Here is a 129997-nt window from a genome sequence, read left to right on the forward strand (position 1 = left end):
AAAAACCTGTCACATGGTTGTTCATTGTCAGTTACTTTTCCACGATAAAAAAAAAAAAAAAAGCTGGCTTGTTGCCTAATACTGTAAATGTATGTCAGTCATGCCACTGCTTAGTACAGTGTTAGGCAAGTTACTGATGGCTAAATTTGTCTGGTGTTTTATCTACAGCCCTTCTAATTAGCACCAAGTATGTTAATCATGTCTTGTGTGATCATGAATAGGAGCCTCCAAATATTGTCATGTATTCACTAAGTGCTGTGTGCAAAATAGCTCTGTGGCTGTGTGGGTTTATATATTAATGACAGTATCAACATTAAAGTAATATTAAAAATAACAAAATTATTAGTCCAAACTACTATTCCAAAATAACTTCTACATTTAGTTTACAAAGACTGATTTTGCCTTTGCCTTTCACATATTTGCATTTGGCCATATTTTGAAATGTTTATACAATGTTTGAAATGGTTTTGGTGAATCTACTTATTTTTTTCTCAATGTCAGTTGTATTGCAACACTAAATGACTGATGTGTAATTCACAGGTGGGGACCAATATACAGATACCAGTCAACTTTTCCCATACATTTTGTGCCTTGGGGATGAGATGACGATGTGCCAGCGCTTCACTGTTATTTCAGGCCATGTCATCGAAACAGACTCTTTGCTGGTGGCCTTAGGCGTTTGTTTAATCATGTTTGACATCAGTTATACAAAGCAGTGCCTCCCAGTGCCTTTCTGTAAAATGTGATGTATTGTATATTATGTGCATTTGTAGTCATGCATAATAACTTGTTTTGGCAGAAAAAGTGGAAAATTTCATTAAATGCATGTTTAAGAATTGTCATTTAATATACAGTTGTTGTATTGATTATTGTCAATGTTATTATTATTATTATTATTATTATTATTATTATCAAGTGTTAAGGCAATGAGAGAGGAGATAACGCAGTGTATGGGTAATATGTAACCTAGGAATAGAGTTAATTTCACTCACTAAACCTAGCACTTGTATCAAACCAACTCAGGGCATGTTCTGTCCTACAGTTACCCAGTGGTGAAGTTAAAGGTTGGGCTATTTTTTAACCCAGCAGTTTAAAGTCTGTGTATTTCAAAATCAAGTTTTGTTGTAATATGCACTGATGACCCACAAGGAGTTTAAACAATTACATTGTGGACATTAGTCCATTTTCCACACACAATGTTCAGAAATTGATTTCAATATACAAGTTTTAAACACATTACTACTTTGTGCAAGAGCCTGTGACATTGTACCAGCAGGGGGCAGTAGGTCACTGAGCATGGGATATTTCGAGCACATGAAGGCAACAGAAGAACGGCACAGACAACCTCGAAGGACCGAAAAGAGTTGCTTCTTTTTAGCCTTACTCATTTACATTTAAATAATTAATAATACGTTTTCTGTGGAAAGTAAAAAATGTTAAAATTCCCCTGTATGTGTAAAAGTTTTCTGCAGTTGATGGTTATCACTGGTCTAATTCTGTTTTGTACATTAAGCCATCCTCCCTGCCTTCCCGTTGTTTTACCGCCAGGCATCTGTGCGGACACCTCTCACCGACTGTGAGGACGACAACATGGCGGCCTCCTTGCGTCTGGGTCGTCAAGGAATTTTATTTGGCCTCAGATTATCTCATTTTAATAAATGTTTGTGGACCACAAACCCACTGCAGGAGCAAGTCAGACACTTCTTTCAGTCGCCATGGTTGCTCGGTGAGTGCCGACTCTCTAATGTAAGGACACCTGTCGTCCTTTTCTATGCTGACATTTGCCATCATCGTTTTCTATTTTGGTTAATCGTGTCATTCGGTCACATAACAGTTTTTTTTTTTTTTTTTTTTTCAGATTTGGGGGATTTTTTTTTTTTGTGGAGAGGTGTTAGGAGTAGGGGCACTTTATTAAACCTCGTCGAAACCAACAGCAGAGTGAAGTTGTTTGCGCTGGGTTCAAGTCTTAAGTGTTACAGCATCATTAGTAGACTGTAAGTGTCGTGTGCCACAAGGTAGCCGGAAGAACAGCCTCTGAGATTGCTCACAGAGACAGGATCTGACATGTCGGTTCAAAGTTTCCCTCTGCGAAGCTCATAGCATGTGATTTTCATCATTTCATTTTCATACACATTGGACCATTCGGTGTTTCCAATTGTGCCCTATGGACGGGGGCATTGTCATCCTGGAGGAGACCACCCCCAGCAGGATAGAAATGTTTTATCATAGGAGAAGGCGGTCACTCAGAACAACTTTGTAATGATTTGCAGTGACCCTTCCCTCTAAGGGGGTAAGGGGATGGGTTGACCCAAATCATGCCAAGCAAAATGCTGCCAACAGCATGACAGAGCCTGCAGATCCCCTCACTGTTTATGCACTGCAACCCTACTATGATATTCCTCTCTGTCTAACTGTTCTTGCTGCTCACATCCTACAGTGATATTATCAGTCACCCTGAGAAAAACCTGCTCTTCTGTTTTTCCTTTCATAGTGCACTAATGCACAATTCAAAATCAAATGTGTGCTGTTGCAATTTCCAACCCTATGTACTGATGTCTTCCCCACAGAGCTGAATACAGACGTAACTTCAGTCGTTGTTCCTATTGAAACTCTTGAGCAGTCTTTATGACTGAAGCTATCAAATTGAGCCCTCGTCACTTTGATCTTTTCCTTCTGCCATCATGATACAAAAGCAGAATTAACTCGGCCTGCTCAGCGTTTTTACATCTGCCACAAAGCATGATTGGATGTTAATTGCTTCCTTGTACCAAATAAGCCTTGACACATCCACAGTGAGCCAGCACACACAGAACCTGGCCTGTGAAACGAAAGCAGCCAAAAAGAATTCAGCCCTCATTAATTCTGTTACCTAAACCTGTGCTTTTCCTACTGTGACGTATCTAAATGTCTTCCAATGTAAAAAGTGAAATAACAAAAGTTACTACATGGTTATACTGGCTGCCCTTATACACTCAAGTTTTGTGGCATGACCAAACATCCAGTAGATGGCAGCATCAGACAACATGGCCACATAGTTGTGGACAGTTGGATTTATTGGCATGAGGCAAAGATAACAAACCCTGCAATCCAAGATTTGAGTGAATTTATTTTACTTTATTTGATGTCACATAACTTGATGCATTAAAAAAAGTTATGTTTGTGTTTATTGGTTGAAGTACATTAAGTCATGGAGAAAAACTGCTGTGTTTACAAGACCACACCCAATTTGTAATTCTTGTTTTATGGTACTGGATTAACAACAAGTTGCAATGTAAAACTAAGAGACATATAAAGATAGGTCAAATAGATCAATTGCTTCTGATCTCATATTTGAGATTTCATTTAGAGTCTATGATGAATATTTCTAAGACATTTGCTTTTTCTGGCCATTATCTATTGTATCTATATGACTTTCTTGTTCTATGAATCATTCATGTCTGTGCAGTTTATGGAGCCTAGAAAATACTTTGAACAAAAGGGTATTCCTTTTGAGTTGTTTCATGTTTGAGCAATTACCCAGACTGCTCTTTCATCTGCAGCACTGCAGGCTAGTTGTAGTAAAGCAGTGATGCCACCGCAGCTTGGATTTGTGCTTTTCTCTGGCAGCCTGAAGACCCAGTGTCCGACACACTGCTATAAGCCAGTTGAACTCTGGCCTTCTGACTGGCTGCAGCTGGTGAGAGTGGGGGTCTTTGATGGTAGCTCGAATCCCCTCGAGAGTGCGACCGCCACTGCAGCCTCTGGTGCCATGTCAGCCAGCATCACGATTACATAAGTGACCTGCCAGCATTCTTCTGTCACAGTGGCTGTGTCTCTCCCTGCCGAGATGAACAAGTTGAACCCCCTGAGGCCAAGTTGCAGCCAAACACTCCCTCTTCTGAGCATGTCACTTGATTTAATTTGACGTTCAGATAGCCGAGTTTATGTTGAAAGACCTAGCTGTAGGAAGGTTCCGAATAAGATTGTAATGGAAATGTTTTTGCTTTACTTTGAAGCATGAGGGCCACTGACGTTGCTACTGCCTCAGTGTAAATTATGTTGTTCTCTTTCTATCCTCTAGGTGTCAGCCCACTCAAAGTGCAAATGCCTGCTCTCTCCCCCACCATGGAGGAGGGGAACATAGTGAAATGGCTGAAGAAAGAAGGTAAAAGAAACAAATGACGTAATACTTTCTGTGCCAGCTCTCATTACCACACTGTTCTGCTTGACTTCTTTTAACCAACCTGCTAAAACTGCTGTGAGTTATAATTTGTTATTCAAAGCGACAGATGGCTCACTTTACTACCACATGACATTTTTCCCTTCTCGGTGACGTTACCTAAATTTGAATGCTCTCTCCCAGTCAAAACATGCAATTCTAACAGTAACATGCACTGCATCTGTGTTGATCAAAAAGCTTTTTTTCCCCAAAATGATGGACCAACAGGAGCACTAATCATTTTCTCTGAGCCATCACTTTGCTGTATAAGGCAGAGGCCAGAGCAGTGGAACACCTGAGGGCCTCTGGTGGCTAATTGGCTCAAGGAAGCACAGCAGTCACTATTCATCACTGCTTAGCAACTCTGCTCAGCCATGCGCCGCAGCCACACTCTCATTTATCAGGAGGCAGCACAGTGAATTCTGATTGGCTGCTCTGCTGTGTTGCCATGTGCTGCTGCGACTTGGGGTGAGATATGTACATGTGTGTGTAAGTGAGAAAAGGGATAGAAGGAAAGATACATTCTCAGTGACAAGGAAAACACATCCAGGATGCCACTTTCTACCCCCAAATCCATCATATGATTTTTAAGAGAGCTTAAAAAAAGCACTTGATTTGTATGCTTGTGATATGATTCACTGTTCTTCGTGGAATCTTGTTTGAGGGAATGTATTTTGTTGTGTAAAAAACGCCTTTTTTGTACCTTCTTGAATTACAGTTTATTATAAAATAAAACCCTTTCTCTGGAATTGTAAAAGCTGTTTTTTTTTACATTGTGAGTTTTCTCCAAAAACATCGAAACAAGAAAAGCATCTTGATTTAGTAGATTTATTTATTTTTTGCAGGACATAACTGGCCTATGTAACTATGTAGTCATACTGTTTCTTAGTAAGTATCTTAATTTAGTTAAACAGCCAACCACAATGACATGACTGTGACACTTACAGTGTCTCTTAGCAAGCATAGCGATGTTACTGTATGATTACAGCACCGCTGGTCAACAAGTGCTGACATTAGCCATTAACAGCGAAATGATTTGCTAACATGGTCATACATTAGCTTGTAACATTATTGTAAATTAGCATCATTGCAGCACCACAATGAATTATTGTTAATGTCAATCTGCACATCAGCAAACTAACTCTGTCCATAGAAAGTAAATCTACTGCAGATCACTTGTACATTTTAGAGAAGCTGTCACTATGTGCTCGTCTGTGCATCATGTGATTTGTTTGCTACTTGAGGTTCCCTGTCACACAGTACGTCCCATATCTCTTGCAACTTATTAAAATAATCGGTCATCATTGTGCATTGCCAACCAATGTGATATTCTGTGTCTACCAGGTTAATATCAGCATGACTTATGATCAGTTACCACATTTACATGAACCCTCATTTACAAGCTTGAATCAGAGGGCAGAACAGTAGTCGTTTTTGTTGTTTTTCCCACTGCCTTTCTGGTAGAGCAGAGGTGAAAAGGCTCGGGGTCGCCTGTTTAATCTTTAATATTGCACATCACACCTAACCCCTGGGGTCATATGGTGTTAAAGCCTCATACAAAACCAATCTTGCCTCTACTACTGCTTGCTCTCAGGGGCTTCCAACGTCAATACTGCCTCTGCTCTTTCAACCTTCCCCCACCATCCCCATCTACTCTTCCCTTGACCCACCCGTTCTTTCCCACTCATCTCCCATCCTTAAACACACCCTACAAACTCATGTCTTTTTCAATTTAGGTATTAATTTGAGGTTTTATAAGATACTTTTTTGCCTTTGTCATGGCACTGCCCTTGAATTTCCTGCTCTTTGGTATGTCCACAGATGTACCCCTCTTACAGGTTTTTCTGCCAGAAGATAGAAATGTGCCCAGATGTCAGATCTGAATAACCCTTGACCTTTACCTCATATACCCTTACCTCCTCCTTGGACATGTGTCACAAAGAGGTTTCAATCATACCATGCATCACCTTGACTATCTGGAAATTACCAAGTGCTGTGGGCTAGAACATAAGCAAAACATTCCTTAACTTCAACATTTAATTAGTTATCCTATCAAGCATTTCCTTTACAAATGAGCTGTATCATTGACAACAGTAGTTTTTCTTTTGTTCTTTTTGTGCATGGACACAATAAAGTCCATTCGTTTGTGTATTTTTCTATCAGATGCCCATTTTGAACTGTTGCAAGAAGAAGTGTAGCTTGGAATGGCTATATGAGCATGGAAGAACTGAAGCAGTGGCTCCTAATTGCCGTCCTCTTTCACTGCTAAGCAGATGCTAATATATATCCAGCTCTCTCATGTGGTAGATCAGTGGGAATCCACTGGGACTCTAAAGATAGGCAAAGATTTTGCCTTCTATCAGACGCACTGCATTTCTGTATCTTTCATTCTTTCCCATGAAACATTGATTAGGCTCATGTCAGCCAAAGCCAGAGCAAATATTTTCCCGCATAACCTTCTTGTCCCTTCAATGGACTTCTTTCATTTTCATGGCAACTAATTTGTTCTCTGTGTGTGAAAAGCCCCAGTGAAAGAGCGGTTGTCTTGAACACGCTGCTCATAATTATGATTCACGCATGGGAATTAGGTTCTTAGAATGCCAAATAAATGTTTATGTTTTTTTTGGTTTTTTTTTTAAAGTTCTTGGATGTGTTTATTTACCTCCTCAGGTGAGGCCGTGGCAGCAGGTGATGCCCTATGTGAGATTGAGACTGACAAGGCTGTTGTTACCATGGAGTCTAATGACGATGGGGTCTTGGCAAAGATTTTGGTGAGTGAGCAAAAACACACATAAACCTCCTCTGCAGGAGATGATTAGACAAGGTAATTCATTTGCAAATAACAGTCATATTTAAACCCTCAGTATGGCTTTGGTGCATTGCCTATGAAGCTAGAGGGATGGGGGTGTATTTAAATTCTGTGTATTTAAGTATGTGTCACCATCAGCATTTTAAATTGTGCTTTTAGCCGAGATTGGTCTTCAGTTTTCAGTTCATCTGTTATTATGCCTTCCAACTATGTAAAGTCAGCAATTTTAAGTATGGTGATTTTTTTAAATTCAGTTTATATTCACATAGATTATAGTCCTGTTAATGTTTGAGTGTGGGTCTTCCAAGGTTCCTTAGTTGCTGATACTAATTGGCTACGCTTGTTAAATCTGTTTTCCCTATACAGTGACAGCAAAGCTTTGAGGGGTTTCTTCAGTGACAAATATTTCTCTCCTTCCATCCCCCCATTGTGCTGTTTGTTGTTTGAATTTTTAATCAGCTGCCAAAGACAGAGCGATCTGTTGTCTTTCATCAGTACTCCACCACATATTTGTTCCCTTGAACAGAAAGATAAAGATGTTTTTAGTTATTTTCTTTTTGACTGATCTGTGAGTGATCAGAATACAGTATGTAAATGTGAGGAAATGGAGGTCATTTAAATAGATGAAATTTCATTTTTTCAGTTTCTCTCTTAAAAGCTAAAAAAAACTGATGGATGATGGAGAGGTTTTGCTCTGTTTGTTCCCATGCGTGCACAAGAACCCAAAGCCTTGCTCCATGTCACAGAGAGTCTTATCTAATAACACGACATGTTCCTTGGCCATGTAATTTTGGACATGCTCATGTTCTGGTGAAGCCTGAGTGGAGCAGGGTTTAATTAGACGATGTGTCTGTTTGTGCAACCAACAAATACACAGCCAACCTGCACCAGCAGATACACAAATGCCCACCCAGGTTTTCCATGAAGACTATATGGTCCTTTAATATGCACTGTTATACACAGAAGTGGCTAAATTAATGAATTAATAATCAGAGGGATGAGTGTCAAGTATAAACCATAGGCTTATATCTCATTTTTCCTGCCTTTCACTTCACTTGCCTCCATTCTTCCACATTCCCTTACTCCATTTTTGTTTTAGCTACAGTGGGGATGAGGTAGTTTCCATAGCAACCACCCAAGAACTGGGGGTAAGGGCTTTAGCGCTGAAACTGGCAGAGAAAGATGGTCTGCATTAGATAAGCCCCATAGCTCTTTCTCTCTCTGTCTTTGATAGAGAGTATGTGTATTGTTAGTAAGAAAAACATCAGCTTGTGGCAATATTTCAGAGGGTCGTACACTCTCCTTACATGGCACAGGCAATGTGGCATCCACTTTGTCTGGGTCAGACCACATTAGCCCTTGACGGTGTAATTGTGGCTCCAAGCACCCAGTAGGTTTCTAATTTAAAGGCTACTGTAATTACTTGCCTGTGGCCAAATGCCTGGACAGGCTGCAGTAGATGTGGCACTTCCTGTGCTCCACAGGGGTTATTTATGGGGGTCAAGTACCGCTATGGCCCTTCACCAATTTCCAACTATGGCTCAGGGGGGTGAGAGAATGGGGGAGAGATCCTGCTTATATTGGGATGTAGTGGTTGGGGGTAGCAGCACCAGCACCATGAGCACAGATTACTGTATCTCATCATACTCTTACTGTGTTGCTCTACCCTGACCTGAGGGCTTCAATCTGAAAATCTGCCCTGGGTACAATCAATCATGGCCTGTAGAAAATGACGCACATTTGCACATACGTAGTTGCACATAGCTCCTCCTGTGTTCAGATGTAATTCAAAGATGAATAATACAGAGCATGAAATGGAGAACGTTGGCTTAAAAATGGATTGATAGATAAATGAATCTGGATGAATTAGTGATTGATATAATGAATTACATGGCAGCTAGGACTGATAGATAGATTGTTGGATTGATCAATTGATGAAGATATTCAACACGTTCTGCGATTCTAACCTGTCAGTTTCCCATTTATCATTCCCTTTCCCTCCTCTCCACACACTGTCATCCAGGAGATCAATTTAAACACCATCACCTATGTGTCCTCTAAATCAATAGTTGGTATAAATCACTCTCTAACCTTTTGAGGTCAAAATAGGTGAAAGGCCTGTGTCTTTTTTCAGAACAGGAGTACATAACCTGTGCGCTGTTGGCAAAAAGACTAAACTGAATTAGTTTACAATTCTTATTTTTCTTCAAGAAAGATCAGCAGTGCGTTGGGGGAAAGGTTGTAAGGTGCCACACAAAGTTTATGCTATCTTGCCTTTCTAAACTCAGAATACTGCAGTGATATGGTTAGAAAGCTAAACAAATATGAGTCTAAAAACTGAGATTGAGAGATTGAGTCTGTAGTTCTGGTGTGAATTGTGTTTGTGTTTCTACATTACATTGTTCTGACCATATTGTTGCTAAGACTAAGGACGTTGCTGCAGTGCTGTCTGTGCAATATCTGTCATGCTGTATTGATCAGAGAAAACCATGTCTCTCTCCCTAAATAAGATCTCTCTCATTTTTCCTCTATGTTAATGTGCATGCGGGGGCTAAATCTATCAATCTATCAAACCTCCCACTGCGCACTGACCATGAGCTGATGTCCCCTGTAACAACTGACTGACGAGCCTGAAAGTTTTATGGGATGTATCAAAAGCTTTGCAGCAATAGCATCCAACAATCTGCTGAAGTTAACTGTTGAGGTTAAGCTTATTGGAACTGAGCTGGTTAGACTCTCAGGGGGCTTGTATGACTGTATGATAACAGTCTGGTGATAAGTGGGTTAAACCTCGCAAGTGGTCTAGTCTGACTCTGTAATATTGTTAGCCTTGCTGATGGGCTCTGAATCGGTCCCTCAAGAGTTCTTTCAGAGGTAAGTTCGACTTTTGACTTTTGAATGTTGCCATTGAAATAGCTAATGAGTGGATGAGACTCGCAGTCTTTCTTTATGGTCATGAGCCCATTTTAACATTACGCATCAGAGAAAAGATGGCTGTGAGAACATGAAGATCGCAGGTCACGCGTTACCGAATCATTTTATTTAGAAGAGGCCGCCTATTCCTCACTCATGTAGAATGTGTAATGCACAAATATTCCTTTTGTAAATTGTGAAGAAAGTACAATTTACCTTCTTTAAACCTTCTGCAGGTTTTGCATTGTCCAAGTTTACCCAGTGTATCTGTCCAGACATTAGCACAGAAAGGTAGTGAAGATTAAATATTTCTTCTCATTTAACATGCTCATAGTAAAGATGAGAATTAACTACTAGCTTGTTCTCTGGCAGCAGCACCTCTTTGGACATAAGTGAAACCAGCCTTGCCAAACACAGCGGATATCTGAACCATTGCAAACATTGAGGTGTGAGCTGCATTTAGACTTCCCATAGGTTTCACTGTGTTCAATAACCATTTGATGGCAGTGTTGAGCCCCACACCATTACGGTGTACAGAGCATCTGTTTACCCAACTACCCACCATGTGTAGTGTATACAGGGCGTATGATTTTACTGGGAGGATCCACCCACGTACTTTGTGTGTGTGTGTGTGTGTGTGTGTGTGTTTGTGTGTGAGTTTGTGTGTGTGAGAGAGAGAGAGAGAGAGAGAGAGAGACTGCCTCTAACTCTTGGTCTTTCTCAGTTTGTGTTTTGCGTGACATATATTTTGTTTTTAACTACTCTGCGTTGCTCCTCTTGGAACCAGTATTCTTCTTCAACATTTAAATTCTCAGTAATCTGCAGTTGCAAAAAGCAATGAACATGAACAGTCAGCATTAAATTCACAAGCCAACTGTTCATTCTAAACTTCACCATCCTATTAAGGCTGCCTGTCTCGTCTGTGCTTATTCTCTGTATGTATTCATACACACAAACTTTACAAGCACATACAAAAAGAGGCGGAGGTTTCTTGGTAGGTGCAAATGTTTTTGGGTCGGTATAAATAATAAATTCTGTATAATGCCATATGTATTTTTTTAATATATTGTGTTGATTAACTGGCAGCAGAATTAAGACACATTCGCTTATGACCTTAAGCTCTTTTGTGGTTGTTAACTGATGACGCATGAGCACATGCTGTTGTGTGTGAGTGTGTATGTGTAAGCGCTTTACACTGCAGTCAATACATACAGTGTAGTATATTAGGTATCCCATCATTTGGTCTCTTTAGGGGTATATTATGTATCAAAGAGTTGCTTGTGTCATGGTTCCACACTTATTCTAGGAAATGTGTTGCATTGCTAGTATTTAATATGTGGGAAAATCCCTGTAGGACTGAAGAGAGGGATTTTCTGTGGAAATGTACAGAAATCTGGATTTCCCTGAGTAGCCCTTAGGCTTTACCCTCATCCATCACCTCCCACTGGCCAAGAGAGGAGCTGTAGAGACATTAAACATGAAGAACGAAGTGTAAGACAAATGTGCACACAGGCACAAAAAAAAAAAACATGTGACCTAGAAATCAACCTTAGGGGAAACGATAACAAAAAAACACATGATAGCGATGGACTCACACATAAGACCTCTTGTTTAATATTTTTTTTCATGTTTTGTTATTCATATGTGGAGCATATTGTTGTTGTGCCAGCTGATATATTGTGTCACTAGGTTAGAATAGCTTTAGGCTCACCATCATCATTTAGTTCAGTACAAGCACTGCACAGAAATGATTTCACAGTAAATTCCAGTGTAGACAAGTATAATCTTCAGATGCCAATCAAAAGTTGTTATTTTGTTATTTATTAAATCGGCTGTAGGTAAATGTTAGTATCTCAGTGCAACAGTGCTTTGAACAGCATTGCTGCTTACTGTCTCAATCTGCAAGTTGTTTTGCAGGTTCATTTTTGTATGTCTCCATAAGCTTGCTGCAGGACAGTTTAGGTATTGAACTGAAATAGCACAGAATATGCATGGAAGTGCAGGTCTTTCTACCAGTGAGCACAGGTGTGCACAAGTATTATTAGACTGCTCCTTTTGATTTTGCAAGCCTGCTAGAAGGAGGGGGTGGCAATGGAGTATGGTGATAACTGTGGATTTACCAGTGGTCATTTCAGTTACTTATTTTTTCATTTGGTTTTTTTTTTTTGTTAAGAATTGCAGGTTATCAACTCTTGGCTGATCAGTGGTGTAGGTGGATGATTGAATGAAACAGCTCAGCTGGAGTAAGGTGTCTTTTTGCCATTTTTTGAGGGTCTTCCTTCCTTGTATTGAGCTGCATCTTAAAGAGACAGCTCACTAAGTGGATACCTTTTTGAAAAGAGATGAAGTGCAGCTGTCCAGTCCTGTGTATTGTGCCTGGCCTTTCATTTACACTGATCAATATTGACTGAGGAATAACACCTTGCACAGCTTGGGGAAAGTAGTGAAAGGCTTGCAGTGGATTTGGAGTACTCCATAACAAGATAGTGAATCAATGGTTGACAGCTTTGAACAGCATGAAAACACATCCATTGCACTCCAAGTACCTATTCCAGCACAGTCAGGTTCTTTGTCATGTTAACAGCAGAGGAAAATGGAGAGATGGAAATTGATGTGAATGAGAAGGCAGTGTCATTTTCATGAGGTTCCCTAATAATGGCTGTCAAAAGGTTTATCTGGTCAATAACCACTGGTGAACTGATTAACTTCAGTATCATTTTCCCTTCATTTATTCAAAATTATACAACAGGAGACCTTCACCTTTATTATAATAATCTCAGTTGCACTTGAAGTGACTGAACCTGTTTTGCTAATACCCCCCTCCATACTGTATAAGCACCTCTCTCACCCTCTTTACAGATGGAGGAGGGCAGTCGCAATGTGCGCCTGGGCACTCTCATTGCCCTCATGGTGGAAGAGGGGCAGGACTGGAAGCAGGTTGAGACCCCCCCTCCAGATGCTGCAGCTCCATCTCCAGCTCCACCTGCTACACATGCAGCCGCTGCCGCAGTTGTGCCCCCCACTGCCTCCTCTTCACCTCCTCTACCCAAACCAGCCACATCAGGGCCGTGAGTTCTGCCTTCTTTCATTTTAAGTGCTCCAATTCATATCTCTCTACTGTATAGTTTTGTTTTTTGTTTTTTTTTTTGTTAATCAATTAACAGCTAGTTGCTAATACCGCTAGAGTGAGTAGAGGTCAATGCACACACCAGAGTGATCATAACGGAGGGTCACAGCTTCTGGGCAGCATTAGATCAGGACATCTAGTTTCATAATTTAGCCATATCAACATAATCCAGTTGGGGTTGGGTTTATGTGATGTAGTCACCCATAGTCAGTGTGTTACTTGCAGTAGATTTGGATCAGTGCGCTGCCAGGTTAGAGAAGCAGCCGGCAGCACCGGCACAGATGCTGAGTGATGTGCTGTTGTGCACTGGGTCAGCAGAAAAAATGTGTTTTAGACACTTTTAAAGATGCCCACCGGAACAATCCAATATCCATTTAAATGCTTAATTTAGAATATTTTCAGCGCTTTATCTTCCTGTCAAAACAAAGTGAAGTTTAGCTCTTTCTGATTCACTCAGCTGACCTGCAGCCGTGCAGTGCATACTGGTAAGTGCAATGTGGTAGTCCAGCAGTTGAGAAAACTGTACCAAAACAAAGCTGTGTTTTGAAGAGCCTAACAACAGCCTTTAACCAGATTCAATAGCATAAAGCTACATGAGGATTGAGATAAACTTCATCTCGTTTTGTTCAGTTTACAGCTGTGGTGATTTCTGGTCTTAGTGTCCACCACCATTTAACTTGCTGAATAAGACGATCTCTCTCTGCTCATGTTTCAAAATGTGCGAGATCCTGCTTTGCCCGTTTACACAATAAATACTGTTGTGGGAAGCAGAGGGGCTGTCACAGAACAAACAGAGCTTATTTGTTATGCAAACATTTTACGCGAGCCCGTCCACATATTCAGATTTGCAGGGGTGAAAGATGAAAGGTGAATGTGTTGTGCTGCAAGCATGATAATGAGGAAATAGATGCTGAAATGGGCTATATTAAGGCAGTCCATCTCAATTGACCATTCATGCACAGTTCACTCATATGAATATATCGTAGTAACATTGCATAGAAGCAACTATTAATTTATTTATTTTTATTATTTATTTATGGATATTTATTTCTTTGATTTTTATTTACCCTGTGCAAACGGTGTTGTCTGCGCTTTGTGTTAAATGTGTATGTGTAAGACTGATGAGTCTTTTGCTGCAAGCCAAATTTACCTACAGTTACAAATAAAGTGACCTAACCTAAACTAACCTAACCTAACTTTACTGGTTACTGGTTGTCTACTTCTAAAAGTTAAGAAATAAGGGTAGGATTTCACTTTTTATAATTAACATCAGAATTAAAGTTAAATCTTCAAAAGAAAAAGCATAAAACTTGAACTTGGACTATTGTTCATTGTGTCATACTTGTGCATACATTCTTGTTCAGCTTACGTCTGAGTCCAGCAGCAAGACACATCCTGGACACTCATGGTATAAATCCAAAACTGGCCACACCCACTGGACCAAGAGGACTTATCACCAAGGAGTGAGTATAACTGAATGAGTTAGTTTTAAGTCACAGTACATGCAAGTTGTGCTCTTGTTAATGCAACAACGTAGGACACAGAGTCTCAGGGTTTCCACCTGTGTATTCCAAGCCCAGCAGCCTGCTGGGCCTAAGTTGACCAAAGCCAAAGCATCGGGGAATCATTTGGAAACCTAGATGTAATGGTTGGAAAGCTCATCAGCAACATCTGTTGGTTAAAGTGCTTTGTGAAATGGAGCTTAATAAAAGTAACATAAGCTATGCAGGTCAATTTAACAGGTCAAAGAAGAATTCAAGATGAAGAAATGAGGTTCACATTTTACCAACACTGTTATTTGTTATAACTGGAGGTGATGTGTCAGCAGTAGATGCTTGTTCAGCACTGTAATGGGACCAGCAGATTGGAAGGGTCCCCTTGTGGCCTTCACAGTATCTCTGAAGGCAAGAGGTGTCAGGCAGAGCAAGGCAGGTCATAGCCACAGTGTAGGCAGTGCGAATGAAAATGAAACGAGATAAGTAAAAAGGTGTGACTAAGAGGTGGATATGATTTAAGGTGCTTTAACCCCGTTAAGTGGTCAATTCAGACTAAAGAAAGCTGTGAACACACACACACACACACACACACACACACACACACACACACACACACACACACACACACACACACAGCTCCAATGCTACCTGCTGTCAGTAGGGACCTGATTGAATGCTCTCGTTACCCACCTAACAACCTGCTGGGGAATCTCATTAAGAACTTCTGTCACCATAGCAACCTATTCTCCAGGACCCACTGGTGACCATAGAAACGCAGACCATATGTTTTCGGGGATGTGTGTCAGAAAAAGAGAAATACATGTGAAGCTTAATAAACCAAAGACTGTAAAGAATGATAGAAATTCAGCTAAGCTTTTCCTCTTAGTGCTTACCTTGTTGTAAATGTAGCAAAAAGGCTCATTTAAAGCTGGATTTGTGGTGTAACCACCATGACATATATGTTTAAAAACACCAGTCTTATTAGTCCTGATAACAAAGTTTGTCGAGTAGAGAGAGAATCTCATATGCCACCTTGTTTAGCCATTTGAGCATTTTACTCAAAAGTCCGGTGCCGGGGGCGGCACGGTAGTCGAGTGGTTAGGGCACATACCATGTTGAGCGCAAGACGCTCTTAGCAGGCAGTCACCGGTGCGACTCCCGACCGGTCCGACTCTTTCCTGCATGTCATTCCCCTCTCTCTACCCCCTTTCCTGTCAGTCTCCACTAAGCTATAATAAAGGCATAAAAAGCCCAAAAAAATAATAATAATAAAAAAAAAAAAGTCCGGTGCCAGGTTTGTTTCCTGTTCTACCTACCGAAAATAACAAAGCAAAACTTCTGATATGAACTACCAAGAAGGGAACGTTGTTGAGAAGGCAGTTTTTCAGGTAATTAATTGTCTGCGTTAATAAACACAAGCACACTCTTTGCTGTAGGAATGTCAACATGATTTCCAGGTTTTGAAGTTTAGATTGTTTTACTATTGCAGTTTAATTATATCCCAAAGATTTGCTTTGACATGATTTCTAAGTTGCCTGTCCTTAAACCATGTGTTGAGACTCGCATGAATGGCTTTCCTATTTACTCATTGACACTTAAGCTGGCTAATTAGCTCAGGACGCCTTAAGATAGGAGGGCTGATGCTGAAAGAAGACAGAGGTAGGTTCAGCAGGAGATGAGCAACTATGCAAGCAAAGAGGTTTAAGCAAAAGCAATGTGCCTCTTTGCTTAGAGGCCTTCCTGAATTAAATCATGGGTTGTTCTAAATAGTTTGCTTGCCAAGCCACAGAAATAAAAAAGTCTACAAAGCCTAATTTTTAAGGCACTACACTACCTAGCCTGCAATGGTATATATCGTATGCCTCCATGCAGGTGACAGCCAGAGCTGGAGGCATTATGTTTTCAGGTTGTCTGTCCACCCGGGTTGAAGGATGAACTGATTAGCAGCATTTCACACAAATGGTGAATAATTTATATGATTCTGGATAAACAGGGATGCAACCTTAAACTAGTCTGAGTGGCAGAGGCATTGTGAGGCAGTAATTCTAGTCTCTCTTTCTTTATGTATCTGATTAAAATGAAAGTCTGTGGGTGTAAGCTAAAAGTCACAAACTGTGTAATTCTCTTGGATGCAGTGATCATTGATCAGTGTCTGATGGCTGCTTGCTCAAGCATGGAAATTAATCTGCTAAAGTTTGGCTTCAGTTTAGTTCAGTTTAGCTAGTGACAACTTTGGTAAAGCATTCAGTCTGTTAACCATGATTTTAGGGGGGGGAAAAATAACACATTCAAGACACATCTGGACACCAGTTGATGCCAAAGATTTTAAAGGGGTGTGGGTTAGCCTTTTTCTTCTCGCCAATGTCCTTGGGAAGTTTAGATAAAAAGGACTGAACCTGGGTATAACAGCATGGGCTATAGCTTAGGTATGGTTGTTTTTGTTAGAAACCATATCTCCGTGTGGAAATAGTTTTACATAGGCTTAGCTCCTTCAAGGGAGGGCAGAATAGACCTAAATTCCCTTCCTTTGTCCTTTGGTACATCAGATAAGACTGAAACCAGGGGACGGGACCCCTCCCACTCTACCCTCTGCTCCAGTGAGGCCCCTCTATAGTGGGCATGAATAACAGGGGTCATGCAAACCAGAGATGAGATCATAGCATGTTACATAATCCACAGCAAGGTTTTAAAACAGATTTTGTATCATTACATGTTCTCCTCTTGTCTTTCATCATTGTCGTAAATAGCCATGTTAACCAAGAAGCAAGGCTAACACAGTAATGGGTAAAGTGCTCAATGATTTTTACCTCACCATACCAGTCTTAGTTTGTATTTTCCTAAAGGCAGAAGACTGTATCCTGTGTAAATGCAGGTGAAACATTATTATATTTAGATGATGATTGCATTAGTTCAGAAGACGCACAGTAGCTGCATAAGCTGCTTCCCTTACTGGTTACAAGCTGCTGTTTTGGTTGTGCCAGTTAGTTCAAGATAGATGGTCTGTATTTAGCATAAATATTCAATAGTTAAGCATCAATTTGTCAAATTCTAGGCAACATATCTAAAATAAACAGATGTTCTTTGGCACTCACTGCTTTGTGATATCTCTATTTATTTCACTTTTTGTTTCCTGCAGCATAGCAGTTAAGTACTGTGCATGGCAAAACTCACAAAAAGGATTACATAGCAATGGGGGCTGGCCCAAAAGAGCAGTTTTCATTTTTTTAATAACATGTATGACCTTGACCAACACAGGTATTCATTAATAACAAGAGGTTTGCTTGTTCCCTGGCTCGCTGTCATGTAACTCCAGACCTGCACATTAGCTAAAGCTCAAAACTTGACATTATTCAAAAAATACAAAGAACGAACCTGATACAGAATATTATAGTTAAAGTACAATGTAACAGTACTGACTGACAAAGAAATAAATGATATTGAAATACATAAAGAATGTTACTGCCTTGCAGCATGTCAAAGTTAGCTGTGCTGTTATACTCTCCTAGTCTCACTGCAATATTGTTACTGTATTTTGTTAAGTCTTCCATTGCTTCAAAACCACTTCTCCTTACTGCAACACATTGGCTGCAAAGCGGCCACTGTTTGTTCCAACTTCTTCAGGAGGAAGTGGTGATTTGGACCTATTTTTCTTTATTTTGTTTTTTGCTGTGCAAATAAGTTGTACTTTATCTTTATTTGTGTGTGTGAGATGCTTCCCTACTGAAGTCAGCATTTTAACTTAAATGTACAGCATTGTCCTCTTTTACAATGGACTCAGTCGGGTTGTTTTAAATCATCATTTTTTTTAATTTTTTTTTAGCTTGTTCATACATTGTATTTTTTAATGTGGACAAAAAAGGCAGACTGTGCATCATTCCAGTGGAGCACTTTTCACCGTTATAACACCCTCTCTCCGATCGTAGCCTGTTAGAGGCAGCAGAAGACAAAGTTTATTCGTCTGTCAGTGTATATTTGGTGCTCATCTCATGTTTGTGTGAGTGCGTGCGTGCGTGCGTGCGTGCATGCCTGCCTGCCTGCCAATGTGCATGTGAGCGCTGCCTCGTCCCCTTTTTAATATTCCAGTCACTCTCTCCCAGTCTTTTGGAGGCTCCTTTGCCTTGGCTGTCAGCAGTGTACATGGTGTGTGTGAAAAGCATATGCCAGCCAGCTACACGAAAGGTATCTATGGTGTCATCGTCAAGTGGCCCTGTAGGCTGCTGTTGACTTGACTTCCTCGTATTTCATAACAGAAACATCGTTTGAATTTATATACAGGATCTTCCAAATACATTCTAACAATTTTCGAAATACTCAACTTCCCAAATCTATTTTTTTCCCCTCTCTTTACTTTTTTTTTTACCAACGAGGGTGATGTTTAATTTCTTGTATATCATCTTTTTTTTTTTCATTTCCTTGCCCTTTTTTCAAATTCCAAGTCATATACAAACTCTCTTTTGTATTTTCTTTTTTTTTATTTATTTCGTGGTTGTCTATAAATACCTCAGCTTGGTCCTGTTAGGTTAGCTGGGGGATTTCCAAACTGCCTCAGTCCCTGTGCAAACAAATATTCCTATCAGTGAGAGAAAAGAAGGAACTAGTGTGATGGAGGAAATAAGAAAGACACAGCTTGGAGAGGAACAGGGAGAAAATAGCTGTGGGGTCCAGACTGTTCCTGGCTACATGGTGAGGTCAGAGGCAGCTGGTCCAGACAAAAGCCTGGATGCATATGGGTAGGTGGACCCCGGTGTATTGAAATGGAACCACAGAGCTTCAAGCGGGCACACCTGATACCTACCCCTCCCACTGCTTTTTCTGCTAAAACCAAAATGAATGTGTGAAAAAAAAACAAAAACAGGGCAGTTCTCTCAGTACTGTACATAATGAGACATGCAATCTTTATGAAACAGCAGAGACATGCAGCTTTACATGAGGCGTCTTCCCCAAAAAGTCTGTGCCATTTTATTTTGGAAAAAGGTGCTGTATGAAAAATAGGGATGTCCATAGCTCACCATACCAGTGGGAAGTATAATGAAGTCAAGGTTTTGAATAAGCTTTTCCCTTGCTGCAGCTGTCACCTGATCCTTCCTGGGCTGATGGGGTTTGTTTGTGACTTGCAAATGATTCTCATGACACTCATCCACTGAAAGACAACCGAAAGTAACCCCTCTCCCATACAGGCCTGACACAAAGAGAAACCAGACAAAACTGGCAGAGAGCTTCCGAGATGGAGTGTGTGGGTTAATAATCTATCACTGCTCATCTTTAACTATACCAGTGTTGTTTTGTACTCTTGTCATTTCATTTATAATAGGCACTTTTCATGCAAAAGGATTTAGTTTTGATTTCATTTTTCACAGCTAAAATTAGGCTGCCATGAATAAATATCTGAAATAAAGAAAAACATGATGAAAAGAAGACGTTTTCCATTGGCATGACATATCATAGTTCATCTCTTCAACCGTGGCACACTGGGAATCAGCCAGTGCACATGTGCAATTCAACAAAGTTAGACCCGAATAAAATTGACTTGAAAGCATGATTGCAGCCTGTAAAATATTTCGGAGGAGGCTGAGACACATTTGTTTCCATGTAAAACTTTGTGATTGAACATGTGTTAACATCATGAATGTTTCATCCTATTCAGATCTAGTTTTTTTGTGAAAGTGCACAGATATATTTGGGTTTCTGGTCAGACTGCTCAATATTACAATTGTATAATAATATTTGAGACATTATATACATATTGTTGTAGAAAAACTATACTTACTATATATTTTTTGTTTGTTTGACAGAGATGCATTGAATCTTTTGAAGACATCTCCTGCCCTCAAAGCAGCACCAGCCATGGCTGCCCCACCTGCCCCGAGTCCTGTCGCCACCCCGGCAGCTCCCCCTCCACCCCCAGGCAGCAGACCCAACATACCTCCCCTCTCTGTTCCGGGGAAGCCAGGAGCACCAGTGAGCACTCCTTACATCATCTCTCTCACACAAACACACATACACACGTCAGTGTCTGTTTTGTGGTACTTCTGCGAAACAACAAGATATCATCAGCCACAGTCAGTCAACAACAAACCTATTTTCCAACTTGTGGTTTGTGTCAGGACCCTAAAGGGATTGATCAACTTGAATGTTCCACACCTGTAGTTGGTATCTTGTCTCTCGTAGTCTTGCCTCCGTATGCATTTGATTATATAGAGTGGAGTAGTTATTAAGTAACTTCTGATAGCTCAGTTTCTTTGTATGCTTGCGAAAAACCACAACCATCATAATCAGCAAACAAAATTTTATCTTGGTTTCTGGATTCAAGTCTTGTTGACAGTCCTTTTTGTAGTTTAGTTTAGTTTTCTGCTGTAAAATAACCACTGATGTAAAGACATTGTCTCTAAATAACCAGAAGGACACATTTTCTTTTTTTTTTTCCAAAATCAGTCAGTCCTAGAGAATCATAAACTCACTGTACAAGCTTGTCAGTAGCATCTTTACATTGCCAGCTCTATGCATTTTTTTAAGTGATTTATACCAGATGAGATGTATATCAACCTTTTTCTTGTTCCTCATTTTCCCCTGTACTCTCTCCCGTAAAATGTCCACTGCTTCTCATTCAATCATTTACCTCTCCTTCCCTCCACTTGTCCTCCTCAGGGCACTTTCACAGAGATCCCGGCCTCAAATGTCCGTCGTGTGATTGCCCAAAGACTGACACAATCGAAGACCACCATCCCCCATGCGTATGCCTCTGTTGACTGTGACATGGCTGCCGTCATGCAACTCCGCAGTGACCTGGCCAAAGGTAAAAACACAAGACTTTTGAGGGAGTGTTGACGCATTGTCACTATTCTTTACATGCGCATTAGTGACACCTCCTTCAGTGAATGTCTGACAGTAACATGAAACTTTTCCATGAAAATGTGGATTTCAGGCTTTTCACATGACTATTCATTTGACAAAGGCGACAGTCAGTGAAATAAACTGTGGTACATGTCCTCTCAGTCAGGGTAGTCATGTTCTTCAGATCTGGTCTTTCTTCACACCATACATTATAACAGAAGGCTTATCATATCTTGATAAATATATAAGCATGTATAATCTATAATTATAGTGTGGCTTCTTTTCTGTTAGCTTTAAATGTCTCACTCCAGTTTAGAAAGCAAATTATATCAAGTTCACTAACAAAAAGTGGCAAGAATGGGAGCTGTTTTCTTTTGCAACAGAGAGGATTCATTCACATAGTTGTTTCTTTGTGCCTGCAGAAGAGTAAAGCAATTTACCAAAGTTAAATATTTCTCTCTGGTTCAAAGTGTTTCAGAGTCTTGGCTCTGTGGTTCACTCTGTGTGATAAATAATATGTTTGAGGGCAATGTGTGGAAGAGGAAAATAACTCTGTCCACCCATACATTGTAATTAGGTAGGTACTATATGGATAGTGTGAGCGTGGTAGAGCTTGAATAATAAATAAAACACTAGCAGGACCTAGCTGTGTTTTTCCCGAGTTTTTGCAAACATCTCTTTCACTTTCTCAGCTTCACATCCTCTTGTGGTAACTGCTGTTGAGTAAACCGCAATTTCCTGTCCAACACCCACCAGGATATGTGTTTTAACATGAAGGTGTGTCACAACTGTCACCCTTCAGCATTTTGCCATATTCAGCAAAGAGAATATTTATCCTGAACAGCTGCTTTTCATGGACTGCTTTAAATGTAACCTATGCTTACTTTGAACCATTTTTCATGTTGATACAGCAAGAGATCTTGGTCAGTTTGCTATTTTTCAACACTTAGTTCAACACGCTATCACATATTTGGTTTATTTAGCTTAACTTTGCCTATCTGTCAAACAAGCAGTAAATCTCTCTGGGTCGTGTCTCTTAGATGGAGGGAACGGGACAGCCATTCCAGACCTATTAGCGAGGTTGTGTGTGTATGAGGGATTCTCGCCCCGGTTGTTTTTGTGGACTCTCATTGTTCAGGAGCAGCACGATTTCACGGTTAGCTCGTTAATCATCCCGCTCACAGCATTCATAACTGTCTGGTACAGCACTAATGGACACTAGTAAAAGTTGGCAGAGATGCCAGGCCAAACCTGCCCCGTCTGCTGGTGTCAAACACAGAGAGGGAAGCGGAGTAAATGATAAAGACCGAGTCAAATCAGCTGGAGTATAGGTCAACACGATATTGGATTTTTTTTCCCACCTGAGGGAGTGTGTAGCATCATTCATTTACAAAAGTGTGTGTAAAACTAAGACCTATATCAGCTCTTTGCTGCTTTGTGCATTATCACATCACAGATCTTGTACAGATAACTTGCCCATATGTTCATCTGTTGCCCACATCTGACTTTGGCCCGACCTAGACAGAACCTACCAGACTTGCTTGTATTAGCTGTCCATGGTAAGCAGCAGAAATCAGTGGTGTTGATTTTCATTCGAGCCTGAATCAGGCTCACATACTGTGTCTTCTTTGTCTTTTCAGAGCAGATCAAAGTCTCTGTTAATGATTTCATTATCAAGGCAGCTGCTGTTACACTTAAAGTAAGTATTGTTTAGAATCTTTTTTTTGCTGTCATTTGTTCCTTAAACCTGTGTTATATTCAAGCCAAGCTTTTTTCTATACATAAATGTTTTATATATTTATGATATCAAATTCAACTTACTACGTGCCTTCAAGCATCTGATCTTATGTCTTTCACTGCTTAGCAAAGCCTGTCAACACAGAGTTTGTACTGTAAATGATTTCCTAAGCAACACTGGCCACTGTTGTCCCTGTTTCTGACTTGTTCAGGTGGTGAATCAACTGGTGGAAATCGCCTTGCCCTTATAAGACGAGACTAAATATAGGCGCAAACTCTTGCTTCATCTTGTTCTTGTTATGGAAAATATGAGGAATTTCCTTAACCTTCCACCTCCATGAGCAGTTTAGGAAAACAGAAATTAAGAGAAAGAAATCTCAAAAATGCATGTTTACATTTAATGTTTTTTTTTTTAAGGGAATGCTGTAAAGAAAGCTGCTGGTGTGGAATGTGTGGGGGGAAATGCTGGTTCAAAATTGATGCAGCCCCCTGGTAATTTAGTTATTCCAGCAAGGAATGTCTCAGCAGCGTCTGATAAGAACAATACTGCCTATTAACTCATGTATTTTTATAACTTATCATGGAATATTGTATCTGCGTCAGTGAATATGTGTCAACCTTAAGCATTTACATGTATTAAACATCATGGGTGCTTGGCATTGCACTGTAGAGACTGTAGAAAGACATCCAGACACACTGCCATATGAAGCATCAACTGTGTTATGGTAAATGTGAGGAATGTGTAACAAAGATGTGTACATTTCCCAGTTAATATGAGTGTAAAATGTGCCACAAGATAGTGCAGACAACATGTTTTACTGTACAATGTCCCACATGACCAAAATACCTCTTTGGCTCCTGCTCTTATGTATTCACTTATGTAATACTGTAACACCAGAAAATTGGTAAAAGCAGCTGTACTTTCTCCTGAGTTGACCTATGTACATCAGGAAGTGGCATCTGAGGCCAATTTTGTGTCACCTTTTTAACAAACTGGTGTGCATTGGCATGTGTTGCGCTGTACTTTTTGTAGACGGATGTAAATTTTCTGTGTCCCTAACCCAAGATTTCAGCATAGATGTTTGTCAGTTGAGAGTAACCTGCTACTGACACTCCACCACAGAAGATTCATCAAGATCAAATTTATTCAAAATTATTTATGCATAGATATCTACAATATCTTTATAGATGCAGTGAATATGATTATAGGCTAGCCTGGGAAGCTGGCAGCACATTCAACTCTAAACTGATTAATAATTTTCCCACATTTCCTGCAATATAATGCTTTTTACCATAACTGATTCCTATGCATTCTACAGGGCATAGTCAAAGTCATAGAAAATGACTTTGATTTGTTTGTCCACACTTATGAACTGCATGGAAGCACTATGTAACCAAAGCAGGAGGGCTTTTGATCTGTCTTTGTCTAATGTCTGGGGAAAAATAATAATCTGGGCTGACCTATGATTTGTTATCCTAGGAGATGCCAGAAGTAAATGTGACCTGGTCTGGTGATGGACCCCGTGCACTTGATTCAATCAGCATTTCAATCGCCGTTGCAACTGACAAAGGCCTCATTACTCCCATCATCAAGGATGCTGCAAACAAAGGAGTCCAGGAGATCTCAGCTAATGCTAAGGTAAAATTTGCAGAGTTATAAGGAATTACAGACAAGAAAGCATTTATAAACCATTCTGTTACATTATGTTATCTGGTAGCCTTGTCAGAGTTGTCTCCTAAAGCCTTCTTGCAAGGGAACTTTTCTTATGTTTCTTTGCTGTTGGTAGATCATAACTTGAAGCTGTGGGGGCGTTCAGTCTACCACTTCAGGTGAAGACATGGAGGTTTGCTATTGGTATGTGGGAATAGATAAAGGAGTTGAGACTTGACTGTAGCCTCGCTGTACGAGAAAGCAAACTCTGTTGGCATCTGTGGAGTTGTTCTCATCTAGGCCCCCCCGGCTACAACTTTATTGCATTTTTTCCTGTTATCCATCAGAACGTGTAGAGTAGAAATAGTCTTTTCGAAAACTGGAAAGATCTCATTAGATTTCGTTTAGTTTGATTTTTGGGTTGTTAGGTTGCTGGTCTCAGCTGTAGCAGGCCACAGGTGGAGTACAAAGCAACAATGGCCAGGTCTCTCTCCTGCTCACAGTCATCAGCTGGGGACACCCATTTATTCTCAAACACAAATCTGATATGCATGTACACTCTTGAAGATTCAATTTTCACCCTCTTTCTCACAGATGAATTTCTGAAGATGAGGGTAAAGAACGTAATGTTTCTCAAAAGCAGTGACCAGGTCCCCATATGTTCAGTGTCCATATTTATGTTAAGTTAAGTTATGTCTCTGCGAAGATATGATTTTGATTCATCAACTATCAGCAACCAAGCAAGGAAGGTTCTTAACTGTTTCTGCTTGAAGAGTGTTCACATCACATTTCAGGGTCAGCTGTAGTACTAGTGGCAGAAGTCTTTGTAGTAGTGATGATGCCAATTTCAACTTGGCAGGGGTGAGAATATGTGTGGTAGGTTTTGGGGAACACACACAGTATGTCTACGACTATGTTGACTATGAAAGCTGTTGTGGGTTGGACTGAGGGAGTCAGTGAGTGGGCATGTAATTAAGTTTCAGGCATACTATTACTCAAATTCCAGCGTTTATAACTATGCTGCAATGGTGTAAATCCTTGCAATCAGATTTTGCAGTAGATGTGATTGCTTCAGTGTGCGAGGTGTTGCCTGTCTGTCTGAACAAGGATCTTAGCACATTAATGCTATACTGTACTGTAAGTGTTAGCAGAACTAGCTGTGAATATAGTGCTTCAGAGTTGATGGAAATTATGTGTTGCCTCAACATGTGGTTGTGTAAATTAGTAATGTTAACTAGTACATTTGCAACGCATTATAATAACACAAAGCAATAGTTATAGAGTGAGAGTGTGTATCTCCACCTGTTTTATTTCTGTTGTCCATCTTTTCCGTCTCTCTTTACCATGGTTAACCCTCTGTTACTGTGTCCAGTATTCAATGGAATTGCGATAACATGTAGGGTTTTTCAGTGTGGTTTGATAAAAGTAGTGCTATCCAATTTGCTGGGTGTTTTGATCACATTTTAAATTTTGATCACTTAAAGTCAGATAATATAATCCAATATATATTGCATATAGAAACAGAAATAAAGACAGAAATAAAACAGGTGGAGATACACATAATGTCTGTTAGTACTTGCATGCCAAATCAATCTACGAAATGTCACATTGCAAGTGCACGCAAATATCAGCTGCTTTAAGGCATGGACACCAACACCACAGACATTTCAGTCCTCTTAAGCTTTCAAAATGCATTTTGCCACCCACTACTATTCAGTTTAGTTATGCTGCTGCCATGAGCTCAGTTTACATTTGCAAGTCCATATTGGTCTCAAATTAAAATCAACATGTGGTTTGAATGAAGCATGGAGAGGTTGCTGCTGGCTATTGATGATGGAGCGGAACATAAGACTGTTTTTGTACTTAGAGCTCTTATCTCAAATGTGCCCACCATATCGCACAGTGTGTCAAAGATCCTGTGACTCACTCTCAACTTTCTGTGTTGGTTGTGTCCCTGCATTAACCTTTAAGTACATTTCCATTTGATTAAAGTTCAAGCTGAATAAAGATAAGGCGGTCATCCAGCAGTTTCAACCTAACTGAGAGTAATTGCTTGGAAAAAGATGAGTTTATCTGTACATCAGTAGCCCTCGAATTCTTTCAGCAAAGAGTATAATCCAGAGCCTTCCTTTTCGTTAGATTCATAGAAAGCTGATACCTGATCAGTAATAAGACTGTGCATGCTTGTAGATTCACAGGAAACCTTCTCGGTGTTATCAGTTCCCTTTCTTCATCTCAGCATTGCACAGTCTGATTTTTCGTTTTTTCGTTCATCTCAGTGGTTGCTGTTGGACATTTAATCATCTTCTTGAACATTATTTTTGAAAATTGACCTGTGAAGTGCTTCATCAAAAGCTTGGAATGGTCTAAAATTGACTAAATGGACTTGCATTTATATAGCATTTTTCCTAGTGTTACTGACCACTCACCCGTTCACTTGCACATTCATACATCACGCCCACACAAACACTCATACACTGATGGGTCAGCCATCAGGGGCGACGTGGGGTTCAGTATCTTACCCCTGGAGGAGCCGGGGATCGAACCACCAACCTTCTTATCAGCGGACGATCAGTTCTGCCTCCTCAGCCACAGCCACCCACTGAGCCACAGCCACCCACTCAGCCACAGCCACCCACTCAGCCACGGCCGCCCGACTGAAAGGCTCTTGTTACTTTTGATGTACTGCTGTGGTTAAGAAGTTTGTTTAAAATACAAGTTTGTGTGGCTTGTTGACTGGTTAAGATAAACAAGGTCTGATCTACTGTCAGTGCAGCAGAACTTAAGGAATATTATGGCATAATTTGAATATTTAGTGGTGTCTAGCATCACAAGGAAAATATGTCCATTTGGTCTTTTCAGCTTTTTAGGAATGCAAGCATTGTGGCTCAAGAGATGCCATTGTCATTGTTGTTCACCACTTTGTTCCAGATTTAAATATCAGAACAACTATTGGATGGATTTCCATGAAATATTGTACAGATATCCATGGTCCCCAGAGAACAAACATCACAACATCAACTTGGTAGACAGGCACGAAATCTTGTATGGACTTGGTACAGAGAAGATAAATCCTGAGATGGTGCTTCCCTGATCAGCCCTTGAGTTACTGTGTAACATGTAATGTGCGCTTATGCCTTTTTTTTCCACATGGAAAAAACAGGGGCTCTGGTGATAGCTTGTATGAGTGATGAGTAATGTTCCTTCTGTAGGCACTGGCCCAGAAGGCTCGAGATGGGAAACTTCTACCTGAGGAGTACCAGGGAGGCTCATTCAGGTAAACCTAAGATCATCAGATGGCATTATAAAAATGAATGTTTTTCTCCAGTCTTTTTTCTGTCTTTTTACTCTGTACATTTGTTCAAATCAATAAACAGATTTTTTTATGTGTGGGAAGAGAGACTCTTTTGTCTCTAACACCTAATTCTATCTCACAATTTCCTTTCTAGCTCACAGATAAGATAGCCCTCATAAATTTCCACTATTATGGCTTAAATCCGGTTTCTCTAAGAGTCAGTATATTATGCATATTGTACATTTCATGTGGTCCTGAAGTGAATGTGGTCTTGGGCGACAAGGATCATTAGTTACTGTGCCATCAATTGCAGAGAAGTGGAAGGCAGGCTTTTCAGCTCATTAGAATTAATGGTGTCATTGAGACATAAATGGGGTTTCTGTGTCAGGCAGGAGCGATGAATTCCTATGGAGATGCAGTCCTCTTTGTCCTCCTGAGGATATGTGTGTATGCCCTTCCTCTATTCATTTTGCCATCCCCCCTGAGCTAGAATTCTCATTAAGGCAAACAGCAAACTGCCCCCGGGTCAGTCTTACTCACCATACGCAGCATTTAGGGAGAGATTTGGAGGCTGGTGCTGCTGTATTCATCTATACTGATCACTGTTCTATCTTATAAAAGAAGGTGTTCATAGCCAATTATATTTGTACACTTTATTCCCCCTCTAATTTTTTATTCACTCACTCTAAGTGGTAATGTTCTTTTTTGCATCAAGGAGCTGGTTTTAGAATCACCATTATGTCCACTTAGTTCATTTTTATGCATTTTCTCCCCCACTGAGCTTGACTAATGATGTAATATGTGTACTGTCTCTTCTTTCTTCCCATCCCATCCCATCCCTTCCTCCCACCGTCCCTCCCTCCTCCATTTCTCTCTGTGACAGTATATCTAACCTAGGGATGTTCGGTATCAGTGGCTTCAGCGCTGTGATCAACCCTCCTCAGGCGTGTATCCTCGCGGTTGGGACATCCAGGGCCGAGCTGCGACTGTGTGAGGATGACCAGACCATGCACACGCAGCAGCTGATGACAGTTACACTGTCTAGTGACGGACGGCTAGTGGATGACGAATTAGCCTCACGGTTTCTTGATAAATTCCGCGCCAACCTAGAACAACCACAACGCATGGCCCTAGCCTGAAAGACAAAGGGATAGCGGTGTGAAAGTGATTGGAAAAACATAGCAAGAAACCTCTGCATGACAAAGCCTGGCTCATGCTTTTACAAGCAGAGAGCTCCTAAAAAGTTGATTCCCATTCATGCGTGGATTAAAGCTTACAAAGTAGTCTTGTACATAGTGTAAACTTGAATTTGTGGCCTGCTTCTGACAGATGAATACCAGGCTTTGTGACGGAGGAGTTAAAGTGGGCTTCTGCTGGAATGATACAGGATTCTAGCAGTGGTGCCAAATATTACCAAGACAGAAGGGGCATAGCAGGGTGCATCCCACACACTGCAATAGGGGTGGTTGTTCTTTCACACCAGGGTTGTGTATATATATAAAGTGGTTATTCCAATTCACATTCTATTTTCAGTACCAGTGCATCTATTCTGTGTCATTATTAATACACATGAATAGTACACAGGACTGTAAAAGCCCCACTGTACATTTGTCAGAGATATTTATAACTGAACATCACTGGCAATGCAATTTTCAATATGGGTAAACCCACAAACCATTTCCTGTTGTTGTGAAATTCAAACAGAATTCAAGAATTTAATTAATTGTTCATGTTAATATGTTTTAACTTATTTAAAACAGATGCTGTGACATCCCTGAAAACTAATCCTCCAAGTCTACATGTATACAGAATAAATACAATCATTTAGGTCTCGGTGTCTTTAGATGCCAATAAAACACAGCGTTCAACCTTCAGATGTGTGTGTGTGCCTCATTAAAACATGTTTCCCCCCACCTACCTGGAAACCACAGATGTGCATCTGTGTGTGTGTTTCTATTTAATTAAAATCTAAAGAGAGTACATAATTATTTCAAAGAAGCCAATAAGGATAATTTGCTGTATACAGGTCAGCCTCTGCTGGCAGATGTGTATCTTTGCTGTTAGCGTGGGCAGAACAGCTGTTTACATATGTATTACCACCAGTCAGGCAGAGCTTGATGTGAGTAAGCAGAGTCTTGTATTGTTTCTTTTACAGATTACTGAAGTTGGGAAATCTGTGACTTTCGGTCCACTTTAGATTTCCATTTTACACACCTCAAATTGCTACAAGGTAGGTGTCTGAAAGTGACAGTATGGGTGCTGTTTGCCATTTGACAGATGCTGCTCTAAAGACGCTTATGAACTCGTGGCTTTTCTTTATGTGCAGCATCAGCTGATTTACAGGATGGGTATTCTGCATTTTTAATTAGGGATATAAATGACCCACAGTGAGTTGCAGATAATACAGGCAGCAATAGAGGTGCAGGAAGTGCAGGAAGTGCATGAATACCTAATGTGACCATGTCACAACCTTGACAGTAACTCCAATAATGGCCTTTTTCTCTACTATTCTGCTTTTACTGCAACCCTTGACACTTAATAATCTCTTTTCAGTGACTGGAGTGAGGACATTTTGTTCTGTGGTTGCTGTGATATCAAATAGAGATGTGTGTATTCTGCATTTAGGAAGAAGACGCACAGGCGGGGTACACAGGGACGTGTGGGGGGTGGGTGGTGTCATTATCACCATACAATGTGGAAAAGACTTAGTGATGTGCACATGCAGTTTTTATTTTTTCTAACGTGTTCCTCATTATGATCATATTGAGCATTAAATGTCACTTCTTGTTAATCATTAATACCACCTTTTTTTCTTTTTTTTAGCTGACATTCGCCATTTAGTTTTGTAAGTTACACCTGGGTTATTATATTGGTAGCCATGTTCCACCATCTGCCATCATCTCCTCTCAGCCTCAGCCAGACTAATCCCTTTTCTTCATCCCCAGTTATCTCCTCCTTATTGAATTTAAATGTGGTATTGCTCGGTGAGCTGTGCTTCTAATCCAGCCGCTCAATTGTGCGAGTCAAGATCAGACCAAGTCAAACGATGAAACTGACACAACTGCATAAAAAAGAGAAACCAACATGTAAGTTTCCATAAAAGCACATAAAAAATATGGTAAAATAGCAGGAAATGAACAAAAATGAATGAATAAACACAAAATTCTGAGAGCTAGCAATAACCACGTTAACGCTCATACAACTGCTGATATCTCATATTCTTGCACTACGACACATCTTAGCCAAATGAAATGTTTGTGTTGGGACAATGCCTCTTTGTGTCATTGGTATTTAATATCCTTCAGGCCTTATATTTTTGCAGAAGTAGGCTGTCTTAGCTTTTGAAGCTATATCCTGTTTTATTTTCTGTTATTTGCCTTTGGTTACCGCATGTCAAGATGGTGAAATCATGTTCCTTTATTAGACCTTCGTGCTATATTGCACTTTACTATCAGCTTGACAGTTGCTGCAGCAGTTGAACAATGCCCTTCCAAATATCAGCCCTGCCAATGCAGCAAAACAGATTCTGACATTTCCTTGGCTTTCCCGACACAGTCTGACATTTACTTCTCTGACTGCCACCCGCCAATCTCTGCCCAGCAATCTTGTTATGTGTAACAGCTGGATAAGCGAGCCACCACACAGACAGAATCAGATTTGCTCCTGCCGAGGTTTTGATGAACTGTGCGCGGGATCTTGAAGATAGTGCGGGGGCTTGGGCAGGCGTGTAGGTCAGACTCATGGACACACAGCATGGTGCAGAGTGATGGAGGCAGTTGCTATGGAGACCAAAGTGGGCTAGTGTGCACTTGTGTTGTGGTGATATTTGGATGTCCTTCAGATGCATCATCTGATGATTATGTTGGTTCAAATAGCAGAAGTGGTCTGAATGACTGAATTCCAGGAGCAGGAAGCACCTCCTGTTTGACCAAAAAATAAATAAAATAACACACAGTTGGAGGGTGTGGATCCGTCCCTGAGTCTTCATCCCACCCTTTCCCTAAGCTTCTATCTAGCCCCTCCCATTCTTCCTGGGCTGTATCAAAGCTAGAGACCATTTATGTATTAACAGTTCTAAGGCTTTCCAGGTAAATCAAATGGATTTTAATGATACAAACATTTTGGAGGATAAAATAAGGATCAATGATGAATCATTTGCCCACTTATATATCTTCAAAGCAAACGAAAAAACATCCAATAAGAAATGATTTTAGTCAAGAATACATCCCTGTCTCTTTCTCTGGTCTCTCCCATACAGACAGTATCTCTTTGTGTGCTTTGTGAATCATCACCAGGGTTGGGGAGTGGCTTGCTCTCATCCACATTATCTCACGCTCAAGTTTGTTCAACCATTGTTGACAGGATTTCCTCTGGTCTCTCCATTTTCCCTTACTAGCAGCACTTTTCTATTCAGTCATCTTTTTACTGGGTTGTAGACTATGCTTGCAAAGCCTACCGTAAAATTACATCCTTGTACCTCCACTTCCTTCTTCTGTCTGAGTTCCGTGTGTGCTCCATTTAGACCTTTATGTCATTTCTTCGGGAAGCTTCTTTTACCGCTCAACCTGTCACTATCCTGAAAATTATATAATTAAAGATTACTCTTCTTCACCTCTTATGGCTTACAGTCATAACTCTGGTCTCATTTGAAGGGTACAGTAACTTTTTCTGGTGTGAAAAGGGGAATATAAGGCCTGTAGTCGTGACTTTTGTGTGGAAAACACTTTGGAGCCATAGTCTCAAGTAGCACTACCAAAACCAAAGAGTCCCACACGTGGGTCAGTGTATTTGAAAAAGTTAAGGCATGTGAATTACCCAGAGTGGCATCTGCAAACATTTCACCTGTGAGATTACCGAGGCTTATCATCACCATGCTGACTGAAGCTACGACCCAGAAGGGGGATGACACAGGACATTCCAGTTGGCTATACAGTACTCTGTGACACTCACTGTCCAAACACGCCCGCTCTGCTGTCCCAGCACCCAAACACAAGCGAGGCCATTGCTTTGTTGTTGTTGCACAAATCCTGGCCTTTTGAAGCAGTCCAGTCATGCTCCCATGACGCCAGGATAGCTCACCCGGTCCGAGACACTGCAGAGTGAGGCAGTGCTCATCTTTCGACCAAAGATACACAATAAGGACACACTCCTGACTACCGCCTTCATTTCTTCAGAGACCTTCAGCAAACATAGACAGATTTCTGTCTAGCTTCACTAAATAGGAAATAGTAAAAGGAAACCATCTGTGATAAAGATCTGTTTTTTTCAGGTGGACCAGAGAACCTGATGCTATCTTTGTCACCAGCTGATATTTTACACACATATTCTGCCCCAGTAACTGTGTACTATGAGGTTCTCCTCATTGCACCACATCAGTGTAAACACTCATATTCAGAGTATGTTTCCATAGTGATTGGTGGATTTCATCTCACTGCTCTGTACGTATATGGACATCTTGCAAATCTCATTCCAGAGACTGCACTGGTTGAGGGGGAAAAAGGGACGTTGGCTAAGAGGAATGCTGAGGAGGTGCCATTAGGCAGCCATTACCACAAGGATTCCTGACCACAAGGACGTCTGATGAGTGTGTGTGTGTGTGTGTGTGTGCCCTCGCTGAGTAACCATCATGGAAATTTTGTTTTCGTTGCTAGATGCGTACTGTCTGACTCAGCAGTCTGATGTTTAATTCAGGGTTCAGTCATGCCCCATATACAGCTGTTCACCTTTGGTGTTTTTTCTTTTTTGTGCTGCTGTGATGTCATACAGCACACACAGCCAGATAATAACCCTGGAGCCTGGGTTAACTGTTTATTTTTCTGACCAACATTCAAGCTGGTCTGGTTACAAATATGGGCTTTATCCTTCTTGTCTTGTTCTAACATCTTCTTTCAAAGCCACCTAACACTTAAATGAGAAACATGACTCACTTAAGGTCACATTCATGTTCACGCAAACTCTTAAAAATAAATGCTTGAGTTCAACTAGGGTGAATGTACATTTTGCTTGTTTAGACTGACAGTGATTGAGAGTTTTGTGCATTCCATTGTAGTGGAGTGTTGACCGAGTCAGTCATTTTTAGCCTAGATGGGATAGTTGTGTATGTTCAGCTGTTTGAAAAGAGATTCATCCTTGTCACAGCAAATGTTACTCATTGACTCATTTATTCATTAAAGGAGTGGATCGTCTTTGCAGTATGCATCAATGTTGTTTCTCCGGAGAGAGAAATTAGGACAGAGAGGGAAACAAACTTAGACTGGATAATAAAGCTTTTCTGCTACTCTCTGCCTACTTTTAGTTTCACCTTATTAGTTTGGACTATAAATAATTTTTAATTTTGACACATTTACATTTGTCTGTGATATTCACATATCACATACATTTCATACACAGAGGAAAATTTCACTGTGGTTCACAAAAAAAACAAAAATAAACCATGAACTTTATACAACTTTATATGACCATGGTCTATATGGTGAAAACATCCTTCTTTCTTTGTTGTTATTGCTTCAGATGAACTATAAGCAAATATCACTATGGCAACATCTAAAACAGGAAGTGACTTGTACGTGTAAGATAGGAAGTGTGAATACGTGGGGATACTGGTTTTTTTTTATGACCTTTATTTCTTGGGTGAAATCATGGGCGGGTGTGAATTTAGCCATCATAAAAAAAAAACATTTGTTAGAATCAGTGTGAGAAATCATGGCCAGCAGTCAGTGTGAAAATACATCTGTAATATGCTCTGAAAACTAAATCTAAAAATTCCAAATGAATCTATGTCTTTGCATTTACCCAAAGACCATGAGCCAGTCTGTCTGTTTTTCAGTCAGCTGTGAAACTACTTGACTTGGTTTGCGCCAAACCGGAGGTCAGTGAAGGTTAAAGGAAGTCAGGGGTTAGTCCCATTGATCCATAGGGAGTACATTGTTCTCAGTTTCTACAGCATTGTGTGAGCTCCACTTTGCCTTTTCCTGCACATTTATTCATAGATCATTATTAACTGTGTGATGGGGTTTACATTTCGGGCCCTGATGGCAGTCTTTGTGGTCAGGTGTACTCTGACGTTTATATCCCTGCTAGTATCTTTGCTTTAAGGACGGCAGCATCCATCAATCAGTTGGTCCACCACTTTGCTCCGGACTGAAGTATCTCAACAATTAGTAGCCTATATGAAATTTGGTTCAGATATTCATGTTGCCCAGATGATGATTTTGGTGATCCCCTGCTTTTCCCTCTTGCGCCACCATATGGTTGACATTTGTGGTCTTGAGTGAAATATCTCAACAGGGACAGGATGGACTGCCATGACGTGTGGTGCATTCATGGTCCACTCAGCTTAATTTGTAAGATATTCCATAGCTCTTAATTTGGTGACAATGCCAGGTCAATTTTAAAATCCAAAACAAAATCCAGCACTATGATTTCTAACGAAATATCTACTAAATTCATTCCAGTCATCCTCAGCTGTACTTTGTGTTTAGTGCTAAGTGGCTAACATTAGCATGCTAAAACACTAAACAAAGACGGTAAACATTACACCTGCTTAGCATGTTAGCTTTGGGATTTTTAGTATTTTAGCGTGTTGATCTTATCATTTAGTAAATGGCACTATTGCACCTTGGTACAACCTCACATAGAGACTACTGTGGGTGTGCACTCTTAGTCTTGTTAATTTACACATCCTGTGTTTGACTGCTGAAGTGTGAAATAAGTTTCCTTTTGAAAAACATCACCACCTCTAAGCATCTGCATGTTATCTGTGTTTCCCAAAATCAAGACTGACCTGTCAGATTGCTCATTATTTTCATCTTTAAAGCAGTGCTGAAAATAGCACTCAATGTCAGATCTCTGATCTTTTATCTGCATGGTAAATAAATTGTAGTGCTGCTATATAGCTGAGGGTTAGCATGCCTCCTAAAAATGTAAAAAATAAATAAATAAATAAAACCATATAATTTTATAATTTGATGACTTAAATAACTATGAATATCATTATCAGTGATTAAACAATCTAAACATGTAGAGTAGCCTGTCAGGCAAATTTCAAATCTCCCCATGGTCCCAACCTGCACTACACTGGTCTCAGCCCATTACCCCAAATATCCCAGTTTTCTCCAACCTGTTATAAATGAGCTGAAAATGTTTTGATTTAAGTACCTCAAGCTGTTGAGTGTACAGCCCAATAACGGTTGTCAACTGCAGGCGCCAGGTCATATCAGTTTATTTGAGTGCTGTTCCCATGACTACAAAGTTACAGGCCATGCTGAGCCATTAGACATTCTTTATGGTTTGTTGGTGAGGAAGTCACACAATTACAGATGAACAGTCATGCGTTCTTATCACAGTTGTTTATTTGAGATATTGCGCAATCACATGCAAACAACACAAAATGTGTTGTTACCAGGGATATTCCTGAAATCTGAGGTGACCTCACCCCTCATATGGTGAAGTGAAATGTTAAACCTGAGGTAAAAGGGTGGGCAAGTTTCTAATGATGGAAGTGAAAAACACTCTGGGTTTTGAGATGCTGCAGATAGCATCGGGATTCCCCAGGGGAAGTGTAACTGGAACAGATTTTCCTGACCATCATTTTTACTGTCATTCTTTAAATCAGTAGCTAACTCTTTCCTGCTGCTTGCTTTAGCATTTTAAACATTTTAAACAACACACTCTGATGATTTTACACATTGTTTATGGTCAATCAGTGCAATGAGCTCAAGTCAGGTAAAAGCAGAGAGACGTGTGCAACATTTCATAGATTTCTACCACTGTTTTGCGGTTGTATAAAAACTCGAAGGTGAGGTGGGTCTCTGTGAAATGGATGTGACCTCTTTTGATTGGTGGCACATGATCACACACAGAGGGACCGGGGACAAGTAAATCGGATGAATTGAAAATGGAGTGAGGACTGAACAAAAGACCAGATGGGCTCTCCGAAACTGTTGCTGTCAGAAACGTGAAAAGAGGAAAAGGCAGCAAGGATAAGCAGCCAGACAGAGGGAGAGATCACCTTCTTCTTATCTTGCCCTCTTCTCTTTCCTCCTTAGTGTAGAGGCAGAAGGGGTGGGAGGGGGGGCAAGAGAGAAAAAGAGAAGCTGTGTGAGGTGGGGCGGGAGGGGGGGGTGGGGCAAGTGTGGGAGAGGCAGAAGGGTGTGTGCTCACATGAACCACTCTTCCCCTCCTACGTGTGTGCCACTAGCCTCTGTGTCTCTCAGACAGAGAATAGAAAAGTTGGAGCAAAGTCTGAGTCAGCTCCAGCAGCTACCAGACACTCACAGCAACTCACTCCACAGTACCGGTTTTCCTCTCTCTCTCTCTCTCTCACTCTCTCTCTCTCCCTCTCTCTCTCTCTTTTTTTCACAGCTCTCTCACTCACTCACGCTCTCTCTTTCGCACACACACTTACACACTTATACACACACACACACACACACACACACACACACCACCCGTCACTCCTGGCAGAGGGACGACAGGACCACAGGAGAACTGTTACACACCTTTACTACCAGATACTCACCCAGTCATCACCAGACGCTTTGCCCAGGATGTGGACGCTTGTCTTGGGGGTCACCTTTGGATTACTGGCCTTCTCCAGGTCAGATCTTAAAGGTGAGGGGACTCTGCCTTCGCCCAGCGGATGGCTCTTTGTTTGTGGATTTTTTTTTTTTTTTTGTTCCTTATTCTGCCTAAATTTTGCCTGGCAATCCGACTGTCTGGTAATCCTCCTTTGTCGCCTGTTTTTTAGAACCAGTATTGTTTGGGGTTTTTCACCCCCCATTTGAACCTAGTTGAGAATTTGAGTGAGTATTCATGTAAAGAGAAGACATTGAAAGAAAGAGGCTGTGCTCTGCTGCTGCTTCTGCTGCTGCTTGTAGAATGGACGAGTGGATGCCGGTAAGAGAGCGCGTGCTACACCAGCACAGACAGGCTTACGTCTGGCAGTCTGAGACTCCTGACAGACACAAAGGAGACAGGCGCTCTTGCTCACTCTCTGCCTCACATGCATTCCCACTCTGGGAAGTGAACCTTATTTATCACGGTTTTCAGATGATCAGACTAGCTCTCAGAATCACTCCTTGTTTTCAGTTAGAAGCAGAAAGAGAGGCTTTTATTTTCTTTTATTGCTGTGCTGTTACAGCTGGAGTCTGTGCTGCCACGCTTAATGCTTTATTCTCTGACACAAAGGATGTTCAGCAATCGCTGTGGCTTTTCGCTCCTATTGTCTCCCTCTTTTCTTTTTGTCTCTGTCTCACATGTGCTGCCTGTACGGTTTTGATTGGATTTGTTGCTCGGAGCGATATATCTCTTGAGGTAAAGTTGGTACTGAATCAAACAGGTCTAGGGTTTGTCTGGCTTGCTCCCTGAGGAGGTGGTGGAGGGGTTGTTCACAAAGACTCCCTCTGGCACTGTGCCAAAGAACAATCATCATCAGGCTATAAACTTGACCAGTATTTAAAGGGAAATAAGAGACTACCTAGACAGCTTGTATGTGCACTGTATGTGGGAGGAGGGAGGGGGTGATGTCTGTATCTGAGTGTTGAGAGTAATTGCTGTCTAGTGAGAAGTGTCCTGCAGTGGTTACTGCTTGTCTGGGTCCAGACGTTGTCTTTGAACCTTATACCTGTAGCTGTGTTTCACCTTAAGCACATCATTAAGAGCAGGACTTGTGGCCAGGCCAGGCTTCCATATTAAACCAGGATGAGATTTATGGAGGGCTTTTACAAGGCTGTCTGAATGTCCACCAACAGCTACTATAAGCATGCATGGTTCAATGAAAACTGTCTGAAAAAAACTGTAATTTGAGTACATTTGGTAACTGGTCTCTCTAATATATAAGGCTCTCAAAATAGTTTTTTTCCAGTAGTTAATTCACTTAATTTCATTCTTTTAAATTTATATGCAGCTATATGACCTCTCCAAGCAATGTGATAAAAATCCAGTGTAGAATAATTCAAATGCATTACTGCCTTTCAATAATTCAGCTGATCATGAGACTGGGAAGAGTTATCACCAATCACCAATTTCATAATTTGTTAATTTCTTGACTCCAACACCCAGTTAGAGATTTAACATCGATGGTCTGATGATCAAAATGGTAAAGATATGCACAGCTGTCAACACATCCCAGTGCTGATACAATAGACTGATCATAATTCTGAGTCCTGCTTCTTCTCGACAGCAGATCAGGCTCTGTCTCTCAAACACACATAGGCTCACAAACACAAATGCATTCACTTGGGCCAACCATACCACTGGATTTCCTGTGGCTGTATTTGCCTCCATGGCGTTAACAACCCCTCCTGCGTGCCCTCGTGTCATGTTTCAAGGTGAAGGGTGGTCAGGGCCCTGTGGATTGGGACTGAGCCCTGACAAAGAAGGCTTGCGCTTGTTACAGGGTCTGAGTACCATCTCCTGCCATCTGAGACTCCCAGACACGTGCTTGCCTCCTCACACTGTACCTTTACAAACTAACCTCCCTAAAGCTGAATGGCCCAGCACTAATATCTTGTATAACCTGCTCTCCTTAATTTCTCTTCTTTACCCAGTGCTTTCGACACTGATTGAACTGGTCTTAACTGGTTAAGGGATCCTCAAGTTCCAGGTTTTGCCTTTCTCTTTGTGTGCTGTTACACCTACTAATTACTTTCTAAAACCATTCTGTGAGGTTCATGCTCTCTACACGCCCCCCCCCCCATCTGTTTATCTTCCTCATATACACTAAAGTCTTTGTGTCCTGGGAAAATTGCTCAGAGAGCTCTGTACTATACACACATCCTCTTGCACAAGGCAGTGATTTCCAAACTCTCTGTATCATCAGCCACAGTTAAGTGTACCATACCTTTATCCACATGCATATATTGCACTTATGCACACACCATAAGTTAGCACACCTACCGAGCACACCTTTCAACACCACGGGCGCAATGTATGCAGCATTTTCATTGCTGGGCATCTTACAAAGGAAGAGGTAAACCTCCTGGAGCTCCTCAGAAAAGACAGACTCTTCCACATGACAGCTAACTGTTAGCATTCTGACCCAACAGCGTCATAGCCTATGATACTTGCCTATTACTCATACGCTAGCAACAGTCTTGGCAACAACACATTGACTAACACACCTAGCTACAGACCAATTATTGACATATGATTAAGTTTTTATACAGTTAGGCAATAATGAGTGGGACAGAAAATGATAAACTATGTAAGCACTTAAACCAAGTATAATATTGTGATGAAACCCTGGACATTTTAGTGTTTTAAATATATTGTCGGGACACCCATCTTGAAACCAGGGCACTCCTTCAGCAGTCACCACAGGCTAGAGCCAGGGGTGATTAGCTTAGCTATTAGCATAAAGACTGGAAGCAGAGGGAAACAGCTAATTGTCCAAAGTGCTGTTTTTACATTATTGTTTGTGTACAAATTAATCGAACAACGCATGTTTTTGTTTTGAATATGCTGGGTTGCATGTTTTTGAGCCTTGGAGGGACGTAGAGTTGACGTTTTCCCTGTTTTCAGTCTGCTTGCTAAGCTGGCCTAACCACCTCCTGATTTTCAGCAAAAAAAAAGGTGATAAGCGCATTTCCCACGATCTCAAACAATTTCCTAGGAAAGAAACAGTCATAGAAAAACTGAATTAAAATGAATTAAAACCCTAATGAACAACAACAAACAGAAGACAGATATCATTTAAAATATATGAACAGTATGGTGTAAAACAGTTTTTTTGCTTGCTGAATTAGGAGTTTGGCAATTAATCGTGCTAACAAATTCAAGGTCAGAGGACCTCCGCGGTACAAGAAATGTTTTAAAGTGTGCCATTTCCATTAAGGTCGAGGCAGATGGAAGCTGACCCTGAGCCTGTTCTGCCTGAGGTTTCTGCCTCTTAAAGGAAGTTTTTCCTTGCAGCTGTTACCAAGTGCTTGCTCTCAGTGGGAATTGTTGGGTCTCTTTCTTATACTTTAAGAAACATTCCATTTGGAAAGTGCCTTGAGATAACTTCTGTGGTGATTTGGCACCATATAAATAACATGTTATTTGACTTGACTTGACTTGTTTCCTTTTCAAATCTGACTGAAAAGAATGTAGGAAGTCCAGTTTCTTGTCGCAGGAGGTTTCTTATCACAGAATAACTATTTGAATTTTGCTGAAACAAATTCTTAATTCAGAGGGGACTGTAAGGCTGAAAACAAGTGCATCTGCCTGTTCTATTTCACATGTGGTTGTTTTCAGTTGTGTAAAATGGGTGGTGTTGGAAAACAGAAGTTGAGGAAGGAAATGGTTCACACAAAGAAATCAGATAGTCCTTCAGGTAATGTGTGTGTACCTATGTGTGATTGTGTGTGTGTGTGTGTGTGTGTGTGTGTGTGTGTGTGTGTGCGTGCAAATACATGTGCACCAGATCTCATGTTTCACCTGTCCCACTGGCCCAGTGGACCTAAGTTGTGACCATGGGAGTGAAAGACGTGCCTGCTGACAGAACAACTTCACCATTTCACAAGTGTGATAATGCAGGACAATGAAACATTGTGAGAGTGATGGTAACATGGTCTCGCTCCAAACCAGCTGATAAACTATGGCTAAAAGGATTTTGATGTAGTAGTGGGCATCAGATCATGCACTCATGATATTCTCAGAAAACATATTCAGTCAGGTGTATCTAAGAAACACAAGATTGGGCATGTTATTATGACATCAAGATACTGAGAATACATGTTCTCTTGCCCTACTCCGTGCCCCGTCAGGACTCTACAAAGGTTATGACTCAAGGAATATTCATGTTTGTGTGCAAGAGCATCTGTGATCTGCTTGTGTGGTGCCTGTGTACACTTGCATGCAGGGGGTAATTTTTACTTTATTGCTGGCCTAGAGAAGACAAACACAGAGTAATGAGAGAAAACAAGACAAAAGAAAAGAGAGGGGGAATGCAAAAGTGAAGTGAGAGTCAGGCTTGTCTATTACTTCTAGAGCAGCTGGAGTTTTTGGCAAGACGCAGTGTTAAAGCTCCCTTTCTCTCAGGTTCTATACACCCAGACTTTGCAGTTTCCTTGGTTTCAACTCCATTAGATGACAATGGAGCCTTTGGGAGAGTCAGTGCCTTGGCATAGCAGGCCTCTGGACTGTATAAAGACACTCATGACTGTTCTCTCTGCATACTAATGAGTATACCTCAGATTCATGTCAGCCGCCTTTTCAGCTTTACTGATGGTAAGCTGTTTGATCTCTTTGGGCAGGTTTGCAAGGCCAGGACAATTGTCTTGTTTTCACCCCTTTACTTTCGGGGAAACTGTGCCATGTGGCAGCATGTGTTGAGGTTCTTTCAGGTACGTGTGTGTTAGAGAAAGAGAAGGAGAGAGAGAGAGAGATAACAAAGAACTGGAACTGTCTTACAAAACAAGTGCTGGCACTGACTCTTGTTGCCCAGCTGCCACTAGCAGCAGAGAGTTCAACTTCCTGCTGCTGCAAGTGGTCTGTTTACTCATAGAAGCCAGTGGAAAAGCAGGGGGAGTTATTCTTCATCATGTCTAGTCTTTTAGAGACCGGCTTTCCCCGCAACAAGGAGATAATCATGACCACAAAATTACAAATAACAACGACATATTTCCTAATGTTTGGGGTGTTTTATTCATCAAGTATCTGCAGGTGGAATATACGTATATGTAGTGGGGATGCCTGCAACAGACAAGATATTTAATTCAAACAAGTATGTTTTGGTTTTTTTTTTCCTTATCGCAAGAGTTCACCATTTGCATGCTGCAATGCAAGAGGATACAGCCTGAGAAGTGCTGAGCCTGAGCGCTATGTGAGCACATTCCTGAGGCAGGCACTGTACAATATAATGTAATCCAATGCAACAACAATGCAAATCACTGTTTTACAGTGCAAAAAAGGTTCTGAACTGAAGCTTTAAAATAAATTTGTTGAGTGTATTTTAGTATCCCAGCATGATTTCTTTCTTTAGTCTTACAGTGGAGGCTTTAAACTGAAATAGCATGATAGTTACTTTATTTATTCAAAAACTGTCTAATAAGTGTGGCTGCAGGTTAGATTTTTGTTTACTTATTTTCTGTGTAAGTTGGAGGACTTCACAGTTGAATGCAGGAAGCTCAGTAATCAGAAATATGCTTTATGCCATGTGTGATCTTCCTGTACAAGTCTGATGTTGCTGCAGAGTGACTTTCACAACTCATGCATCCGTCACCATGGCAGCACATTCAAACCAGTGGCAAACAGATAGTGCAGATTTGGGTTTTTTTCTGTGTATGTATGGGTTTCAATCAGTCTTCATATGGCTGTTGGTGGTGTTTGTGGTGGTAAGGGATTCTATATTTTTTTTAGTACAGCACATTAAAATCCACAGGCACCATGCAATTCACTGCGCTGATATTTTTACTTTGAGTATGAGTCTTGCTGCACAAAATGTTGCCACATGCCTGTTTTGAGCAGAAGTATTTGATAAGCCTCTGCAGAACTGATCCATCAGCTTCCTGATCAAATGCTTACAGTGTACATGTTGATAATAATGTTCATTTAATAAGTTTTACTTCTGCTATTCACCACGAAATCTACATAGCAGCGATCAGATTTCAGTCTTATTCCTAATTATGATAATATGCTTTCAAAATTATTGTACTTCCACAGAAATTCTCTTGCACAAAATTTGTATTTCCCTATTTGGAAAGGGGAACCACCCACAGAGTTCTAAAGTCAAAAGAAAACAGTGAGTGCAGGAGTTGTGTGTCCCTATTTATGTTGCAAGACTCTTCCCAGGTGGAGTCTTTCCTTTTCATTGTCAACGCAAATGCTCACCAGCTCATAAGAGAAAAATCCCCTGCTGAAATCCAATTCTTACCAATTCAAACAATTTGCCTAGTGTTGTTAGTGTGTGGCGAGCGCATGTGTGTGGCTATTTTAATGAAGTGATCTACCTGTGTACACATGCCACAGCTGGCTGAGCTGCTCATTTGCTAGGCTTAGTTTGCATTTTTGTTTTCATTTCATTGATGCAAAGTCATTTCCCTGAAGCTTCTCCTTTAGTCAGGCAAACTAAGCAAAGAGGGCAACACTACACACACTGTGCACTGGTTAACTTACAACCTTTCACTGATCTATAGCTTTGAAATGATGATTTTTACAAAAAGCAGGTTTTGAGGATTCCTGGCTAACAACTGTAACACACCCCCTGCGATATGTTGCAGGGGGGCTATGGGTTAATCATTTTGACAAGAGACCTCACAACATGAAAGTTTAGTTTAAAAGCTTGCTTTATTATATAAAGGCATAAAAATTAAAATCAAGGGAGCTTATAGCTTAAGTGGGAGACTCCAGTTATATAAATAGAAGACACTTGAAACACTTGAAGTCCATGTCTGATTTGCAGAGGCAAGGTAAGGGGCATTCCAGCGTCAAGGCGAGCTGTGCTGCTAGTTGGTTGCTTTCTCAGTCCATGATAACCATACCCATCTTTTGTTATCAGACCTGTTTGGTACAATGGACCAGGCTCATCACACTAATACACTATTCAGCCTTACAGATAAGAAGCACAACCCCGCCCTCAGACAGCAGGTCATAGCATAGAAGGGACCCTGGACCTGCACACAGAGAGGAGACTGAGAGGAAATGAGAGAGAGCTCACTTAAGTATAAACAGAAACAAACAACAGAACTTAGGGCCAGTTAGCTAAAGATTCCATTGGCTTTACAGTCAGTCACACAGAACACTCCAAATGAGCTGTTTTAAGTAGGCCTAGATATTCAATCCACAGCAACAACACCTGCACACAAAGAGGAGACCAAGATGGACTGAGAGACTGCAGTGTTTGCTGCATACAGCTTTATCAGTGTTTGTACCCACACAGGTCACAATCACATCATTTTCTTGTTTGACATCTGTTGGGTCAATAAAAAAGTCTTAGCTAGCTTCTGATGTCTGTAAAGGTACCTTGGTGAGTCACTGAGGTTTCGAACCCTTATCAAGACCCTTCCTCCAAGGACAGAGTCTGTCAGACAGTGGACCTTACTCACCAAAAGCCACATTCAGGAAGTTCCACTTGTCCCACCTAAACTAGCTGTTACTCGTCATTGACACATTTGATCTAGTATCTAGAATACACTGTATTGGGACATTGTCAAGGCATACATCCACTTTACGAACTGTTCAGATCAGATCAGTACATATCTTTAGTTTGAGGCCCAATTGAACCTGAACTACCCACCGTCTGGGCTGCCATAGTGGTGTCATTTAGTGTAAAGATGCTGATCTAGCCCTGCTTTAACAAAAGCGAGCTATATGGCCAGGCTGGGAACAGGCATTACAGATGGGGTTACCCGGTTCATCATATTAATTTGAACAGTTTTGAGCCTCATCCCCAGCATGGCTGTGTTTTTGATATGCTGATTCCAATCTGGCTTGTTTGGTGTAGTCTAGTGTACATATGACCGAAAATCCCACAGATTGAGATAGTTCATTGAATTGTGTCGTCATATGTTATGTCATTTCATCTCGTGACTCTGACTTGATCTGTTGCAGGTCATTGATATTGAAGTTGTTGAAATATCGCTCCCCTCCATTGGCAAAGCAATGAACTTGCTCAGCTGTTTCCCCATGAGCATGCTCCCTCAAAACAAACTCTGCTTTAATTGTTTCAAATGTCAGATTATGATTTCATGAAATCTTGGTTCTAAATTCCCCCCTAATTGCAGTATCTTTTAGTCCTTCAATTAGGTGCTCTCTGAGCAGAATATTTTCATCACTAATACCCCTGGAATCTCTCTTTAATCTGAGAAAATGTTCTTGTAGTCTCAGTACAAAAAAAAAAGGTCTTGGCAGGCATTGAAAAACCAAGAGTGCAGGACTGCAGCAGCGGTTTTATCCCCATACAAATTTTCGAACTCATTGAAAATTAATTCAGCTGTCTGGCACTTGTCTGGTGGTAAAATTAAAATCTCCCTTTTCGCCTTGCCTTCTAAACAACAGAGAGTAAATTCAGCCCTAAATTCTGTTGGAATCCCTCGCAAAAGAACTAACACTCTAACACTGCACTAAAAGCTAAAGTTTCCCTACTTGGGCCAGGATGTGGTTCATTTTGATCAGTCATGTTGCTTTTGCAATCTACAGACACCGGGAGTCAAGTCCTGTCAACAACGCCAGTTGTAACACACCCCCAGAGGGTGTATTCAGTTATATAAATAGAAGAGTACAGTCAAAAACACTCAAAGTCTGTGTCCTACTTGCAAGGTAATGGGAAGGTAAGGGGCAGTCCAGGGTCAAGGAGAGCTGTGCTGCTTATCGGTTGCTTCCTCAGTCCATACTAACCATACACATCCTTTAGTGTTGTTTGTGTGCTGCACCGTACCATAGACCAGGCTCATCACACACATACACTCCTCAGACAGCAGCACATAGAAAGGACACACAAACAACTTCACCCCATACACACACCACTCCAATCAGTGCCCATGAATGCATGTCAGTTAGTGTGAAGCTGGTGATTCGATTCTGTTCGTTACACAACCATAAATTCACAGGCCCCTGTTGTAGAGACAACACTGACTACTGAGTGTTTTGCAAAGAATAATGAAACTTTGGATACCACATTTTTGATAAGGTATATAAAGATCTGCTTAAGCAGTTACAGAGGAGGATGCACACAAAGGGAATTTTCACTGCCTGATAAAACCAGGGTTAAACCTGTGCCTTTCTGAAGAGGAGGTCAGCGATTGTAGTAAAAAGCATACCATATGTAAGTGATGTATATGCTTGTTTGCACAATTTCTCTACACAAAATACATAAAATACTGAAAGGCATCAGGGCCAAACACTGTAGATGAGTATGCTGCCTGTCTCATGATTCTTCTCTGCTAGAAAGTTCATCAGAAGAAACATCTCATGACTCACACTTGAACATAAACGCAAAACACACCACACATGCAAACTGGAGATTTTTCTCATTGTACATTATACGGCTGTAAAAGCATTCAAGTGTACAATCACAGTGTCTCATGGAAATTAGTAAGTGAATCTCCTGACTGGAAGAAATGGTAGTTGGATTGTGTGAAAAGCTCATTTTTTCCCCTAACAGGAAAAATAAGGTGCTCATGTACACAAAACAGTTGTCAATGAGCAGTAAATAGCTCCTCTAACTAAATTAATCATCAGCTGTCTTATATTGATTCCTTGATCTTAAACCCATTGTCTATCTCAGCTTGTTAAAAATATGGTTTTGAACTGCTGAGGTCAGAAGACATGAACACATTGAAATGACTAGTTGATTTTATGTGTATTTTATTTATCTATTTATTCATTTTTTTAAAAATGTGTAGTATGTGTGTCATTCAGTTATTAGATTTACTCTCTGTTACTGCCAAAGAATTATTTGCACTTATTATTTCAAGTGCCACAGTAGAAATAAAAAACCTGACAAGGTTCAATCACCTGCAGACTACTCTCTCCCCATGTACTGTATCTAAATGATGTTGAACCATGGAAAACACTTTAGCTATTGTATATTTTTCTTTCTCCTTCTCTGCAGTGAATTCTCGGAGCTGCAGCTATGCCGGGGTATTTTTGGTTGAGGGAGAAAGCCGTCACTCCCTGAATTTTTCCATGGCTGAAAAGATTTGTGAGCAGCTACAGAGCACATTGGCAAGTGCCGAACAAGTCCAGGAGGCCTATGATAAAGACATGGAAACCTGCAGGTAAAACCAAGAGCCTTTGTCTAATATAATTATTTATATTTACTGTTGTGAAGAACACTTTTTTTAAACTGAAAAAAACATGAAATCATTTTAGGCTGTAAAATATGTATAAAATATACAGATTGATCATTTATTATGAAATATCTACAGCGACCTCACTCTCAAGATCTTGCCATGAGTTGGGACCCCTCATACCAATCTTCTTTACTTCTGAAAGGCCACAGAAAATGTTTTTATTCATAGTCAGAATTCATTCATAATTAAAACCCAACAAAATTCAACTTTTCAATTAAATGTGCTCGTTCACCACCATTACACCTCATTCTGAGATGTAAAACCAGAAAAAAAGGAAGGGATCCTTCTGTTTTACATCATGAAAACACCACTTTGTCATGTGGTTGAAATCACGCAAACTTCCAGTAAAAGAAACCACCATCTGTTGCTTAACTGTGTTTGTCTCTGCTTCACAGAGCATTGTGAATTACTTCAGTTATTAGAATGATGTAATGTGTTTAGACGTGGCTGCTTGGAGACAGATTGCATTCTGTATCAACAAATGTCTCCAAATTGTGTTAAAATATGTCTTCTAATAATAATATTGTTGTGTCTGTTCAGGAACGGCTGGATTAACAATGGGAGCATTGCCATCCTCAGACAGATGCCTCATGAAAACTGTGCAAAGAACATGACTGGGATCCTTACTTATCCACGTTCAACAACTGATGAATTTGATGCCCTCTGCTATGACGACAAAGGTGACTGTAGCTGCAGGAAATAGTCAGTTTCACATCTGTGCTGTCTATTGCTGATATTCAAATTCCTCAAAGTGTCTTGTGAATTTACAGTCTGTGTGGCATAGACCTGGTGTTATTTGCTTTTTTTGGTAATATCTACTTCCTGTTCCCCCATGTTCCAGCTGGGCCTGACAAGAACTGTGAAAAAGAAATAATTTCATCAGAACACTCACCTGGGGATGCACCAGGTAAGTACAATATGCCCATTCCCCCTCAATTTATTTAGCACTCATTTGTCACCATGTATCCAAACTTTAAGAGTTTAAGCGCTTATATAATCTAACAACCGAAAAAGTCAGTTTCTATGATTTGACCTACTAATGTCTTGAATTTACAGTTGATGGGAGGTCAACTTTTAAAAACGTGCAGAATCTCCAGATTATTAAACTCAGGTGGTTATGTATGTCATGGAACTGATCCTATTACACGATGCACAAACTCTCATTTGAGCCGCAGCACAATGAAACCTCCTTGACATCACCTTAGTCTTGTTACCAAATGATCTCATCACTAAAGGCGATACCAACATCCTCTCAGCTCCGAGCTATGTTACCTGAGGTGGGACATACAGTCAACCCATTTCATCTCTGGCTGAACTAGAAAACAGCTGGGTGAGGTTACTTATATGACTGCCTTAAGTGCTATGAAGGATCCGTTTTCCAACCACTGGGTTTCCTTTTTTTTTTTTTTTTTTGCCAAGCCAAGGCCATTCATGTGTTTTTTGAATGCATAACAGTAAAAATAGCTCTTACATGTCGCAGTACGTACATACATAGGGATGTGGCACCTAAATGAAAACACATATAACACAGTGTAGTAAAACAAATACTATCAACAATGATTCCAGACAGAGATACCCTGTAAACCTATTATAAAACACTTAGTTTAAGAAACATAATAACAACAAAACCGGGAGTGGAAATCCGAAGTGATAGCTGCTTAACACCAAGCTTATCAAGCAGTATGTGACTAATTTTGTGCTGTTATTTATATACCAGCACAAAATGGCAAAACCAGCCATCTTGTCAGACAGCATGCCATTTAATTAAAATGACATGCTGTCTAACAAGACATTTTTCAGTAATTTAGCACCAGCTATTTTATACATATTGAGGAATGGCTCAGCTTTACTGAGAAAGTCTACCATGCATTTTCACGGTAGATATGTTACATATTCATAGGTAAATATGTATTGTAATATGTATTGTGCTTTAATTATTACTGTAAAATAAATGTTGATATGATAAGACTACATAAAAACATGAAAAGTGAAAATGGTCGAGAATAAGTCACTAAGTCGAGAATAGGATCAGGCTTTATGAATTATAAAATGATAACTATATAGATGCTGCCACTTTGCTAAGTAATGTCTAGTGTTTTTCTTATAAATCGGGTCAAAATCTAATAGACTGTAACCATGTTTTAACCTTTCTATTCTCTAATCAGCTGAGTCCTCACCACCACCTCAGGCCCCAACAACAGGAGAAGGCAAGGCAGAGCCAGAGACCACCCAAAAAATACAACCCACTGATCCTTCTGATAGTGAGAGTGGTGACCTCACAGTAGCACCTGTGGAAGATTCTTCAGAAAGAGAATTCCCCCCACCAGGTATCAATACACCCACAGAAATGAGTGCAGAGAATCCAAAGGCTACCACAAGCGCTACAGATGAAATTCCCTCTGGAGGGAGTGAGAACACCCCTTTTACCCCTGGGGAGCTTGACCAAGCCGGATCTGGGATCCTGCCGCCTAACTTCGACGAGGCTGGAGCCTCTCCAACGGCCCCTGTTGGAGAGCCAGGGGAAACACAAACTCCCACTAAAAATGAGCACAATGAGGGAACAGTCGAAGATGATGCCAAGTGTAAGAAAACACAAGCAAAAATATTTACCAGTGCGCAACAGCTACAAATCAAAGCACAAGTAGAGTTGTGTTATGTGATTACAACCTATTGAATTATGCAGGATTTCTGTTAAACAACAACGCCTGACAATGTAATGCAATCCTGTATGATAGATATGCATTAAAAACAAATGAGCAAATGATGTCCATGTTTTTGTGGAGACTGTGCTAATTCATCTCTATAATAACTTTGGGAGTGTATTATATTTTAGATTGCAAGTCTCCTGTTATCTGCTTTACCCTCGGTATGTCCACAAATGGATAATAGAAAATGGCTTGAGTTAATTTAAGTGCAGCTCATCCTGACATCAACAGATACAACAGGTTTGGGAGGACTGAAGTAACTTTAAGAACATAGGACGCCCTCTTGTGTTAGTTTGAGCTATGGAGTGAATTTATTACAAAACAGGCCTAAATGATTTTAATTGCTGTTTTGTATTGGAGGAATTACAACCAAGGTCAGTGTATTAAACAAACACACCAAATGTAAAAAAAAAAATTGTGTGTTGAAATTAAATCCATTCATCAAATTATCATTATGCAGCTTGCAGTATGTGGTGCCACAAAGCCTGCAGCCTCACAAACTGTATAAATGATTTAAGGAATGTAAAGACATCCAATATATCTTACAATATATTAGATGATTTCATCTAGATTTATGTCATAAACATGTTTATATTTTTTAATATGTCAGTGAATAATCTGTATCTGAGATTAAATGTTTACTTTTTGTCCTACTGACACGCAGCTCCAGAACCAATTAATGACAAAGGAATGGCCCGTGGCCCTGATCAGCCTGATCCTAATCAACAAGGCAGCGATTCAACGAGTGAGCAACCATGTTTTTTTCCCACATAACTCCATATGTGATTGCAGTCTAATAAGAAAAGCACACAATCCTGTTTGGATCCATTCTTTACCAACAGTGATTTTTATTTCTTACTGACTCAGGTTTAATACTGTCGACCCATGGCTTGTTATTTTGTTATGTCTCCCTCCAGACTGGCTGGTAATCATTGGAGTGATTCTGGCAGTTGCTGCAATTATTGCATGTGCAGCCTTTGCCAAAAGAAAAAGGTATGACATCAATTGTTATTTTTATAAGAATGTTGAAGAACATGTAACAATGTAACATATTTTTAACACCCCCCTTTTCTGTCGTACTGCACACAGTAGGCAGTAATCACGGTTCCAATTTTCACATATTTTGCTGCACACTAAGGGGTGGCAAAAAAAAAAAAAAAAAATCAATACAAATAAATGTGTCTGAATGTGCATTTGCAGCCTGTGCGGAAAGCGACAGACGCTGATGATCACAGCCAAAGACGCTGGTGAGGGGAACGGGGCAGCAGCATCAGCATCCAGCTCCCACGCCCAGGAGAGAGAGCAGGAGATGGTGACCCTCATGACCAATGAGAAAATCCAGGAGAACGGCAACACGGAGGAGTTCACCGTCATCACGCTGGAGGAGTCGCCAGATAAAGAACAGCTGGCGTGAGAGGGGAGTGTAGAGTATGGGTGAGGTCAGGAGGGATAGAGTGAGGAGATGGCTGAGAGTAGAGAAGCTGGGGTTGGGGCTCCAAACACTGGGGTTATAAACTGCTTCGGTGGTCAGGAATGAATGGACACTGAGTAAGGGTCTATGTGTGTGTTACTTCGAAAGATTGTGTTTCCTGGGTCTGAAGCTGTTGCCTCTCAGTGGGACCAGGTCTTTTTGAACCAACATGTGCAGCATTTTGTTTGTCTGGTGTCATGCGTGATGGGGTATCATGCATCGGTGCATAGCAGGGTGCATGTGTGTGTGTGTGTGTGTGTGAATGAGTTTTTTGTGTCAGTTCTTTGTGTTTGTGAGGTTGTGCGCTTTGTTGGTGATGGGGCTTGATAGGCATGGGTTCAAAAGGGAGGGGGTTGTAATTTGTGAAGAACATGCTGAATACAGATTTTTCACTTTTTAATAGAATTGGTGAATCATAAAGTGTAGGGCCTATCAGCCTAAATAGGAAATGATGAAAACTGGTTTATTTTATTTGAGATACCACATAGATACATAGAAAAAAATAATTTTAAACAAAGGCTCCCAGTGTTTTACATGTTTTTCATTTCATTTCATTTGTTTGCTTATTGTTGTAACCTTGTGTATATTTCAGACATTGCCTGTGGACTGGAGTTTGGTTTTTCCATTTTCAAGAAAACTGGGGATGTCACTTCCTTAATTTATGCAGCTTTGAATCCCTTTTTCTTGGTCTCTGTATATAAAGTATATGTTTTGGAAACGCCTTAGCATTAGCTGCCAGTGCTGTTCTGTTTTCATTTTCTGGTTGGCAGGAGTTTTGTATCCCTTTTAAATAAAGGACTGTGTCATTTTTGAGAGTTATTTAATTAGAAACTGTACGTCTGAGGTAAACAACTGCAAATTGATTTTGAAATAGTCAAAATGGAATGGATATTATATGAATCAGCTTGATGTATAGCATCCAAAACTGCAATTCATTGAGTCGGGAATATGATGATATAAATTCTCTGAGGTTATCCTGAGGATAAGCAGGATGACCATGATGATTTCATACTATATACACAGTGTGTACATTGATTAGGGGGGAAAAAAAAGAATGAGCATCAGAAAGAATTGGATTGTATCTGTAGCAGATTGATCATTTTTTCAGCACACAATTTCGACAAGTGATCGACAGCAGCTTAACTTTAGCTGCTGAGTTAAATGTCACACATGATAAGGGGGAGCCCATGTGCTGTAAACACATATGGTGAATGAAGCTCGTGTGCTTTTCCAGGCCTCAACGTACCCGTCAAGTACAGGTACACATGTAAACAAAATGCTGCCATGCTTTTTCTTCTGACCTTCTCATTGGTGAAATACAGCATACATTGTGTCATGTCAATATTATTCCCAGTGTGACAGCTATTTTTTTCAGTTTTTCCAGTATAAAGCTGAATTATATACAGCAATTGTAAACAGATTTTTCGTTTCTGTCTTGTTCTATTGTTGTTGTTTTTTTTCCTGCTTTTGCTCTTATATGATTCATTTTGAGGAGAAGTAGAAAATGTACTAGTGTAGGCAGGTTTTATGACAAATTAACAACAGATGTTGCTGAAAAGATTTGTAAAGTCACGAATGAAATAAATGTGTATAGAAAGAGATGTGTTGAAATGTGGTGGTCACTCACTGATTACCCGGCATGTGCAAAGACAAAGGGAAGTGAGTGAAAGGCATGACAGGGGATGCAAGTGGTTACATTGCCCACACATAAGTGGAAGCGAGGTTTCCAAGGCACCATGGACTGGGTTTCTATCAACATGAATGTTTGTCCAAAATACATCAATTTTTTTTCTTTTTTGATGAGGCCAATATTTTCACTCCTATTTTACATTTTCACTTTAATTTAACAATGTTTTCCATACACATTGTACTAATTTTAGCCTGTTAGTGGCTAAAATGATGCTTGACAAATGCATTTTTTTATACTTTTCACTTCTTAACACATGCATTTCAATCATAGCTTAGATGATAGTACTGATGTTGCCACATTGTGCATAGTAGTGGCACATCATGTCATCCTAACTTTAGCTTACATTCACTTGGACCACCACCTCTACACTGAGCACATGTCTACTTTTATATTTAATATTCCTCTTTGCCAAACTTGATGTCTTCCAGGTGGCGTGGGACATGACAAGGATCTGATTATTTAGTGTGGGATTCATATATATTGCATCAAGTTTGTTGTGGTCTAAATGACTATTGCAAAGCTCTTTTTCTTCAGCATGTGTGTCAGCTTTTTGTTGATTAGTTATTTCCTGAGTGGCTCTGGGGATGGGGCATCTATGATAATAAATAGTTAAATAGAACAAACACCTATCTTATTAATCAAAAATACTGTAGATAACATTTTCTTTTGTTCCAATATACATCTTGGAATGCCTTTCATTTTGTAATGTTTTTTATGATTTTACATCTGTAAATTATTTTAGATTATTTAGAGTCATAATGACACCAAGTGAATGAATGACAGAAACACACAAGATAAAATGTATTTTTGCATGTGCACACATGTGACAAGGAGAAAATAATTCAAAGAGCAGCCGAAATTTAGTTATGAATCAACATTTATTAGTTATATTTGTATATGTACACCAAAGGTACAACACTTGATATGTAGAAACAGATTTTTTTATGTATACCATAGGCCGAGGAAAGAATTCATGTATTTTTTTGTCTTTTTTTCTCAATAGTGTATCTCCCTCTCACATACGCTCTGCCTTTACATCAGAATTACAACAACTTTTTAAAGAGGGAAGGCCTAGAAAAGTAAGATCAGGAAAGCACGTTGTAGGCAGGAGTGAGACAGGTTATCAGCTCTATTTAGGAGTTTCTCCTAAAAGACACATTTCAGTAGAAAAGGACAAGCTTGAAGATATACTGGCTCTTGGATGTAATACTGTGTCAATGAATATCTGCGTAGTCCATATCATTTAGCTCAGCAAGTACCAGGTGTTTGTGCGTGCATAAAGTTTCTGTGTAGAATGCAAACAAAAGGCAAGAGGAGTAAAGGCAGTTTACCAGATGGGATTCTGGGAATGGGAGTCTCATTAGGCAAAATGTGTGAGGATGTGGCATGTAGACAGGCTAACACAGAATCTAAAAGATCTAGATTTCTATGTCTTGCAGCTTGAAATGCACATGCACCAGGTAAACAAAGATGCCTGAGACTAAAAAGCCAGTTTGCTCCACTGAAAAGACAAAATGGTTCAGATGAGTCACCTGAGGAATGTTGCTCTATGCTGTAACAGGCATCTGAATACATCTGACGTTTGTTCTTTCGCTCAAATCAACTACACCGCTGTGTTTGATTTTCTCACTCTATTCTACATTCAGGGCAAATTGGACCTTGTTCCTTTACTTCTCTCTTTTCAGCAGCCTTTATCACGGCCCCTCCCACCGAAATAACTCATGTTGGCCCCCTTTGTCAAAGCAGAAACTTCCCCTCGCTCTCTTTCTCTCTCTCTCTCATTCTCACTCTCTTCTCTTTTTCTCTTTGTCATGCAAACAGATGTTTGCTTCAGGATCACTGTAATTTCCAGGAAAATTCTGCATTGCCACTGAACAGAACAATTATATATTTATTTATGTACAATGAAAATGAAAATGAATGCACACTGCTTATATCTTCATAGAACAAACATTCAAAACGCTTACATTAGATACAAAAAAAAAAAGATATTTATATATTGGTGTGTGACAGGTAAGTAAAACAACTAGTTAACAGCTATTAGAGAATAAAAAAACAAGCAATTTATTACACGATTTCCTCTCTATACATTTTGTCTAATCTAATTTTACTCAGGACATAGATGATATTTTTTTCTAGAGGATTACATTAAAAATGTCACAGCAATGAAACTATATTCCTACATATCATTTCAACGCCCCCTCCCAAAAGAAAATAAAAGGACCAAAAAAAATCTGTTACCTACAATATATACACAAAGTGCAAGGAGGCACTTCAAAATATCATGCTTTTAAGATAGTGGTGCAAAAAATAATTATCATTTTATTTTATTCATGCTTCTAAAACCGTGAGTTTGGACATAATAGTGGTCCAACACTCAATCCCCATTGGTGACACTATGGTCTGCATTGTCTCCTTTACTGGAGAGTTTTTTGTTTTACCTTTTTTTTTTTCCTGAAAATCACAAGGTCAAACGATCAGGCCCAAAGGCCCTGTTAGGGTGTCAGTGCTGTGCTCTGCAGCTCACTGATTACAATTATAAGTGTAGTGACCTTCCAGGTTTTAGAGTGTTTGCTTGTGTGTTTATATGTGTGCACTTGAGGAAAAAAAAAAAAAAAAAGTGACTTTGTGTTTGTGAGTGTATATGCTTGTTTTTGTGTGTATGTTATGCATCAGTCTGTGCAGAGTAGTACAGCATGAACACCAAGTGTGCACTATGTTGTATCAAAGCACACTTCTGTCAGCCAAGCTTTAAAAAAAGTGTAAGACGTCTTCTGAGAGTGTGTCTCATCAGCTAAAGGACAGAATGCTGCACTATGTGTTTTGTTAAGTTCCCTAGTGTTACATTAAGCGGCATGTGTTGTTTGAAGTGAACAGCTTCAAGGCAAGGTTGTCATTAAGCACAAATGAAAAGAAAAAAGACAGGAGAAAGGTACGCCGATAAACACTGATAAAGAAATCCAACCCAGACCAAAATCACATAAATTTCACCTCTCACTCACACAGGCTAAAAAAAGGTTTAACAGCCAGTTGTCTGTTTGTATATTTGCACATCTTTTTTTTTTCTTAAGCCATTTGGTTGTATGAGAGGAATACATTTTTATTACCTGATAGTTGGCAACATTCTGGCATTATCTGTGTTACTGTATGTGTCCACTCTTTTGTTCTTAGTTCCCTTGAACCACTTCTCACCAATATGGACACACAGCTGCAGCATCTAGGGTTTGTAGAAACAGTCGTGAGCTCTGGTGGCTGAAATATATTGTTGTTTACCTTTTTAGGTCTGGCTAAACAAGAAGCTGGCGAGGCTTCCCTGTAGAGTGTTATATCAATGATCTGTCTCTGTTTGTGCAAGCCAAGAATCCATCTGACAGCCGAGTGCTGCACTTCTTCTTCCTCCGTTTCTTTTTTTATTTGTTTTTATTTTTTGAACGTTTTTCTGATGGCTGAGCTTCTGTCAGTGTTCAATGATAAGCGTGTCTTTGCTTTCAGACAGTACACAGGTTGAGGATAATTCAGCCTCTGTATGCAGATGTATGTAAATATGTATGTGTGCTTATACTGTATGTGCAGGGAAACTTCCCTTCATGTCATATCATCACATATAAAATTATTGTCTTTCAACAAAGTCCTTTGCAGTCGTCAAAACTTTCCAAAGATGTGCTGTTAAGAGTCTGTTTTTGTGAGGTGAAACGCTCAAGTAGTGAGCAAGTAAACATTTTAGGATTACTACATTTTTCCCTGTAAAAGAGTAAACATACAAGCCTGAGTATCTTTTGCTCTCCCTTAGTGTGTTTTTAAACTTGGAATACGATCAGTGTCGACATGGAACGACAACGTGCATGACTTTGATTATGCCACTGACTCATAATTTTCCTCATTTTGGCTTTATTGTGCTCTGTCATTTTGTGCTCTATATAATCTCTTTTTTGTGCTAAATTTTATTCATATATGTCAATTATTTAGTATAATTTGTTCTCGGAATAATCACATTGACGCTAATTTAGCTTTCATTTCATTGGCATCACAAATTTTTTATTTTTTTTGTAAAAGCAGCGTATAAACTTTCATATTTAGGGCAGTGATTTTCTTAGCTTTAAATTTTGAGGCTTCATTGGAAAAAAAGATGAAAATATCAACTGCTGTGCGAGCCACTTATAAACGGACAGTGATGCAGGTAAACTGAAAAATGTGTTGCGTCATGGAGGCAGTTCAAAGGCCTCTGTGAGTTGATTGATTTTCTGCCTGTTTGGTCCCTATAATCGACTTGGTCATGTTCCTAACAGCTCTCGCTCTCTTTCTCTCTCTCTATCACGCACACAGACACACACACAAAAAAAGTTTTATATCTCACTCAGCAGGTGACTCAATGAAAAAAAAAAAGTCCCCCTTTTTTTTTTTTTTTTACAGTAGATAAAATAAAAGGAAAACAAAAGGCAGGTAGTAAATGGGCTCCATGGTATGATTTGTGCTTTATAATTCCACGGTGACTGTGCTTGTAGGTTGTGAGGCGCAGTGTGGTTTTCCTGTTTGTTATTGTCCTCCCTGCCTCCTACCCTTTCATCAGTTTGCTGGACCTCAGGGATAGTGGGTAACATTGGGCAAACGCAGATGTGGTCAGATGCACTTCAGAGGCTCTGACAGTTAAGATGAGAGACTGAGCTGAAAATGAAAAGCAGTGGCCCTCTGCACGCACGCGATGGCACTGACTAAGATGCAAAGCAAAGAAGCTCAGTACAAATATTACGTTGGTTGCCATGATTAATGCGCTAACTCCCTCTCATCCTCTGGTATTAGAATAATGAATCACCTGTATGTATGAAACTTGGAAGATGATCTCATCCCATGTTGGACAGCCACTTCCTCTCTCATCTTAGAATGTAGAACCAGGATGTATTGCTAAGAATAGCTTATCTAACTTTTTTCCTCTTCCTTCCCTCCCCAAGCCTTGAAGTATGTTGTGCAAGTATCTGCTATATAGGACATAATTGTGCTCTAACAGGTAAAGTATACCTCTGTTATCATTTCACGGTTAAGTGAATTAGTATTACATATCAGTCAGATAGACAGTTACAAAAATGTTTAAAGGGACTAATAAAAAAAAAAGAAAAGAAAAGAAAACTAAACTACATAAAAAAAACAATTAGTAGTTCTGTTCATGTGACTTTTTTTTCATTCACTCTTTATCACCAGGTAGGAAAGCTTGTGGAGCCCAGGAGCAGGGGATCTCTGTGCTGCCATTATTCATGTTTCCATGGTTCCTCCTCAACAAGCGTGCACTCCGCAGCAGAGCCGTTAGTGGCTGAGGTTACCTGCAAGCAGTTAGCAGGGACATCTAAACAGTGGATCTAAGGCACAGGTTAAAAAAAAACACACACACAAACTTCATTTCTTATAAAACTTTGGATCAAAGAGTTCTTTTACAATAACACTGTGTGATTTGATTTTCAGCTTTAGCCAAGTAACCTGAGCTAATAACGCATTCTATGCCACCAAAACAGCAACTTTACCAATCAACCCTATACCCTGTTTTCTTAAAAGCCATTTGTTGAGGTACATGTTTTCAATATGACTGTAAACATCTTGTTACTGTTAAGCCAGAATACCATTTAGGACATTGTTTTCTGTACATTTGGATGCTATTTGGCAATTAAAACACAGCCTCTTAGGTATCATAGCTATTTTGCAACATGCAAAAACTATGGAAGAAATAATGGAACTTTTGGTCGACCACTGTTAATCATGCTTATGGTAATCCTAAGAGCATAGTTTCTTTTACTGACCTGGGAACAGAACACACATTTATGAGGACCAGAAACTCAACAGGCAATTAAAAAAACAAACAAAAAAACACAAACACAAATGAATAAATTATGAACACAAAATAGCCAGATTACACAGAAAACAAGTTACCAATACTAAAGAATGAATGCATTGTTACAATTTTGTTATTTTGCAAGCACTCTACAGTGGTATGCATCTTTGAAAATGGGGTTAGAAATGTGAGTCAATCTATTTACAGGCAAACAGAGGAGAAAACATAAAAATAAAGTCATGGTGGATACTGGAAATAGCAAGCCTTTGTATCGCATTTATATGTAAATGTCTGGTAATAAATGGAGACTCAGAGAGGAGGGTATAACTTTTTCCTATGGACAGATTGCTTCTGTGACAGGTTGCCAGTGTTGCTAGGCAACACCTTTCACCCTTTAATAAATGAATAGGCTCATCAGCAGACCTTTTCCGCCAGGGCGTTTGTGTGTCTGTGTGCGTGTGTGTTTCAGAGAACAAGCACTCTGAACCCCCATATATTATTCTAAAAGGCTGAAATACATTCAAAGACGGGATTCATAGCGCATTATGTTTTACATTATGGGAGCTACTTCACAGCTTTCGATTTCACAACACAGTTTTCACAATGGACAGAAATAGATGGTGTCAAAATACAAAAAACCCTGACTGGGAATGAGTCAGTGACAGCGTGGTAGATGTGTGTATGTAGAGGAATATATGAACTGCTAATTAGCTGTAACACTTTCCTTCTCTGCATATACTGCAAATACTACAGCAATGAGTGACAATTAAAGTCAGCTACATTTTAAGTTAAAGCAGAATGAACCACTCTGGATATTAAGGTGAATAAAAGGTAAATGAGAAAAATGGTTACAAAAAAATGTCTCCAGAAGAGGGAAAACATTATTTGATTGAGACTTTTTTTTTGTTTGGAAAATAGATGTAGTGTGATGTGTGATGATAGAAAGGAGAGCTGCTAAATAATTCCTCAGGGTTATAATGAGGATTATGAATTAGAGCCAATCCCCGAAAGGTTACAGTCATCAGATTAACTAACTGTAGAGCAAGAGCTGATTTATCTCTCATTCGCATGAAGCTGAATCTGAATCTTTTTTTTTTTTTAGATTGTTTAATTTTTCTTTTGGTAAGAGCGCTTTAAAGTTTTGGACGTTCATTCAATACAAAAGCTGCTATTCCAGAAGAATGAAATATATACATACGCATGCATCTGTTGTTCTCTTGCTTCGCTTCTGTCATAAAATAACAGTGGGTCTATTTACATGAATATATACAAAAGATGCAGTGAATAAAAACAGAGTCAAGCAAAGGTGCAGGGTGAGCATGCAACAATAGAGAGGGTTATATACAAGTCTCTATGTCTGTAAGCGTTAATAGTACCTTGCATTCATCTACTACGACAGAATTGTTAGCAGTGGTGGTAGCGGTTGTGGTAGCGGTGGCGGTTAAGACGCACTGGTTGGAATTGTTTTCGTGGTGGTTCTTCATGTCGTCATAATAAGACTGGGTCTTCGTCATCATTTCAATGTCGTCGGATTTAGCCGTTTGTGCGTCCAGCTCTTCAAGCTCTGCCTTGGACATGTGGTACACGATGCCTGCACCGTAGGAGTCACCCACCACGTTCACTGAGGTCCTGAATCGATCCCTGAAGAGAGAGAAGCCAGGATAGGAGGACGGTTTACCATATTTCATAAATGAGAGAAACACTAGGAAATGCAGGACAACTAAAGATTATTCATGTGTAACTATGATATACATATTTGTCTTGATTAAACTCACAGCAGCCAGTCAACAGCAACCAGCAGACTGATATCTTGGGTTGGCAGGCCCACAGCAGTCAGGATCAACAGCATGGTCACCAAGCCGGCACTGGGAATACTGGCTGCTCCAACACTGGCCAGGGTGGCTGTCAGACTGGATGAAGACACAGCAAAGCAGCACTCACTCAGCCACATTTTCCAAAAACCACTACACCTGACCACATCCTCCACATCCCTGCTCTAAACTCAATTAATGTGAAATCGGTGTTCCTCACTGCCACAGATGAAGACACTCATTCTCTATGGTGCTTATGTAAAGAGCAGCAGCTGAGGACCACTAGAGAGAGCCCTCTGCTGCACATGAAGAGAGGCTTAAATGTGAGTGATGCGATGTTTAATTTATATGCCGCAAAAATGTCAGGCTGAAGGTCATCCATCCTCGACTCACTTTATTAACAGAAGGGCGAAGTTAGTTACAGATACTCCAGAAACAGCAAGTGGTTTGTCTTCCTACATAACACGAGATATCGTACTGGCACATGTTGCTTCCTCCTGGTGGTTTATCTGCACCCCTGTAAATTTCTTCTCTAAAGCTGCAGCCACTTTGATCAACTGAGGCTTTTCTGTTCACTTTTAAATGCCTCTACACTCCTGCTGTGTTTGTCCTCATTTATTAAGAGTTGATTGTGTTTGCTGAACTGTATCCTCAGGGCTCCATCTAAACCCTCTCTAAATAGTGGGAATTATGATTCTTAGTGTTATGACTAAGAATAGCTTTTTTTGTCTTTTGTGTGCAGTCAAATCAATCTTTTAGGGAAGACAGAGTCCATTTAAGAAGCCTGTTTTCCTTCAGAGGTGGCACCAAATCTTTCAACTTACATCCAACAAGTGTAACGATAGTATGATTAGCATTTAACATCAGCTGGCTGACTCTGACAAACTTTAAGTACAAATACAAACTATCATAAGTGTTTTCTGACCTGACGGTGACAATCTGACCCGGGTCAAGGTGGACACCGTTCATCTGGGCAATGAAGATGGCAGCCACAGCCTCATACAGAGCAGTTCCGTCCATGTTGATGGTGGCACCGACTGGGAGCACGAAACGAGTGACTCTTTTGTCGATACCCAGGTTTTCCTCCAAACAACGGAAGGTGACAGGCAGTGTACCAGCACTGGAAAGAAAAGCAGAAGAAGGTAGGTTATATAGGTAGGTTGTATTAATTACAAAAATATTAAGAAGCCTCCATCCATCCATTAATCCATCCTGATGCTGACCTGGAGGCTGTCCCCAGGGCAGTGATCCAGGCCTGGAATATGCCAAGGAAGAAGGTGAAGGGGTTTTTCCTGACGATAACAAAGTAGATGCTGGGCAGGAAGATGGCTCCGTGGATGATGAGGCCAATAATTACAGTCACCATGTACATGCCCAACTGTCTGGCCACCACCTCCAGATCCTTGATGGAAATGATCTTACCACAGATCAGGCAGGCAATACCAAAGGGAGAATACCTGATGAGGTGAAAACGTTTTTGTCATTACTTACAGATGACAAACAGTTTGTCAGGAAACACTGATAAATTCTGCTTTGAATTGCTGTCATCTCTTTAAATGTTTTAATGACATGAAACATAACTTGGCATAAACAGTTATTTCTGACTCAAAATAACTAAATGAATTTCAAAATGAGTCAATGAGATCCTTAAATGATACTAACCACATGATCATGATGACAAGTTTCATCACAATCTCATTGAGGATGTTGAAGAATTCAATCATGAGTCTGGCCTTCTCTCCCATCTTGCCCATGCAGATGCCAAATGCAATAAAGAAACCAATCAGACCTGTGACAGAAAATGATAAATGTACCCTTAACTTTGAATACCAGTGTGGACAGGTGAAATGACTACTGCATGAAGGAACGTTTATTAGGCGGTGAGTCGGTTTACATTTACAGACAAAAAACATCAGGTTTGTCCGGATGTTTGCTGCTGTCAAATCTTGTAAATGTAGTACTGAAAAATATTGCTTTTATTTTTAGCCATGATTGCAGCGTTGCTCTGGGGATGGCAGTAGGTGGGGCCACTACTTTGGTCCAGACTGAAACTATTAGATGAATTCCCATGAAATTTGTTACAAATATTCATGAATCTTAATGGTGATCCCCTTACTGTGAGCATGTTACTGTGAGCATGTTAGCATGCTGTACAGCCGACCACACAGCCACTAGCATGGCTGCAATTAAAACAAATGTCACACACCCAGAACATTCATGCCACTCTTGAACTGCAGGGACTTTTTGACGATGAACTGAGGCTCCTTGGTAATGTTTGCCATCACTCCCTCTATGGCGGTGGCATTGACGTCCTCCTTGATCACCTCCACCTTCTTTGTGACCGTCTGGATCTGAGGTTACAAAGGAAAGTATATTAGTAATTAGCTTAATGACCGATACTGTGCCAGATGTTGTGATATTGAAAACCCCTCAACTTACAATGATTGAGTTTGAAAATGTGCTCCTTCACAGAGAGCAAAGTGGGTGCTACATATCATACTACAAGACTATTCTTTATGATCAAATGTGTATTTAAATTCCTCTGTTGATAAATTCTCTGCTAAGCAATAAAGACAGTCCAAGGATACTAGTTTGTGTGAGCCTACCAGTTTCAAGATATGCAAGCTTGTGTTTTTCTGAAACTCCATATTTCATTGAACATATCTCAGACAGACACCGAGCATCTGGCTTTCTCGGCATCTTGTCCTGACAATCAAACTTCAGCATGAAGCTGTGTGCATCATGTCATTATTTTCTGCCATTACCTGTTGGAAACAAGCCTGCACCAGGTTCTCTGGGAAAAGGTTCCTGATCAGATCAAAGAAGGCATCCAAGCTGGACACATCATCATTTTTCTGGCCCTCGCCCAGATTCTCCTTCAGTTTGGGGTTGCCAGGGTGGATGACTAACACCAGGATGACTCCCAGGATAGCGGCAATAACAGTGGTGGTCATGTAGTAGACCATAGCTCTGGTGCCCAGGCGACCGCTAGATTTGGCGTCCAAACCGGCCAGACCTGCAGCCAAGACAAGCAAGATCGTGTTTACCTGGTAATTACTTGGTCTTATTAAATGGAAATGTTGACTCAATACTGCGGGGCATGACAGCTGAATGCAAAGACCATTAGGGGATTGCATAATGGTGTTTGATCATGTGCATGACTCTTAGCATGATGACTTAAATAAAATTCTGTCAATTACGATTTCATAATCAGGAATACAGTAATGACAGGACTTTTTCCTCATAAAAATGCAGTGAATGGTGAAGGTGAAGAATTTAAAGTTTATTTGCCCTCAAACGCAGCAGCTGCTCACTCCTCCTAACAGGTGTGTAAAGATGATGTAAAAATATAGAATATTCTTGTAATTCATAATTGATCAGCACCTGTGATTAAACTAGAGATGATTAGTGGCAGGATCAACATCTTCAGCATCCTCATCAGGATATCTCCAGGAAAAGCGATCACCATGACAACATCTGGGTGGATTGGGGCGGCAACACGAAGCAACATCCCTGCTACAGCTCCCAAGATCACACCTGAAGTGCAAGGAGGAGTGTGGGTGAGTGACAGTATATGATGGCAAAGTAAAGAGAATCAGGAATGAAGTCAGATCGAGAGGGAAGCGAAAAGTGAGTCACATATTACATTTGAATAAAACATTGAAAAAAAGAGACATTTCTGTGGGTGTATTGGTTGATACTGAGAAGATCTTAGATGTAATCTATGAAATAACAAATTAGCAACAATTCCCTTTAAGATGCCTTAATAACTGACCTCTACCTTTTCAATTCAATTGTTTGGAGCCGTACAAGAGGCTGTCTGCTGCATGCTTAGGGAGGATAGTGGGTTGAAGAGATAAAACGGAAACCTGCTAAGTGAGTGTAAATCTCATGGAGGATTAAGATCAGATCTCTTTGAAGCAGCAGGGAGGAGGCAGGATGTCAGATTCCCCGGTGAAGCATGTGTAATCTCTGCAAAGCCAAAATGCTTTCGAGGATTTTTTTTCACTTTGTGGCAGGGAAGGTGAAAAAGACAAATGGTAGCATTCAGGAAAGGAGGAACGGAGAGGTAGCTGACCTTAATCTCAGACTCACTTTGTTCCCCGTATCTATCCTCTGTCTTCCATTCAGTCTCTAGAAGTTGGAAGGTTCAGCCCCTCTCTAACAAAGCCACTGCTGACACTTGACATATGTCTTTTCCAACTAAGAGTTCTTTTCCTGCCATGCAGCATTTCAGCCCAGAAAGTAAAGATGACCTCTCTGTGCTCTAACCCCCCCTGCAGCCCTGCCTACCAGGCCCAGCAGTTGGCCTCTGTATCTGTCTGTTTCAGGCCATACAAAACTCCAGCAAACCCCAATACCCCCCCCCACCCCCCCCCACCCCCCACCCCTGTGGCTGCACTTCCTCTGCTACCACACCACTGCCAAAGATCACACAGCCCGAGACGTTGTTTGGTAACGCACACTGGAATCAAAGCCCTCCAGCTTTCTTTAAAAAAAAAAAAGAAAATTTTTCAATCTATCCTCCCGTCTAGCAGCATCCTGTGGATTCTGCACACCCAATGGTTTTGGATGGCACTTGATTTCCTGTGCCTTCTCTTTGCAAGTTCCCATTCAGGCTCTTATCTGCCAAGTGACAGATGATCTATGATTATGCTGGCTCGCTTTGCTTTGCAAGAGTCCTGCCAAGTGGGGTGAGATGTACACATTACATGTGCTCAGATAGATAGATAGATAGATAGATAGATAGAATATTATTAATCCCTCAGGGAAATTTATATATAAGCATCTATGTTGCCATAGATGGGTTGACAGCCTCTGCTTATAAAATGGTAAGACTGGAAATTGACCACATAGCTGTCAGACACAACAAAGAATAAATGATATGTGCTGGTTAAACTTGCTAAACCTGATTTAAAGCCCATGACCATAAATTGCATCACTACTTTGTGCCCTTTCCTCTTTTCATTAAATCTCCCCCTGTGGCGCAGTGAGCCACTGCGATAATCACGATATTTTTCATGCACCACCAGAGGCTGTTTGGGTGTCCAGTGCGGCAGAGAGCTTTTGATAGCAACAGGTGGCGCAGAGCTGGGGAAGGTCAGGACACCCAGTCATCTTACTGTCTGCTGCACTGAGAAAGCACAGATGGCATCTCCTCCTCATATAACCAGCTCTGAGTTAACAGAACACTGAGCTCAGTGGTGGTGCCCATCTTTAGCATGCCCTGCTTTGCATGAGATCCTGAAGAACAAAAAAGGAGAGAAAGAAGAAAAAAAAGATAGACCAGTGATAAGGTGACTTACCGAGGACGGTGAGCGTAAGAAGAAGGTTCTTAAACAGCTTGGAGCAGATTTTGGCACATCTGGACTGAGGCCTGGCCTCAATGGGCTCCAGGTGACTCTCGTGCATCCTCACCTCCACTTGTTTAGGCATACTGTTGGCACTGTGAAAGAGAAAAGGGGAAAAAAATGAAAGGGCTGCTTACTGAATGCAACACTATAAAGGCGAACCCCTTCAAAAACACACTCTTGCTCGTACATGACATGATCACATTCTGTCATGTGTGGTCAATGTGAGAAAAAGCACGGCATCATGTTGACTCTGTAACAAAATAGAGGCCCAGAAATCAGAATATTCTGGATGTGCATACTGCCTCTGAAGACTAGACTAAAAAAGAAAACAGTGCATAAAGAAAAATGTTAAGCATTCAAGTGTGTTGCCAAGCTGTCACTCCAACAATGCTCATGGTGACTATAGCATCCAACAGATGGAAGCTGACAACAAGCTGCTGCTTGTAAAATGGCAGTCCTTAGGAGCAACGCTTCAGTCGCATAGCATCTCAAGTCAGTTTATTAAGAGCTGATTCTGTATTTCTCTTTAGTACAGAAATGTGTTAACTTTTTCTGTCTACATTATGTAATGTGGCTGATTGTAATGCAACTTCCAGGAGAGGTCTACTATGCAAAAGGAAATTATTATACAGATCAACTATATTATGAAGCAATGCTGTTTTTTTACACTTCATTTGCATCCACAGAAAACACTGTTAAGTAGCAAGGGATTTCTAAAACAAATTTCCGACCCAACCAAAACTGAGCACACATCACTATTCAAAATGCAGTATTTTGTCATTTGTATATTTTAAATTGAATTTAATTAGACAAATTCTGACAAAAAAACTCTGGTGAATGTCTCTGGGTAACATCAATGAAAAAGAGAAACAAAATACAACAAGATCAATGGCAACTTAACAGTACAAAAGTTTGACGAATTACAGAGAGAAGGAGCAAAGACGTTCCCTATCAAAACTTATACAGTCTCCTCTCTGTCTTGGTTCAGGTTTTACATTACGTACACAAGAATCACACAAAACCTCAAATACAATAGAGAGAAAGAGAAAGAAAGACAGACGGAAGGAAAAGACATAGAGGAGCTGTAGCTTTATATTCATCATCAAGTCGCAGGAACAATCTATCAAAACGTGTTGCCCAGTTTGACATCTTTTTTGTCCGTAAGGAAATAGAAATGTCTCTCTGTTGCTATTCATCTCCAATAAGCCCATGAAAATGTCGCTGTGATGGATTACAAAGAAAAGCAAAGAGGAAATAGTGTGACTCTGACCTTTCACCTCACCCCTGGGGTTCATGGCCTAAAACTCACAAACGGAAGCCTCAATGGTGAAGTTAACTTTTTTTGTCCTCATACCCTCCCCCAATAGTCCACTATGAAGTCAGAGCACTTCATAGATATTAATCATGTTGGCTGTCAAGTTTTTTTCCAAAGCTGAAACTTGATCAAAGGCAAGACAGGGAGCTCAAATTAAAAGGCCCTTCCTCCCAACCAAAGGCTCTTTATGGTGCTATTGTCGGTGTGTAAGTAGTCACTAATGATTTCACATGAGCACACACACACACACACACACACACACTTACACACACCTCCCCCAGCTTTGTGTAATGCTACGCTGCAAGCTTGGCTATATAGGAAGACCACCTGGTCTGCTTCCAGGCGCACAGATGGATCAGTCCCGTCTCATCTTATTAATTTCAAAGTGAAGTGTGAAACACACAAAATACATGCAAACAGCAGGCAAACAGTAGCTACCATCACTCTCTATCTCTGCGTTATTTCATAGTTCAGATAAAAGCTGGATCAAAACACTGAAAAATTACCATGTAATCCCATCCCCTAAGAATGATGACTGCTGTTAACTGAATTTCCCCCCTTGTCTCTCTCTTTCATTATTTTTAGCACTAAGAGAGAGAGCGAGACAGAGGAAGCAGATGCTGGACGTCACAGAGGTCGGATATTATTTTGTCATGATCCTCTCATTAGCACTCAGTCAGAGACAGATGAGAGAGTGGGATTGTGCAACCCAGTGATAGATGAATATGAAAATGTACAGCAAAGAGTAACCAGCTACATCAGAGAACTGGTTCATCAGAGAAAATGTTTTTTATATGTTACACACTAATTTTACTAGATAGAAAATTCTCCTTGCTGTACATAATTTTAACTTTCATTAACATGACATGAGCTTAGCATTAATTCTGTCTGCCCTAAAGAATTATTCTGAGATATTAAACTTTTTTCAGCATCCATTGACTTAAATTGATTTCAGCTGCTTTTTTTAGAAACTGTGGCTACAAAAAAGATGTCACTGAGATGTTAATAGCCACTCATAAAGCGAGTTTCTGTGACTATAATTGGATTTGACAAAAAAGTCCAGTAGAACGTCATAATTCAAAAGTCATGACGGCCACACACACACACACACACACACACACACACACAGTTTCTTCTCCTCACTCTCTGATAGGATCAGCTCATAAACCGGTTAATCTTGGCCGAGGGCTTAATCAGATTAATTGCATTACAGGAGCGTGAAGCCATGAAGAATTAAAGGAGGTCTTAATACAACTAAACCCGATGTCAAACTGTTCAGAGGAGAAGTTCCCTCATATTTTCTGATGTATCAAAACTTTTAATGTTGACGTTTAAAACAGATTGCATGAGTGTTGCTGAATCATCAAGAGAAAAGGGAGTAAAAGTAGATTATGCCTAGTGCTGTAAATGTAGTACTTACTTCATTTCTGGTGGAGTAGAGGTAAGTGCTATATACATTGACCAGGATCAAGTCTCCAGCCTTTGGTTGTTACGAGTCAATCAGCACAAGAAATCGTTAGCAGGATCACGACTGCTCCATCTAAAAAAACGTTGGCAGATGTCACCAGATAAGGTCCCAGGTACAGCCGGTGGCTGAAAACAACAGGGCTCTGCTGACAGCTAGAAGCTCTCAGCTGTCCACCAGCTAGTCCAAAGCATCCAGAGAGGAGCGAGTCAACGCAGCCCAGACGACAGACCCATTCACAGCCGCAGTAACCTGAATTGCCCCATCCTGATGTCTGCAAACACCCCCCCCCCCCCACACACACACACACACACAACTCAGCCCACCCCCTGACTCAGCCACCATCACCACCAACCACAGCCAGCTACTCGCCAAGAGACATCCACACACTCACACACACACACACACATGCACAACAAACACACATCAAACAAACCAATAGGAAAAAATAAATAACTAAAAAGAAAAAGTGGGGGGAGGAGTATATATCAAAGCTTAAGAGTCAAATCCATCAGGGATCCTCCATTCCCTGGCACTGTAATCCCTCCAGAGATCACGCTCCCAGACCCATCCAGCTACATGGGATAGTGAGGGAAAGGCCAGGCCTCTGGATATGAGCACGATGATGCCTACTAATGGCACAATGTGGACAGAAGTGCTTTGTAAGTAGCACCTTTTGCTGAGAAGGGAATAAATGACATAGGAATGACGGGGTGGAAGATTTAATGTCCATAATGTTGCTGTTTTGGGGCTTTGAGGTCATTCTGGTGAACAGCAGATGAGAGGTTAATGTTTACTGCTCTCTGTACTAATGCTGGAACATAGCATTATGTCACCCTGGGTCAAGAGCATACAGTATAGTATGAGCTATCACACAAGACCACTTATCAAAATCATTAGATTCAAATATATAATAGATATACAGCATGTACTATGCCCTTCAGTAACCCCAGTAAGTAATCTTTTTTTTTTTTTTAAAAAAAGAAGACTTTTACGATACTGACAAAATAAGGTTCACACATATAGATTTACATATCCCCACTATTCAACGAAACTCTGAGGCACAAATGACCAACGTGATTCATGTGAGGATGGTGTCACAGTGATTTCCCTCCAGTATCCCAGCAGCATGGGACTTCACATCGTATTGAGCGGTATCACATTATTCTAATTAGGCAAATGTGTTGGAAAGCTATTTCCTCTGCAGACAAATGACCAACTGCACAACAAAAGCCAGAGGAATGCCATCTCTGTTGGCAAAGGTTGTGTCATGAGAAATCACTCATCCTAAGTCCCTTGACATGTCATACTCATTCAAAGGGCTCTCTCAGGGAATAGGGAGCATTTTCGGAATGAGAGCGAGGGACTAGGACAGAGAAGAAGGGGTTACAGGGGGAGTAAGAGGGACACTAAGGGAGAAGGGGGTACTGGGGTCACACCAGCACCTCTCAGCCAAAAGAGGGGCCTGTGAGGGGAAGGCTGAGGCAGCCATCCCTGCTCTTGGCTGGTACCATGTGAAGCTCTCCGCTTCCTCTCTCTTCCTTGTGAGGGGCTTTGTTTCACACGCAAACAGCGGCAGTGGCCCCAACTCACCCGGGCCAAGCGCTGCATCCAAACTGGCAGGGGCGAGAAAAGGAGGGAGGGGGCTAAAATGGAAGGGGGGTATAAGGGTATAGCAAGAGGGGGTGCGGGCAGTGGGCATGTCCAGAATGCCAGCTCTTTCAGGCCACTGATGTCATGCCTGTGCCCACCGTGGGAGAGCAGCGGAGGGACCAAGGCGCCCCTTTCTCTTTCCCCCTCCACAGTCTCTTTTTCCAGGATGAATGAATCTTTCAGAAGCGGCACCCATTGTGTCCCATAATCGACGGCGATTATCCCGATTTTATGCTGCCTTCCCAGTGCGAGGAGGTTCCCTGAGTGCTGGCATTGAGGGCCGCTGCGATGCAGCAAGGACCACGAGGGGTTGTCCTGGCAACACTCTGCGGCTTAGAGAGAAGGGGATGAAGGGGAAAGAGGAAGCTCAAAGCCCCACACACAGACACACACTACACAAACACTTAGCCTGCACACAAACCATATGAAGATGGGATGCGGCTTGAAAGATTAACAAATGGATAGGCAACTTAAATCTTTACCTCACCAAAGAAAATGTATTTTCTAGACAAAAAAAAAAAAAAAAAAGAAACATTCAAACACTCGTAAATACTCCACAGGATGTTTTTAAACAGTCTTACTTGGTATCTGTGCTGCATAAATAATGAGCTGCTGTCACACACCATTCACTGCCACTCTCGAGCACAACATGAGCTTACATAATAATTAACAAGTTTGCATTAGAGACCGGGTGTGTGGTTATACTGGTCTAATTCAGGCTGTTGGGATCCATGCGATACCACAGAGGGAGATGTAAATGAGAATACCAGTTTCCCACTGGTTTCCCGTGGGGCCCGATGCCCGTTCTCATGACTGGAGCATCACAATATACTGTGAGGTAAAGACAACTGGAGCAGGGCCAGGCTCCGGATATATCTAGCCCCTCTGGGCCTCACAGCCACTTGCCATGCAGTGGGAAGAAATGGGCTCACACATAGTGGCTGCCTAGGAGCTGTGAAAAAGGCCCCCCTCTCCCACCACCCCTCAAATGAAGCTCTCAGCAAACACTTCAGGTTGTGCTGTGCATAGGAAGTGGGAGATAAATTCCAGCATCAGAAGAAAGGGAAGCATTGTCACTCTACAACTCTCAATTATGGATCCCTAGATGGTTGTTGGGAAGAATGGATTCAGTGATAGATAGTGATAGGGAGATGTGTGGACTCTCATGCAAATCTGGTTTATTCCATCAGCAGTGTAACCTACTGATTTTCGGTAGCTCAACAAAACACACAACAAATGAGCGCTGTGAAAAAAAAAACATCTCCTGTAAGTGGAGGGGAAAAAAAAAACGTTCCCACTGGGTAGAAGTAGCCTCAAAACTTTGCATTGATTTAGTCCCAAATACCAAATCCAAGTGTACACTGTGCTATTCCCATTATAGGCGTCTCCAACGACAACCAAAACATAATTTATCTACCAGTATCTCAGTAAGTTCATTTCTCAGGGACTAATGTGTAAAGATTAAAAAATCTGTCCTTATACTACGTGCTTCATTATCTGCCTTTAATATGCAAAAGAATCATTTCAGTGTGTGTATGTGCGCTGCCTGCATATATTCATGTATCTCAGCTGATCAGTTTACTCATCCAACGCACACAACACCCCTGGCTGGACCTTGGTGTACCTATCAACTATAATGGGTGGTATCTGTAACTGGAGCAGACCTTCTATCTTCTAGATCTGGTTAATTTAAGAGAATGGCCCCATAGTTGTGCCGAGTCACTCAGTGGTCCACTTGAAAGCTGTCTTGATCTTCTTCCAAGTGAACCCGGGAGTGAGAATACAGTCAGATCAAAGACTGGCACAGAGCCAAAGGAACTGCACAATGAATAATGAAATTTTTTGCTGATATTCACCTAAGTCAATTCCATGCTGCCACTCACTATTCCTGAACTGAATGAAATAGCTAAAGAAGCTAAAGAAAGGAGAGCAAATAACAGATCCTAAAGGAAATAAACCTGTAACAGCAAACATGTCCATTTTACAGTCCAGTTTCACGACATCAAATGAGTGACATTGTAATGATTTACTTGGTACTAGTGTAGATCAGATTATCGTAGCAAAACAAAACAAATATTAACAGTTACGAAAACATGTCATTCGTAATAGGTTTTATTTTAATAGATTTATTGGAGTTTGGTTATTCTGTGGGAACTCTCTTTGGTAGTATAGTTATGTCTGCATAATCAAGCAATTTACAATTCTAACAAAAAATAATTGAGGGAAAAGCAATGCTTTAATTCTTACAAACTACACAATTAAACTTTGAAACTAGAAGAGACTAGAGACCATTTTGAGAATTCTTTGTTTCAAATGTATAGCTTACTTTCTTTCTGACATTGTATTACCTGTTATTGACCTAATTCATTCTTGGGGTGACCTTTAAAGTACCTTTAAAGTTTTTGAGCAGTTAACCCTCTAAACAGATATGGGGTAGCAGGGCAGGTTTTCAGTACCACGGCCAGTGACACAGCCTCAGGCCTCAGCTAAGGTCAACCTGACTTTCCATAGTGCTGAAAGAGCAACGTTTCCCACAACTGATGCTAAGCTTGGCATGAGCTACCGGGAGACCGCACAAGTATCTTGTCAAAAGATTAGCAAGTAACACTATTCTGCAACTGTCGACAGATGGAGATAAAGTTTTCACAGAAATGCACACACACTTACACTGTCCTCTGTCAGCAAAACATCCTTATTTGGCAGATTTTCATCTGTGTGTTTTTCTGTAACAGGTTCCAGTTTCCTTTTACAGTTACTTGCTGCGCTGTGAAGCAATTCATGCATTGTATGTAACAGCTGTTGTACTGTCCCTTCCTTTTCCCTTGCTTTCATCACATATTTAGACAATTATCACAATTTTTACCATTCTGTTTTACAATCAGGGTGCATCAGCATCCTAGCAACGCATGATTGAACCATACGTGCCTGTCCCTCAGCATCCTCTAAGGTTTCCCTTTGTTTGGCACAACTCTTTGTGTCCATAATGAGGCAGTCATTAGAGCAAGCCTCTGGGAATCCTGAGGCCTTGTGTTGTAGTCTGCATAGGTCTCTCAGATGTGACCAGTCCCACTGTAATTATGTGCTAACTGCCCATTATGCTGAGGAGTGGTTGTCATAGGACTGAATTTGGTGATTCCCATTCATGTGGATAATATTTGCAGAGAGATTTCGTTTGATGGCATCTAATCAAACTTCCCTCCACTTCACTGCTGGAGCTACAGCTGGGCACACAAATATAATCACATACTCGACCACATGTCTTTCCCTCTCTACGCCTTCAGGTGTTCTCTCTTCCCCTTCTCTGTTGCATTCAAAGTGAACTGCTCCCAAACTCGTACACATCCGTATTACATGTCCTTAACACTCCCTGTTTCCTCCAAGAGTCTTAACTGTGATATTACATTCTCAGTCAGGTCCTTTAAAGCTGCAACCAACAGGATTTTGTTACTGCCCATCCAGTATCCCTTGTCCCCAGCCCCCATCATTTGCCTAAAGCTGCTCAGATGAAAGGTCAGCGGAGAAAAGAAGATCATCCATAATCATGTGAGATTCTCCCGCTCTACCTCCCTACAAGCTCCTCTCTCAGACGAGTGGTTACACACCTATTGCTTATCTCTTATCTCTCTCCTCCTATAGCTGCTCCTGTGTTCATGCCGTCTGCATATGAAGCAATGCTACAGTACTATCATTAGCAAAGGCGCATCTGCTTAACAGAGCTGGCTGTATAGCAGCACGCAGCTTTTGATGGCTTCAGTCCGATCCCCACAGGACCTCATTAAATCAGCCAGTAAGGCAGGATCACCCCACCCCCTACTACAACCACCGCTATGGTATACCCGCTATATTACTGAAAGGGGGGATGACAGAGGCGGAGGGATAGAGAGAGAGAGAGAGAGGTGTGTAGTAGACAGAGGGAAGTGTGGGAGGGGTGAAACGGCAAGAATGCAAGATAAAGATAGATGTGTAACGATGTATGGGGGAAGGGTGAAGGAAAAAAAGAGGGAGGCTGGAGAAAGGAAGGTGTGGCTAATGAAGGTAAGGATGGAGACAAAGGATTGGAACAGCAAACTGATGAGAAAATAAGATGGAGAGAAAGGGCTAGAGGAAGGTCGGATTAAAGTAATCAGTTGAAGTGGAGAATGAGATGGAGCGTGTCCCTACATTAACAGTAATATGAAGGGCTTCTGTGTTACCAGGTTATCTGTGGATACATCACAAGCTGACATCTGTGTTGGGCAGCTGGCCCCGTGAAATAAGATTAATGCACAAATCACGTTTCATACATCACTAGACTCACCTGCCACACTCTCAAATTTAAATATGTTGACAATCTGGGCGCTTACTCTCACTGTAACCCCCACCTTTGTGTGAGCACAACACATATTCCAGACACGCGCACAAAATGTTGCACTGTTGCCTGTGGTCATAAATCTTGTTGGACCAGTCCTGTAGTATCTGAGGCAGGGTGAGGAGGTTACAGTCTCACTCAGGATTTGCCAATAGGACGACTAAGGAGGATGGATGTTCTCTCACTAATTAAACACTGGAGTCTGTAGGGACTGAGCACAGCCTGCAGCAGTAGCCATGCCCCACTCTCCCCACACCACCCCACAGTGTTGACAGAAAGGGCATTCCTGCACACACACACACACACACAGACACACACACACACACAGCTCATTACATCAGCCAGCTAAGCTGGACGACTGCATGCACACACAAACACACACACACCCACCTCACCTACACCATATCAAGATCATATGGTTAAAAATGTTAGTCACTGAACTTAATTAATGAGATCATTCCTGAAAAGGTATGAATAGATAAGCCACCTTTTACTTATTTCAATATATTTACAGATATTTAGATATACTGTAAATGTAAATGTGAATGTAAATATCATGCTAACTCATGTGCTATATCCAGTACAGTTCACCGTAGACATATATACTAAGATGTTGCAGTTAGTGCCACAAACTGTACTGACTGCTCTCTATACAAGCAGCAGACATTCGTAGACATACATTACAACAAAATTTTCATATGGTATTTCTTGAAAAAATGGACTCTTGGGCTTCTTGGATATGTGCCATAGGGTATCTACTGACTATGTCTGTAAAGAGAAACTGAAACATTTAGACATGGCTTATAGTGATGTTATCATTCACACATTTCTACATGATATGATCATTACTGTAAATAGTTTAACAACTCCTCGCTACTCCTTGTCTGAGTATATGCACTGAGGAAAACACATCACATCAAGGATGACCAGATTACAGTGGGGAAGCATATCAGGAAAGCAGAGGAGTGTGACAGAGCTGTCAGTCTCTCATTCGCTGTCTCAGTGTGAGTGAGTGTGTGTGTTCTCCACATCTCTCTTTTCCTCGTTACAAAGTCTCTCCCACTGTCTCTCCCTCACAACGCAGCATTGCTACCACAACACATTGTGTCATCTAAAAAAGTGTCTTCAACTGCTGTGAATGTCTGACAGATAAACACATTTTCCAGCAGAGGCAGACATGAAAAAACATGAAAACCTGTGTTGGCCCAGCTGTTTTAAAAGCAGGCAGAATTTTGATCATATCTTATATCTTAAAATAAAAAGCAAAGATAAAGGCGAAAGGTGATCAAAGAAATAAAGTCGTATAGTATATCTAGTTTGTGTTTAAACAATTAGCTTTTTACCCTTTTAGAAAAGAAAAACTCAAGTATGTGCTTAGCTTACTGTAAGTATGAATTGAAGTCCCTACACTCTGCAAGCCTGCTTTCTTTCAGGACCACTTCACTGACACTGATCTCTGTGTTTCTCTCATATCCCTGAAATGCTGTGAAAATAGCCAAACGTTGTCTATTACTGACTGCTGTTATATGTGATTTCCCACATGGGGACCCCTGCTGTGCTTCAGTTCATTGTTTTTCTTTCTATGTCATTATTTGCCGCATACTTTGTCAAACTATGTAAATATTTCGTCAGTCACACGCAGCACTGGACTCCCATTCAGAGCAAACACATTCTCTTAGGCTTGTTTCACCACCTAATTATGACAGCCTGCCTATAGACACAGTCAATCATTATCAGAAGCTCTTGGCAAAAGTATTTTCGACATATTTCCACAATCGTGGCCAAATCCCCAGAGCACGCTGCTCAGAGGATGGTAAACCCCCTTCAGTCGAGATTTAAGGCATACAACACAAATTCCCCGAAATCCTGGGTTCACTGTAATCCTCATACGATAGAGGAACTGGGATTTCCAGTGATGTCAGGATCCATCTGAATAAGCAGGATCCTGCACATTGCGCAAAATGTAATACGGATTCATTTCATTTAACTTGACAGCAAACTTGCAATACAATATTTTTAAATTTCTTTTTCAGACAGTAACTATAAATAAACCAGTAGAGATACTGGGACATGTCTAGAGATAGATACATGTCTAGATACATGTCTAGATAGATGTCTAGATAGACAGATAGACAGATAGATAGATAGATAGATAGATAGATAGATAGATAGATAGATAGATAGATAGATGTAGCTCCTAATTAACCAGTGCATAATGTGGTGAGCCAAAACCCTCAAACAAAACCCTCTCTGTGTTCATCAGCTATTGAGGCATACCGCTCTTGGAACACGCCACCCCTACCAGAATAATGGGCCACTTTACAGGCCTCCAAGTTAGTTCACAGAATCTAGAGCTGGGAAACCGCAAGCACAGGGTTCATTGGGAGGAGGGGCAATTTAATTGTTTCCTCCGTTTTTTGTTTTTGTTGCCACCCCCCAACCCTCCACCCCCCCAGGCCCCCCACCCCCTCCTCTCTTTCTCCCCTTTTAGTTCTGAAAAGGGGGCTGACAAACAGGCAATGAAGGGGATTGTTGTGTGTTCCGCTGGACAAGTGGGTGAGGTAAACAAAACTAGACTGTAGGGTCTGTCAGCTGGGCTCGTCGGGGCGGGATAGGCCAAGCAGTGGGGAGCAGCACACATGCAGAGGGAGGATTGGTCGGTCAGGCTTGTGTGGAGTAAAAGGGGAGAGGGGCACTGGCCGTTTTGAGGGAGAGGTGGGCAGTGGGGTGAGGGTAAAGGGTCCTGAGGGATTCAGGACGTAGAGAGAGAGAGAGAGAGAGAAGGAAAGAGAGAGAGAGAGAGAGAGAGAGCAAAAAAAAGGGGTTTATTCCGGAAGAAGTGGGAGGTGGACATGGGTGCTGAGGTTACTCCTCCGAGTGTGGGCATTGTGTTTGGTGCTGAAGTTCTCATGCATGTCCTGTTTTAGCTCCCCAAAACGTCCGAAAGTGATGGAGCTCTCCGCGATTAAGCGGACAAGTGGCAGCTCTGCGCTGCGCTCCCACAGCTCAGGCTATTTACATACTCAAGAGGAACATTAATGCTGACCGATCCCCCAGAGCTGAACAAAGAAGCACATAAACCTGCCTCAGAGGCCCATTACGCACTTAATTGAGGATTTGTGGAATAGTAAAAAGGGGCAAAGGAAGAGGAAGGTGGGTGAGATGGGGAGGGGTAGCGGGTGAAGTGGGTAATGACATTAGTTTTATTTAAATTTTAACTTTTTGTATTTTTTTTTCCCGTTGTTTTCTCTTTTTTTGTTCCCACTCAGCTCAGACTTCAGCTGATGGCAGGAGGATCAAATGTGAAAATAATATCTAGCCACATCTTTGTCACCATATGGAAACTCTAAGCATCATCAAATCCTTTTTTTTTCCTACTCATCCTCTTCCTCTTTATTCCCCGTTTGCTGATCCTCCCATTATCCCGATCGTGAAACTGTCATAAAAGCTTTACTCTAGAAAAAAAGGAGATGAGGAGAAAAGCGGCTAAAGCAACTCCTGCAGGATACAATTAATTTTTCAAAACAGACGTTAACCAAAAACTACTCTCATTAACATTTTTAAGGATATTTTGTTGTTCTTTTGATTCTTTAAGGTCATATTCTGTCAAAAATGAACAGCTTCATTGAATGTCTTTCTAGAGTTTAAGTGAAAGTAAAGTTTTATACGGCATTGTTTGTTTTATATTAAGATGCTACTGTCTTTGTGTTGGAGCATAAGGTTCACAGAGCAATGGCATAAACCAGAGTAGCTCCATCTGATAACCAGCGTGAATCTGTCAGACTGAATCTTGTGACAATCCTTCAGATGAAGTCCTCTATTTGTTTTGAGCGAATCACTTAGTGCTTTAATTATGATTCTTTTGTTGCCACACAATGGGCTGATTGTTCACAGTGGCATGGCCTTTGGTGCCAAGAGAAAAAAACAAAACAAAACAAAACAAAACAAATCGAGACCCCCTCTGTGCAACCCCTTCTTCCCTTTACCAATCACTCTCGGAGCAATTTCGTGACTCCCCCTGCTGACCTGAATTCCGACGTGGCAGGTGCCAATGTGATGTGGGTGGTTCGGGGTTTTTCGGGGGAAGGACAGTGGCAGTGGTGAGGGGGGCGGGTAGGATGAGGCCTTCACTGTACACTGTACCAGTAAACCCCCCACCCCCCAAGCCTTAATGTGAATGTTAATGTCCAATATCAATGGCGAGAATCTACTGAATCTGAATCACACTGGGAAAAAAACGGAGCATTTTCAGTCACTGCTGACCAGATAAGACAAGTCCATATGTGAGAAAAAAAAAAAAAAACGTGTTGGCCTAACTATAACTATCCTCTCTTAGCTATCAAATCCAGTGTAAATTTCTTCAATGTGTGGACTTGGCAGGCTGTAAGTACACATGTGAGCTACACTGACCATGACTTTTGACCTGGGTCAACCAGATGTGAACTAACAAAAAAATTCCCACATGCTCTTTGTACTGGCTACACAGCAATTTGTAAATTCCTAACTTCACCTTTACATAATGATACACTAGAAAGCTGAAATAATTAGAATAAAAATTAACTTCAAAATCACACATTTTAATCATAATATATGCAAAGCAGTTTGTGCTTCACTCAATTGAATATACGTCGCTGCATTTTACGACCGCATGCTATGACATGTCATAACGTGCCAGCATTACATGTACATGGATTATAAACAGGATGTTATCAAAAAGCAAATCTACAGAGATTAATTGTTGAAAAGTGTTTATTAAATGATAGTTCAACTTTTTGAGGTAATATTTCTTCCCTTACAGATAAAAGCAGATTATACAGGCAGTTTACTGATTGCTGCTGTCTCATAGCGAAACTGAAGAAATGCCTTGACCAAGGCCAGCGGAGATCTATCGTTTTGCCGCCCAGCAGCAGACTCACTAGTGAATGCCTCTGTTTCTGTTCCTGTGCAGTCATACAGAAGTGAAGGGAGCCAGGCTCTTTGTTTGGTCAACCCATGGGAAAGGCCTCACTCTGTTCAGATCTCTGAGAACTGAAACACTGATTCTATAGGAAGGACTACAAGAGCAAAGGGAGAAAAAAAAGAGCATGAATCCCTCATATTGGGAAGATTCACACAAGGAATACAGTGATGAGGAGGAGATGAATCACAATCCAAGGCCCAAAAAGCAAAGGGAAGTTAGGGAAATACTGGGAAGATCAAGTGCAGAATTAAGCGAAATTGGATGACATTAAGGTAATTAGGAGAGACTGAAATGAAAGGAACAGCTAAGAGAAGAAAAAGAGGAGTATTGAGAAAGTGAGAAAAAGAGAGACAGAGATAGACGAGCATGAGGGTGGTAAAGAGTGAAAAGAGGAGCTGGATGGCACTTTGGCAGCTTCAGCGTGTTCCCAGGAGGATTACTCAAGCACTAGATGCCGCAGACTGCCAGCAAGACCACAGAGAAGCTCCATGAATGGAGACACGCAACCACACACACACAAACATGCACACGGACACACAAACATATTGCTCTGAACGTCTCCCCCGCTGTATTCTGGTGTCCGTTTCACCTGTTTCCTGTCCTCCCTCTTTTACCAAATTCTACTGTCCTTTCCTCTCGCCTTTTCTTTCATTCCTCCACTTTTACGAGCTTATTCCCCACCCCTTTCTTCTCACTCTCACTCTATCTTCATCACTCTATCTCTCACTCTATCTCTCTCTCTCTCTCTCTGCAGCCTTTCCAAGCAGCAGGGAGAGGAGAGGCTTGGCTTGGCCAGCGACAGACAGGTAACATATGCTGCGTCTTCAGGCTGCTTGTGCGGCCCTTTTGCTTCCCTGTGCCTGGGCAGAGCTCAGAGCAAAATATCAAGGAGGAGACACTACCCCACCTTCTACCCTGCTCACTCACTCCATCTTTTGGCCATTTATCTGAGTCCTTTATTTAACCGTGTGCCCCCCTTGTCTTTTTCTCTTTCTGTCACTCCCGCATATTAAAGTTCCTCTCCTGCTCTATCTAACACTTCTGGCAGTGTAAAATCTCAGTTTATCTGGCAGAAACCGAAGTGTTTCCACATTGTTCCTGAGTTTTATTGTTAGGTACAAAACATGAAGGCAACAAGGAAAATAGGCCAGCCCCATCTGCTTGCTTTCGAAATTGTCGGGCATCATGTAAAAATATGACTAATTCTCACCATGAAATCAAGACCACATTCTCTCCATTACATGTGAACCTGTGAACATCCTACAGGATTCAATTAGTCGCTCAGCTTAGTCTGCAGTGTAAATGCAATTTTCCTTTAATCATCACGCCTGCTTACTGGTGATGGCTCATTTACCATCTGGTCTACCACTCCCAGTCATCACACACATCCATCCAGTGGATTCTATTTAATAATTCTCTAGCACAGCAGACCACTATAAACGATCCATAAAACTGCTTAGATTGATTGGTAAAATTTAATTTTCACAGTCAATGAAGAGGCTATCAGTTATTCAGTATATTGATCTTTTTCCACTAGTATGCTGTTACTTCCTTTTCCTCTCCATATTATTTACCCCTGGCTTGCATATCTACACAACTACACCCTCCCCCCATGTGATGTGAGTGTGTGTGTACCTCACAGCAGAGAAGCCTATACTAAACGCAAAGGCGTAAACATACATGTCCATGTAAACATCTACTCCGCTCCGAGTACCCCAAGCAATGTCTACCCTAATTAAAGTCACGTCTTCACAGATAGTTAATATAACAGATTCTGAGAAATATGGTTTTGACTCAATTCACATCTAGTGGGAGATGGGCAACGCTGCAGGGTCTTGTCTAGGCATGTGAGTGCCTCTATATGTTGTCTTTGTGTGTGTGTGTGTGTGTGTGTGTGTGCATGTGATTACTTGGATGCATGTATGCTCAGAAAGGTAGGTTAATGATAATTCAGTGTTGGACTTTAACACTTACATCAAAAGACAGTTTGTTATCACCATCAGTGGGTGCTGTAACAAACACAGCCAAATACTGTTATCACACATTTAATTCATTTAATTTAATTCCATATAATGTTGAATGTGTTTTGATTTACTCAGTCTATTCAACAGACTGGCTGAATCTGGAATTTTCTATGACCTGATAAAACGTTGAAAAAGATTCATATTTAATAGAGTATATTTCCCAGAACAACAAATGGCAAAATATAAACATCCAGGGAAATAATTTGTTTTCTATTGGTTCCTGACAAATGCAGGTAAAAAGGATAATTGAGCGCTCCCATATAAAAGTTGTTGGATAATTTCCCTTACACTAATAATACTTTTCTGTGTAAACAAATGCTAAATATGTGCATAGTGTGCCCAAACGGACTCCTATTGAGGTAGATAGGAATTTACATTTATGTGAATCGGTTGAGATGGCAGCAACCCCTAGACATGATGAACACATTCACCCTTATCTGAAAACAGAAAGAATTAATAACTTCCACCCCCAGATTCATATCTAATGGCTTATCCTGCCTTTCAGCATGTGTGAGCTTTCCTTGAACGCCTGTTGTGCACATTCATGTAAGGCGGCAAATGTCACAGTACAGTAGTTTAGAGAGCAGCCTCTGGGGGAAAGGACAAAACACATTAACTGCATGGACACTTTCCTTTACAGATTCTCCCAGCAATTACCCTGAAGCCCGAGGCCTGTCTCCACATCACATCCCTGCTACACAACGCACCCCATACAGCCAGTTCCCGTCCTTTCACCGGGACCAGCAGTGGAACACAACCTGCCCCTTAAAAATCCAACATCTAGTCCTTGCACCTAGGAGAAGCTCCACCTCCACCCCAGGTTGTAACCGTCATCATGCTGCTGACCTGAAAATGCACAAACACACCCTGTAGTGTTCACGTTTTCAAAGTGACAAGCCAAGAGTAATAATGATGGTGCCAAGACAGTTGGTTTCCATGGTGACATTGATGGTGCCACTGGATAACTGTGCTTGTGTGTGTGTGTGTGTGTGTGTGTGTGTGTCCCGAATGCATGCGTTTTAATATGGAAGGGGGAAGGGACTGCAACGATTGGCTCAAAAGGTGGGTGGCGATAGATGATAAACATTCAGGTTTTTCCGTCCAGGGAACATGTCTGTGCAAAAGTGAAGCGCTTCCACGATGTAGAGCGGGAAATAAAAAAAGCACACTGAGGTTATGGACACGGGGAATGTCATGGGCTGCCACGCAGACAGGACTCCAAACACTTTCATGGATGAACAAACCTATAGACACTTCAACATCATCTTTCAGATTTTCCCTCTCTCTCTCTGAGTAAAACATGTTCACAGATCTGGATTATTCTTTGTGAATCTGTCAGAGCAAGTCTTAAAAAAAAAAAAAAAAAAAAAAAAAATTATTACAGCCAAAACGCGAACTCAAGCTGCAACTTGTTGACTAATTTAGCACCAAAAGCGCCATGTACAGAGGCGCGGTGGTAACGGTTCACCAGTGGACGCAGGCTGCAGCCGCACAACACACAGCAAACAGAGATTTTTAACAAAGGTCGTGTCTGCAGCATTACCACCAAAGCGGTGCCTGAGGCAATCATGCAGGGGGGTGCGTTTGATTGCTCCCTGTGATGTTACTGTAAGTGACAGCTGACGGTTAACTCAGATCCTTTAAGTAGTAGAAAAGCGATTCACACTGATTTGATGCATGCAGGCGTCAGTCTGTCATTTGTGAATGCACCTCGGTGTTTTTAGTTTTTTGCTTTTTTGTTTTTTTTTTTTGTTAATGTAATGTGCAGCCCCGGCTTATTGTAAACGGTCAGCGCTCCGGGACTTTTCGCTGCAGGCTGTCACTTTTATGTCTTAATCTCTGAGAATCTATGGTGTATGAATATTATACAAAAAAAAAACAAACAAAGTGGTTCATTTAAGGGAGATCTGCAAACAGCTGTTCAACTTGCGTTTTGGAATGGATCACCCACAAACGCGCACCCCTGTTGCACCTGCAGCGATCTCTCGATGGAAGCAATTGCTTCAATTGCCCTCCAAACTTGCGGTGATAAACAACAAAAACAGGACAGAAGTCAGAATTAAGATGAGCCATGCGTCTCCTCGTCGTCTTCGCCGTGCAGGCTAAAATGCAAAATACAACAGCATCTTACCTTTGTTGAAAAGCACGATGAAAAAAGTTTTTGGTCTTGTCGCCTTGCAGGGTCTTGTCTCATCCGCTTCAGAGGGGGTGAGCCACAGCGAGCTGCAGGGCGCACAGCGGTCCAGCACAGGAGCGCTTCTCACACCGATCGGAGGGATTTTCTCTCAGTAAAATCCGAGGAGCTCCGCCGCTCAACGATCCAACTGAATGTGCTCTGCCTCACCTCACTCTTCGCCGCTTTACTCCCCCACCCACCCACCTCCGCCCCCCCCCCCCCCCCCCCCCCCCTTTGTCTGTTCTGCATGGGAATGCCAACTCCCGTTGGTTGAAGATGCAGCCTATAGCCTACCGTACGCCTCTCTTTCTTTCTCCCTCCGTCTCTCCCACACCCGCTCTCTCTTTCACGCACACCGAGGTGGGGTAGGCTACAATAAGTTGATGCAAAATCTGTTTACAGGGGAGAGCTGGATTCCAAAACCGCTAACAGCCTAACTACACAAGGGCTGTGTGGCGCAGGTTCTCATGGCCCTTATCTTTTATGTTTCTATGACCTTTATTTTGTGTCACTTGCCGGAGATTGTAGGCATAAAACTCATTAAAGCCAGTGCATGACTTCCATGGATATCATCCTATAGTCTCTCTCTAAGCTTCTACAGTATTATGTCATACAATTAATACCAAAGTACACATTTGAGAATTCATTTTCATTTGATGCTGCATTTCACTTTAGCATATGTGAATCCCTGTAAAACTTGATAAAATCACAAAATATATGGTCGATGTAAGTGAAAATCGTGGAGGAGAGGGGCTTGGTACCGACTATTTTTGGGTCAAAAGACATATTTTACATTTATAATGTTTATGAGATCTTTTTTAAAAAAAGCAATACATTGTTAACCTTTGATGTAAATTTACAGTGAAATCTGAACAGTATTCTGCTGTATTAGTGTCATACAGTGCCATACTGTAAACTGCAATGCAATCTGGGAGAAAAAAAACGTGAGTACAGCCCTTTCACAGAATGCCATGATCTACAGTAATTTACTGTAAACTTTACTGTAAACATCTGAGCATTTAGGGAACGTGAAAGCAAAACAAGATCTTGCAAAAGATTTCGGGCTGTTTTTGCAGCTTGCATTTTATTTTCTGGATTTTTGTCACAGATGTCCAGAGCTGCATTGACAAGGCAACCTCCACCGAGTAAGGTACGTCACCATTTTTATTCTGCCTCAAAGTGTCAGGATGTTAGCTAATGTTATAACATTATCCTCATCAAGAAAGTAACAAAATTAGTGTGAGACTTTCTCCAGTTGAATTTTCTGCCATTTAAGACCGTCTTAGTCATGGAAAAGCTTCATGCAGTTTTTTGGCTAGCTAAAAATGATCATGTCAGTATTTTGTCTCAGTTTACAACACCATTAAACAACACTGTTGTCTTTGCCGAAAGATAATTTAACTAAACTAACGTAGTGAGGTAAGTCTAACCTAATGCTTTGTTTTCCAGTTGGCAAAAAGAGTCATACAAGACCTTATTTAGACATTTCTAGAACCACGCCCAAAGTTCACTGTTTTGTTGTTTGTGCCAAACAGATGGGGATGGGGGATTTTTCTGTAAGGTGTGACACGTAAAAGGCACAAACAATAGAGACAGTGACAGTTTCTTCTCCATGTAGAAACTGTGACAAAAGGTTCCTTGTGGTGTCTACATTTTCATCCCATTTACCAAGAACTCAAAAAATGTTTTGTGAGAGATATTTCAAGACAAATATTTATTTTGTTCTACATTGTTTTTCAGAACCTGCACTGATATTAATCCTCGGTGGCACAAAAGCAAAGACATGAGAAGGTGCAGACCAAGAAGGGCAGGAACATGGTCAAAGAGAAGACAACATCAGTGAACCTGCATGTTTACACTCATCAAGAAGCGCAGTGACCGCAAGTAGGACAAAAAAGTGGACTGTTTCCCATTTGAGCGATTGTCACTCCTCTCTATGACAGACCTTGGTCGCCATGGTTACGTAGGATAGAAGTGGGGTCTTCTGGACACTATCAGTCAGAATAGAAGTTGTACACTGCGCTCAAGGTCATCCACGTGACTATATTGCAAACACTGCTTGTCAGACTACTCATGGGAGTAGATAAAGCCAAATTGTTATTGCAATTACAATTATGTTTGGGTCAGTGATCTGTATGCATTTAGAGCATACTGGGCAGCAAATGGGTGCGTGGGGAGCAAATCATCAGAGCAAATTCCCAAAACTGCTCCAAGAAATGGAGCCGGAGCCAGAGGATGACTAACCCCTGTGAGTGAGTGGTGGAGCACCCATTCATCTAAGTTGATATTCCACCTCTGCACAAGTGGCTCAATGCAGAGTTTGCATTTTTGGATCACACCCAACCGCTTTAACACAAGGGTGAGTGTTTCTGTGTGTTTCAAGGCTGCTCTGGCTGCTGTGTGGCAGTAATTGTGGTTGCAGCACTTTGCCACCATCAACGGTTTAGAAGGAGAAACAAAAGGCTGTAATTGCAGGTATGGAAGCAACGTGACAGAATACAGTGTTACTCTTAGCAATAAATGCATCGGTGTAATTTATTAGTTTTCAATTGCTTCTAATATGTAGTGAAAAACTTGCATTCGAGACGCAAAGCTTGCATTCCTTGACAGGTCAACATGGAAGCAACTTCAGGGCACATCAGAGAACTAATAAACCATCAAAATAGCAACTCCAGCAACAATTGTGTCCGCATCAGATGCAGGAATCAGTTTCTCAGAGTAAACCATATCTCTTTCTGACACTGAGGTGTTGTGAGACATTACAGTGAGACGGGGGGAGCAGACAACAAAAGGACATGAGGCAGTGATTGAGCATGAGTGCTGGCAGGAGAAGAATGAGCAGGTACGGGGAGGGTGGTCTAGAAGCTGCCCTATTAGGAAGAAACTCCCCCGAGGGAAAGACATCACCAGGAAAAGATGGTGATGTAGTGTTTCTTATTTTGTCTGCTTGAAATAGCTTGCAGGTGTCATTTAATCTATCATTATTTTTTATAGATAGAAGTTTATTTTTTATGTTGGATTTTTTTTTTTTTATTGAGGATAGTTTATCCTAATAAAACATAATTTTATAAACACCTTCAAATAAGACATATGTTGCTTTGTTTTGACAAAAAAACGTTCCACACTTACGTTTCATCGTTAGGTGACCTGTAGTAGCCATAGTAATAATGACAGTAAAGGTGTCAAAGTCGATGTTAGGAGGAGGTTAGGACGATAAAACGCAGATGTTGGACATTGCTGTTCACTCCTCATGTGAAACATTGTTTCTTGACAATGATGGTTCTCTAACCTAAAGAAAGAATTTCCCCCCTGGACCCTACTGCACCTCCCTCTTCCTATCAATCTAGCGTCCTCCTTATTCACAAGATGGTCTGTTCTATGTAGGGGGGCCTATGGTAGGCTATTCACAGATGTCTCCATAAAAGTCTGTTACCTGAGACCATAGTTCCACTGTGATTTCAGTGCAGTCCCAGTTTGAATGAATTTATATTGACTGGCTGTAGGCCTCTTGGCGACACTGTGAAATTATTTAAGCCAAGTTAAAATACAAAAAAGAAAAACATTTATTTAACATTCAATACAAGAGTAAAGAAATTGAGGTACCCTTACCTAACAGGAGTCAACTTTTATTGTGACAGTAGGTAATAGGCTGCAAAGCTAGACATTTACTTTTGTGTAATAAATCATCCTGGAAGTAAATACGTTGGTGTATAAAACCACTGTTTTACTAAATGTCCTCTTTACACGTCTCGACACAGGATGCATCACAGGCACATTTTTGAATCACCTCACACAACAGATGTGATTCTATTTTTGCTCTCACTGTAACTATGTAACAACAACTCCAAGTATTAGTGTAGGATTTAAGTCTATTTTTTCTTCCTTTTACGTGCACAGCTACAGTAAAATGATTGACTGTAGTACAGTACTGTGGCTGAATGCAGCCTGTGTAGATTCAACAGATTACTGTTGATGAGCTGCTTTCACTGTACAGCCTCAGGGCAGTGAGACATTGCTATCAAATCCAAAAAGCCTGGTATAAGGTCAAAGTAAGTTTACGATCTCACTAATCCAGTCTTTTGTGAGTAGAAACTGCTTTACCATGTCACCACTAAGGACAAATGTAAAGCTCAGGGCAAATAAAAAAAAAGAGATTCTAATGAATGAAATTAAGTAATCTGAAGTGACAACACTTTAACATACCATGGTTTAGCATCCACCATTCTTTTGTCTCTTCATCTCTTTGTCACTTATACACTAGTGTTCTATAGTTCTACAACTGTGTCTGAATACTGATTACACCGCTGTGCATTGGATTGTAATTAATTTAAAAAAAAGGAACAAAAGAAAAAAAAGAAATAAAACTGATGTATAACTAGTTCTGTTGCCCCATGGTCCTGCCCATTGGCTGCATGCTGCTGCAATTAAACCCTCTGTGGAATTTCAGAGAATTGCCAACTTTCTCTTGGGTTTGGTTTGCTCATGAGACAAAGGTAATCATCTGGGCCCAAGCTCCTCCAGCATTTGGATGTACCAGAGTGCGCAGTGAAGGATAGTCAATAAAGAAATGCCAGGATTCTCTTCTGTATGCAGAACAGCAGGGAACCCAGCTGGGCATTCAAGCCTCATCCATTTTCTGCTCCAGTTTCTCAGCAGTGTCAATTGATAAGAAACAAAAATGCATGAGATATAGACGTAGATATAGATATTATGCTCTTTGACTCAACTACAAGAAACTGATACGTAGAGGACGTGGGCTTCCCTTGAGAAATCTTTGTCCAACTTTTAGGAAGCAGCAGCAGTTACTTCACCTTTACTATCCCACATTGGTCAGTTACTTTCACTCCTTGGATTTGCAGGTTACTGATGTTTTACCTCAGCCTTTCATTGGCTGTGTCCTCCTAGGGACACAAAAAGATTACAGATAAGAACAGGGCAGAAAATGTGTCCAGTGCCACCCATGGGGTTTAAGAACTGTAATAACTCAGGCCCATGTCTGTCTCACTGCACAGATGCTGGCATATATATATATATATATATATATATATATATATATATATATATATATATATGTGTGTGTGTGTGTGTGTGTGTGTGTTTACTGTGTTGCCAGGTTGTCAAAGAAAACTTTCCATTACCATTTGGTAACCGTGTTATCACAAGCACGAAGTGATTGGTAGAATTAGAGATTTGAAGTTTTCAACAACATTACATTTACAGTTTAAATGTTTTGCTTTCTAATTAACTGCTTCAGGATGAAACCATGATATACAGCAACCATTTACACCTGCCCCGACACAAAGGACACATTAATCCCAAAGGGCTTGACGCTGTGGTGACGGCCTCTCAAGAACCTAAAAAAGTGTTATGAGGATGTTCTGGGATAATAAAGCTGGCAAGCCTTCAGAAATACCAAAGGGAGGCGGGGACATTTTCTTGGGGGAGGAGGTTAATGCATGTATTGAACTGTGTGTTAAGCCTTGTGTGTTTGAAAGATTGGTTTCAATGCTGGCGAACGGTACACATGTTTACAAGAACAGCTAAACCAAGAGAATGTTATTGGCTACCCAAACAAAGGAACCACACCTGCACGTGAACACACACATACTGCACATTTCCTGCTGTCTCTTTCATTCATTCCCTCTCTATCTTGCTATCTTTTTTATTCACCTTCTCCAGTTCTACACACTCTTTCTCAGTTCAGTAGCAGCAGCCAGATTTCATGCAGGCTTACTGCAGCTGCTGTCGGAGTCAAACAATCACATCTATAATAAATCATATTGCCACTTCTAGCTGCGCAATTCAGTCGCAGGCGAGCATATAGATGAAAACACAGCTGGGGCTTTGCATCGATACTGCAAAATTGCTTTGTGTGTCGAAACACAAGTGTGTTGTATATTTATTCAGGGCTGTGCAGATGTGTTTAAATGGCTATCTTCCATTTCATGTAGTCATACATGGCATGTAATGACTGAATAATGCCCTGCTCCATTTAGGATCATTCTGTATGTACTAGAGGGCTGACGGTGCTGGAATAGGAATGTTTCTGGGGGGAGCATGATGACTTGCTAAAGGCACAATTGGTGAAAGATGTGGACATGCGGGCTAATATCACTGTGCAGTAAACACATTACTGCTTAAAGAATAAGGCTACTGATGTTCTATAAGTTTCTTACTGTCAGCAAATCCCATCAAAAGATTAACAATAACAATAAATTGATCCTTCCAACAAGTATTGTTTGTGTAACAAAGCTTGATATACAGTAGTTATTTTTCTATTCCGAAGACATCCATTAAAAACAAATAAAGGCTTCATTGCACTGAATGACATGTTACTTCATTACAATGAATATAGGCACTGCAGTTTATTTTGAGACAGTCCCTGATACAATGTGCTACTGCTGTAAATCCTCAACAGTGCAACAAATGTGTATCAATCTGCAAGTGAAAATAGCTCCTGCAAAATGCACCACTTACATCCAGTTGAGTAACATTCAGTAAAAACAACAGTGCCCACCTTTGCCTTAAACATTAGTGACTAACGAAGACTTACATCTTAAGCGGGAACAAGAACAAGAAAAATTTTGAATGACTCCATACCTTTCTTTTGGATGTAAATGTTTAAGGGTATCACATTAGCAGTCCTGCATTGTTATGTCAGACCAGAATACTAACAGCAGAGTTGTGTGTGGATCCTTGGTGCCAAGTTATTTTAGTTCAAAGTGCTTTTCTCCTCACACTGAGAACAAAGCACAGAGGGCCCATCGGCCTAACTGGGAAACTGGACTGAAACCGAAACATTTTTGTGTAAGTCTGGTGTTAAGTATTTTGCCCTTCCGCTTCTCCAGCATCAACTATGGAGTTCTCATGGTAGCATTTTCTCATCATTATCCAGGTACTTTGCTCAGGGTTACATCTCTATTCCCAGGCCAATCAGCTTTCCGTTAAGTGCTGCCCATGTTTCTATTGATGATGCCCTGTGAGCTAACCAGGGCCTGTGAACAAGACAGTCTCCCAGCCCAAGTGGACAGGACTCTCCTCTGGGAAACATGGATTATACTAAGCTGTTGTTCAACCTTACTAAATGGTTGAAAGAAAGACAGAAAGTCTTTGAGAGACGTTGTGTCTGTGGAGTACAAAAAAGGCAGTGTAGCAGTTGCATTCCAATTGTGATCTTATATTAGTAACACCAATTGTTATGAGTCCCTGGATAGTTTTTGAATATTAATAGACGATGAAAAAGAATAATTATATTGTAAGGTACTTTGTAAAACAGACCTCACAAAGAGTTTATAAAAGTAATAAAAATAAAAAAAAACTAGTGAATAAATTAGTGACAATTCAAGGTAGCAAATTAAAGGTAAAAGTGGTAAAACTTTACAAAAGCCCTTGCTAAAAATTAAAGCTGAAGAACACTCCCCTACACTCCAGATTGATGGCTCTGACAGCACAGATTACCTCTGGTAACAACACTAGATCTGGGAAAATGTTGAGAATGACCTCAAGCAATGCTAAGGTTTTAGAAAATGTATTATATTCTTGGCACAGTCCAAGTCATACATTAAAGAAATGATAAAAAATTTGAAATTGATTGGAATATGATTGAAAAAAGGCCAAGACAGGTGTTATATGATACCTTTTTTGGAACATCTTTTCGGAAGTCATAGCTGTTTGGGCAGAAAAGGACAACTGAAAGACGAGAGTCTGGTTTTTATTTGAAGAAAGACATCAGGTTACATAACCTTGGTTTACTTTGGGGATTTGTATTGACTAAAAGCTCTAGTTGGAGTTTGAGCACAGCCCCCGTTGTAAAAATATGTAGCTATGCTTAATGTAGTGGGGAATGTATGGCTGCTAACTGTGGTGACCTTAAAAGCTTTTCACACCAACATGCTTAAGTAGTATTTTTTTCTAATTACATATCTGGTTTCATTAAACCGCTATAACTTTATGAATTGAGATTCTTTTACTTACACACTTTATTTGGTCCCTTTTTTCAACACTATTCAGCCCTATCTCCACTCTATATTAAAAAAAAAAAAATAGAAATGAAATAGGCCCAAATCCACCCATTAGAGGTACTACTCCAAATGAATGGCATTGTTGTTCCATGGATTCATGGAGGTCTTCATGAGCAGACTCTGTGATTTAATGCTGATACCCTATTTCTTCTAATTCTGTGATTTTACCAGTCTTGTTGCTACCATTTGAAGAAATGAAATATTTTATCCTTGATTTACTCATGTAAACCAAATTGTAAATGTAGTTATTATTTTGAAATTCAGAACAAACTAACCAACTACCAGAGGCCAGCTTATCTACTGATGCTCTCAATCACAGAAAAATAACATATCTTTTATTGCCCCCTTTCAGAAGTTGATATAAGCCGCAGAGCCACTATCTATGTAAACTCACTTGTGAATAATGGAGGAGGGTCAGAATGAAAGTAATTGATTTAATTTGAGCACAGCAGAAAGAATTGATCTGTGAGTAATATGCTCTGCTTATGGTTGTGAAAACGGTACTGCCCTGACCTGGATTCATTTGCTTCACAGCACAAGCCCACTGTGTGCTTCATGGAGCAAATATCAGGTGTGTCTTCTTTTCACATCATTTCAATATAATCATTTAATTCTATACTCCGCCAGTAGAATGTATTCATACATGCATACATGCTGAGTCTTAGCATATGATGAAAAATAATCACGCTCCGACAAGGTTTACCACACCCACAATTTCTTTAATTACAAACGTCATCTTTTTCTTCTCTCTTTCAATACAATATGTACATCTCTGGAGTCGTATGGATTGATAGAATAATTCAGTACATTACAACATATATACATACCAATGAGTACAATACAAACCAGCATCAGCCAGAGGCTTGAAATGGTTTTCTGGTCACTTTCAAGTCTGTAACCTCAGGTTGAGGGACCTGAACACTGAAGTCTTCTGATAAAAGGTTGATGCCCTTCACATCTAATGTGTTAGCACCCCCTTCAGTTAGAGCACTGTATTGTCCAGTGTTGCTTCTGCATTTAGTAAGAAAATGCCCTTGTGCATGAGACCAAAAAAAAAAAAAAAAAGATTAGAAGGGGCAAATAGCCTGGAAGCAGACAAACACAAGGAAGAGGACAGTAAGATATAAAGGCATTTAAATATTTTAGAAGCATAAGGGAAACAAGGTGAGTCAAACAGTAGCATTCTTTATTTCATATTGCTCTCTATCCAGTCTTTGAAGTTGGCTACACGTGTGTAGACTGTGTAGAGGTCAGGATCACACTCCCCTTGATCATAACCAAAGCTCACCAGTCCCAAAAGCGTCCACAGCCCTTTGCTCTCCCCCTGCCCCTGTGTGAAGCTGAGAGAGGGCTTCTGGTTGTTGCCAGCTTGGTTGTCAGAGACAGCAGGGAGGACAAGGATTCCCCCAGTGTCAGAGGGACATATGTTGGAGGATCCATAGTCAGGCTTCTGGCTGGCACAGAGCATATTGTCTGTGACACTGACTGGCACGCCATTACGAGCATACTGCTGCTCACATGGGACCACGTCAGCAAGTTGAACAACCCCAACCCTCGCCTTCTCATCAGTGCCTAAACTGGAATCAGGCAGTGGAGACCAGCCTGTCACAAGCCCCTGTCCAGAAGTCACCTGTTCTGCCTGGCTTTCTGAGAAACACAGGGGCAGGACCTTCTCCCCAATCCTCGCTTTGTCCAGGAACTTGACCACAGCTATGTCAGAGTCGAGGATATTGGGGTCGTAGTTTGGATGAACTACGATGGAGGCCACCTAAAAGAGAAAGAGACAGACTTACCCACTTTGCATTATATCCAAAATGTGTGTTATAGGAAAGATCAGCAAAATGTAACATTATGGGCTGTATCTTAATCAGTACACTAAAAGCGAGATCTCCAATAGCTTACCCTCAGGTGTTGGAGACCTTTACTATCCCTGTGGTCATCACGATAATGCTTCCCCACCACCACCTTGATCTTAGCTGCGTCCAAAGGATACACCTTCCCCAGCTCTGTCACACAGTGAGCTGCAACCACCATGCTCCTTTGATTCACCAGAGCCCCGCTGCACACCAGCTGCCAGTCAGAAGCCTGATTGTGGTTGCCAGTTCCTGCTCCGCCATCCTTCTTCAGGGACCCTGCCAGGCTGTCTGCCTTAGTCACCTTGGTCTCAATGCCGTTGGTGGAGTGGCGGTAGATGGCTACCAGCCAAGGCCAGTGAGCCTCTACTGGCCTCTCTGGGTCAAAGGTTGGATGCTTCCCACACACTGCCAAAGAAGAGGTGACAGGATGAGAGGCGGACCATGATGAAGGGGGGGTAGGAGGACAGGAAAAAGACTTAGACTTAGACTTGAACTGAGACTGTGTCAACATTTACTTCTGTGGGACTGTCTTTGAATTGTTGAGCTATTATTTTAAACTTGCACATAAGCTTGCTATTTTAAAGACAGTTTGCCAAAATGCAAAGTAGTGACATAGATGAAGCGGCATATAAAACATCCAGTCTTGCCTCACAGTCTTGTGAAATGTTAGAGTCCCTAACTCAAGAGAGACGCCTTAGTGCATTGAATCTCTTAAAATATCTAAATAGTCAATTGACATAGATGGATATATCTACAAAATATTCATAAAATGTACTGACAGATTCAAAGATCTTATCCTCTTCATAATCAACTGATGAATGAATAAACTTAAACTGACTGTTTTAAATTTACAAGCTTCTTTTGCTACTTTGTCCGACAATACCACAATCAGCTAGAATATTGATGACATTGTTATAGATGTGTGCAGAGCTCCTTTCTTAAAGTTGCCCACAGACACAACACCTTTCCATGTTCAAGCAGGCTGCTCATGACAAGCCGTCTGTTTTGTGATGCCTACAAATATTGATTAAAGTGGCTGGTCCAGTCTGTTTTCATTCCACTCTGCACAGAGATGGAATCCACCCATTTCACACATTTACATAAATGGTGTAATAAAGAAGAGTCTCTCGCCTCAAATGGTGAAAATCATGGAGGTGAAAGGCTACAAGTATAAATATACAGTATGAGTGAAATAAGCCAGTGGAAACTATTGGTTTTATTGTATCAGACTTGTGTATAATCACCTCATAAGGTATATACTTACCTCAGACAAATATTCAGTATTATTGGAGAATTGAAAGTCAGAATTGTTGCATGACTGTAGAAACATATGAGAAACCCAACAAATGGGAAGGCTGGATGTACACGGATTTACACTGCAACAATTTTGAACTCATGTTCTGAATATGCTGAACAAGTATGATCAGCGCAACCTGTCTATTTGGTTCCCCAACAAGGACGTCCTTATCAAGTTACCAAGCCTTTTCCATGCATTAATGGCTGCTAAGTAAACAAGAGCCTTCACATGGGAATCAATGAAAGAATTGCTGGGTCATATATGTAGTAACTATTTTATAATCAGCTGTAAGAATGTGCCACCTGTGTTGAAACGTTTGGTATGCTCCATACTAACTGTTTTGACAAAAGGTGCTGTTGCTGTCGATTAATAAAGAGGAGTCACAGGAGTTGTAAGTTGCACAAGTGAGTAGAGCCAGGACAATGTCTTCTTTTGTCAAAGATGCTGAGGCTTTGAACTCTTCTCTATCTCACAGCTCAGCTGTACATGTCAGCTAATACAACTTTCACTGAGTAGTAATGAGAGGCCAACAGCTCTCTGGCTGGCAATAATTCCTAAGAGACAGATGACGAAGCTGATAAGGTATTGCTCAATGTCAGCAATTAGAGGCAGTGAGTATATTTTTAGAAAGTGCTGCTGTATTTGCCCATAGTGGGCATTAATTTTGTATCCACATCTCACTTAGATGTGTGGAAGTAAATCACTGGAATAAAATAAGTGTCAGCATGTTTGTTCTGTGTGAGTGCGGCTGTTATTTGCAGTATTCACTCAACTAGTAGTCCTCTGCCTCCCTCACCTGGTGAACACGAGACATGACGCCCACTCCATTTCCCTGTCTTCAAGCAAGTGCGGCGAGGACTGCCAGAGTGCTGGTAAAACGGAGAAGCACACTCATACTCTATATGTGTGTAAAGGTGGTGGAAGCCCTGGGACAACTGGGGAAGCACTGGGGGGGCTTTAGTGGGGCCATCAGACTGGAGCTGTCGGCCCAGCACAGAGGAGTAGAGCTTGTGCACAGGTGTCTTTCTGAGGGGAAAAGAAGAGGGCAAGGGTGTGTACAGTACACGTACCCCCTTGTTAAGTAAATGCATGTGAGTGTAGAAAAATGAGTGATGGCATGAGAGCAATTCTTCAGCCACTAATTGGAATATCACTGTAAAGTAGACTATACAACACGTATGTATGCCAAACGCTGTTATATGCATTGGTTAACATACCTGGATGGTGTCTGAGGGGGCAGAACTCTTTGGTTAACCAGTTCTGACACTTTGGGCTCCCTACATGCTGCAAATAAACACACATAGGCCTATATGAACACACACTCATAACACATACATTAAACACACCAAATCCTATTAATGTCTGCTTTGATCTGAATTGAGCTACTGTCACTGGAACAGTGACTGGACTTTTGGGAATTGTAAAATGACAGAATTTCTTTATCAGTAACACAGTCCAATATGGCATACTTGAGGTTTTAGACACTGTGAGTAATGGTTTTAATAATGGTTATTTGGGATTTTGGGAAATACATGTATTTGCTTTCTTGCCAAGAAATTGAGAAGAGTGATACCACTCTCATTCTGTATGCTTAGTCTAGCATAAAAACTGGGAAAAAGTGCAAAACCATTAGCTTGTTTGTTTCTTCTCATCTAACATTCAGAGAAAGAATGTGAACATTTCCCAAAATGTTGACATATTCTTTAAGAAATCATCTATCCATGCTGTTTAGTACAAAAACTGTAAAAAGCCATCACAAAGGACAGCTTTTGGGTTGCCTGCTTGAAAAAACCCCTTCGGCTGCTGTAGGCTGCAGTTTTTTTTATTCCTCGCTGTTAAATTCGTCAGGAAAGTTGATCCAAGAGACATTTCAACCACTCAGAGCAGACACACCAAAATCCAAGAAGAACTAATTAATATTTACAGCTCCAGACTTGAATTACTGCACTTATCAATGCAGTAAAAATCAGAAAAACCTACAGAAACACATCTTCCACAAGTCTCCCAACACCTAACTAATATGATCATCAGTAATTAAGCAAAGTAAAGAGTCGATGACAGAACAGATGGCAGTACCTCTGATACAGAAGGGTTGTTTGCCACTCCAGGTACCATCTGGCTGGCAGGTACGTCGGGTATCACCACTGAGAGCATAAGAGTGGTTACAGAAGAACTCCACTGTTTCAGGCTCCAACCCTGGCACCACCTGGTGGTAGCCGTGGTAGAGATGAGGTAGAGGTGGGCAGCTTTTCTCTGCAGGAGGGGAACAGACAATGAGTGAGGGGAAGGCCGAGGAAAAGGTGTATGCATATACTATGCATTTTATTGAGTGTTTTTCTAAATAAGTTTCTTACCAGTGAAGCTCTGGTTGACTTCCCTCTCCTTTTCTTTCTCTTTCTCCTCCCTCTCCCTATCCAACTCCTCCTTTGTTTTCTCAGCAGGATCCTTCGCTGTCTTATCCTCTTTAATTGTTGCTTTTTCTGTTGGTTTCCCACCGTCCTCACCTCCTGCCCTGTACAGGACGTACTGTGTAATGTTGACTCTAGTGGGAATGATTTTCCCCCCAGTCTCTGGAGAACTTATGGTATTATTTTCTCTCTTTGTGTCCTTTGTATCATATCTAACTGTGTTGTTCTTTGTCATTTCCACTTCAAATATCTCCACTGTGTTTTCACGCTCAGATATGACGGGCCTCAGCTTGGTATCATTAGGGCCCACTTTGTCCGGATCTCTTTTTCCATTCACCTGCTCCTCTTTTCTTTCCTTCTCTGCTTGTCCTTTGTCTTTTATGACAATTATCTCTGTGATGTCTGTCTTTCCTGTGCCCAGGTTTATGTCTGGGCTTCCTTCTTTTTTCTCAGTTGGTGTTGCTTCCTCAGGTTCTTTCTTTTCAACTGTGTTCAGGCTGTTATCTGGGTCTTTCCTATCCACTTTATCTTTACTGCTTCCAGTGGGTTTCTCTGATGCAGTATTTCTTTCCTCTAGCACTCCTTCATTCCTATCCTCAGCCACGGGTTTCTCTGGAAAGGTACCAGTATATTTATCTTCTCTGTCGACTGCTGTTGTATTCTCACGCCAAGTATTTATATCTTTCCTTCTATCACTTTCTTTTTCTCCAGGTTCGTTCTCTTGACTCTTTTCTTTAGTTTTGTTGATATCTTTGTCACTGTATATTTCTATTTCTTTCCCAGTTTCTGTCTGTTTTGCTTTGTCTTTGCCCTTTTCTGCCTCAGTGAGAGTGTTATTCACTGTGGATAAAGAACATAAAAAAAAAAAATAGCTGAAATGTCAGAAAGCTTTTTGTTCAAACTTGTCTCATGGCTCAATTGTCTCTATGCACTAACTTATTTTCTGTAATCCATTAAATAGTGCTATCCTCATAAAAACAAAATCAAAATGAACTTTTCCATTTTGTCTGGAATAACAGAGATTCCAGAGTCTGACCTTTGGTGCAAACAGGAGGAGTTCCACTCCAGGTGTTGTTAGGGAGACAGGTTCTCTGGGAGGTCCCGCTGAGTTCATAGGGCTGGTAGCACAGGTACTGCAGCGCAATCAGGACATCATTGGGTCCATAAACTAAGATGTGGTCCCCATGTATTGGCTTGGGAGGTAGAGCACAGACTCTTTCCACTGGCACTGGAAGCCGGAAAGAAAAACCAGGCTTTTAGAAGCTGAGAATAAGACATTTTCCATAATCTGCACCATCTCTTGGGCAGTATATATGGCATCAGATACAAGCAAATGAGACACATATGACTTTCCCATATCCCAAATTATTTGGTAGAAAAAAAAAAAAAAACAATTCACATCATTGTCTTACCACACTCTGGGGCAGGTGTGCTCCAAGTGCCATCACTCAGGCAGATGGCAGTATGATACCCACGCAGCTCAAACCCAGGATCACAGCGGAAAGTGATGCGTGCCCCTGAGTGGTGAAACAGACCCTCGGTGGATCCATGGGTGGGCACTGGAGGCCTGCGGCATCCCAGCACTGAGTGGAAAGACAGGCATGCAGAGTTTATTTATGTGAACACATGTTGCCCTATTTTCCCTTTTCTTAGCTAGATTAATGATCAGGAATCATAGAGGATCTAGGAGGAATTTCTAGCATTCCCTCACCATCAGTTTATTGCACCTACCTGCTGTAAAAGACCACACAAATAGACGCTCAGTGAATTCACTGCCTTCTGGTGTTTGCAGGTCAGACAGGTAACCCACAAACTCTGGATTTAAAAATGTCTAGAGCTTTAAAAGCACAGCCTGCTCCTTTAGAGGGTCATTAATGAATCATTTTACCAATTGTGGTAAAGTGTGAACAGGTCACAGCAAGATTTTCACACACGGCTTGTAAATGAGGAAGAAATAGATGCAATAAAAGAGCTTTATTTAAACTGTTCAATTTTCCAGTGCTGTAAAAATGGATTTTATGAGGTGGGTAGTAAAGATTGGTAATGTGGTTGTGGAATACCATGTGTAAGTCTGTTATTTGACAACCTAGTGCAAAACAAAACTATCCATGTCACAAATGGAGAAATTATTGTGTTATTGCTGTAGTATTTTGTGATGTTCTGTTTTTGTGTGAATGAACTGTTTCTATGTTAAAGGTAAACTGCAACTGTGCACACAAATGTGTTGCGGTAAATAACTGAGGCAACAGGTCAAACACACACATTAACACTACAGTTATCATACCATTACAGCATGTGAGATGGTCCCTCAGGTGTTCTTCTGTGTTGTTGACTTTAAATTAGGTCAGATCCATGAAATACAGTCTGTTTTATAGCTCCAAACCATGGAACCCTCCCTATAATCTGGGCGTTTGTGCCTTACGGCATTTCCAACCTTCAGTCCCTTAGGGGATGGAGAATGCTGTTGGCTAACCAAAAGTGGAAAAGTAAACTGTAGCTGACCTCTTTTAAATATGTCTTTGTTTTTTGTTTTTTTGTATTTTTTTGCTTTTGAAAAAAAACAAAAAAACAGAAGTACCCTGAGGTGCTGTTCGCATTCTTTTGTTTTGCTAAATAATCCATCTTCCATGTCAGATGGTGTCCACAGTCATAATGAGATGAGTCTAGAGTTATTACATTGGAATGCTAACATAGTGTGCTTCACGACACATGCTGTTAGTGAATCATCATTCCTTTCATAAATGCACTGGAAGCTATGTTGAATACTGCACTCCAAGACAGATTAGACTCAAAAACAGATTAAACTGTGCCAGAGCAAGAAAAGAAAAGATAATTCATTTCCTATCTTCAGTTTCCACAATAACATGTCACATTGCCCCATACGGAATGAGATTTAGCTCAGGCTTAACGCAGATGACAGGTTGATTAGTGCAGATATAAAATACGGTTCATGTCAGGTTCATACTTCAAATTCTCCATCTGACTCTGGGGCAGAAACGTAGACTACATTTCCTCGACAAAATGTGAGACATTATTCACGTTATTCCAGCCCTCTTCCATTAAAATTAACAGCTGAGGATTCCTCAAGGGAATACAGATGAATGCACACTGTGTGGAATGAAACTCCTGCTTTTTTTATGGGTGCCTACTCCAATGGAAAAGTTGGCCCGTGTTATAGAAGTAGAATTGTTTCACCATTAGTTTCATAGACTCGAATTTAGCCCTGAAAACAACACCACAAGAAAAGTGAATGGGGTTACAGGATCTCAAGGGAGGTGTATTGTGTACCAAAACACAAGTTAGGGTCAAGACACCCATAAATAAATGACCTTGTGGGCCAAAATGAATGACTCTAGCCACACCCTAAAGGAACAGGAGCACACACGACACATAGAGTGGGTATCTTCAGAAACCAAAATTTCATGCAAACATATTTGTCAGGCGGTAATCTGGATTTGAAGCCCTTCTGTTGAAAATTATTTCATATTTCTTGAAAAGGTGACTAGCTAAAACTAAAGATGGGACTGACTATGGACAAGGAAAGGCAGCTGGCCTGAACTCAGTCCAAAACCACAGACTTCTCCCTTGTGACAGTGAATCACCAGCGGCCCGCGGGTAGCAACAACAGGAAAGACTTTAAGTTTGCTGTAACTAGGTGTGTCTGATTTCTGAAGAAAAATATAAAAATAATTCTGGGATTTCCTAAGCTTTAAAACAGACAGATGCCTGCCTTTTCTGTTGGCTCATGAGATGGAAAAAATCAAATTATGCCCACAGTATGCTGCAAAGACTAGACAGTGACTAGAACCTGCAGGTTATTTTGTCTTTCCTCACTTCTATTTTTTTTTCATATAATATGAAATATCAGCATTTTTCAAGGATGGTCATACTGTAGGGAGTTCAGTTACAGTATGTTACAGACTCACCATTTTCACACCTCTTGCCTGTGTAGCCAGCCAGACAGGCACAGTGATATGTGTAAGAACTGTCAAGGATACAAGTCCCATCATGCAGGCAAGGAGAGGAGCTGCAAGCTGTAACCATACAAGTATATGGCATGAGGGTACAAAAAGAAAGAAATATTAATAATAACATATTACCAACAGTAGAATTGCATCATCTGTATGCCAAAGGAGTGGCTGCTCACACCAAGCTACATAAAGAGATTCAGAGTCAAGCTGGTGCCATTTAAATGTCATTTTCACACAGAAAGCCTCTGTTTACTTTTACTAGATCTGGCTTTGCCACTGGTAGCTTATGTGTGTGTGTGTGTGTGTGTGTGTGTGTGTGTGTGTGTGTGTGTGTGTGTGTGTGTGTGCGTGTGTGTGTGTGTGTGTGTGTGTGTGTGCGCGTGCGTGCGTGTGTGTGTGCCTGCTTTTGAGTTTTAAAGTTTTGGTCAGACCTCACTTTCTCAACGGTCTACTTGCTAACTTTTGCCAAAATGTGAAGGTGTCAGTCAAAGCCAAAGCTTATATATTTTACACTGGACTCTGACCAGTGGAAAAAAGGAAGTGTGGAAACTTCTGTCTTCTTCTGTTTGCATGTGTTGGGGCCCATGACCCCATTGCCTATGACTTTACAAATGAAATATATTTATTGTCTATAAAGCAAGAACACTTAGGCTATCGTAATGGAAAGGGGTTAGGATTTGGGGTAGAGAACACAATGTATCACCACGGCTCCGTACATTTGAAGAAGTAAATATTATTACTAGTAGTATTATCATTAATAGTAGTAATATATTTGTTGTTACTGGTAATTGACGCTGGTATTTGACCTACCAGAGCTTTCTTGAAAAGTGGCGAAGAATCCGTCAAAATTCTTGTAACCATCCGATACAAAGAGTATGTGCAAACTGTTGCCAGAGCTGTGGATCGGAGCAGGTCTGTTGTTCCCACAAAATCGAGCAATAACACCTGAGTTGATGCTGTCACCATCTCTGACCTCCACGTAGTCATAATGACAAGAATGATGATGCTCCAGACTCAGCATCATAAACCTGTAAGTATAAATGTAAGTATGAAAAAAGCAGAAAGAAAATGCCACAAAACTTAACTATCCAACATTGGACATTTTGGTGTTTTCCTGGATTATGAGAACACCTGTGTTCCCTGGCAGTGCCACACTGGCTGGCACCATGGTACCAAACCTTTAAAATCTTCAGCCAGCAAACAAGTAATGACCAATAATGCAACTGAATACATTAACAGCTGCTGAAAGTGATTTCCCCGCTATTACATGGCTTACTGTTTGTAATATTGTGTGAAATGTGTCTCATTTTTAAAAGGTACCACAGCAGTGAAAGATATACATTTATTCTTATTTATTTCTTTTATTATTTTCAGGGTAGCAGAGATCCATGGCAACTGATTTGTTTGCAGCAGTAAAGAAGAAAAACATTCACCTGAGATCCTGACTAAGACAGGTATAGACAAGTGAGATCATATATCTAAGATGAAGCACCCTTGGCAACCAAAACAGAATGGATAGCACATAAAGAAACCAAAAAGAGATGCCTATCTTTGGCCTTTTGGCTTTAGCAAACTTTAGGAACTTATTAAGAATTTTCTCACTTCTATATTTATTGGATGAGTTATCCTTAACACTCTTTATGTACCCATTAAACAGCCAAGTGCACATATGACTGCCATTACATTTATGTAATTGGCAATAAATACTGTTGATAAACAGCATCGCTAATCTCATACTAAACAAGCATCTCGTTATTTCAGATCTGCGGCAGGTAAATACCTATAAAATATATCCGTGGATCCTGAATAAACATGTTGATTGCACAACATTATTTCTAAGCAAGTAGTACAACTGGTAATTACTGGGAAGAAACTTCTAGGTAATGTGTTAGCCTTTCCAAAACATCCTTCGTGTGCTTTAAAACAGTCAGGACATCCAGAAGGAGCAGCTTTAGGGCCTGTTTACGTGTGAATTTAAGTGACTATAATTACTGTTAGAAGACATTTAAAGACACTGTCAATTTAAGAGTTGTTTGGTTTGGTTGCAGTGAGTGTGACATTCAGATGACTGCCAGCTGGATCAGGATAAACACAAAGGAGTCCTCTTTCCCCTCCTGGGCCATTTCAGATGTAATCTTCTAGGCCCAACATTGCAACAGAGATGAAGGACTGATGAACTTTATATATGACAATGGCATGCGCCCAAATCCTCTAGTTTTATCCTTTATCACAGACCCTTGGGTCAGGGAAGCTTAGACTAATGAGATTTACTGTAATGCTAAATGTTAGCCTGCAGCAGCTCCAAACAATTAATGCCAGTTGTAACTCAGTAAATGTGTTGCCTGTGATGAGAGTGTATAGCGAGCCACTGTAGTTAAAGACAGATAAATTCAAGAGAACCCTGCCAGTAATTCCCCAGTGGCTCAAGCACAAAGGAATAACTTTCCATTAGTCTATCTCTGAGCACAGCAGTGCTATTTCATTTGAGGGTTTTGTTGGATTTATGCCACAAACTAAAGATATAAAAATAAGTATGTGACAGTTCATGGTTGTTACGTTTAATGCAAAGCTTTATATATATATATATATAGAAGAAAAAAACATATGGAATCATTAAAAATGTCTTTTATGCATACAACAAACCACTGCTGTATGCACTGCATGCTCAGTCGGAATCCTACTGTATGGAGCTTTTGTTCTGTTAAAATTCAGCACAAATGCTCGCCTGTAAAATGCTGTATGTGTAATGGAGAAAATGACAGAAATAGAAAGCTATCACAGGACTGAAAAGTAATAGCTTTCCTGAAAAAAGAGGCTGTTGTGGTTTCCAAACTCTGCAGTAGACCTGCCATCGGTCCACGACATACATCTTGCAGAAATATCTGAACGGAGGGGAAATTTGACTTAAACAGGCCAGCCTTTAATAACTATTACAGATGGACAATGAAGATCGCAAAAACTGAAGCTTTAATGCCAGACTAAACTGTGGTGACCTGGACAAAGATTTGCTATATTCTACAGTTTTCCACAGACATATTTATCTGTAAGCTGTGGTCATTATATCCACGTAACCAGCTATTGTTTGTTTACTTTCTGGCTGGTGTAAATGACTTCTCCATGGGATTCTTCAGTAGAGAGTAGTTCTGATGAAAACTGTTGAAAGCAAAGTCTGTGAATGATTCAGAATAACTGGGACGCTGCGCTGTTGGCTCTTTTTATGTCATTCTTATCCATTGTAGTGCAGTGGCTCTTGGAATAGTGATGTCTTTCTCTTGGTTGGACCAGCTCTTAGATCTGCTGTACATTAAGAATTCTGGATGGATTCTCTTGAAATTTTGTTCAGATATGCATGAAACCCAGAAGTTGGAACCTGCTGGTGTGCCCCTAGCCTTTCTGCTTGCTCCATCACCAGATCAAATTTGAAATTTGTCCAATACTTTTATGAGGAAATACCTGAAAAACTAATGACATTCCCATCAGCTGATGTTAGCATGCTAAGATGCATAGTAGCCTATGTTGGTATTGTCATTAGTGAGATATACAGCTGTAGAATGACATTAGAACCAATATTATGACTAACCTTGCTCATGTCACCTCACTGAACTGAGGTCAAGTAAACAACTATAAACGCAGGATGTTTATGACTTTACCTGAGTTCTATGGTAAAGGGACGGTCCACCTGTATGGTCCATTCACACCGAGCATTGTTGGGGTAACTTTCCAGCACCAAGTGACCCTGTTGTTTACGGATCACTCCCCCACACTCTGAAACACACAGGAATTCCATTTTGGAAAGTTGTGTCGAAATAGGGTGCTATTTACATTTCAGAGGTTGTTAATTACAGCTTAATTATTATTCTGAGGGTCCTTTAGCTGCTTTGGATGCCATTCAAACCAAAAGTAATTACACTTGACTTTCCAAAGACACTGTAAAAGGCCCATGCTGTGCTCAACAGCATAAAGAAGTGTGAACGCTATACACACAGGGGCAACAAAGACATTCAGCAGCCTTTTAATTAAATGTATGCCTCTTGTGCCCTGTGGTGGAAAATTTGTATATTGAGGAAGCTTTAGACTGTTACATATTAAATTGTTTTAATGGGGTTCCTGAAGCCTTCCAAGTTGGCACAGAAGTTAAATCAGCAGGGAAGGAAAACACATGTAGCACATGGTATAGAGAAAACATACAGACATTTATAGTGAAGCCATGTAGGCTCTGTAATTAGGAGCATGATGAGACTTACTCATGCAATCTCCACCGGACCATCCGGGCCGACACTCAGCACAGTATTTGCCACGAATGAAGAAGTCATCCCTGGGCCCCCATGTCCCATTGTTACAGCGCCTACAGTTTTCAAATACACTGCAACCTGCGAGAAAGAGAGCCAGAGGAATAATACAGTCAAGCAGGAGTCAGACTGACAGGCCAGAATACAAAGTACACAAACAGTTCTCATTAAATCTTTTTCGAAAGAGCTGTGAAAGTTGCTTGTCAGAGTTGGGAACACTTTACATTACCATATGTTTCCTTTACGTTTGCTCTGGTAAACTCATTAAGCTCATCTTTCCCTACAGCAGAACGCACAATCACTAATGTACTAATGGGGAATTCTTGTTCGTTCTCAGAGGTTGGAGTATATTTTTTAGTGTTTAACAGTAAAATGTGATGTACAGGTATCCATTTAATTATCAACAGCTGTTTTTTTTCCCCATAAAGGAAAAAATGAGAACATTCAAGCTGTGAAAAAAACATGACATCCTTCCATAGGCGAATGGCATGTAGGAAAATAACATGAAGAAAACAAGAATTTGGATGAGCTGCAGCACATGTGCGCAGACATCTCCGGGTGATTGTATTCTCACATACTTCCTATGTGTGCCTTACACAGACAATGATGTACTTATCCCTGAGCATAAAAACACACCGATTTACAACCATTTCATTCACAAATCAAAGTTCCAAGTGTGTTCATACACCCCTGCACTGCCAATTTAAGAGGATTCTGCCAGCAAGTTAAGAGAGGGAGCCAGTGGGAATTTGTCCTGGAAACAAATTAGATCAGACACAAATACAGAAGTTATTTTCAGTCTTTTTGTCTCACTCTTTGTTATGCTACAACACAAACAGCTGTGCAGCTGATAGGTAGCATTAATCTTGCATAAATGATGAATGGCAGCTATTCAAGATAGACCCAACTCTCATAGGCGCAAGAGATGTATTCTTTATAAAGACAGTGCTCAATTCTAACTTTTTATTTTGATGAAGTACAGGAATTTTGCAAGATCTCATTAAATTGTGTCTATGTTGACAAAGTTTCTACCAGGATGGATGATGCAGGGGTCACATTCATTGATGGCGTTGCGACAGCAGGGCACAGCATAGCCCACCGGAGTCCCCTGGAGTGGGCATTTACAGCGGATCACGTCATACTCGCAGCAGCTCCTGCACATCACGTTCCATTCTGGGCCTGGGCAGTGGTTGTACAAGTGCCTGTAATCTAAAGAAGACAAAAGGTCCGGGTGAGCAACTCGGCAATTTCATTCAGAGAAGTGAGCAGGAAATATCTATTCATATAGATAGAGAGGAAGATGAGTCAATGAGTCAAACATGAAGAAAGTACATCAGATGTAATATTTGGCCTGGTGGGAAAATGTGAGCAGACATGGGTTATGGACAGCAGAAGCCTGGAAGGATTCTGGCGAGGTCAGTGTTTATCTGAGCTGCTGCTCCTCATTGTGCTCTCGGGTTATTTCCACTGCCATATGGTTGCAAGCTTCTTTTAGGGGACCACAAGTTTCTCAGTAGTTTACCTCCTCTGTTTGTTCTCATACTATTTTATATCAGACAACATGCCATAATAGTAAAGTTACTGTCAAGGAAAACAGAATCAAATCATTAATCAGAAAACACTGCTGGAACCAGAATGTAAACACTGACTTTCTTCTTTGTAAAGTTTTTGCCCAATAAATGTGATGTTTGATTGGACTGGAAACCAGTGATTCACAGACCTTTGAGTCTGTGTGGTTACGATTATGTAACAGTGGATTTAAAAGCTGAAACAGACAAGTGGAAATTCTCTTGTGGCAGATGTGGACAGAGAACTAACACAAGCTGCACTTTAAACTTGGCACCATGTCCTTGCAGCAGTTTGTATGTACCCTCATTCCAGCCGTGCAATCATAATAACGTCTCTGCCCTCAACCCTAGACTCCCACCATTTATTGTTCCTGTTCCCTCCCCACTGAAAACACACAGACACACTTGCATGCTGGTTTTAGTTGTAAAGCAGTAGTTGCACACTAGATTTATTCATTGTTTATAGGGGTTTGGTGAAACCAAGAATTTAAGATACACACACACACACACACACACACACACACACATACACAAATGCACTGACACAAAAAAGCAGTGGTTGTTTGCAGCCCGTCAACTAGAGAGAAGAGCAGATGTCTTGGAATGAGGAGGGAGTCGTCCCTGCTGCCCTTCCACATTAATGATATCATAAATTGTTTCTCAGTCCAGCTTCAGTCTGGCCTTCACCTCAGCTATTTCTCCTAGAAGACACAGTGAGGTATGACATACACACTGACATTAATCAAACAGAAAGTAGGTTGTGCAATGCCACCAGGTCAACTTTAATGAGGGTTACTTAGGGACACAGTTTGTGCTTCATAAAGCTGTTGCAGGCTGTTTTCTGATTCTTGTCTCTTCATGGGGTCATTTATTGTTTTGTTAAAGTGGACTCGGCTTCATTTGTGTATTGACCTTAAACCATGTGCAGCAAGCCTGTGACAACGTGGGGATCAGTCCGCCCTCTCTGTGCCATGGCATGTGGTAGATCTCAGGACTGATATGTCATGGGGCCATGTACACCAGTCGCTTACACAATGACCATGCTGTCACACTAACTACCAGTAACAGATTCTCACAGTTAAAAATGAAAGTAAACTTACGACCTCTCAGATTTGTTTTTGAATCAGAGTTTTCTTTTGTTTAGCTTGGTCTGTCTCCAGGGGAGAGGAAAAAAGGAGAAGCTCATGGTCTCTAGTCAGATTGTCGTTTTTGTGGATTTATTTTGACCATATGTAAGAACCACAAAAAATCCATGGCATGGGCATGGCCTGCATGTTTAGAGAGAGGTCTGTTGTGACAAGAAGAAGGCACAACGCAAAGAGTGGTATTATGCGCCATACTGTGAGTAAAGCACAAATAGATATAAGATGGCACAGGAACATTTTTCATTCAGTGCAAGTAAAACCCAAGTTTTGCAGCATTCTTCCTTAAAACTCTTCCCTCAATACAGTGTATTTTAGTGACATCAAGTTAAAAGACATCACAAGAACTCTAGTCCATGTTTTTAAAAGTACCCATCCAGAATGCATGCTTTCACTCACATTTATTAAAATGCAGTTGGAAGCGATTACATTTCAAACAACTATGTCTGTTGTTATGATTGCAATATGACCCAAATTATACAAGTTGGATGTGAATGTCAAACAGGAGTCTCTGGATGGACTAAGGCCATTGTCGACTGTGTTACTGGCCAACTTTACTCCTCAGTCTGTAAACTGCTGTCATTCGCTGCCCTGCAGTGACCGTGTAGGATGAAAACAGTGTTTAAAAAGGTGTGATGCCTGCCACATGGGAATTGAGAGGTGCTGACCCTCACTGAAGTCTGTGAGGGATACTGGCCGCAGAGACTGTGAAACCTGATTTAAAGGCATGAAAGGGTCAAAAGACTTTATGAGCTGGTCTGGTAATGTCATTACACGGATCGCTGGAGTGTGTCTTGTCCCTCGACAGAGAAATGACATCCTGCGGTTGCCCTCAGTACACTCCTACAAGAAGATGATTTAGAATGGAATAACAAAGGCTGGAAAATTATATTTTGTCAGACCTCAGACAGCCAGTGACATGACGGTACATGCATTTGTGATAGGATTAGTTTCCAGATTGCCACGCGCTTTTTTCTCTACACTCCTCCTTGGGGTAAATAAACACAGGCAGCTTTTTTCTTTAAACACTGTACAGATTTGTTTGCTGACCTCCAGCTTTGCTGATAAGGTTGTTATGTTCTTCTCTGAAGCGTGACTCAGAGGTTTTTCCCCCAGTGCTGGACGCATGTTGGAATGCATCTTTATTTTTTTGGACTGGTATCCTCACTCCTTAATAAGTGTTTACTGATTCGCAACACACAACACAACTGAAGATCATTGTTTTTTACATAACTGTGCTTTGGCTTGCACCCCAACAATTTGCATGTATTTATTTGAGCAATAAGCTTACTGCCTTGTGAAAACACGTCTTGGAGGCCTCCAGGTCAACACCTGCAGTTAACTACAGACTGGACAGCGACAATCTGAAGTGGGATTTTATGACAGTTTAGGAAGGTCTGAGCAGATGTGCAAGTGCATGTGCACAGGAGCAAGCCTACAAGCGGGTGGCTGTTTGCACAAGCATTACTACATACATGTACAATGTTGTACTTATTTACAATGTAAAACTTATTTGAATGTGAGAGAAAAAAAGCACCACCATGCACATGTCACACCATCATTATTACTGTGTTCTGTTCCCCAGACCTGCAATTAAACCCAAGGCTGCGGCTGTGCTGTGTGGCCCTGGCTTGTACTTAATCACAAGCTGGAAGTGTTGACAGTTGTCAGAGAGGTAACTCTCTCATCTGATAACAAAGTTTGCTTCTCTTTTGTGCCTTATTTCTGTCTAGCAGCCTTCCTATCCAACCTCTCATTTTTGTGTTTTGGTATGTGATGGTGTCTACATATTTCCACAGTGCACACATAACTAGTATTGTGTGTGTGTGGGTGTGTGTGTTTGTGTGTGAGAAAGAGATACAGAGTTGGAGAGAAAGAGAAAGAGAACACACTGGCACTAAGCCACAAACACAATTTAAGAGCAGATCACAAACTGTTTTTTTTTTTTCCCCCTCGGTTTTGTAGCTAAGCGTGCAGAGTTTTGTGTGGGTTGTTGTTATGTAACTGGTATCTGCTTTTTCCATTCCAGATGTTGAAGTCCAACATGTACACTTCAACATGCATGTCAAGAAGCCATAGAAGCGCCAAAGGTCCGGTTCTTCAGCCAGCATTTATCAGCTGCACGCCATTGATGTGGATCCAGTGACTGACATCATTATCACCTCGGTCAAAAAGCGGTCATGGAAATTCACATCCTGTGACCTGGCGTCTGACCTCACTGCCCTGCTAACCCACTAACCTGTAGGAGAGCCACAACAAACCCTGACCTCTACCCAGGACAAGATAGAAAACCTTCACATTATTGTTCAGTTTTGTAGCCTTCTTCTCATGTATTCTGTGCTGACATAAAACCCACAGATACACACAACTCTTCACAATCCCTGGGAAAACAGCACTTCTGATAAATGGATACACTGCATTTGAAATGTGCTGCAGGAGCTGAATTTGACCTTGCAAGTGTCTCATAAGCCTGCATCAACTCCAGCCACTGTGCCATCATTTTCTGGAAGAAACTTCCTCTGAACTCAGCTAAGAATAAAACCCAGAGGTCAACATCTGCTTTTTTATTTGCTATGATTTTGTGTCAGCATCCCCTTCTGCCCCAGTTCACGTTCACAACCGAGCACTGCCTTCAGAGTCTCAGATAACTTGTAAAATTAGGTTTTAATTAGATATCCAAATGTTATCAGAAGTGCAGCTGGCAACAGTGCTATCTGTGGCATTTAAACCAGTTATTTTCTAGCTCGTCTTTTTCCTGCTCACTGCTCAGACACTGTCTCTTACCAGCTTGAATATTGTCTTGTCTTGCTAGACACCACTAAGCTATTTTTAACTTTAAAAAAAACAAAAAAACTAGACAGCCACATACAATGCAGAATGGAGTCCAGTGAGAACTCTTCAGGATTAGTTCAACATGCTCAATCCTAGTATATGACTGGACCACATCGTAGGCTATTTGCATTCTGCCTAGTGTCGGCCAGTTTCAGTCCTTTATCTGTTTGCTTCTCTCCCGCTCTCTGTGCTCACATATACAGTATGTTAATACAGCCAAATTCCCAGTAAAGCTGTTCTCATTTACATGTTTTTCTGTTTCGTTTGTCAGACAATGGAACCAGTATGATATATTGACTCAAATGCAGCCTATTAAGGCTACGTGTTAACCAGCAGTCACATCTGACAGAATCAACATATAGTAAAGAGAGGAGTGCCTGGAGAGGGAAAGTACGTCCACACACTTGTGGGGTAATGCCGATGACTCTCTTCTATGGAAAGTAGGTATGGCTTGTCCAAAAAAATGTTATATTTGTTGTAATGTGCCCTTTCTAAAAAAAAAAAGAAAAAGTTGCTAAAGGGGTCTGAAACTTGGTTAATCTAGTGACAAAGGTGCAAAGTTGGCAACACTGCTTGTTCATGCCAAATCATTTTGAAAGAGCAACAACCAATAGGGAAACCAACTGGCCACCATTGGCTGACCAATGGTGTAACCTTAACACTCAATGACATTCATTTTCATAGGGCTGGCCACATTGTCGAGGTCCAAGCAAAAACACGACACAATGCCGTGGCTCTTTCATCTTTATTAGATATGGTGTATCTTTGCTCTGCAGGTTTGACTGAATTATCTCTTAAAGGAATAGTTCAACATTTTGGGAAATGCACGTCTTTGAAAGCAAATAATCATTTTTTCCCAAAATTGTCAAACTATTGCTTTAAAATTCACTTCACCCACATTACAAAAAAAAAACATTCTTTCTTACTTATCCCTAGTGGCATCTAACAATGCAGACAAAAACATTTGTATTTGGCCATTGCCACATCATTAGGTCATACTTGTTCCCTGCCCTAATGATGTGTCAGAAAAAGTTAAGAAAGAAAGGGAAGAAAATGACAAATTATAGTCCAATACTGAATGAATACTTTCCTCCTGACAAAATGGTGCTTATTTCATCAGATGTATCATGGAAACATAGTTGTTTTTACAGCAGCTGTGAGTGCATGTGTGCACACGTATGGGCTATTCCTTTTGCCTACTGCCCACAGCAGCTGTCTGGTATTTTGAGGTTGAAGTGATTTAGCTATCATGGAGGAGGGAAACTCCCAGGAGAGCTTTGTGGGCATTGCGTATTTGAATGTAGCCCGACCCCAAGTGCTGATCCCAGTGCCCGTCCTGTAGATTGCTTTAAATAAACTTCCCTCCAACAGGAAACCACAAACCCACTGAACTATCCTACAACTCTATTATCCACTCTGGTGAAATTGTACATACACACACCAATATGTAGGTCGAACAGGAGTCTGAGATGTGCACATTTGTTTTCCAGGATATAGTCCTTAAACTTGAAATGAACTCTTGGGTCTGATGTCTGACACACTATATTTTCCAAATGTGGCCATGTTTTTCCTCTCGTAACAAAACTCTATGCCAAGATTTCACTTTCTCCACTCTAATATGATTACTTTAATGTCTTTGTGTCCTACTGCCCACTACTCAGAAGCCCTGACAACTTCCCTGTGGACTTTAGTCAAACACACCATGATGAGAGTGTCAGAGCATCAGGAGATCTCAGGATTCACGTAGGTGGGGGACCCTGAACAGTAAACCTTACATAGATCAAAAATGCCAAAACATGCAAAAATGGATATAAACACAGGCACACGCATAAACGGACATTTCCATAAAGGTAGGATCTGCATATAAACACATTTGCTATGATTTAAAGAAAGAAAAGTATTTTAGGTTTCTAAATAGAAAAGATCTATCATCAGCTGATTGTACACTATTACAAAACAAGCTGTGCTGAGAGTAACTCAGCTGACAACATAAGTAAGTGAGGCTGCCAGAATTCTCTTAATCACTGGGGTTTAACACAGCTGTGCTCTACCCAGCCCTTTGCCACATTCACTAACATTACAAATTGAAAGTATTAATTCACTCTGTGGTAACCGTGAGAAGAGGAATCAGACAGAGGGCAGAGGTTTGGTTAGGAGTCTTGGAGACGGCGTATGGTACACACATTACCACAGTCAGCGTGATTGACTCAAACATGACTCATGTCTTCCTGCAGCAGATCAAGTAGTCACTAAGGGTAAACAGGCAAAGTCGCCGTGGATCTGTGAGAGAACTCAACCACAATACTTTGGCACAAGTGGGATTAAGAGCCAAGATTCAATAGCCCTATTAAGACTCAAACCGCCTCATTTTACCTTAAGGAATGTGTGGCAACATCCAAGCTTCTTTTTTTTTAAGGATTGAAAAACAATCTCACTTTAATTTCACACAAAGAAAGAACAACTGCAATGGGTAAAAAGGTGTGTGAAAATCACAAAGACCTTTTTTTAAAGGGACAATAAACAAACCCACACAGGACAGTCACTATGTATTATAAAATAAAGGTTGTAAAGACAAAGATTGAATAAACTTGTCAGTGCTGTTTTTCTTTGCTGCCTCTGTAAAAAAAACAAAAGGTACTTTTTACATCACTGCCTCTCTGTGGGTCTTCTTTCACAGCCTTGCTGAGTACTGTTGTGCTCTTAAAGGATAGAAGGGAAGAGGGGATGGAGAGAGTGCTGATGCCGGCTTTTTGAGAACAAAGAACATAAACCAAGAAGATGTGAGGTAGGGTGAGGGAGGGAAAATAAGAGCAGTAGAGGTAAAGTTTTCGCCAATTTCTTACCATAGGGCCAGGTTCTCCCCTGGGGTAAGGAGATGACGATGAAGAGGGAGATGAAGAGGAACCAGCCCTCCTTTCCAGAGATAAAGGTGCTGGTCCGGGGGATTGTGTGGATGCCCCCGTGGGTTTGCCCCAGCTGCAGTCCCCGTCCCGCAGACAGCATGCTGCAGTCTGGAACTCTGTTTACTTTCTGAACTCAGCTGACATCACCTTCTCTCGGCCCTTCAGTCCTTCCCTCCCCCGCCTTCATTTTTCCCTCTCTCTCTCTCTCTCTTTCTCCCTCAGTTTCTCTCTCTCTCTCTCTCACTGCTCTTTGGCTTCAGGTTACAGCCCAGCCTCGCAAGGAGTTCCACTTGGAGTGGTCTCCCAAAAACTCCCCTCACTCAAGTCATGGCACGACGTCACCACTCGTGAATGAAAGCAGGCTCCAGCACTTTATGCTTTACTCATTATGGTGTCTCATACACACACACGCACACACATACACACACACACAATGAGGGGAAGCACATAACAACCAGTTTATGTACTATACAATGTGCTTGCCACACTTTTGAGGCCAATGATGTGGTGAAAGAATTTATGTGTGCTGCACTACTTATGGGTTTATGTCTAAAAAATCTTGAGGTCAATGTTATTGAAGTTAACACCTACCTAAGCTTGAAAATAGCAGTAGTGTTGTATGTTCAACAACAGCATTCTGTCAGAAGTTCATGTAAAATTTAAAGAAGTACTTTGATATTTTGCAATATGTGAAAGTACTGCCTTTCTTGCTGAAAGATTTATACCAGTCTAACGTCTGTACACTAGATATGAAGCTCCAGCTAGAAGACTGTTAGCTTAGCACAAAGACAGGGGGAAACACAGAGCCTAACCATGTCCAGCACCTTGAAAGCTCATTAACACGTTTTCACTCTTTTGATTATTCTGTGCAAAAAGCAAAGAGAAAAATGTGGGTTATATACCAGACTATTTCTCGACTCTGACTCAGTATTTTGATACAAGGCTAGCAGGTTTCCCGTTTTCAGTCTGCAACTGTGCCCCAATTCGTCCTTCGGAGGCTGCATTTGAAAGCCGTTTGCGTCACAGCGGTGCAACTAGGCTGTTCCATTTCGAAGGTTCCTTCAAATGCGACCGAGAGATGTGGACTTGAAGGCACCAACAGGTAGATCCTTCGTGGCCCAGCCAATCCCAAGATTCACTGAGCACTGGTAATGAAAATAACGTGGCAGCAAAGAACACTGATGGAGCCCAAGGATTGCACTTGTAAATGTAAATGTTGGTTCACCTCAGTTGAACAACTGTTGAAACCGAGGGCCTCAAAACCTCAAATTTTTGGGAAAAAAAGCAAAGTGTTGTCAAGATTGCTTGGCAGCAGGAGCCATGCTTTGCTACGCAACGGAAAGGGTGTGCACAGCTAGTAAGGCAAAGCAAAAATCCTCTGTAATCAAGCCCCTCTCATTTAGGTTTGGCCTTCGCGGTCTAAGCAGATTACAAAAGGCCACACCTTTGTAGACAGTGTTCTCCGAAAGATGCAGCATCTAAACCGGAACACAGCTTTTTATGCTAAGCCAAGCTAGCCAGCTGCTAACTGCATATCTACAAATCTAACTCTCGGCCAGAAAGCAAATAACCATGCTTCCCAAATTCCTATAACAACTTTACATTACTCACAAATATCAATTGGTACCAACACTTAAGTGTTTTCCTGATGAATCTGTTCTAATAACCTCCACCAGTTGCGTACTATTACACATTAATTCACATACTGTACACACACAAATAGTATCAATTTACAAAATTAAGTTTACTCCAAATCAGAAAATGTATTTAATGTTATTCTGCAAATCAAATGGTGGAGTTAATTATTGTATAGAATTTTACCACGGATTGCAAACCTGCTTTCAAACATGAGGACTTTACAATAACAACCGAGAGGTAGACAGGGAAAACACAGTTGCTCAAGATACTTTCTTTTTTCTTTTTACAGCAGTTGTTATTTTGTATGATCTCCTGGGTGTGTTTTATTTCAGCTGGATGCATCACTGGAATTAATTCATTTGTTATTCTTTGCCCACTGGGACTCCAAGCTGCATGCAAGAGCTAGAGGGGAATACAGATCAAACGACTGAGAGAAGGAGAATCAAATATCCCCGGCTGTTTCCTAAAACAACAGGATTTAGACCATAGAAGGAGCACATGAGCAGTGCTCCAGTCTGTGTATGTGTATCTGAAAAACAGACTAAAATCAAGAGAGTTTATTAAGAAAAAAATAGGAATGAAGACAGTGGGATGCAGGAAAAAAAGCTAAACCAAGAGAAAGAGAGGGGAAAAGGAAACGTTGCCTGCCACGCTGCAACTTCTATCCACCTTTCACCACCTCTCTACTGTTTGTCCAGATGCCTAATAGTTTATTATGTGAAACCCAAGACTTTCAGGTTAATGTGGACACTGGTTTAGTATTTTGAGCAGGAGGGTAGCTGCAGTCTACTCTGTAACAGAATAGACTGCATACATCTTTTTTGCTATATGGAATATGTACAATTTTGGTCTTAAATTTGGGGTGTCAGTTTCCACACAACTTTTGAAATGTGTTCCGAATTATGACAAAGCAGTCCATTAAGTGTGTCACTCACTTATTATACAAAGGTGTCAATGGATAATATTATACTGTATATTTTGAATTTTTTGTAAGATTTTCACATTTAAGATAACTGTGTGCTGGTGGTGAATACAACTTTCAGGAAGTAAAGGCTACTGTGCTGTGAAAACCATGTATGTCCAAAACGTCAACTTTTCATGAGCAAGAAAAGGAGGAAAAACAGCCCTGTTTTCACCTTGGTGATAATACTTATCTCGGGTAATGCTGTGGGTTGAGAAGTAGAAAAGATTTCTCAAAACATGAAGAAATATTTTCAGGGCTTTCACACCAAAAGCACAAGTCTGACATTATACAGGTTAAGGCAATTAGTTCCTACTCAGAGAGTTCAATTAAATAGAACTTTGACCCCAACCAGCCTGACCTCCACAACATGTGTCCAGTGGGATTTTGTCTTTGATGGGAAAGTGGTAATTTTACAGTAGAGAAGATAGTGGGAGAGCTGCGCACCTTTGAAGTCCAACAACTATGTAAACTTACAATGTGATCATACTGGGACTTGAGTAATACCAGGATACCAGGTTAGGAACTTAACACTGTGATTGTTTACGTGTTGTTGTAGTTCATATTGTCCTAGTTAGCTGATTTGTAGGATTATGTGCTGCTTTTTACTTTGTGATCTACAGTACAAAATATTGGTTTTTGAGAATTTGCGCTGAAACCGCTGTGACGGTCAGTTTTTCAGAAAATTTTAAAATGACCAAAATTGGAAATAAATGCATAGTTTTCACTGGGCAAAATTATGTCTGATAATGTTCGCAAGATGTTAAACACATCATGAAACAAAATCATCAGTATCTGGGTCCATTGCCACACAGAGAGAAGCCTGCTGAGACCTTCATCCATTATGTTACTGTAGTGGACACATTCTCCCGAAGGGAAACATTTTCTCATGACCCACAGATCATGTTCATCGTTGGCTGCATTATAGAGGCTTCTCATTTGGCACCACAGTGACCGTGGTTGGTCAAAAAGAATGGGCCCCCTGCCCACAGCACACAGTAAAATCTCATTACCTAGTACATGAAGGAAGTTGTGTAGTAGGGGCAAAACAAATTATCTTGGAGCCATTACACTTAATGAAAAGCAAGAAGAAATCCACTGTTGACTGCATATTTGTTACAGAAGGTATTTCAGAGGTTATTTATAAATGTAAGTACTCCCAAAATGTTATCTGATCAGTCTATTATTAATATCTTTGACTTTTGACTGTATTGTCTTTGAGATCCAAGGGGAGCAAAATGAAGGTGTCTGACTATGGAGCCATGTGGTTTCAATACACCAGAATCTAATCATGGCAACACATTCATTCCATTTCTATGGTTACACAGTGGACACAGGGTAAACACAAGCACCTTTTATTTTTTTCCAGCAGTTAATGGTCTCACTCTATTGTGGCACAACCTGCCATCTCCATTAGATGCGGTGGATGGAAACTAGGTCGTCTGTTTCACAGGTAAGACAGATGCCTGCAGCAGCTTTTTAGCAAAGCCAGTGACAGCTGTAGCCTGCAGCAGAGTGCCATGACGATGTGCAGTTTAGTAACTTAATAGTGCAGGACAGTGTCAAACTGGATGCCAAATATGCTCTCATTTATGTGCTGCACCCTAAAGAGAACACTCCACTTATGAAGACAGCTTGTTTTTATGAACTCTTTTTAAGGTTAAGTACTCGCTCTGGACTCAGCCACTGTGTTTATGCATAATTATCTATCCCTAAAGAGGAGCAGAGGCCTGTCTGTCCTTTCACCACAAGTCATTTTCCTTTATTACACAAAAGAGCAGGAGGGGAGAAAAGAAGGCAAGACAGACACAGTGATAATTGCATGACAAGATATGAAAGAGAGAATGAGTCCAAATTAGTCTGACTATAATAGAAGAAGATACACACATTTGAATGCACTTTAGGATAGGTCTGAACTTTCCTATGAAGCTCAGACTCCTGCAAGACATTATATATATATATATATATATATATATATATATATATATATATGTGTGTGTGTGTGTGTGTGTGTGTGTGTGTGTGTGTGTGTGCATATATGTATATATATATATACACATATGCCTATAGGTATGTCAGGCTAAATTAAATGAGATGCAGTGCCTCAAGAACTGCATTACATTTTTGCCACTGAACATCCAATTCCAAATACTTCAAAGCATTCTCAGTGCTTGAAATGCATATTATATTCAAGTAATCTCTTCAGAGACATCTAAGTTTTGGCTCACATGTACTCGCTCTTTGCTTTTAAGTCACACTCTAAATTGCCCCTGCCTGGCTTTGATTTACCTAAACCTATAAAGTAAGTCAGGTCAAATACATTTACTTTGTATGAAGCTCTAAATCTGTCCTCCTGAGTCTCCACCCAATGAAGCTATGCAGCTATGGCTGCTCTTGCTGGAAATGACAAAGACTGGGATTTCACATCCTATTACACCCTGTTAATCCCACAGCAAAAGGTCCATCTGCAGGAGACTGCAACAGCAGGGAGCCACATTAAAGTAAAGATTATAATAGCACCCTCAAGGGCATCTATAGATAGGATGCAAGAGAAATGGTGTGCATATCTCAGCATATACACATGCATGTGTGACCTGGTGAGCTCCATACCTATATAATATCCATGCAGCATGAACTCTTCCATATGTCCCTCAAAGGAATGTCCTACAGTCCAGTTAGTCTCTAGTCTCCATGTAGTTTGAGTATAATGTATGAGTAACATCTATTTCAGGAACTTTGAAGTGATTTTTTTTCTCTAAATCAGACCATAGCTGATCCTTACTAGAAAAAGTTTTAATAGGAAACAACCTCATTCAAATTACAGTATATGCGAATTATTGCTGACCTCAGCTTTCCATGTGAATCCATGCTGAGCCAAATGTAAAATCAGCTGTTTTTTGCAAACTTCAGAAACATTATTACACACGTTACTTCTGTTTTTAATTGCTTAATCATGATTTAAAAGCTTGTACCCATAGAATTTAGTAACTTATTTCAAACATTGTCCAATAAAAAAGGTGCCCTCCCCTTGAAAATAAATTGGAGACTGACTATGTTTGAACAAAGTCACCTTCTCTTCCAATACTGTGAGTGGGATTTGTCTCAGAATAGTCTGATGCCGTCATCCAAACAGCTCTGAGGATCGTAAATCTTGTCCAGCCCATACAATTTTATAGGAAGACTAGACTCCAGCTGTGAGGTCTATAAGCATGGCTACAAAACTCAAAAAATTAAATTATTGAAGGGGGGAGGGAGGCAACTAGAGCTGGTTACAGTAGCACTGGAGGCTCCTTGAGTCATTGCTGACACAGCTCCCTGCACAGAAGACAGAACCACACTGGGAGAAAAAAAAATGTCACTCTTATAATGGAAACCTCAGTAGGACATGGAAGAAGACATAGAGGGAAAGTATGGTATGCAGGAGGACGGACAAGACTTTCCATCTACTCCTGGTTCCAACAGGAAGTCATGAGGTTTATGACATGAGACAGAGTCCTACAGACCTGCCTCGGATTTTTTTCGTTGGACAAATTGCACTTCCTTCCCTTCATTTGTGTTTATCATGAAGTGACCCTTGTTATGTCACTGCCACTAAAGAATAGCCACGCGGGCAATGAACCAGACAAACATCTCACACAGAGAGTTTGTTTTGGTGTACCATGGCAACTTGGTTTCTGTTTTGAACATTTTTTTTTTTTGTTAATCCCCTTCCTGTCAGTGTACACAGGGGACACCCAAGGCTGTGCCACAGTGGTGGAAATGATTTGGTCAGAGAGATATAGAAGAGGTGGAAGAAAGGAAAAAAAGAGTAAAAAAGTTGGGCTGAGTGAGGTCAGTATGAGACCAAAATTGGAACCACTATGCTACTTTAAAGCAGAAAACAGCCACCCAAAGCCCATTAACAGAAATCCAACTTTGTACAGCACATAACCTCCATGCTCCAATTCTCCCTCTCCTCTCCAACTTTGCTGATGGAGAGCAGTTGCTCCTCTCCAATCTCTGTGTTTTGTTATTCGTTTCTCTTGGTTATAGCTCTTGAGGAGTCTCCAAACAGGAGCTAGTGACCTCAACGTGTTCTCGGTGACATTTTGTGTGAGGAATGGAACACTTCACAGGAGGAACTCAAAGTTTTATAGAACAAGAGCCACTTAATGAGGCTGAAAGTGGAAAACAAACAGGGGAGAGGATCACGCTCATTGTGCTGGATGTCAGGATGTAGGGCGTGGACATGCTGCTCCAACCTCTCCATACTTGATCTGCTGTGTATTTATAGTCACATTAATTTTGGATTTAGTTTTATAGGAGGGTATGTTGCTCTGCAACCATCATAATAACATTGGATCTAGGATGGTATTCGTCTTCTGCCGTGCCAAATGTTAAGCCTGACCACGTAGCATGCCTCGGCGCAATTAAATGGGATATGGTAGAGATGGGGAAAAAAATACATCCAATATTGAGATTATGTGTATTATGAATGATAACATGGAATGTGCATTGGGTTAAAATCATGAATGACATGAGTGTGAGTAATTAAAACTCAAACATAAATACCTCAATAATAACCTTGGTTATGAAAATTGAAATATGCAGGTCTAAGTCTAAGACATAAGGTGTTAGATGTGTTGTTTTTACTATGTGCATAAGCTGGGTCCATGTGAATCTCCTGGAAATATAACATTAATTCAGACACTAACAGTTGATGAGCTTGATTCAAGTCCATATGAGTAACTTTTCCAGGTGTTTCAGTAGCTGACCACCGTTATGAAACTGTGTACCTCCCTGCGTCAATTACATAATCGATGTCCATCCATAACTGAAATTAAAACACAGTACACTTGTATTCTCTGACCTGTTTTAACTGTGTGTGCTTTTTTCAGATTAATGCCTTTTATTTTTGTTTACAGTATTATGAAGTTGACCAGCATAAAAGGACAGTTGTGTTTGTAATTCTATGTCCCCCTCATGTATGTGAATGGGGGGGACAAAATATTATAAATACCCCCTATAATGCAGCTCAATACAACACCACCACCCGCCACAACCTCAGTGATAAAGCAGAATTATCACTTTTCTGTCAGTCAACAAACACTTAAAATTTATAAGCTGTGTAAAAGTGGAAATCATGGTTTCTACAGGTGTACCTAATAAAGTTTTTGCTATCATTTGTTGTTTTTTGTTATCTTCCCTTTTCTAGTTTCTCCCTCTTTTGTTTTAGCACCATGTTTTATTCTTTATCTTTGCTTGGACTGTAAAAGCAAAAGGAGCACAAACGGCAGCCTACATAAAACAGCTCTAAGTTCTACAAAGGAGAGAGGATGTGTGCACAGCGACCTCTTGTGGCAAAAAATGAAAAGGCATAAATGTTTGGTGAAGTGGGTAAAGGTTCTAACGTCACAGCACAGGGGGTATTGGGAGAATTTGTTCATGGTATAGAAGGAACGTATGTGCAGATTGTGTTTAATGTGACAAACTTTTGTCTTTTTAGATGTTAAATAGCAAATCCTGCGTAAGTTTTAATATCAAGAGAGTCTCAAATTTCATCCTTTCTCAAAGGAAATAATGTAAAGGCATTTTGCGGAGCAGTATGTTACATTTCTGTGAGTTTGTGAGTTTAGGATAAATTAGTAAACATTCAACAAAGTATTTCTGTCATGTTAGATTCAATAGCACCAGTTTTAGATGTAACATACAGCAGCTTTTGTGATATGATGTATATGTCACTTTTCAGAAATAGGAACATATAGTGTGTCTACATTTATATAATGGAGGCAGAATGAGCGTGTGTGTGTGTGTGTGTGTGTGTGTCCATAAAAGACTCAGAGAAACACGGAGCAATTAAGACCCAAAAAAGCACCAGAAAATGAAACTAAATAAGAACAGAGACTGCTCTGAACCACTTTTAAATTGTTAACAATTTCTGAAAAATTAAAGCCCTCTCTCAGTATGAACATTATTGGCTCTGCGCTTGTAATGTTCGTTGGCATTTCATTACTTTATCAAAGATAAAGTTAATTTCAAAAAACACTTTGATCTTCACAGATTCATGGCTCTTATTCCAAACCTTTCAGTGTAAAAGCCATGATGTTGAAAGGCCTGGACTAAATTAGTAGAATGTCGGTGGGGGAGGTGGGAATCACTTATCTAGGATCAGTCCTCAAGTAAAATAACCACAAAGTTAAAAAAAAAAAATCTTATCTTAAATCAAAACCTATACCAAGATACTTAAAGACATTTGCCAGTAATAGCACCATGATCTCAAGTAACTGATAAATCCTCCTGATAGCTGAGGATGTGTTTCCGTCTCTAATATATTTACCCTTACAGATCTGTTACATCATGCATTGCTCATACTGATGTCTAACCTCCTACAGTGTAGCCTGCTCAAGATAGAACACGCCACAGTATGAAGCATCGACTGTGGTGCGAGCGTGGAGACCTCCGCCTTCATCTGGAGATGTGAATGCATATTTTCCTCCCATCAGTTAGTCTGATGGTCTTGTGAGAGCAAAGATCTAAACATGACCATTAAAAGGGCATTTCACACAACACAAATGTCTGCTGTCTTAATCCTGCAAACTGAATCACAGAGGTGGATGTGGATGAACTTATTGGTGGAATATTCATAAGACAGATCAGGGAACAATTCTTTAAAATTCATACAAAAATGAACATTTACACAGAAGTAGTCGCATAATTTAACAGTGAGCACAGATTGCCAAAAACCTCATTTGGAAAAAGAAGCCAAGGCTCAACACCCAAGCTGTCAACTAATATTAATGAAAGAATGCAAAACATTTGGCGTTCTTTCATTTCATCGCTGAAAATTGGTTTAAGCTAGGAATTCAAAAACCTATATTTCAAGTAAGTGTGAATGTTTTTATAGGAGGAAGCATGATGTTTTTCCTCTGTTGTGCAACCTTACTCCCTCTAGAGGGAGTCAAATCCATGAAATGCCTTTAAAAGGAGACATGAGATGACTCTGAAGTAGCCTTTGAAGACTTATAAACAGGCCTGATGTGGAAGAGAAGATGCCTCCCTTTTTACTCAGCCAGGTCACAAAAACCTGTACAGATCAAGGTGAAAATATGAAAAAAAAAAAAAAAAAATTTTTGAAAACCCTGTCCTGCAGCACATCACTCTCTAGGATTCCACATGAGGTACTTCCCATCACTCCTACTTCCATCTGTTATGGAACATATCGATTTGCCGTTGCAAGCAGCAAAGTGGAATCAAGATGTCCACAGTGAGAATCTCAGTGGGAGAGGAATGTAAGTAGTAGGCACCGGACTGGAACAGGGCACCACGACTAATCCCTCTGATCTCATTTTATTATTTATATTCCCACAGCTGGGTGAGGGCTTGCTGTTTGATCAATTCTGCACTCCCTTCTTTTATCAGCAATGAGCCACTGCCACTACCCACTACTTAAATTATTCAATTGGGCCTGCTTTGTTGTTAATAGCAGTGATCATTCTTGCTTAAACGGCATAATGTATGCGCTGACAGCCAACAGTGATACAAACCTGTCCCAAGGGACGCAAATCTATCAGTGGTGAGCGTCTATCTGCCACATTAGAGATTCCAGGCACCAGTGAAGCATGGGAAAGTAAAATACACTCAACATCAAGGCCTATGGAAAAGGCTTGTTCCCCAAGGCCACGGACATAAATGATCAGACTTTCGCTCTATAGCTGCCTTCCTGTGATATAAAGCCGATATCAAATGACCATAGCATTGAGCGTCCTCTTTGGGGTTTTCAGTGGTGGAATCTTATATGTCAACCCACTTGTGCTGATTTTTGGCTCAGAAAGACAAGCAGGATGTTGCTATTTATGCAGCACAGCTCAAAGATATGAACAAAGACTGAAAGATAAGAGTAAAGGAACTAAAACTAAGTTAAACTTTTACCAAATTTTGTCAATTTTTGTAATTCTTTGAATCAAGTTTCACTTAGTGATATATATAAGATCCAGCTAACGCAAACAGCATGCTAATTTGGAGCGAGAGACTGGGTGAGTTCTGAGTAGGCCGTGCTTTTGTTTTGTTTGCAGCGGTTGCCTAGAAGTCTTTTCCATGTGGCTCGTTTGTTTACCCTTCCCCCACCAGGGTCCTGTCAACACAACCCGCCTCATAGGTAGAAAAAGGTCAAGATGCCAAAGGGGGCAACTCTTGTGTCCAGGCTTTTCCCTTAACCCTCCAACACCATTATTACTGCAGCTGAGGAGCCGTAAAATGGGGCAAACAGGCAGGAAGAAATGTTAGGGTTGAAATAACAGAAGCGAATTCAGATGCTTCCAGTTGTTATTTCTGTCAAGATGTTTCAAATGTGTAATCAACCATTTAAATTTAATCAATGTACTATATATGAGCAACTGTTATAGACTGATAATTACTGCTGCCTGAGCTGTCAAACTGTGAACTGCTCTCTGTTGGCATATCACATTTCTTTTTTCAACTAATGTCCAGCTCACATCTAAGCAGCGTTTAAGGCTTTGAAGTGTCAGAACCAAGTGAAAGCACAAAGAAGCAAATGTATGTCACATATGGCAAGTAGATCTTAATATTGCACTGCACAGGCCTGTTAATCTGAATTTAGCCATGAGAAATACAGACTGTCTTTATTCTTACCACTAGCTTTACGATCTACGCAGCAAATTTTCCCCAAGCTAAACTGTAAGCTAGGGCCATATGCTGAAAAGGCTAAATGTTTTTCATTTGCGGTTGCTTAAACTGGTTTGAAATCTGGAGAGGGCGGGGTGGAAATAGGAAAGAAGATGCATGTAAACCGCAGTGCTCCTCCTTCTCATGCAGAAGATTCATTCCAATGCGATATGATGAGGGCAAGCACTTCACGCTGCTCGCCCATTAAATTTGAAGCTGCTAAATGTTTCGCTGAAACGCTAGGAGGACATTCAACCACTGTCTCTAATCTTATCTGACTGTGTGACCCCCCTACAAGGGCTGTGGCAAACCCACAGCACGCGGCGCATTTCATCTGAAAAAATATACACTAGGGCTTTGAATGTCATGACTTTCCTAATAATGATCAGATGTTCTTAAGCTCTGCCTTTAGCCAATTTAAAGGCGAGCCTCGCCACAAAGCACCGAGCACACTTGAGTCAATAAGCCAGTTAACAGATGGGAAAGTAAAAAGAATTCAATTCTTGACTTATTTAATAGGGGATTTGGTGTTGCAGGTCAGGGGGTGTAATCCAGGAGATTGGACACTGATTCTTTAATCAAGTGGCTCGACAGTACATCTCCTTCCTCCCCTCCCGATTTCACTCTTGTAAGAGGGTCTCCCTTGTGTAGCACTGAATTTCAATGGCCCACTCCTCTGCTGGTTCAAAAAAAAACCTACTTAACCGCTGCTGCATGGAAACCAGATGGAGATGAGGAGTACAGTACATCAATAAGCCAAGCCTCTTGCTTTTTCTCCATAGCTGAGAGAGTAATACTGCACTCATTAACAATTACCAATGCATTAGCAAATTGCAACCGACCACTCACTGCTAAGAAAAAAAAAAAAAAAACCTTGAGCCTGCATATCAGGAAATTGGCAAAGACAGGTTAATGAAACCGCAGTAAATGGTGGAAAAAGGGCAGCAGTTCAGTGGCTCTGTGCCATGCTCAGGTCCTTGCAGTGCAGCGGATCTCTCCTTGTAGCAACAGCTTCGTTTTTGATTCTGCATAGGCTGCTTGTTTCTTCTGGCTGCCTCCGAGATCCCGCTTTCTGTCTAGATAAAGCCAGCAGGGCTTTTTAAAAAAACTGCATCATCCTGGTAATTCGATGGTAGCGAATGAAACTGTGTAACGTCTCACATTCAACACCAGCAGCATCTGCCCGCTAATAGAAGAAACTAGTGTGCTGACTATAAAGTCCATTTTATGCTATTTATGCCCTATTCCAAAGAGTTAGTTGCTGAGATAAGTGCTGACAAGATTGTGTCCCTGTCACCAGTAGTTAAAAGAAATGTCTTGTCTGTCTCTGGAGTATTTATTGTAATGATATATCCAAACTGCGAGTTTACCGCAGCCCCAGCCTAGCTCTCTGTAAAAAGAGGAGTACATGCGGGGTTTCTTGAGCAGATGGCAATATCCCAGTTCCTGTATTCAAGGCAGGTATTGACAGTTAAGTGTGCATACATTCTCACCACTAGAATACGAAATTAAACCACTATACCTCCTTTTTATAAACTGCTCTGCTCACTTTCTTTTTTAGAATAAACACAGACAAGCGCAGCCATGTCCAAAGAACACACATTCACTTATAGATATCTTTATCACTCACATAAACCAGGAGACGATGAATTCATCCCACTGGATCTCCCCCGCCCTGTCCCTGAGTCCCTCAGCATGAGTAATTGTCAGGCCCTGTGAAATAATCGTAGCTTTCAACGCTAATGGAAGCCCTGCACATTCATTATTCAGTCCAGGAAACAGAGTGCTGCAAAGTGTCAGGGGACCTATGAGTTATTGCTCAGCGTGAATTAACCTTAGACTACGAGGGATGTGACAGAAGCCCACTGCACTTTCTCCTCCTCTGTCCCCATCCCTTAATGTCTACCTCTGCATCCATCTGTCCATCTGCGCAGGCAGACAGGCACCACACAGAGAACCCGAGATTGTATCACAGCTGCGGCGTGGTTAGACGGCCGGTGATGGGTGTACTGTGTCGCTGCGGACAGAATGACAGACGGTCTGGGCTCTCTTGTGTCACTGCAGCGCTTGACCACGGACAGCCATGACTGGTGGAGGAAGGCTTTCCGTGTTACAGCCCTCCCGGGACCGCTGTGCGATTTATGAGGAAAGCACAGGGAGGAATGCAGCAGCAAAGGGGGTGGGCGGGGGTTTCAGAGGTTGGCTGACCTGCAGATAACACATGGCAAGAAACAGATAGGTTTGATATGTGAACATGCCTACACTTGCGCTCAGAGAAAGGGACACCACCGGCTGAGCTGCCGCAGACTGAGCCGGTCAGTACAGTTACTCCACACACCGAAAAAGCAACACACATCAGAGGGAATTTCAGCAATGCACTTAAAGCCTTCTTCATTTCCCATGTCTAGACACTGCAAATCTTAAGTCTTGCTGTTACACAGCTTTAATGTGAAAGTGAAGCCACTACACCAAGGTGAAGCAGGATTTTTAGAACAGGATGAGAGAAAAACAAAGCAATAACATGTTCATAAATACAAAATGCTCCTTTGGATACCAGTTTCTACTTGTATGTATTTAGAAAGCCTAACTGTCTGCATTTCTGGGAGAAAGACACAGTGTTCAATTTGCAAGGGCTAATTTGTTTTAAACAGCATATGGAAAAACCCCACCTCCACAAGGACCCACTCTTTTGTCTGCTGTGTTAGAAAAACATGCTCAGCCATGCAACACTATGCAAAACCATTTTTGGAGATTTTTGGAGGACTTGTAAAATGCTTCTCTACTCGCACACAGCCCAGAGATTTTTCGTTCCCTCTGCACAGCCACTGCTGTCAATCTGCATTTCAGAATCAAAACACAGGCTGGGAATTGAACAAATTATTCTGCTGATGGCAAAAAAACAAAAAGATCCAATCTGACAAAGCAGAAGTGAAAGCTACATGAGCAATATGACCACATCAGAATGATTTCACCTGCCTGTCTACGAGAAGTCATCTCTTGTCTATTTCTGCATGTTATCAGATAAACTAACGTGGACGGGTTTTGTGTAGTTCTCTCGGCAAGCTATAAATTAACATGAATATCAACATGGAGATGACAGTCTCAGAGCTCCAGGTGTTTAAAGCATATGTTTGTGGACCTCTAGTTTACTGGGTGTAATTGAGTATTCTTGTCTGGGACTGTCTTTTCGACTCAGGCAATTTAGCATGCCAGCAAGTTGCAATGAAAATGACCCAATTAATTTGATTAGGAAGCTAAGGTTCAAAATACAGAGTGCGAAAACATGAGCCGAATGGTAAAGACTGCAAGGGGATGCTAATGAGGAATAATTTAATGAGGGAGATGTGTATAAAGGAGTTTGTGTGCATGCATGTTACATTTGGTTTAACAAAAGCTTTGGACGGGAATGAAACAAGCAGTTGAGTTGAAACAAGAGTTGACTTTATTGTGCCCCAGGTGTTGGCAGGAAAATGATCAAATACTTAGCAGCACAGACTGAAATAACTGTGGTCCTTATGAATACAAAACAGCAACTTGAGCTGTCAAATACTGAAACAAGGCATTTGTATCATGTATTTCATGACTGAGCAAACACTGTCTGCTGTTGACCATGGTGAAATGTGGTTGAAAACTCCATAAAAAGGGTTAGATGGTTGGATCTTGTGTTGAGATTTTTATAGTTTCATGTACGTTTAGAGTAAAACTGTTGATACACTGTATACGAGATATTGAGGAAAATATCTTTACACGCCTATTTGTGCATCTATTTTACATTTAAATGGATTAAAACCTTTCAACTTTTACAACTTTTCAAAATAAACTCAAATGGTT

At 40.8% G+C, this 129997-nt stretch overlaps 4 protein-coding genes and 1 long non-coding RNA gene across 8 annotated transcripts in view; 3 read left to right on the forward strand and 2 right to left on the reverse strand.

The window, feature by feature from the left end:
- The window catches only part of LOC139627214 (uncharacterized), a 1429-nt gene extending 563 nt beyond the window's left edge, over nt 1–866 (forward strand). The window contains exon 2 of the long non-coding RNA XR_011692521.1: nt 541–866. This is a non-coding gene — a long non-coding RNA (uncharacterized lncRNA). The remainder of the gene's footprint in view (nt 1–540) is intronic.
- Nucleotides 867–1556: 690 nt separating this feature from the next.
- On the forward strand, nt 1557–29931 carry pdhx (pyruvate dehydrogenase complex component X). Its single transcript, XM_071503200.1, has 11 exons — nt 1557–1726; nt 4061–4144; nt 6869–6969; nt 12780–12988; nt 14412–14510; nt 20336–20501; nt 21189–21336; nt 23015–23073; nt 24592–24750; nt 27975–28039; nt 28941–29931. Exons 1-11 carry the CDS (start codon nt 1591–1593, stop codon nt 29194–29196), a joined length of 1482 nt encoding a protein of 493 aa, XP_071359301.1. The 5' UTR covers nt 1557–1590; the 3' UTR covers nt 29197–29931.
- A 7317-nt stretch (nt 29932–37248) lies between these two features.
- cd44b (CD44 molecule (IN blood group) b) lies at nt 37249–53609 on the forward strand. Its single transcript, XM_071503257.1, has 8 exons — nt 37249–37669; nt 47592–47757; nt 48373–48512; nt 48674–48739; nt 49998–50414; nt 51202–51282; nt 51455–51530; nt 51738–53609. The coding sequence occupies exons 1-8, from the start codon at nt 37606–37608 to the stop codon at nt 51949–51951; spliced, it is 1224 nt and encodes a 407-aa protein (XP_071359358.1). The 5' UTR covers nt 37249–37605; the 3' UTR covers nt 51952–53609.
- Nucleotides 53610–54557: 948 nt separating this feature from the next.
- On the reverse strand, nt 54558–84778 carry LOC139635777 (excitatory amino acid transporter 2-like). 4 transcript variants are annotated; one of them, XM_071503243.1, is made up of 11 exons: nt 84575–84778; nt 66631–66770; nt 64709–64861; nt 64090–64340; nt 63531–63675; nt 62987–63113; nt 62548–62781; nt 62250–62444; nt 61289–61423; nt 60966–61154; nt 54558–59010 (listed from the first exon to the last, which is right to left on the reverse strand). In XM_071503243.1, the coding sequence occupies exons 2-11, from the start codon at nt 66758–66760 to the stop codon at nt 59007–59009; spliced, it is 1563 nt and encodes a 520-aa protein (XP_071359344.1). In that variant the 5' UTR covers nt 66761–66770; nt 84575–84778; the 3' UTR covers nt 54558–59006. The 4 variants fall into 4 exon arrangements, with proteins under 4 accessions (XP_071359344.1, XP_071359335.1, XP_071359325.1 ...); XM_071503234.1 differs by lacking the exon at nt 84575–84778 and adding an exon at nt 69414–69720; XM_071503224.1 differs by having other exon boundaries at nt 56754–59010; nt 60890–61154; nt 84575–84776.
- Nucleotides 84779–93338: 8560 nt separating this feature from the next.
- pamr1b (peptidase domain containing associated with muscle regeneration 1b) lies at nt 93339–115085 on the reverse strand. Its single transcript, XM_071503269.1, has 14 exons — nt 114847–115085; nt 107494–107670; nt 106417–106542; nt 105823–105937; nt 102983–103200; nt 102128–102235; nt 99614–99784; nt 99238–99429; nt 98148–99041; nt 97870–98046; nt 97011–97077; nt 96590–96819; nt 94543–94901; nt 93339–94408 (listed from the first exon to the last, which is right to left on the reverse strand). The coding sequence occupies exons 1-14, from the start codon at nt 115004–115006 to the stop codon at nt 93827–93829; spliced, it is 3576 nt and encodes a 1191-aa protein (XP_071359370.1). The 5' UTR covers nt 115007–115085; the 3' UTR covers nt 93339–93826.
- Nucleotides 115086–129997: the final 14912 nt, after the last annotated feature.

This window comes from Trachinotus anak, unplaced genomic scaffold (genome assembly GCF_046630095.1).
Source record: "Trachinotus anak isolate AG129_WGS33_773 ecotype Australia unplaced genomic scaffold, CSIRO_AGI_Tana_v1 ptg000002l, whole genome shotgun sequence".
In the NCBI taxonomy this organism is placed as follows: Eukaryota; Metazoa; Chordata; class Actinopteri; order Carangiformes; family Carangidae; genus Trachinotus; species Trachinotus anak.

Coding starts and splice junctions, on each gene's coding strand:
- pdhx (XM_071503200.1), top strand. CDS start 1,591: ATGGCGGCCTCCTTGCGTCTGGGTCGTCAAGGAATTTTATTTGGCCTC. Junction 4,145..6,868: donor GAAATGGCTGAAGAAAGAAG/GTAAAAGAAACA, acceptor TTACCTCCTCAG/GTGAGGCCGTGGCAGCAGGT. Junction 24,751..27,974: donor AGATCTCAGCTAATGCTAAG/GTAAAATTTGCA, acceptor TTCCTTCTGTAG/GCACTGGCCCAGAAGGCTCG.
- cd44b (XM_071503257.1), top strand. CDS start 37,606: ATGTGGACGCTTGTCTTGGGGGTCACCTTTGGATTACTGGCCTTCTCC. Junction 37,670..47,591: donor CTCCAGGTCAGATCTTAAAG/GTGAGGGGACTC, acceptor CCTTCTCTGCAG/TGAATTCTCGGAGCTGCAGC. Junction 50,415..51,201: donor AGTCGAAGATGATGCCAAGT/GTAAGAAAACAC, acceptor ACTGACACGCAG/CTCCAGAACCAATTAATGAC.
- LOC139635777 (XM_071503213.1), bottom strand. CDS start 69,451: ATGTATATAGCACTTACCTCTACTCCACCAGAAATGAA. Junction 66,771..69,413: donor TCTACTCCACCAGAAATGAA/GTAAGTACTACA, acceptor TCTCTTTCACAG/TGCCAACAGTATGCCTAAAC. Junction 63,114..63,530: donor GAGTGGCATGAATGTTCTGG/GTGTGTGACATT, acceptor TTTCTGTCACAG/GTCTGATTGGTTTCTTTATT.
- pamr1b (XM_071503269.1), bottom strand. CDS start 115,006: ATGCTGTCTGCGGGACGGGGACTGCAGCTGGGGCAAACCCACGGGGGC. Junction 97,078..97,869: donor ACAACCCTTCTGTATCAGAG/GTACTGCCATCT, acceptor GTTTATTTGCAG/CATGTAGGGAGCCCAAAGTG. Junction 94,902..96,589: donor TCATGTCTCGTGTTCACCAG/GTGAGGGAGGCA, acceptor CTTCTTTGGCAG/TGTGTGGGAAGCATCCAACC.